The following is a 144179-nucleotide window of genomic DNA, read 5'->3' on the forward strand; positions in this document are numbered from 1 at the left end:
AAGCTTATACATGCCTTTATGACATCAAGACTAGATTACTGTAATGCACTATTAGGTGGTTGCCCTGCAGGCCTATTACAAAAACTCCAACTGGTCCAAAATGCGGCAGCTCGAGTTCTTACACGTACAAAAAAGTATGAGCATATTAGCCCGGTTCTGTCAACCTTGCACTGGTTACCTATAAAGCATCGCATAAATTTTAAAATCTTGCTTATTACCTATAAAGCCTTGCATGGTTTAGCTCCTCACTACTTGAGAGAACTTCTTACGTATTATAGTCCATCACGCGCACTACGCTCTCAGGCGTCAGGTCAGTTGGTAATACCTAGAATTTCAAAATCAAGTGCTGGCGGCAGATCCTTTTCTTATCTAGCGCCTAAACTTTGGAACAGTCTTCCCTGCAATGTCCGGGAGGCGGACACACTCTGTCAGTTTAAATCTAGACTAAAGACGCATCTTTTTAATCTTGCATACACTAGATTATCATAATACATGTATTTCAAAGATCTAGGCTGCACTAGTTAGATCAACCGGAACCAGGGACACTTCCAATAACAACTGATGCATTTGTTGCATCAAAGAGTGCAGAACAGTACTCTACTCTCAGCCAGTCTTGTCTCATTGTTCCAAGGTTCCAAGAGCGGAGCGGGCAGGGCGCAATCCATTCCTAGACCTGACAAATGCTGGACGAAGGAAGTGACGTCCCTACAAAACTTCAGCCACTATTAGATTATTAATGATAATTTTAAATCTAATTTTTTTTTATTTTCGCCTTGTTGTGCAAGCACTGTTGAGCTTGTGCAGAGGCTGCAGTTTTTGCCAGAGGGGAACTGGAATCCCCTGGTTAGGCCTGTTTTCCCTCCGAGGTTTTTTTTCTCCTCCAATGGAGTTTTGGGTTCCTCGCCACCGTTTGCATACTGTTTTGCACTGTTTTGCCTGGCCGGGGGGGCTGCTAGAATTTGGTTGTCTTATTTAATTAACACTGCATATAGGAATTTATTGTGTGTCTGATATTTTACCTGTGTTTTAATTCCATAACCTTTTATGTTTTACTTATAGTCATTTTTTTCTTGTACAGCTGCTTTGTAACAATGAAAATTGTAAAAAGCGCTATATAAATAAAGCTGACTTGACTTGACTAGCACCCAACATGATTCCTGGATTATTATTTCCATTTCCATTGTGAAAACCAGTGGTGAAATTGTGCAACCTGCCATTATGCCAACCTCCAGCTGTTGCCACGAGGTGGTACTGTCCTGTGTGGTGATACCAAAATGAAAATATGCCTTAATCAGCTTTGTTATATGCCCTGGAACGTGGAAGAAGTCAAAGGCTGTCCACAGCAGTTTATGTGGCACTGATTCAAAAGCATTGGCAAGAAACCACATGCAGGACTTTCTTCTTCCTTTTTGACATTTGCAACTGCTGCCAGATGATCTAAGCATGTTCCAAACATCCAGAGAAAGCCCCTATGCCTGCCTTCTGCACTGACGTGTCGATGTAGTTTTTACTCTTCAGAAATTCTGAGTCTATTAGCCACAAGACTGACGAAAATCTTTTTACCTTTGCTGCCCCCTACCTCATTCACAGCCTGCGCTACACAGCTTTCCTGTAGCTCAGCAGTAAGAGCATGGCGTTACGTCTTCCAAATGCATACATGTAAATGTAAGACAAAAAAACACTAAATGAATGATCTGAAAAAGAAATGACAAGACAGATGAAAGTTTGTGTATAAATGTAAAATTTTCCTTTCTGGAATGTGCACACATGGACATGTAGCTTTTTGTACACAAAAATGCAACCCATGTTCTGAACACCCAATGTTGTTTCTTGAGACAAATCATCCCGGCCAAAATATTCCAGATGTTGCTTTTTATATCTTGGACATTTTGATGGAGTTCACTGTAATTAAGTATCAACTCTGCCTCAGATGTTTATCATTAAATTGCTCGGTCGAAATAAAAAGGAACAAATGAGACTATAATTGTTCAAATCCATGGTAAATCTACATTTGATGAGAAATGTTTGAGTTCATATTGAGATCTTCAATGATATTGATTGTGGATTGCAGACTTGACAAATCTGAGGTCAGACATTGCGAAGGTCTCTTCAAGAGACATTTGTGAGATGTTCGAGTCTTTTCCCATCAGGATTTAGAGAACGCATAGAAGGCTTTGCGTACTACATTTAATCTCATTCATGTCTAAGAGAAATCTGAGGGAATTAAAATGATCTCTGATGATTTTCTTATGGGCTTTTCAGCTGAAATCACAACACAATTAGGTATCAGGGATAATGTTTTTAATTGGTTTAACATTGACATCATACAAGTAAACTGGGTAAACCAGGTAAGAACACCAGTCCCAAATATCAGTGTGTTGTCTGCATCCCTTATTGAAACAAACTAGAATAGTGTGCTTTAGTGATTTTCTTCAACTATAAAAAACATGAATTTTGTTCATTATTATTGTAAATAACAATTATTGTATAAACTAGCATAAATAAAATGTATAAAATACAAATGCACATAAAAAGGCACTGTACTTTAGCAAATTATGATTTACTGTATAAAAACTGAAAACTATTATATAATCAATATTCAATCAAAATAGTTTGTCCGCATTTGTCTAAAACTATTGCTTCATTACGGTACTGGTGACAATACAGTATATCTGGATAAAAATCATAAAATAAATATAAGACGTGCTTTCTCTGAATATTTCAAGTTAATACCACAGTGTAAGAAGCACCGTATTCACCAAGTCAAGCAGTTATTGGCTCAATGAACTGAAAGCAGACTGTGTCCAGACGCTACATGAGAACTGTATAATGACACAGTAGATAATAATAAACTCAAAGCACTACAAACACGTCTTCTCAGTAACAGCGACAGGTCTGAATGTAAGGCGTTTGTGGGCATCAGTGCATTTGAGGTAGTGTTGAGTTTTCACACAGGCTACATGCTTGTGTTTTCAGAGGTCGCTCCGTTGACAGGGGAATAGTGCTGTTGCGTGACACTGGTGTCCAAATCTGCACTGCCAAGATACTTGTGCCGCGCTTAAAGAAGAAAATACACAGATGTATGTGAGGAGGTTGGTAGACATACAGTATCATAGTGAGATGTGATTATTGGCCTGTTCCTTAAAAAGCAGAACAAATATTTATAAAATGATAGTTGCAGCCAAGCAATAAAAGACTCATATTTTTCCTCTTGTACTTACAGGTAGGGTTAAACAGTGTGGTGCTGGTCATGAAATGACTTTGGCTGCGCAGGGATGATGTCAAACCAGTAAGATGAAGACTGTGACACGCAGCATCCAACTTGTCATCCTAAAAACAATAAAACTAGTTCAAATTCCACAGTCTGAGTTCAGATTTGTATTACATTTTAAAGAGCTTTAAAAAGGCATCCTTACAGTAAACATATACAGACACCGAAAAAATTAAGAGACCAATTCAAAACAAGTTTTTGTGTTTGGTATGTGTTCAGGTGCACATTTCAAATAATTAGGTTTTTCAAAAAGAAATATTGTTTCTATTTGCATTTATTTGCAGAACATGGAAACAGGTTAAGATAACAGAAAGGATGCTCTGCAGTTTTACAGACCTTGAATACTGCAAAGAAAACAACTTCATATTCACTCATAAGCAACACGACGGTAACATTTCTACATGTATTTAGGAAAACTTAAAACAAATGTATGTGATAACCTTTTATCACGCAGTTGGTCTTTCACATTGCTGTTGAATGACACCTGAGGTTTGATTTTGTTGAAATTCAACAGACACTGGTCTGGAATGGCCAGAAAATGCTGGAATGGTCTCTTAATTTCCACAGATGTATAATATTAATACAGATAGCAGTGCCAAAAGTACAAAGCATGACATTGTTAAATACATGGATACTGTACATAATGTACAGTTGTATTCAAAAACGAAATAAAAAATGACTAAGTTTGTAATTGATCCAGTCTATTTTTAGTAAACTTAAGAAAGTGTAATGAATTTTCATTAACTGTATATGAATAATACTAACTGGAAAACATAACTGTCTGTAAGACAAGAACCTAAGGATAACCCAAAATATTATATACAGTACATTAAAATGAGCAATAAAATGTAGATAAAATGTGCATTACTTACTGAGAAAAAGATTCTTAAAGATCGTAGTCAGATCACAATAATAAAAGCAATATTACATTATCAGTATACTGTATTTCAGTATTCGGGCTGTTTGATGTTATAAATAAGATTCAGCTTATTATGAAAAGTGACAAACACAGCGTTCAATTTCAATCTACCTGAAACTACTTTTTGTATTTCCATTCTTTTCATTGGTTCAGCATCGTACAAATTGCGAGCAAAGGCGAAGTGGAAGCGTAAAAATAAGTTTATAGGCCTTTCAGTACTGACAACCAGACCTAATGAAGGAATGATATGCTTTTGTACATGTTTTGAGCGCTCGGGCTGGACAAAAAGAAGCGTTTGGAACAATTTAAAAAGTATAATTTGGAAATATTTAGGATTTGTGAGATTGCCTTGTAGATGATGTAACTCCCAATTAGCCTTGCGATGCTAAAAAAACTAGTTAACAAAACATAGACGCATGTGAATTTGAGCTAGACAGCTTTCTTTATTATAAATGGAAGCATCAAACAGTTTTGCACTCACAGAAAGACAGTATCATGACTTATAAATGTTTTTGTATGTGTACATAAAAAAATCTGTTGTCCTACACCAAATTATTTTGAAGCAGGCCTACGAATCTATTCATTGAACTTAACCATGATGACAATATTAAAGGAAGTGTGTCTTTAATATGCAGTGTGGCTTTAAACCTACAAACCCTCATTCTAGACTGCACGTGTATTTATATTTTAGTAATGGTAATGCTTTCAGATACTAATATGATTGTTATGGAGAGGCTCGGAGATGCCTTATATTTGTAGGCTTATCCAGAAGTTCCCTCAACCGAAAGCCTATGCATTTTTCCCAGAGACTTTTGGATGATCGCAAATTAAAGCTCCGTGATAAATGATGTCAAGATAATCTTTACAAATGAACACAACATTTGTTACTTTTTAAGGCGAAATACAATCGGCAGAAGTAAAAGCTAACACGATGCTATAAACAGACTACACTTAAGGTCGCCTCTGACAACTCTTTCAAACTTTATAAAAAATGTGTTCCCTGGAAATTACTCCGTGAATGAATCCACATCTACGTTTTAAGAGATTTGTGCCCATGTTGTATTATTTGTGAGCTTTATACGCACGATGACGTCTTACGTCCCCGCCAATGGAAGTAGTCGCTTTTACCAACTTTTTAGCAACCGCCGTTTTTAAGAAAATAAGGCTTTAAAAATCACAAGCAGGTAAAAATTTGTGTTTTTGATGTCATAGAATAAAACGTGAATATATTTAGAGGTTTTGTTAACCAGAGATCCTAAAATGCTAACTCGCTTCCGGGGTTTGCACACAAAAATACGTCATCTCTGAGCCTCTCTATTCTCAGCTCTGTTTAGCACATTTACATCCACTTTATACAATCCCACCCCTCGATCAGTGCAGAAGATGCATGCAAAGTCTGTGTGGCTAGAGGTGTAATGTAATAGATTCCTGTTAAACACAAAGTCACGTCTCCAACCAGTGGGATAATCTTATTATTTTTTAATTAGTGTTGGAGCTGCAGGGTTATTAGCTGCTAACTGCATTCATGCCTGACAAATGAAGGCTGCTAATGCTAACCATTACCCAACAACAAAGTATACTGGAACAGTGCCAGCAGTTTTCAAACCATAGCTAACTGAAATTTAAAAAAGACTTGTTTAAAATCTCTTGAGTCGGGTCAAAATCCACTCAAGGAAGTCATGCCACACGGCGGCCATGTTTGCAAAGCCTCCGGGCAGCTACACCTTATTCGAGGTTTTTCTTTCAGCTATTGGGCTTACGAGAGACCCACCTCAGAGAATCATCAGTATTTAACGATTGACGATTGGCTTTTTTTACTGGAAGACGGAACTTATTTTGCTAGAGCGGCCATATTGAGTGCCGCGTTGTAGCAATAGCCAGCAAAACATATTATGGATCAGAATTATAGATTTTTCTATTATATAAAAAATCATTAGGTTTATAAGTAAAGATCATGTCCATGAAGATATTTTGTAAATTTCCTCACGTAAATCTATAAAAACTTTATTTTTGCGGATGTGGATGCAGCAAAATTGTGAACAAAAATGGCTGGAAACATGCCTACAAACTCACTCGCTGCTCGCCCTTAGGGAATTACCCACTCAAGTGTGGTATCTATGTAAAGTTTAGAATTTCACCTTTCAGGTTCATCTACTCTCCACAACGTCATTACAGCGGTAAGCCCTAGAGAGCTTTAAAACAAACATGTTTCTTCTTAGCAACGGCCTGCTTCAACACCTCTGATGGACGTCTTTAAAGGCCATTTTCTCAATATTTAGATTGTTTTGCATCCTCAGGTTCCAGATTTTAAATAGTTGTATCTCAATCAAATATTGTCCTATCATAACAAACCACACACCAATGGAAAGCTTATTTATTCAGCTCATGACATATGGTCATATAGACATTTCATTGCTGCAAAAATATTTTACTTTATATATTATTTTAATTTTATTATGCATTATTTACACTGATCAAAATTATAAATGCAACACTTTGTTTTTGCCCCCATGTTTCATGAGCTGAACTCAAAGATCTAAGACTTTTTCCGTGTACACAAAAGGCCTATTTCTCTCAGATATTGTTCACAAATCTGTGTTAGTGAGCACTTCTCCTTTGCCGAGAGAATCCATCCACCTCACAGGTTTGGCATATCAAGATGCTGATTAGACAACATGATTATTGCACAGGTGTGCCTTAGGCTGGCCACAATAAAAGGCCACTCTAAAATGTGCAGTTTCATCACACAGCACAATGCCACAGATGTCGCAAGTATCGAGGGAGCGTGCAATTGGCCTGCTGACTGCAGGAATGTCCACCAGAGCTGTCCACCCGTTCGCCAATGGCGTTTCAGAGAATTTGGCAGTACATCCAACCGGCATCACAACCGCAGACCACGTGTAACCACACCAGCCCAGGACCTCCACATCCAACATTTTTACCTCCAAGATCGTCTGAGACTAGCCACCCGGACAGCTGCTACAACAATCGGTTTGAATAACCAAAAAATTTTTGCACAAACTGTCAGAAACCATCTCAAAGAAGCTCATCTGCATGCTCGTCGTTCTTATCGGTGGCTCGTCCTGACGCAGTTTGTCGTCGCAACCAACTTGAGTGGGCAAATGCTTTGATAGCGTCTGGCACTTTGGAGAGGTGTTCTCTTCACGGATGGATTTTCAAAGTACAGGGCAGATGGAAGACAGCGTGTATGGCGTCGTGTGGGTGAACAGTTTGCTGATGTCAATGTTGTGGATCGAGTGGCCCATGGTAGTGGTGGGGTTATGGTATGGGAAGGCGTATGTTATGGACAACGTTGAACATTATTTGAAAGAAATAGGCCTTTTGTGTACATGGAAATTCTTAGATCTTTGAGTTCAGCTCATGAAAAATGGGAAAAATGAACTTTGTTCAGTGTATGTTAACTTGTAAAATATTCTACTATCTTTATGTGTGAAAAGTTGTGTGCATATAATGCCTTTCTTATGATAACATTGTAGACTGCATTTCCTACATATTTAAGAATTATTGTCTATATTTTCAATACTAAAAATATCTAAACAAAAACCGAGATACATTTACTTGACAAGTGAAAACGCTTGAGAAATGTATTCTTGTTTCATGAAAGAAAATATATAAAAATAAAGTAAGTTTTGGTTTAAAACAAGGTAAGGTGGGTAAGAAAAATAAACTTGAATTCAAGTAGTTCACCTTCGAAATGAAAACGCTGTCCAAATTTACTCACCCTCTTGCCATTTCAAGCCTGTATGACTTTCTTCCGGAGAACACAAAAGAAGATATTGTTTACACTTGCATTGGTTACAATAGAAGTCATGAGGGGGCTGTGTTGTTTTGTTGTACCAACATTTTTCTTAATATCTTCTTTTGTGTTTTGAAGAAGAAAGAATGTCATACAGGGTTGAAAAGACAAGAGGGTGTGTAAATGATGACAGAATTTTCATTTTGAACTATTCGTTTTGACTTTTATCTTTTTCTTAAGTACCTTAAACTTAATTTGTATACTTTCTTTGATAAGACAACACTAAGTATCTTACTTTTGGGTGTAAATATGAGTTGATGTGATCTGTGAGTGTATGTGTGACTTTGCTTGAATGTTTTCTATACCCTGTACTCCTGAATCCTCCTCTTAGATTCCTCAAGCTGATGCTGGAGGTTCCCGACTATTTCTTTATATTTGGCGTAACGTTGCTCCACCATTTCTCTCTGCCTCTGTGATTCCTGAAACCAGATAAACAACTATGACTTTCATTTTAATCCCAATTAGTCATGTTTATCCCAACATCACCTATCATCTAACCTCAAGATCCTTGAAGTTCTCCAGCAGACTGAGTTTCTCAGGAACCGACTCCAGATGATCCAAGGCCAGCCTGGTGCTCTACAAAATAAAGTTTTTAACCACAGAAATATTCTAGCCTATGAGCCGCTTGAATGAGTGCATCTCCTATAAGAGACGGGGGTTCATTCCTGACACCCGAGTGTTGTTGTTGGACCAAACAAAATGATGTAAATAGTCGGAGCTCAGAAGGTTTTCAGGAGCTAATTAAATGTTCGTCAGCCAGCCGTAACACATAATGGTGATTGATGGGCTGGCTGTCAAATAGCTTATTTTTCAACCTGCATAAATACTGCCGGGTCAATACAGGCGTCAATACCTTTAACAAACGGCGGCATACTTCCTAGCCGAATAATGATTAGTAATTCAGACATTTAACAGAAATCGTTACGCTTTGAAGAATAGTGTACTGAGGTGTGGAACATTTCGGCTTTTTAACTTAAGATCGAATATTCTCAACCAAAGCACAAAAAAGGTCTGGGTAAATAAGGTTCATAATGCAAACTAGTTTGCATTATATTGCTTGAAGAGCACAAAGTTTTGGTTACATTTAAGGTTATTTGAGGTTGTGGTTGTGTGTAAATAAAATGGCGATTCAAAGTCGCTTCGCTGTATGTAAGGAAATGTATTAAGTTAACAAGGACAATTATTTTGGATGTAAAAACACTTGTAAAAGGTCAGGCAAAAACTAGTACCCGCAAATCGATTAATCACGATTATTCGATTCCAAAATAACCGTGTTTATACAAAACATGAGCGTGAACCCACACACATACAAGCATATATAATCAGATACAGTATTTACACACCACACACACATACAATGAATGGTATGTGATATGAACATAAACGTTTATTTCGGAATTGATTAATCGAGATTAATCGATTTGACAGCCATAGCAAAAACCATACTGACTGGATCTTCGGTGTATATAATGCTCTCCTCGCCTCTAAAAATGATACAGTGGCTTAATAAATATCACAAAAAAATAAAACAATATAAACGTCATAAATATCTTTTCTAAGTTACTTTTTTTTAAAGTGAGACACATAAAAATGATAAAAAATCCAACAAATCTACATATATTATTTAAGTTTATTTAATGAAAATAAATGTAACCAACAAATTACCCTTAATATTTTGAGCGAATTCCACATTCAAATATTTTAGTCACTCATTTTTAATAATTTAATAAGTTTTTCCTTTCACTCTATTTAAATGAAAACATTATATTGATTTGACAGCTTCAAAATGTACTCAACTTTTTGAGCGTTAATTTAATTTGTTTCTAAAAAAAACCCCGGATTAAATAACTTTTAAGGGTGTAAAAGTTGACAAAAGAATACAATACAACTAAAGAATTTAAATAACATTGGTGTTTCAGGATAAAAATGTTGGAGAATAGTAGGATACAAATTTATCAGAATCTGAAATACATTTACAGTGAAAAGCTAAATATCCTACCGTTTCAAGATCAGCAATTCGATCCTAGAAAAAACCCAACAGAAACAGAGGTGACTGAGTAGACACCGAAAGTGTTGTTCGAGAGAACATATTTTTACACTGTCAGTCAAAAGCAACACCTGGGAGAAATCCAGGGCCAGGTGTAATTACTGAAGCTGCTTCTATTGTCTGGCTGCATGCTGCTGGTTTCTTCTATCGCGGGACAGATTCATAATAAAGGATGGCAGGTGTTCCAGAACATATATGTTTTCAAGCATACAAGACAAGCAGGGTGAGATGGAAACGTAACCCGCCAAAAACATGCTTGGGTACGCGGTAAGGTTATGGAATCGCACCATCGGTATACACTTTGGAGAGCACGTGTAGAATGATTCTTCATTACAGTTTTACGAGAAGGGAATTTTACGTTTATTTCGCTAAATTGACTTTCATCTTCTTTTTACTGACCTGAAGATTTCTCTCTCCCTCTTCTCTCCTGCGGCTTTTCTCAAGAAGATCTAAAAGATAATATTAATGGTTAACCCAGATTTACACATTTATACAAAGGCTGTTAAACTATTTCATTTTTTTATTTGATCATCTACATAATGTGGCAATTAATTATCGCAAATTGCTAAGAAATGACCCCACAAAAATGTAGTATGTAAACCAAAGAGACATAGCTTCCAAAACATTTAGGATTTAACAAAGAATTTATTACACATAAACATGAGACCATCCACTTTTTAAGGTAAGAATACCGTTTACCGTTCCAAGTCTCCACTTATTTCAAGTGAGGGTTCTATTTAAACAGACTTTTATAAACTCAGTGTACACAGTGTACATATTTTAAAAAATTGTAAAAATAAATGTTTCTGTATTGTCCTATGGCATCTGATAGAGACCTGGAAATGCTATATGACCTTCCATATATGACGTCAGGCTTAACAAACGCACTGGACCATTGGGTTGAGTAAATGATGACCGAATTTCTTTTCTACACCTAAGGTTTTTCATTTAGATGGAAATATACAATTATTTTATTGAAATTATATTCTAAATGATACACTAAAATCGCAACTAGGAGGCAGTACATGTTGTAATGATTAAGTATTTGAGTCATTCATTTATTTAATTTGTTCAAACGGCCGATTCATTCAGATTTTAAGTAAATGCTTTGCCAGATTCAGAAAAGCTTTTGCACATGATCTTTAGTATTATGTTTATCAGATTAATGGCCGGCTGACGATAAAGCAGCTTTATGATATGTGCACGTGGCCCGTGTTAAGGTCTTTGCATACAGAATAGTCCGAAATCTTCGTATGCGATTTTCGTATTTGGTGCTTTTGTAGTGTTCGAAATAATTTGTCAAAACGCCTCTCAAAATGCTTGCTAAGGATGCGAAAAACGCAGTAAATCAAACCCATTCCGAGTTTTTTATGACGGACGAAAATATCGGTGTAAATTGACACAAAGTGAGGTCATATATATTTTTTTACGTGCAGATATTTCGGACTCAATGTCCAATAGCCTTAACACTTGCAGTCGGCTTTTAAATACAAAATTATTATATACCACATCTTTAAATAGCACACAATCAACATTATGAAAAGATTTAAAAACCATTCATAACTTGGTTCATTGGTTTACTGTCACAACAACTTAATCAATCAAATTGCTAAATATCCGCCGTCGAGAATTAAAATCAACATCCCTGTGTACATCTACATAAAGTAGTGGACAGAATGCTGCTGTAGTTCATAAATGCTGTCTGTGTTTACACATTCTGCTATAAACGAATGACGTGAAATACTGCGTTTGTTTACATTGAACCGAAAGTTTCTCCATCTTTCGTGTTAAGCGTCACAGGGTGTAAACTTGTGGATATATCATAACATACATTATAAATGTGAGTTCAGATATTTTTGCTCCCATATCTTAATCTTAGTGGACATTCCTACTGAATATATGTTGACATTATCTTTACTTTGGGAAAACTTTATATAAAGAAATAATGTTGACAGATATAACATTTCCGGGGAGAGTCAATCCATTAATAACGTCAGATCAGATTTGAATGATTCAGTCTTTGCTACTACACCAGTCACAAGCTCAAAAGAATATTTAAAGCAGTTTTTTTCTATATTTTCAGACACAAATCAAGTAGAGGAAAAATCCGTCTGAAAAGTGCGGTCAAAGAAAAAATGCACCCCGAGCAGCAGAGTGAAAGTAAATATTAGCATAACATCACTGACGGCAATCTCTTCCGGCCCTGTTTCTATCACGAGTGTAGAGCCTATAAGCAATATCTCTTCAGCTGTGATTGCCTACATCTTTTCTCTTTTCGTCCTGGATTGAACAGACCTAACCGCAGAAGAGCAAAGACACTTGATGTCGCAACTGAAGCAATTCAGAGCTCTCATCAGCTCCGGAGGAAAGGCACCAGATTTAGTGGACGTGAACCGAGAGAGTACATTTGAGGTGAGGGATGTCTGGACATTTGTTATGATGTCTTCAATGTCAGGAGAATAAAAACAATTGACAGAGTTGTTAAGGTCATCATTCAAAAGTGGTTCAGGTCTAACTGTGACTGTTAAGGTTTCAATCTGTTTTTGATTTGATCTTGTATAAGGGTCTTACTGTACGGTTTCTACAGCTATGGCCAAATTTGGCCTGAAGGATGTAAGGAAATGATGAATTTCATGAGACCTACTTGGTCCTTTATTTGGTCTACCTAGATGAAAATGTTGACATTTTAAGAAAACAAATGGGAAAACTGTTAAAATACAATTTCACATTGATATATCGACTTTTGATTAGTCTTAGCAAATCTGAACTGAGCTTAGATCTCTGTAATTGAGACATTTGTGTGATGTCCTGGTCTTTCCAAAGATCTAATGATGTCTGGAACAGTGTGGTTCTCAAACGTTTTTGCTGTTTTGTGTAGGGTGCATCGCTTTGTGGCCCCCCAAATAAAGACTTAAACTGAGGATTTGAATTAAACCAAAAACAATCGGTAACACAATACTGGAACATCAATTATTTTGGTTGGTGATATTTCTTATGTATGATTGCATAAAATACATAACAATTTCAATATTTCCCAAAATGCCACAAAATCTGTGGCCCCGTCATCTTGGGGTCCCCAGTTTGAGAACCACTGGTATGTGATTTATGACACAAATCTCATCATATCGTTTGAAATGTTTGTACTTTCAGTCCTTGTTGGATAGTCTGGTTTTATTAAATCATCGGTAAGCATTTTTTATCACCTTTTTGAAAAAAATGACATGAATTACAGAATTTTGTAGTTTTATTTAATTAACACTGCATATAGGAATTTATACTCTCTCTGATATTTGACCTGTGTTTTGACTTTTGACTAACCTTATATGTTTTGCTTATAGTCAATGTTTTCTTGTACAGCTGCTTTGTAACAATGAAAAGTGTTGAAAAATCTGTCAGGAGCTTGCTCTAGTAGTGACGTGATTATGACATAGCGAGTGGAGGTAGAAATCTGAAACAACAATGAAGGACTGCGCCTCTGAAGGATCTGATGGACCCAGACATGGTCTACGTCTATCTTCAGCCTTCCGTAGCACATAATGCGCAGCTACCTGCTCAACAAAATCCATGTCCGCCATTTCGCAACAAGACTGGAGCCGCCTGCCAGAAGCCCCTCCCATGACGAAAATTTCACTCGCGAATGAAGCGAATCCATGCCCGAATGAAGCGAGTAAACTCAAAATGTTTGAAGCGTCCAACTACACACGAATAGCGCGATTTAGGTGTGAACACTCTATGACATTGTGTCTGCTACGGCAGGTGTCTCTGTGTGCACTGGAACGTTCTGTCAATTACGTCACGTGAGGTATCGGGTACATGAGTACATGAGCTTGGTATCGGGACCGATACCGATACTGGTATCGGTGCATCCCTAGTAAAAAGCGCTATATAAATAAAGCTGACTTGACATGACACAAATCTGCAGTCAGTACCTCTCTTCTCTGATTGGATGTCTTGAAGGAGGCGGTCCTGTTGGGCAATACGGTCCAGGAGGCTCTGCTGTTCGGAGTCTCTGCTTTGTTTCAAAGTTTTAGTTTGCTCCCTCTGCTGCTGTAGCGTCCTCTTTAGCCTACTCCCGCTTGCCTCTCGCTCACGCACCTCCTCACAAAGCCAGTGGAGCTTCGTCTGAAAACACATACAGACACACTGAACTCACGTCTGCATGTGGGACTGTAACAAAGCCGCTGAAAAAATGATGAATATCACCAAATACCAAACAATACCTTTCATTACTTGAATACAAATTCTGAGATCATTTATTCGCCCTTATGTCGTTCAAAACCTGTATGCGATTCTTCTGTGGAATGCGAGAGTAGATATTTTGAGAAACATCTCAGTGGTTTTGTGTCCATACAATGTAATGTGGTTCAATGTTGTGCGGTTATCATTGTCTTCCAAATATCTTTATTTTGGTTGTGGAGAAAAATAATCTTAAGGGTTTTGAATGACATGAGGATGAGTAAAAAATGACAGAATTTATAAATCTATAACTTTAATGGGACAATCGTTTTTTTATTTGCCCGAGATTACACCGAACTACTTGAGTTCAGTGTGCACATGACAGAATCTATTCTGATTCTGAAAGCTGTTGCAAAAAGTTGCAAAATTCTTTAAAGCACTAACTCGATATGCAAATGTTGTCACACCACACCTGCGCTAAAAACAAACACATTTGAGAAGGTGAGAAAGAGCAACATTAGAAAAGAGTCTAACAGACTGCGAAAAAAAGAAACATTATCTATAATATAGCATTCTAGACTTTTTACAAGCCCTCATGAAGTTATAAAATCCCTGATATGAGTAAGCGTTTGTATCAGTAAGAATAATTGGAGGACAAGATGGGGCTCTTCTTAAAAAAAAGAAAGAAAAAGGTTGAGGTGCATTGACAAACACTGCAAGCTTTATACAAGCTAAAGAGAAAAGAATGGTTCTAAGTGGTTGGATCTTTAAGATGTAGTGTCAAATGTGTAACGAATATTTAGTAATTAAAATAAAAACGTCACACTTTTTCTTTTCCACCGGCTACCACCTGTGGAAATCACTCATTCATATGACATGACTTGTAAAGATGTTTCTGGCAACCATACAAAGGACATTATCAGCAGCACCTCACCAAAAGGCACCTTTAACCCAGGATGATGGATGTGATGAAAGTGGGATCACAACTCATGTGATGTCTCTCTGATAATAGCAAGCAAAAGCAAGTATGTATTTCTATAATCATTTATCCCCCGAACACAGAGGATGTCTACCCGACGAACGCAGCGAACCCTCAGACCTCCTTTTCCTGAATTCAAATTCTTGACTGCTCCCTCTGTCATGCATAAGGTGTGGGAAATGTCCTATTGGGCAATTCAACTGTGCTGAATAGTGGGATTACAACACCGAGTCCTATTAAGCGAATCTGTTGTTCTTGCTGAAATGAGCTATTCCTACAATTATTTGGTATTACTAATACGTGTTGAATACGAATGTGTCAAACAATCAATATTTATAATGAATATGTTAAAAGGTGAGGCTATACGTATTTGATAGATATCACAGTACCTCAAGTCTGAATATATCATTTACATTTAGTCATTTAGCAGATGCTTTTATCCAAAGCGACTTACAAAGAATTCAGGGAGCAATAAGCGATATGTCATACAGGAGCAATAATACAATAGGTGCTAATACAAAGTTTTAACAAAAGCTAGACCACTACCTGTTGAGAGAAAGAGAGAGAGTTAGTGTACATCGTTTTTTTCTTTTTTCATTCGTCTGTCAAGTATTCACAGAAGAGATGGGTTTTAAGTCGTTTTTTGAAGTTTGTGAGAGATGTTGTTGACCGGACCGGATATCATACGTGTACATTAATATCAAATATTTGCATGTTTGCTCAGTGACTTTTTAGAAGGTTAAATAATTTTACTTATTTTACACCACGTAGCTTCTTAGGTATAAACTATAAAGTTTTAAAGGTACGATTGGGAATAGCAGAATACATGAACAGTAAAGGCTAACATTAAAAATTATTTAGTTCACTAAAATAATAAGTTTAGCAAATTCCACAAATCAACAGTTTGGTGATTTCTTTATGAGGAGGTTTTCAGATTTTCCACAAAGAAAAAACTAAACACATGCCTTCATTTGTTTAAAATAGGCGGATTCCAATATCTATGACACATATACATTTGTACAAATATTTGTATGATAATATTAATATAAATCAACTTTAGTTTTATATTGTGCCTTTAAAAGGTACATGTCGATGCGCTTTACTAAGAATTTTTTACCAGAATAAACCCAAAGGGACACTTCACCCAAAATAATTTCATGATTTTATTTTCCACATTCCACATATTTTCCACATTCATTATTTCTGTTTGGTAACCAAACAGCCCCGTTCACTACCATTGTATGGACACAACGTCAATGAAACATTTCTCAAAATATCTTCTTTTGTGATCCCAAAAGAAATAAACAGTTTTGGATGATATACGGGTGAATAAATAACAGAATATTTATTTTTGGGTGAACTATCCCTTCAAGTGGGAAAATTATGATTCTAAGATTATTGTGTATTTTGTAAATAATACCATCAAATTAGAAAACAACCAAACAAGTTTAAGGGTGAAAAGTTAAATATAGAAAACTAATAATTTGAAACAAAATAAATAATTGTGAAAGTCAACACATGTGCATTTATAAATAATAATAATACTTGCAACTTTTGGTTTAACCATCATTTGAACACCAAAAACTATCCACAAACGTACTTTAAAGACACAGTGAATAAAACCATCAACAAACAAAAAAATTCTCTGCATCTTTACATTTTGGTTCAATCAAATGATTTATAAAAATAGCAATATACCCTTCGCCATTATCATCTGACTCTTATTAGAAATCCCATACCAAACTTTGACCAACATTGGACAAACTTTCTGTTTCAATACACCACCAGAGCAAATGAAACTGCACTTGCCAAGCCATATCAGGGGGTCTTTAAATGCATCGATTCAATTTATTCAATCAAGATGTCTCAATACGTTCCTCTGCACATCTCCCTTATCTAGCAAACCTGATTTCTGACTGCAACCTAAAATGTGTTCTGAGAGCGTGCTGTAGGAAAGGATCGAGAAACCTTGTTCGAATAACGACAAACACACAGCAACAAACTAGCAACATGCACATCTAAAGGTGTCACAAACATTTTAGAAAATGAAACCTGATCAAACATGAGATTAAGTCCCTGAGAGCTGGAAGATGTTTCCATCAGTCTATCTGAGACAGTAAAGAACAGGAGCTGTGTTAAGATGAACCGTGTCTGCTAGAAAATGACCACTGTGACCTGTGTTCAAGAACGTACCTTAGCCTCAGCGAGCCAGCGATGAGGATCCTTCTGCACTCCTGGAGTTAGTGTAATGGCCTACAATACAGAAACACAGTAAAGCGTTCAATGTAAATGGGAAATAAATTGCCAACAAAAGGTCTATTCACGCCAAGGTCTATTAGGGGACTTTCAATGTGACAGAGGTTATGTCTGTAGTAGAAAGGGATTAATCGTTGCAATTATTTCACATGGCAAAGACAAAAGCAGCTTCTGAAGCCAGCGTATGCCCTGTCAGAAAGATTTGCTATAGCACAACGAATGTGGCTCAGGAAACATGTTGAGCAAAAATAAAGGGAAAAATATCAAAGTGTTCCTCAAATGTTTTACAAATGTTTGTGTTGATTTTAAATTGGTCCAGGATCGTTGATCTATTGCAGATCTTGTTCACAATGTATGTCGAGATGCACCGATATATCGGCCAATAATCGGTAATTCTTAATCAGAAAATCAAAAGTTCGCTAAAACGGACATTATTGTGTGTACTTTTGTCGTTTTCACATATCCTGCATTACTGTTGCTCCTCTATGCCCCGCCTTTCTGAAACGCCTCGATTTTAACAAAGCTCATGCTGTGAAAAGCACTGTGTGCTCTGATTCGCCAGTTACCCAGTGCGCTGTGATTGGCCGAATACCTCAAGCATGTGGCGGAAATGTAACGGCCATTATCATATACGGAACATCAGCCGACAAAGCATATTGACAGCTGACAATGTCACCGCTAAGCGTGTGAGTTCAAGCCTGAATATGATCCAGAAAATGCATTTGACCAAGCAGATTAATCAACTCTGCCAGCACGACTAAGCCAGCAGAGCGTAACAGATCGGTAAGGTTATATTTTCGTGAACAATAAGTTAACTATAGCGAACTTCTTGAGCTGCCTTTGACGCTGTGTCTCGACACAACGTGACAATGTCAATAAAACATATTATAAACAAGGCATTTGTTGCATCCAGCAGGGACATACTTTTTTCGAAAACATCGAAACATCTCCTTAGGTTTGAAACTTCCATTTTTGCAATTTTCCGTGTCTAATATATGTATGTTGCAATATATGCAACAACTTGTTGTAACACACCAAAGATACAGGAAAACACGAAATCGCATCATCTGACCTTATCTTTAAGCATATCTTTAAAAGTTGTGAATCGGTATCGGCAGAAATTCCCCTGAATAATTGGCATCGGAGGAAAAATGTTGTATCAACACATCTAAAAGTACTTCATGCTGACATTATTACAAGGCTTTAACACATCTGTGCAAATTATGCGTGAATGTAGAAAACGTAGAAGTTTAAACTGTGAAATATTCCAAATTGCTCACCACCAGCCTCCTCGGCTGCGCCGCCAGAGGCCGAAAACCTCCCTGATCTTTGGCTCTGTGGGAAACCCCCCAACGCACGCTCAAATCATTTTGCCAAACAAAACGAGCAGATTTACAAATTTGTCATTTACGTTTTACGCCTTCACAGCGAGCGTGCACGGGAGGAGTTCTGTCACCTTTTGAAAAAAAAATGAGTGTGTGGGTGGATTGTGTTCCCCCGACAGCTCTTGCCTGTTATGTTGGATGTCGTTTGAACACAGCCGTATATCTTTAGACTGCTGACACAAACACATGACGGGGGAGGGAAGCCATTTTGGCACTTTTTCCCCCCGAACGATCAAAGGTGGCTGCCGGCAGCAGATAAAAAGGTGCGAAGGCCTTAAAGTGGAATGAAAGGTGTATGGTGACAACTGGAGTTGTGAGTACAGACAGTCTGCAAAAAGCAGGGAGAGAGTTCACGGTTTGGAAAACATTCTTGTGTTCCTCTGGCGGGAACACTAAGCACTATCAGAGCTTTAATATAACATATATTTGTCTTTTTTGTGGAATTGACATCAAAATTCACGGTTACTGTCAATACTGGTGTACAGACAACTTCAACGATCACAACAGAAGCTATTTGTGAGGACTATTCACATTCACGCCGTTACAAATGGGCAATCTGTGGTAATCTAGAAAATTCACGAACAAGGCTTCTATTTCTGATTCATTTGACAGTTAATGATTTAACTCATTTTCATAAGAACTGACACACACCATCACCACAGACACAATTGGAAATCACAAAAACATTTCCTGTAGTATGACATGGTTGCGCATATTGGAAATTCCATAAATAGATGAGCCTATTTGTGGAGCAGGATTAGACAAGCTTGGAGGCTTACATCCATATGTATGAAGTGATTGAATGTGGTATGTGCGAGTGTATGTGGGTACTTGAAGCTTGGCGTCTGAGTCTTTTGACAGGAACTGGCAGGCTGAGTCAATCTGAGCCCCTATGGCGTGAAGGATAGACTCCTGCTCCGTCTGGAGGCCCGTGACCCTCTCACGCAGCTCTGCCGTAGAGTCCTCTGCAGTTTGTCTTTTCTCCTCAGCCCTCTCTGACAGCTTCACCTACAGGAAATATTAACAAGACATCGGATATGTGATGAATACAGCATTACATGTGCAGTGGCTGTTTACATCACATGAAGTGTGTTGATGTTACATGGTGACACTGTGAGGACATCAGTAATACCTTCACGTCCAGTTCTTTTCTGAGGGTGTGGAATTTGCGGAGGAGCTGGGCGTGACGGTCCTCGCTGGTGCTCAGCTGCTCTGTCAGTTTGTCACATTCTGTCTTCATCTTGTCCAGCTTCAGCTGTAAAGCTCTCTGCAGTTCATTATCCGCCACGGCCTCTGACTGTACACAGACAGAGAAACAATATCAGCACCATATCAGCAAAAACTGATTCTGGTACCCTAGCAACAACCCCAGGTACCCTAGCAACCGCTTAGTAACTGAATTGCAACATTCCCGCAAGACCAACTAGCATCCACCCCTAGTACCTTAGTACACGCATAGCAAAACCCTAGCAATCGAATCATGCTTAAACATGTTAGCATCATGCTAACGTCAAGCTAAAATGTGCAAATGCAACGCTATAAAGTGTTAACAACATGCTTGAATGTGCTAACATGTTAAATTGTGGCAGCATTATGCTGAATATCCCAGATAGCACAGGAACGTCTGTAAGATGGCTGCTAAAGGTCTGGAGATCTGAAAAACATCTGCTGTGTAAAAACATCTGTTAAACATCTTAGAAAAGGCAGTTTTGAATATATTCCCTGTTGAGAAAACCAGCATGTGCTGGGTAGGTGTGTTTTAATGCTGGTTTAAGCTGGTCATGTGCTTCTTTAAATGGAAAGGAACCACCACATGACCAGCTTATACCAGCAAACCAACATCAAAAAATACCTAACCCAGTATATGCTGTTTTTTTCAACAGGGTTGTGAATCATTTAAGCATTTGGCATTGCATTACATTGGATTATACTATACATTTTACATAGGTCCCTGCAATACCCAATCCACTGGGATCGAACCCACAACCTTGCGTTGCTCTTACCACTGAGCTACAGGACATCTTATATATCTGGAAGCATGAGAGGACAACAGGGAAGGGCGAGAGAGGACCAGGCCAGGACATTATGTTCTGTTTTATTAGGAATGTAGCAAAGTTCAATAAAGGAAGGGAGGAGGCCGGAACTGGCGAACGTAACACAACTTTTGATAAAATAAATAAATAAACAAAACAAAAGTAAAATGCAGTCAGCTCCCACACGGTAGACTGCCGGCCACACAAACCTAATAAAACAGAACATAAAGTCCAGGCCTGGTCCTCTTTTGCCCTTCCCTGTTGGCCCTCCTCTCTTATGCTTCCGGAGATCCTCTGTGAGAGATGCGAGACCGGTGCACGCGCATTATCACTTGTGTCACTTGCACCGGTCCCTCCGGCTCACGTCCCGCCCTGCTCACCACAAAATCTCAAAGATGTCAGACTAGAACATCTCAGAGATCAGATAAATTTAACAGTGCTATCAGTGTTTTACGATCATGTTAGAAATGTCACAAGTTTTTATGCCAAGGTTTGTCATGCTAACATTAAGTTTGTCGTCAAACTTTATTTTTTTTAAATAATTATGATTAAGACACAGAAAATAGGTTACTTATATGCACAGCAAAACTGAAGGCTAAAAAAGGTTTGCAATCAACAGTATACCAAGCCTCAGAACCAAGGTGGGAAATAAATATTTGCATTATATACCCGTTTAAATTCTGGTCCGGACAGAGTGCTGATATTTAATAAAAACACTGGAACACTGATTGCCTGCCTTTCTTTGCGCTGTTGCTGAAAAATCAATATGTATGTGTTGCAAATCATTTGGGAATGTAAATTGTAATTTCCTCAATCAGAATCAAATCATGAGGGGCCTACAGATTCCCACCCCTGTTGTTTTCTTCCCACATGCTACATTTCACTAGCTTGGAGGAAAGAAGCGTGACGTACTCCTATGAGAAAGAAAACCATGTCAAACATGTTATCAGATCCCTTTGGGCGTTATCTTGCTCTCAGCTGAAAACTTTCTCATATTATTCTTTAGAAGACCTGAACGATACAACAGGTATAAAAATTCAAGCCTACTACAGGGAGATTGATTTTCTTTTCATAAAGCAAAACTACTTTAGGGGTGCTTCACATTTCGTGTATTTTGAGAGCGCAAGTTTGTTATTTTAAAAGAAGACACGTATTAGGCTCACTGAGTTTTCCGTACGGTTTAAGACGCGAAATGTGAATCGCCCCTTAGTCTCACAAATGAGGGTGAAATCTGCTCTTATAAGGCTGGTGTTAAGGAATACTTCACCTAAATACATCTGTAAATTTCTTTGTTCAAGTAAACACAACAAATAGTTCTGGGGCACCATTGATGACGACCATACTAGTTTTTTCTACTATGGTAGTCAACAGTGACCCAGAAATGTTTAGTTACAACAACAATCCCTTTCACTAAAAATGTATTGTAAGTGCTCTTGTGCGGTAAATAATCTTTCATAAGGCTTCGAACCTTAAGGTCTCTGACGAGAGCATCCAGCTCTTCTCGCTCTCGCTGGTATAATCTCAGCATGTCGTGTAGATCCTTGTCTTGTTTGGCTTTGTCCTCTCTATGGACCGTTCTGACGTGTGTCAGTTCCTTTTGATGCACCTCCTTCACCCGTTCCAACTGTCTCCCCAGAGATGAGATTTCATCCCGAGTCGCCGCGTACTGTTTCTCCAGCTCCTTCCTGGAGCTCTCCGCTTCGGCCAATTTGGCAGTGAGGTCTGCTCTTGCCACACTTAGGTTCTTGACCGAGCCCTGAAGATCCAGCAGAGATTTCTGCTCTTCATCCCTCCTCTGTTCCAGAATCTCCACACGTTCCTGTAGCCTGACGTTTTCCTCTCTCAGACGGCCCTGCAGGGAGATCTGTGTCTGCACCTCCTCTTCTAGGCCTCGAGAGGTTTCCCGAGCTTCTCGCAGATCTTGTTCTAAAGCTGTGAGACGCGAACGAGCTTCAGCGAGATCCACGTCACAGCGGCGTACGTCCTCCTCACGCTGAGCGAGGCGTCCGAGAGCATCCGCGAGCTGTCGCCGTGCCGCTTCCGTCTGCTGGTTGAGAACGCTTTCTCTCTCTTTAATCTGAACGGATGAATGACACATGAATAACAAAATAACAATTGAAATTTAAAAATATCTTCGTATGCCTTCACCACATCACCTAAGGCACTAAGCAACCTACAAAACCAGTAACCAATCACATAACAACAACTTGTGACATCTCACCCGTCTAGCTTTATCAGAGTCGCATCTGCTTTCATCCTTTAGTTCCTGAAGCTCTCGCTCCTGTCTCCTGCACTTGGCCTTCCACTGTCGGATAGCCTCCTGAGCTTTGGAGCGCAGCTCCTCTCTCCTCCTCTCGCTCTCTGTGATTTGCGCCTCCAGACGGGCGCGATCCGCTCCGCTTTCCTCCGAACGAGACTGGATCTCCTTCAGCTGGGCCAACATCTTCAACTGCTGCTGCTCACGCCGCTCCAGATCTGCAGAGAGAGCCTGGAGAAAAAGAAAGTGTGGTCTAATTACGTCTCGCTCGATACAAAAAAGAATAAAGAATAAAAAACAGACAAAATGGACGAATAAGAAAACGAATTAAGGAAGTGGACAGATTTAACAGAACAAACGAAATGCAAAGCAAGAATGAAAATACAGATAGTTCACCCAAAAATAAAAATTGCATCATGATTTACTCACACTCAAGTTATTTCAAACCTGCATTGTTCTGTTGAACTCAAAAAACGATATTTGGAAGAATGTTGGACAGAATTTTTGGGTGAAATATCACTTAAATAACCAACAAAAAACTGAAAGACAACAACAAGGTGAAAAAATAAGAACGGAAAAGAGACAGAATATAACTAACGAGAGACAGACAGAATGAACCAAAAAATATATTAAAGATGAACAAGAAAAAATTAAATAAAGGAACAAATAAACAAAAAAGGACAGAAGAAAGAAATTAGCGATGGACTGAAATGAAAACCGATACGGAAACAGAAAATTACTTGGAAATTATTTTGGAAACAGTTTTTATTTACCTGTGTTAGTTACACAAGGAGAACATATTTTAAAACAATACAAAATATAATTTCATTTCTTAATCAACTTTTCTTTTACTAAAGCAGTGGTTCTCAACAGGGGGGCCGGAGCCCACAAGGGTGCCTAGCTGACTTCCAGGATGGGACTCAGGATGGCTAATAACTGTGGACTCATGGTTAGAGACTCGGACTTGTAACCCAAAGGTTTCTGGTTCGAGCCTCAGCCCCAGCAGTGATTGTAGGTGTAGTTCTGAGTATGGAACACCATACCTGGCCACATGTCACTTCGCTTTTTGTTACTATTTCACTTTCTAATTGTTATATGCATAACAGTAGTCAGGTTATAGTCTAACTCAGAAGCTCATGCTAATACGAGAAGTTTATACTTTATATGGTGCAGTGAGTCTGGTCAGGTAAACAGGCTTAAAATAAGCTTCAGTGATATCAGCACCTGCCGGATGACAATCCACATGAGCTAAATCATCAGTTACTGACAGATCGTTCCGCTGACCATTCACATGTGAAGAGTCGGTTGCATTTAAAGATGAGGTAACACACGCAGTTTCTGCCGATCTCATATACAGTAGTGTAGGGCGATATTCCCCAAAAAGCATATCACAATCTTCTTAACATATTTAGTTGGTTTTGAACCTTACTACAGTAAATATTAAAGTACACTACAGTTTATCAATTTACAACAAGAATACCACAATTTGCTAAATCAAATACTATAGAAAACTGCAGATATTTTTAATTCGAGCATTAACGGTTTACCGGTGATTTATTTTGGTGGGTCGTCGTGAAGACGCTCCTACAATAGACACTTGGGTTTGACTGTGTGTTGTTCAGTAACGTTAGTTTTTCGGCGGAACTACAGCACGAGCACACAAGACATCATGGCGTTATCCCTGCATTACTGTTGATTCACTATACGTTTGTGTTGCGTGTCGTTTTCTGTCCGCTGGTTTTGAGCTTTTCTAGTTATATTTATTAGTTTTAGCCTTTGTTATGGCACGCTTACATGGTCGTCCTTTGAAAACAGCTAGAGTGAGTATGAGCATTGAAGGGAGAGGCGGGGTACCAGATATTTCGGCTCTTATTTCGGCCATTTTTTTGTTTCGGCCGAAATCGATAATTTTCGCATTTTCGGTAGCTGAAATTTCGAAAGATAGACAGAAAGGTATATCAAAACACTGCCTGCTGCCTCGACAGAGACATGCAATTCTAAACACCCATGATCAAATACCACAACCGTCTCCAAACGGTTTCCTTTTATTCAATAAGAAAACTATTCTTCATCCTTAGCGGGTTTTTTTATTATTTCGCAAGTAGGCAGAGTGTTTAGTGGGGGCCTGCGGCTGTATCTCTGCTCTCTCTGTAGTGTCTGAATAGAGTGATATGTGCTCTGGGACATAAACAGAGTTCCTCTACGCTTCCTTCCTCACTAGACTTGAATGAAACCATTTTGAAAAATGAAAGTTTACCAGAGAAATCGAACCTGTTGAGCCCTGCCGCAAAACAATATCAAAACGCGCACCTCGACCCTGAAAGCGAGCTGATTTTTCTCTCTCTCTTTTCGCTCTGCAGTTTGTCTCAGTTCTTCCACCTCACTGGAGGCACCGATTCTGCCGAGCTGCACCCTCAGGTCTTCAATCTCTCTCTCCAGCTCTGTCCGTTCTGAAAGGAACACACACACACAGAGTGGTAAAACAGTGCACGACCTACAAAACAGCTTGACCTCACCCCCGTCAAGATATAATACCACGGCCGTGTCCGGTGACCTCTCTCTCCTGATGTCCTCCTGTGTTCTTCTGCTGCTGAGACTGGAGTAAAGACAACTGCCTCTGCAGGTCTACACCCTCTCTCTCCGTTCTCAGGAGCTGTGAACGCATGTCGTCCATCTGCAGAACAACAGACTCATGTCTCAAATAAAATGACAGAATTGACAGTTGACATGAAACCGGGAATAGTTCACCTGCTGGAGAAGAGTGTCTCGTCCACCCTCTGACTGGTCAAGCTGCCTTCTAAGTCTGTTTAACTCCTGCTCTATCTGTAAAGAAAGAGTGAATGTAGTGACGCTAGTCTTATTCTGGCCAAGAAACGCATACCTAAAGTTCCCTCAAAAAAAGGAAATGGTCTCATAATTAACTCTTAATATTCTGTGGACCACTTTGCAAGATGTAAACACTGGTCCAGAAGAACTTCAAGTTCAACTAACGCATATAATCAAATCTTGAAGATATTCCTTAAACATTTGCATTCTGTTATAATGTTCTGTTAGATTTATTTTGTTTAAATGTTCGTAAAGTGTTAAAAAACTGAAACAGAGGGTTCTTTTGGCACTCGTTGATTGTATTTTCCGAAGTGGTCTATACAAAATATTTGGGACTTTTGATATTTAAGTCCCAAAATGTTGAAGCTCCAAAAATCAAATACTCCCACAGTGATGAAAAAATCCATGTAAAATATAGGGTAATTCAATGTATTTATTTATTTTTCCTTTAATCAAGTATAAAGAAGATTTGTGCGTCGCATTACAACTTACACAACAAAGCCAGAACAGAGACTTTTCTTTAACTTCATACTTTGCAACATCAATGTTTCTCCAGTGTAAAGGATTAGTTCACCAATGAAAATTCAGTTGTTCATATTAGCATAATGCTTGTAAAATACTTTATACGACCAAATAATGATCTGAATTTCTGCATTGATTTCCTAAAGAATCAAACACAATCTGACTACACTAATACTAACACAAAATTTTAAAGAAAACACAAAGTAATTCATTCACAGTGAAGAGTGGCAAAAGGTGAATGTCTGCGTTTCTAACTCCAACTCCAAAGTTGTCTGGAATCAGGTGTCTAAATAATGAGTTGGGATTGGACGTGTGGGTTGCACAGGAGTTCTTCTTTGTAAAGACAGGCACACAAAGCCTAGTTAATGACAAATCTGTTCTTCTTAAGGAAGATTGGTTAGTGTGCACCATGCTTGTATAACCTAGCTTTTTTTTATAAAGGGAAGAACCCAAGGGTAACAGCGAAAAAACCTCCACAAAACGAAACAAACTAAAGTCTATTTATTTGTCCACCACCAGAAAGTCCCTGAACAAGAATGGTGTTCATGCCAGGACAAAAAGAAAATGTGTGAAAGTAAACGGGCAGCGCACACCAACACTAAAACCTCAACCCAACTTTGAAGCATTTTATTTAGGGGCTGCTTTGCTGCCTCTGGATGCTTTACAATCACTGAACAATGAATTCAAAAGTGTAGCTAGACATTTTACAGGAGAATGTAAGCGCAGAGGTTGACCTGAAGCTTAAAGGAGTAGTTCACCTTCAAAATAAAAATGCTGCCAATATTTACACGCCCTCTTGTCATTTGAAACCTGTAAGGCTTTCCTACTTCTGCAAAACACAAAATATGTGAAAAATGTTGGTGGGAGAAAACCGTCGGTTCTGATTGACTTACATTTACATTACATTTTTGCATTTGGCAGACGCTTTTATCCAAAGTGACTTACATTGCATTGCAATATACATTGTTTTTGACTATGTACAATCCCCTGGGATGGCATTGGTTTTGTGTAAATTTAATAGAAGTCAATGTGGACCAATGGTTTTTCTAAATATTTTCTTTTGTGTTTTGCAGAAGAAACAAAATCACACAGGTCTAAAATGACAAGAGGGTGAGTAAATGATGACAGGCTTTTCATTTAGAAAGAAAACTTCCCTTTAAGAGAAAGAGAAGAAATAAAAAAAATCCCCTAAAAAAGGGGGTCGGTGCATCCCTAGTTTTAAGGCAGAGTATGAGTACCGAAATCTTTTTCTGGTACACGCCGATACCGATGCTTGTACCTTTTCACAACACAGAATCAAAAGAGCTTTATTTCCAAGTGTGCTTGCACACACACAAAATTTTCTTTGGTGTTGGAAGCTTCCAGTACAGACATTCAACACAACGACAATACAACTATAATAAGACTTTTACATACATAAAATAAAAGACTATTGTACAGAAAATGGGGGATAATAACATATAAGAGACATTGTACAGGGTAATATATAGTAGAATATACATATTAACAGGTTTTATGTACACTTGTGCAAATGGATAATGTTGTGAGTAGTGTTATATAGATGTAGAAATAAAATGTACATATAATAAGGCACTGTAGTGCACACTATAGGAGTAGTGAAAGAGGAATTTCTGTTATCTGTTTAAGAGGACGATTGCCTGGGGAAAATGTTGCTTCTGTGTCTGGACACAGTGAGACTAATAAAAATAGAATAGAATTATATAGAATAGAATAAAATTACAAACAACTCCACCTTAAACACATTATGAAAACGATTTTATGAGCTTTTCACAAATTCTCAAAGCAAATTTCACAACAAATTTCTGTCAATTATGTCACAAGAAGTATCGGCCATTGGCCTCGGTGCATTTTTACAAGTACGTGAGCTTAGTATCGGGCCCGATACAGATACTGGTATCGGTGCATCCCTAGTCAAAAGTATTGTTTGTGTTAAGTTTACTAGTTAGCCTGTGTTTGTGTGTAATTGTGACACCATGTAGATTTCTATGGGTAATAAATGGAATCAAGCAATTCCAAAGAAACTTTGCAGAAAATAAACCTTGCAATCGTACGTGTACTAACACAGAAAAAACCTCGAAAATGTACAAAATTGTTTAGTTTTGAACTTACAGACCACTTCCAGCTGTAATCACTGCTTGCATAAGCCATGGGCTGAATACCATATGAGGCGCCGAGGTTAATAATACATTTATTCCATTTGCACACATGCCGAGTCAATATCAAAGACACACACCTTGCTTTTCTCCGTCTCTGATCTCTGCAGTCTATTTCTGAAGGTCTCATCAGCCTCCGGGGACTGGGCGTCATGTCTTCTCAAAGCCTTTGAGGACATAGAGTCAAGTCGACAAGAAAAAAAGATTAGCGGCCTTTCTGCTAACCTCCTATACTCCACTAACTAGCACTGCAACAGATGGCTTTATTTGATCCCTGAGCGGAAATTCAGCACTTGTGCTGTGCTTTTCTGTTCAGCTGTAATACATCTGATTTTGTCTTTGTACATCTATCAAGCATTTGCAATGACCTCGGCTGGATGTTTGCACGCGCACTGGCATTTTTATCACCACTAGAGTTTTAGCTTTAGTACTTACAGTAAAAACACACTGTCAGGTAAATTGCTTTGGTGTCTGCACACACATACAGGTGTAATGTGTATTAAAGTTGCTTATTGTACTGATAAATGTCGCAAGCATAAAACGCAAAAATTTAGTTTTAAAAAGACACCTCTTGATCATGGGCCGGTTGCATAAACTGCATAGACAAATTAAATCAAAACTGGTCATAACTTCTTTAAAAGGATCCTTGGGTATAGAGCGATGTATGGCTTAATATATGAACAATGGCGTTGACTTCATAATTGTGAAATTATAAAGTATTCATAAACTTTAAAAATAAATATTTTACTATGGAGGCCATTTTTTTAGCATCAAAATCTGTGATGTCAAATGGTTGCAACCTAAACCTGTTATCTATCGCAAAAGCGAAGCACACACGTTTTCCATTTATAACAGTAAAATATGACACGTTAAACATAAGATCAGATATATAATCACACAGGGACAGTAGGTGGCGGTATGACCTCTTCACACAAGCCAGCCTGCCTTCCATAAAAGAAGAACGCGTTCAGTATCAGCAAGCGTATGTTCAAGGTAAGCGTGCATTAAATCATAGCTTTAAACTACTGCCTTTAAGAAATTTTAGACCATTTAAGACATCAGCGTCCACCATAATCGTATACTTTATACATTATGAGAATATACTGATAAACTAGATGATACGATACTTGCGGTTTGGTTATTTATTCTGTATTAGAGCACACGTGAATATTAGCCCCGTCAGCTAATGACTGAGGGAGAGAAGACAATAAGGTCAGGCTACTGATGTTGATAAATCAACATCAAAAAGTCAGATTCTGAATAAAATATAATGGCTATATAATTGTATAACGGCTAAAACATCTTGTATATAATAAATTCGAAATTATGTTGTTATTAATATGCATGTTTGTTTGTTTCTGACAAACAATATTAAAATTTATAAAAATAAACCAAATAGTTTTTTTTATTTTCTTTATATATATATATATATATAAAATCCTACAGAACCTTATATTTACTGAAGAACTGATTAATGTGTCTGTGTTTAGTTTGGCTGCCTAGCTGTGCGAGCAACCAGTTTACATCATCGAAAAAGAACATGGCTGCCTCCTTAGGTTAAAAGGAGTATAAAATTTTGTTTCGTTTTAAGAATTGAAAATATTTGATGTGTTTCTAATGCTAGTAAGGCTAGTGTAAGGCTATTACAACGCATTAAGCCATACATCACTCTATACACTGAGTTCCCTGTAAGTCAGTCACATAAAAAGATAGATTGGTCCAATTCAAATCTAAAAAGTAAGACTTATTAGTCCTTACTAATTGCTAGTCAGTGACTATACACTCATCTGAAGGATTATTAGGAACACCATACTAATACTGTGTTTGGCCCCCTTTCGACGTCAGAACGGCCTTAATTCTACGTGGCATTGATTCAACAAGGTGCTGAAAGCATTTTTTAGAAATGTTGGCCCATATTGATAGCATAGCATCTTGCAGTTGATGGAGATTTGTGGGATGCACATTCAGGGCACGAAGCTCCCGTTTCACCACATCCCAAAGATGCTCTATTGGGTTGAGATCTGGTGACTGTGGGGGCCATTTTAGTACAGTGAACTCATTGTCATGTTCAAGAAACCAATTTGATATGATTCGAGCTTTGTGACATGGTGCATTATCCTGCTGGAAGTAGCCATCAGAGGATGGGTAAATGGTGGTCATAAAGGGATGGACATGGTCAGAAACAATGCTCAGGTAGGCCGTGGCATTTAAACGATGCCCAATTGGCACTAAGGGGCCTAAAGTGTGCCAAGAAAACATCCCCCACACCATTACACCACCATCAGCCTGCACAGTGGTAACAAGGCATGATGGATCCATGTTCTCATTCTGTTTACACCAAATTCGGACTCCCAGTAACTGAGCAGATTGTGAAATACTCAGACCGGCCCGTCTGGCACCAGCAACCATGCCACACTCAAAATTGCTTAAATCACCTTTCTTTCCCATTCTGACATTCAGTTTGGAGTTCAGGGGATTGTCTTGACCAGGACCACACCCCTAAATGCATTGAAGCAACTGCCATGTGATTGGTTGATTAGATAATTGCATTAATGAGAAATTGAACAGGTGTTCCTAATAATCCTTTAGGTGAGTGTATGTTCAATAGACTATTTTTATGGCCCCGTGCTATCATGACAATTATTGTTAAAACAACAGAAATAAAATCGTTTGAATCAGCGAGACTAACCCTAACACATGTCTGTCACATGCAAGGTTATAACAAGAACGCACTTTTTACTCATTCATTTATTTTGTAAAAGTACTTGTAATTTGTAGAAGAAAAATATATCAAAGTTTGAGGCAGAGCGAAAAACAAAATGAATTAAAACACTCCCTGAGTGCCATTTTTTTATAGACCACAGAGTTAATGCACATAATGAAGCTGTAATGTACGAAAATGTTTGGAATGAATTTAACAAACAGTGGGAGAAATGTTATTCTGGATCACATATAATTCAACTTAATTCCGAAAACAAAAACTCTTTTGCAACGGTAATGCTAACTGAAGGGTAACGTGCCACATGCCTTCATTTAATGCGATAAGCCAGCATGTGTGGAGCACAAAATGATGTTTTTCGTAAGAAACAGCTGGATTGAGTGTTATTTATCCTCAGAGTGACAGACTACACGATAACATGCACAAGTATAGAATCGTGTCATGTAAGAAACATGTAATGTTCGCATCATCCTAAAAGACACAGGACCTCAAAATAATGTTTAAAATGTATATTTAATAAATGATTTAGATTAATATTTAATATTGTACTTAAGGTGCCACTTATTCAACCAGAATGTAACAAGTGCCATGAAAATACAGTATTATGCATGTGGTTTAATGATTTCTTTTCATGTTTGGAATACATTTAAGTATGAACGTTTTTGGTGAATCATGCTTTGTTCGTGAAGATGTTCATAAGCAGATTTCACACACAAATTTGTCTGAATCAAATTTCAGAAATGTCACATAATTTCAGAAATAAACAGAAAAAAATTACTTACATTTAAAATGACTTCATGGAATATTATAATGACCTTGTTCACAGCTTTAATGGCAGTTCAGATCATATGGGTGTAAAAGAACGACAGCTCTTTGATGACTTTATTTCCTGTACTGATTTGCAAGTGTTGCTTGTAATTTTATAACAAATGTGTTATTTTCTAGGCCTGAGGCTGATGCTGTCTTTAAATTAACAAGCTGCTATGGAGAGAAGATATATGAATGCTTTCTTCATCAGTTTGCCTTCGAATAAATGGGGCAGCATTGTTACTGGAAGCCAAACATAGGCAGATACTGCTCTCTGCTGGTAGGAGCAAGCAAAACCCTTTTTTTCACTTGGTTCAACACTAGTTTGAAGTGAACACCTAATAAGCATCACTACTGTGCAAATGTGGAACATGTGGTTGTACACATAAGCAGCTTAGTTGAAATAAATGCTCTTTTTAGACCAGCCCTTACAAAAATGAACCATGATTTTATTAAGTGCAGTAACAACATTTACTTGACATCAAAATGTTCCAAACAAGTATAAATTACTTTGTTATGCTGAACACAAAGCAAGATATTTTGAAGAATGTTTGCAATTTCCAGTTCTTCCTCTACCATACTAGCAACATTTTAAATTGTAGTCAAAGGTGCCCCAGAACTGTTTGCGTTCCTAAATTCTTACAAATATCTTATTCTGTGTTCAACAGAACAAAGAAATGTATACATGCTTGGAACAACTGACAGAATTTTCATATTTGGGTTAACTGTCCCTTTAAATAACAACATGCCGTTTACATTAGATTTATAATTTACCTCCTGCAGCTCTCCAGACATTTGTTTTGTTTTCTCTCTGTGACGTGTTTCAGATAGCAGCTGTCGCCCGGAGCGCATCTCATCCTCGATCTCTTGTAGACGTCTCTCCACCCGTAACGAGACCTGCGAAACATCATACACATTAAAACTGATTCGACATGTGCTGTTTCGTCAGGCTATCACTGTCCGACTATTAACTGAGAACATGCAACCTAGGTTTTTTAGGTTACAAATTAAATTCAGTACAGTACATAAAAAGGAATGGTGCAGAACTCATGCCCTTTCCTCGTGTATAACTTGAGCTGTCGGGTATGATTTTTTTGTGGGACATGTATCTGATTTTAGCCCTCGTAAAGATAAATATATAAAATAACCTCCAATTTCATGTTTAAAATAGAAATGGTGATTTAGAGGCAAAAGTTACGGATTGCAGCGTTAGATATTTGGTGGCTGAGAAATTGAGGTACATTTTTGATTGTTTTTACTATGCAATTTTGCCATTCATGTTGGTCCAATGTAAAAACTGGGTTGTAAAACACAACCAGTTGAGAACCACTCCTGTGTAGAAAAGTAGTAACTCAAGTAAAAGCACAAGAAAGAGAAAACGTGTAGCATAAATGCGGCGTAATTATTGGCAACACTTACAGGTTCTTCTCTCGGTGAAGCTTGGATATGACCTGCAAGATTCTCAAATGTTTTCCTGGTTTCAATGTCCTTCCTTCGAGGGACACAAAAGACAAATCACAATACGGATTTTAAAAAATACAACTAAACAAAGATGGCAAGACCAGGTGTTTAAAAATCGACAGGCTACATTTATTTTTCAAAATTATATTTTTTTGCCATTATTAAGACAGGAAAGTAAAGCTGACAGGAAAGCGTTGGACAAGGATTGGGGAGCGGAATTGGCAAAGGACTCTTGAAATGGGAATCAAACTCAGGTCGTGCTAACCCCAGGGCTATCGATGCCGACACAAGACAAAAAATGTGTTGCAACCTGTTTCTTCTGCTGATCTCCCTGTCAATGTCATCCTCCATTCGAAGTTGATCACTCCGCAGGTCTCTGAGCGACTGATGCAATGAGTGAATCTTGGAAACAAAACATTTATTTTGACATGGTTTTGGAAAACGTTTGGATGCACAGTGTTCCCGTAGCTCAGATCGGAGTGCAGTTTGGAGTGCTTGCCATGAAACACAACTGATGCAAGCCTTAAATCTAAAGTGTTGTGGGTGGTTGTGATAGTAATTGTTATGCAGTTTCTAAGGCGCTTTAAGTGGTTGTTAGTATGTTGCTATGCAATAGCTAGGGTGTTTCGGTTGGCTTGAACATAATTCCAGTCTCTAGATAAGAATTAGTCTCCTAATTCATTCTAAATATATGCTTTTTATCACCAACCAGTCACAGATGTCTGATATCTCTGTCTTTTACTTTATAAAGGAAAGCTGGACAATTTGTTATTAGGTCAATAGCACAAATGTGCGAGATGAGGTCTAGGAATAATTCACAGTTCACGAAAATCTCTTTGAACGAGTCTTTGTTGTTGCACTTTCTTTCCATTTATTTAATAACAATGTTATCATTACTTGGAGTCCATAAAATAATTAAATAATGTACCTTTCTATTGCAAAGTAATAATTTCACTTGGTGGACTAAAAACATTAGGAATTTCTGTGTGGTAATATAATGCTTTTTTATGTAATTTCCAGTCAAATGATAATTACGGTGTATATATCATTACCGTGATATAAACTACCATTATACACTCACCTAAAGGATTATTAGGAACACCATACTAATACTGTGTTTGACCCCTTTCGACATCAGAGCGGCCTTAATTCTACGTGGCGTTGATTCAACAAGGTGCTGAAAGCATTCTTTAGAAATGTTGGCCCATATTGATAGCATAGCATCTTGCAGTTGATGGAGATTTGTGGGATGCACGAAGGGCCACGAAGCTCCCGTTCCACCACATCCCAAAGATGCTCTATTGGGTTGAGATCTGGTGACTGTGGGGGCCATTTTAGTACAGTGAACTCATTGTCATGTTCAAGAAACCAATTTGAAATGATTCGAGCTTTGTGACATGGTGCATTATCCTGCTGGAAGTAGCCATCAGAGGATGGGTACCTGGTGGTCATTAAGGGATGGACATGGTCAGAAACAATGCTCAGGTAGGCTGTGGCATTTAAACGATGCCCAATTGGCACTAAGGGGCCTTAAGTGTGCCAAGAAAACATCCCCCACACCATTACACCACCACCACCAGCCTGCACAGTGGTAACAAGGCATGATGGATCTCATTCTGTTTACGCCAAATTCGGACTCTACCATCTGAATGTCTCAACAGAAATCGAGACTCATCAGACCAGGCAACATTTTTTCAGTCTTCAACGGTCCAATTTTGGTTAGCTCGTGCAAATTGTAGCCTCTTTTTCCTATTTGTAGTGGAGATGAGTGGTACCCGGGGGGGTCTTCTGCTGTTGTAGCCCATCCGCCTCAAGGTTGTGTGTGTTGTGGCTTCAAAAATGCTTTGCTGCATACCTCGGTTGTAACGATGCATATTTGCCCATAGGACTGCCGCATACTGGATGTTTTTCCCTTTTCACACCATTCTTTGTAAACACTAGAAATGGTTGTGCGTAAAAATTCCTAGTAATTGAGCAGATTGTGAAATAGTCAGACCGGCCCGTCTGGCACCAACAACCATGCCACGCTCAAAATTGCTTAAATCACCTTTCTTTACCATTCTGACATTCAGTTTGGAGTTCAGGAGATTGTCTTGACCAGGATCACAACCCTAAATGCATTGAAGCAACTGCCATGTGATTGGTTGATTAGATAATTGCATTAATGAGAAATTGAACAGGTGTTCCTAATAATCCTTTAGGTGAGTGTATATTCGAATTCTGCCCACCGCACACTATCTCAACCATGTAATTGAAACAGGTCTAGGGTCTCAGGTGCACAGTCATACCTGCTCTTCAGATCGAGCCGAGTCTTGGAAACGCACCGCAACAGATCTAGATCGTCTTCTGTTACCTGTGTCCACACTCCCATAATCCTTCAGAGGGGACGTGGGCAAGTACCGCCTCCTTTCTACATGAACAAAAGAAAGATGAAGAGGTAACACTCATCTTACGGCACATTGCACACTACATAACATTGACAGTGTCGTGTTTTTTTTTGGAAACATTCATTATAAAGTTTAGCTTCAAGGCGAAGAAATAATATTTCCACCATCTATTGTCATGACCACACTATTACTTTCGTTCCATTAATACAGGAGGTTACAGTCTTGCCATACCCGAAGAGTTACCATCCTCCAGATCACTGGTGTGCAGCGTGGAGAGGGAGGCGCTCCGTCCTCCCCTGGACCTTCTCAGTCGCTGGCCCTGCAGCTGTTGGATGGATTCCTCTAAGCTCTCCCTCAGCTAGAACACAAGCCATGCTCTCAAAACAAAACTTTATCTGAAATCAGAGACACATATGAACAGCAATACTCACTGTCGCCATGGATTCAGTTTGGTCATCTGTGTGTTCTCTGTATTGGCCCAACATCCGATCTACTTTGTTTAGGTTTCGACTTGTGTCCTGCACCAAAGCAGAAGCTGTTAAGTCAAAAGACCCCAGCAATACCACACGTACACAACATATCTGATGTCCTCGTTCAGTGAATGGGTGCAGTTTACCTGTAGAGTGTTTGCCAGAGTTTCGATTTTATCTGATATTTCAGAAACATTTGTATCCCTGGGATACCTGCTGTCAGGTCTCATTCGGCTCTCTCTGACCCGGGAGCGATGCCTTCTGGGTCTGTCATAGGTGTCAGTTTCACTGGAGGAGTCCATGCTGCCATGAGCCGGAGGCTGGAAATAAACCAGAGTACCTGAACTGTGAAATCAGATTTGCCTGTTACGATACTCGCGTATTGGTATTATTTATCCCCCGTTTCCAGTGTTGATAGCTCATATTAAATAATGATCTTTTCATAACAAACTACCCTTCGGGTGTCTTGGTACAGTGAGTTTACTTTAAACTATCAGGCTATGATTCTAGCTAACTCTCTTCTTCCCGAGTTGTAGAGTAATTTCTGCTTGTGTATTACTTTACATAACATTACAAGATAAACGTCAAAATACAGTAAATGAAGCGGCACATACCCGTGTGGCCAGGAAAATGACAGTTAACGTGTATGATGAGTGTAAGGCACCGCCATTTTTGCTATGGCAACTTGAACTGGCCGCCTAACAGGAATACAACAAACGCAAGGGATCATGGGAGACGTAGTTTTCCCACCGGCGGCACACCCGCGCTGTAATTTTCACAAAACAGATTTTTAAAACAGATTTTTATTGGAATGTACAAGTATGATGACTGCATTATGATACTAAGGTCATGATAAATATAAAAATGTTAACATTAATAACAATTAACAATAATAAAAACAATTGTGATTATGAATGTATTACTTATTATTAATTTATTAACTTATCTAGTTACCTCACATTAAGAAATGGAGCATTTAGCAATTCTTATTTAGGATATACGAATATGTACGTCTTGATCTATAAGATCTGAACCGCGCATGCGCGGTACAGTAGAGGGCGCTGTATAAAGTCGTCTATGCCAGTATCAATAAAAGTGATTTTTTTAGGCAAATTGGGACACTTGACATTCATCATCATAATTACAGTAAATATGTATTAAGACCCACAAGTGTATAGATTTCGTTAATTGTTTATATCCTCGAGACTTAACTTTACTTTATAGTTCCCATAGCAACCGCAAGAGCGCCTCAGCAGCCCGCCTCACACATGGGCTCTCTCACTCTGTTTAGTGCTCTTCCACTCAAGGTTTGAGCTCTAAGTGTTAGTCAAGTTTGTGGCATTATTTTTGTGTACAGGCACAGCGGGGCGCTTTCAAGGTTCTGTTATAGTTTTTTAGTCGGACAAAGAGAGTTGTATTGGTAAAATCATGAAGACAAGCGCGCTGTTATATTTAGTGTTGATGATGTCACCTATGTTTGTAACCGGACATTTCAACTCATGTCCTCGCGGATGCGAGTGTTCCCAATGGAGAGTTTTCTCTGTCTCATGCATGGACATTGACGTTATTCCCACGTTTCCCTCAAATACAGAAACATTGTAAGTATGCATATTTATTACACAACATGGGCTGCATAAACTGCAGTCTTACATGTTAGTCACCTACTTTTTTTCTTCAAGATTTGTCATAACTTCTTTAAGGCAGTTACATAAAAAGGCAGATCGATATTTGAAAAGTAAGACGCTAAACGCGGTGTTTATATTTCTCCATGAAATATATTTCTAAATCCTGTCTTTATTTTTATATTACAGATTATGTTTCACGTGCACTTGTTTAATTTGTTAAATGAAATGCCATAACACTTGACACAGTATATTAAATTAAAATATTCATCCATAGCGGGTTTTGGTTTAAAGGTCCGTTTCTGTGTGTATACTATAGGCACAAAGTCTTAGCTACAAATAAAAGTAACGTTACACTTACTTCAAAACAATTGTATTTAATAAATGCAGTTTGGCATCTGTCCTTCTGCCTCAGCAAAAAATGTGATAGCAATGATATTATCAAACACATTTAGAAAAAACACATATAAACCTTTTTGACTAAAATCCACCTTTATAAAGTACTAAACCCTTGCTTGAATGTATGCCAGTGTGATTTCATTTTGCCCACTAATGTATCATACACGCTATTACAAAAAGATCGTTTTACTGTAAGGAGGTTTTGAAGTAGGACGTTTAAAACCAACACTACACCACTGCCATTTGACTATGGAGTGTGTGAATGGTTGCCTTAACCTTAAACCCACACAAAGGTGACAACTAGCCCCCGTCTGTTTATTTAAGTTGTTAAACAAATATAGCAAAGAATTCTGCCGCTGCATTTATTAATCTTAGTTAAATTAAAAATTCCAGAGTGTAGTGCACAGGATTCTAACATAAACAAACAATGTGTTGGTTTTTAACTAACGTTAACAAGTTAAAGGTACAGTGTGTCATTATTTTGCTGGATCTATTGACGGGTAATTCAAACATCAAACGTTGAGTTACATAATTTATTAACACAGCTCATACCTTAGAAACGGTATCACAGAAAGTTTTAGTGGTTTTGAAACCTTTACTCTTTTAAACCTCGGTATAACTTGAAACCAGTATTCGGCCCATGCATGCCTACTTGACTAGACCTCCACCAAGTGTCTATTGTGAATTAAGCACTGCACACATGTTGGACTGTCTATGTGTGATTGCAATGCAAAGGACAAAAATAACTGGTTGTTTGAATATGTACATCATTTCTTTAAAGGGGTGGTGCAACGGTATGCCATGCATTCTGACTTCTTTACAATGTTAAACGTGCTGTCTTCTCATGCTTAATATGGTCAACTTGTCAAAAAATTTGTTGGACGTATTACGTAGTATTCCTGTGCTCGATACACTCCCCCGGTGTTTTGAACATGGAAAAATCATTATGCAACAACTTCTCTTAGTCCCTTATTGGACAATTCTCCCGGGAAAGCACACGGCACACCAAGCTTCAACCACGGAGAGCGGGAGAAGGAGCATGCGCACTAGAGATGGGCGATATATTATCGTTTGCGATATACCGTAGAAAAATTATCATTGCGGGAAAAATTTGTCTCATCGCGATAATAACGATAAGTCTAGTTGATGATGTAGTTTCGTGCGCGACTGACTCACTGTTCACGTGCGGAGTGAAAACAGGCATAGCGGAAGGTGGACTTGAGGTTGAGAAGGAGCTTGTTGTTAAGCGAAGAGCTACCGCTACAATTTGGAACTGGTTTGGTTATAGAAAATCAGATGCGGAGCAAACTACCATAATATGTGAGGTTTGCAGAAAAACTGTGGTTACAAAGAGTGGAAACCCGTCCAATTTGTTCCACCATCTAAAACACAAACCAGAGTACGAAGAAAGTTTGAAGCTACGTAATGCAACAACTACACATGAACCTAGGGGTAATATAATTCCCACCCAGATGAAAATTGCCAGCGCATTTGCTATTTGCGTCTCTTGTGATAAGCAAAGTAAACGATGGAACGAATTGACGTTTGTAATACAATCCATAAAAGGAAGGAAGGAGACGGGACCTGCCGAACATAAAATGACTTTTAATTAATAAAAGCAACGTAAATAGAAGGGCGACTCCCGGGACACACACACAAACCATAACAAAAATCTCCTCCGTGATACGAGACCGGTGCGTGTACAGGCCTCGCATCCCGGTTCTCGTCCTGCCTACCTCACTACATCGTCAAATTTTTTTTATTGATTTGATTTTTTATTTAATCTGAAGACTTCGTTACTTTTTGACAATTTGTTTTACAATTAGTTTTTTACAGAAGAAAATAATGAATAATAATAATAATAATATATAAATGTATATATATTATCGTCATTGTTATCGTTATCGCAATAAATACCTGAAATTATCGGGATCATTTTTTTTAGGCCATATCACCCATCCCTAATGCGCACAAGTAACTTTCACTTGTGTGCAGGAGAGAGAGAGAGCACTACGTTCGCGGAGTTCAGCTGCGTTGTTTGTTCGCTGCTTTTGGGTGATAAATGTTATATTAACGGTGGATATAACTCTGGTTTTGGAGATTGTTAGAAACTGATAGATGGAGTGGTGGTCCCAGCAATTTAAGATGCGGGACATGAACCGCACGCGATGAGTGAAAGTGATGTCTGTGTTTTCTTGGCAATGTGTGCGCACGTATTTTAGTTTTATTCTGGATGCCATTAATTACGATTAAACGTTGAACAGCCCTCCACTGTGTGTTCCACTCCACTTCTTCAAATGAAATCCAGAGAATGTTCATATTTTGGGTTTATATAACTCATTATGGGTTAATGGGTGGTTGGTTTGTCCCTGTTTGACTGGTGCCTCGTGCCACACTCTAATCCACACAATCTGTAAATTAGTTTAGCTCTTCAGAAACATTCCTCTATGGCTAGTCTGTTTAGATTATTTTTCCTTCTCGCCTCATCAGGCACCATCACATAAAATTACACCCAAATCAGTGCGCCAATTCAGGCCACCGCTTGGCTTTGCCCGCCACATTCTTTACTCTTCATAGTGCTCGCTTGACAGGAGAGGGACAAATAAAAGAGACTTTGGAAACATTGGCCAAAATAGACGGGTATTTCCTATTCAAGGTCCAGCGCCAGTATGCATGTCAGTCTGCCTCAAATAACATCTATTTACTCAATCAATTAACAACAAGTAGTTTGTTTTAATCTGTGTGCATATACGTCTACATATGTAGGCTTCACTCCCCCTCAACAAGAATTATATCAATGTAAAAGTTTGGCACGTAATACATGTACATACTCAGTCATACATACAGTCATCAAATTTTACAGGGGACTTTGGTTACAAAATGCAGTTGCAAATAACTAAACTGGTTGTGACCGCAACCGTATTAAAGGTACAGTAAGTGAGTTCTGAGAAGAAACTTTGTTCAAAATTTAAATCAACAACTAGACAAATCGTTCTCATTATTTGCTGTTGGTCGGTTCTGTGTGTGTGGTGACACACTCAGAAGACCTTGCTACGTAATTAGAGTCAATAACAATCTTAGAGTCAATCAGCATTAGGGGCAGGTCCTCTCGTGATGGTGGAGAAAAGAGGGCGAGCATAGACCATAGAAAAGGCGCATTCAAATTTACTTCCACTGTAAAAAAAGTAAGCCAAAATGTCTGAGATATGGTATCAAGTATCAAGGTCCCGCCCATATTCCCTGATTACTCAGTCGTAAACAAAGAAATCATGTAACCACTCTCCTTTAAATAAATGTTTTTAACTAACTTAAAGCCTCCCTAATCTGGAAAATGCACTTTAACATGTTATTATCAAAACAATATGCACTTTGTAAAGACATGACGCATTTGTGCATTCACTCATAGAGAGCATGCTGTCACGGAATGGATGGACAGAACCCAGATGCAGGCAGACGTAGGGTTAATAAAAAACTTTTATTAAATGAAGAACCCACAAAGGGGAAAACCTGAACAAAAAACAAGCAGACAAACACTTCCCACGAGGGGGACACAATGAAACAAGGCTTCTTAGAAAAATGAAATAAGTCCACAACCTGCTCGATCTGGGGTCAAAAAGGTGAATGAATGGACACGCTATCTTCCCTTTTATACTCGTATGTACGGGGCAGGCGTCACGTCCCATTTGCCAAGTTCATTGACCTTTTTAAAAGAACAATTGGAGATGATAGGTTATCAAGTCAAACCCCATTCTGTCAGTCTAACCACAACGTCGAACAAATAAAGAGTTTGTTATACTTATTAATATGTTAAGTTGTTAAGTGTTTGTGATGATCTTCATTTCCAGAAGCCTCTATGAGACAAGCCTGACCACAATTCGTCAAGATGCCTTTGCAAGTTTGGTCAATATCTCAAGAATGTGAGTAAAGTTTTTTATTATTATTAAGATGATGGGCCCGCTTGACGTTAAAGGAGTAGTTCACCTTCAAAATGAACAATTCTGTCGTCGTTTACTTACCATTTTTTCATTTCAAACCTGCATGACTTTCTTCCGCAGAACACGAATGAAGATATTTTGAAGAATGTTATAGTAGCAGTGAATGGGGGGCTGTGCTCTTATCAAAATTGTTCAATATCTCTTCTTTTGTGTTCTGTAGAAGAAACAAGACAAATAGGTTTGAAATGACAAGAGGGTGAGTAAATAATGACAGAACCACTCAACCTGTTAACTGTCAACCTGTCATTGCCCTTTGTAAGCATACACATGAAAATACACAATCAAAACTAAAATGTATAAATATAAAAATATAAATCATGAATGATTTGGAGTACGGACCTAAGGTTGGTCTTGTTTGAAAAAATACATTTAGCAGATTATTGCTGAAGAGGAATCAGTTAAATAAAAAAAATGAAAAATGTTTTTAAGTTAAATTGTATAGTTAAAATATATATTTATGTAAATACATATTTGTTTCAGCACAAAAAAATGAAATTCAAGCCAAATGTAACCAAATTGTGTTCTGAATTTGAGATCCATGTTACATTTTTAGCTCCTGTACCGCAAATGTCCACTTGGGGGACATGAATACTTCAATGGTACTTTCTAAAAACTACAACACATACTGAGAAGCTTTTATTACGTTCTCATACACAAACCCAATGAATAAAACACAAATGTATCATAAAAGGATTTTTTAAATAGAGAAAAGAAATCATTTTAGAGAACTGAAACATAAATTTGAAAAATAAAACTACAAACTGTCAAACACTGGTCAGATTTGTACTCAAGAGGCTCAGACCTTAGAAACTTTGTAATGATTAGGATGGAAGTTTATTGCAAAATATTGAAATAAACCTCTGTGCTCCACTGGTGGAGAAGAGGTTAGGATGGAATTCAATTGTGAAATTTTAAAGTAAACTTAAGCATTCTACCGGTAGAACGGTGACAGTTAACAGGTTGGCACACTCTGTAGGATTATAAAATACGGTTCATAAACACAACATTCAAGTTTGTAAATTTGTATGTGTGTCCACAAAATTACAGGTAAAAGTCAATAAAAAAAAAACACTGGAAATGTTTTAACACATTTATTATTTCCGCAGCTATCTTTCCGTGGATGTCTCTCTGAGTAGGTTAGAGAAGCATTCTTTCTACAGCCTGAAGAGGATTACTCATATGTAAGCCAGAGTAAAAAGAAAACTTTATTTCAGCATTTTGAAATAGTCTAATAAATTCCGTCATTCATTTGCGCTGTTAAGTCTCTTGACTTGTTATCTGAAGGAAAACAAAAATTTGAATCATGCCGATTTGTCCCATTGAAGTTTAGCGCAATACAATTACATTTAGCGCAATACATTTACCGTATGCTTTATTTAATGTCAGGCTACCAAAATCTAAAGAGTGCCTGCCCAAAGGACTACTAGGGATTTTGCGAGCCCTGATTAGGGAGTGTAAAATAAATATTTATAAAGTTAGACACCTGCATTCAGTTCCACTTATTTACTACATTTAGTTTTACTAAAAATGCCAGTGTGAATAGAAGCTTTATCACGCTGCTGTCTTTAATAGTTTCTATTTTTTCCTTGTCTTGCGAAAATATTTATGTTTAATACAATTTTTTTTGTTTCGGATGCATATGAAACAAACATATGAAGATAACAATAAGTTTTGCTTGTTTTAAAGCAAACAATTCGTTACCTTGATCAACATCAAATGTATCAACATCATGTTCATATTATATTGATAGAAGAAAATATTCTGGGGGCCATGACATCTTTGTGAAAATAATTTAAAAAGTGCTTGCGTTGGCTGGCAACTATATAAAAAAAGTTGATGGGGACAGCGTTAAAAGTCCTCTTTCATGTTCATCTTTCACAAAGTGCAGAGATGCATGGATCATGAAGTACAAAAGGTGTTTAAGGCCACGTGTACACGATGAAAACAAAAAAGTTTTTCCTTTGCGTTTAAAAAAGAATTACCGTACAAATGATAGAGTTATCAAAACAGTCTGCATTTAAATGGATCCATAAAAATGGATATAAACGCTGTAGTATGCATGCCAGGCCAGTGGATGGCGATGATGTTGCCTTAGCACATATACAAATGCACAGTTATGAGCCAAAAGTGCTTTTTAATACCGTTAGTCGATGTATATGTGTGTTTAAAGTCTGGCGAATGTAAATAGTGTGTCTCCGCTGGTCTTATTGGTGCAGCAAATCCACATTTTCCAAGGGAACCAATCATAAATAGTCAAGCAGCAAGAGCTCACATTACAGGAGACCGCCATATTGGTTTGGCTATACTCACGCCACTGAGCGCGTAATACGCATGTGCGTGACGTCATCGTTTTCAAAAAGTTCTGTCTTGCAGTTTACATGGAAACGAAAACGGCACAGCATTTTCAAAAAGTTGCACTTTGAGACCTGTTTTCATACGTTTGCATTATCAGTCCCCTAAAACGCCATTTCCATGTAAACGAACAGCCTAAACGCGTAGATTTTTTTGCATTTTGCAGTCTCGTGTAAACGGCCTCCAAATGTTTACCAAAATCTTTTAGTTTGAATATTTACAAAATTGTCTCTCTGTTTTTTCAAGAGAAATCAGGAACACGAGAAATCTGACATTCATCCATCCAGAGGCGTTTAAGAATCTCCCTGATCTACAGTATTTGTGAGCAAAACACTGTTCCACACACCTGGGTTGTGCACCTTTCAGAATTAAACTGAGAATGCCATTTTAATTCAACCCCTGAAATTGAATTGGGGTTGCAAACAGGAGTTTAAACATTTAAAATGTAAGGTAGTATTGGAATGAAATTCATTAACATCAGCTTTTTTATAGACATGTATTTGTCCGTAATGTGAATTATCCATAAAACAGATGTTGATTGTGACCAATGTGTAAATGATGAATTCATGTTCACAATCTGAATCGAAAGGGAGACAGTTTTTAAATTCTGAACTTTGCCCAACCCCGCCACATTCTGCTCCTTCCTTTGTGTCATTTATACAATGTGTTAGGATTAAATAAAATACATTTTCAACTATTCTCAACGCACTTTATGAAAAAAACTTTGATCTGAGAGGTGTTGTGTTTACAGGGGCTTATTCAACACGGGTCTCAGCATTTTCCCTGATCTTACCAACATCCACGCTGAGGATTCATACTTCCTGCTGTGAGGAGCATTCCAGCGCTGGTTTACACGTGTGTGTTTGTGAAATGATTCTTATTTGTTTTTGCTCTTTTGCAGAGAGATAAGTGATAATCCCTACATTGCCGAAATTCCAGCTAATGCGTTCCTTGGTATTACCAATGACATTCTGACAGTGTAAGTCCAGTGTCACATTTCTGTCATCCTTATGCATGAGGGAGAGTAAATGATGACAGAAGTTTCCTTTTTGGGTGAACTTGCTCTTCAAGAAATATTGACACTGTGATGAATTAGATCAAAGAATCTGCATGACACATAATTCATTTGATCGAAGAATATTGACATCCAGAATATACAAAGATTAAAAATGTGTAACTTTCATTTTTGCATTTTAAATAAAAGGTAAAAGACTCACAACAGTCTTACAGCTTTTTTATTCAAATTTTCAAGTGTTTTGTTTACATGTATGCATTTGACAGAATCTTTTATCCAAAGCAATTTAATTCCTTTTTTCCTTTTTACAGTAGGCTGTACAGTAATGGCTTTAGGAGCATCCAAAATCATGCTTTTAACGGGACAAGGCTGGACTCAGTGTAAGGTTCTTTATTATAAAGACTTTTCACACAAATAATATATTTTTCACAATAATCGAAATACATGATTTTGGTTGTTCGTTAAAGTAACAGTTCACCCAGTTTTTCTAATAGTGACAATGGGATGCAAAAGGAAGAAAAACATCAAATAAGCTCAATAGAAGTATTGTAAAATGGTTAGGAGACTTACAGTTCTTAAAAAATAGATTTGTGTGATGAAAAGACCTAAATTAAAATTTGTATCCTTAGAAAAACCTTACATTATCACATTATTTTATTGCTGGGGTGTGCTCGAATGCATTTGTGTGATTTAAAAACTCAATACCCTTCTCATAATGTAAATTTTTGCAGTGCCTACTTTTATTTTATTTTATTTTGTTCCACGCTCTTATTTACTCATGGGAAAAGTTAGTTCTTTTTGAGTGAGTGACACGAACTGACAAATATTTTCAACTTGCGTGGAAGAAGAGATTTATGGGCGGTCGCATCTTTTTGCGTCTTTGCATTGACTTTGTTTGTAACTTACTCGCCCATTACACTCTGATAGAACAGCCAGTTAAAGCTCCTGTCTCTTTAAATCCCCCTCCTTAAATGCCCACTCTACTCTAAGGTGAATTTCCTTTACAACCATATAACTCGCTGGTTAACCAATATAGTACGATGCATCGTTTGAAAAACTAACTTGCTACTCACGACTGTTTCCAAAAAACAAAGTAACTTTGTTGCACATCAGTCATTTGAACAAATTTTGTTTTTTTGCACATCTGTCGTTTGAACCGCGTTGTTCAACAACATAATTGATGATGTCACATAGGTGGTGGAGTAATAGGCGGAACAGAGGGTCAGGCCCATGTAGGGGTACGGGACCTGGGTCGTGGAGCAGAGGCGGATGGGCTGGAGGAGAAAGCCAGGGGCGGAGCGGGTAGACCTGACTGAGTTGAAGGCGACGGCCATTGTGGAAGAGGCAGAACAGAGGGTGGCGACCAGAGTAAAGGCAGAGTGGGTGGAGTAGACTTTCCAGCAGGTGGTGGCGGTTTGGGTGGAGCCCCTAGTGGCTTTGGCGGAATAGACTCTTGGACTTGATCAGACCCGGGAACAAACTCTTTGACTGGACTTGGCTCAGGAACGGGCTCTTGGGCACTGGGGCGTAACTTCCACTTAGGTCACGCTAGGGTTGGCAGAATGACCAAAAATCTAGTTCACGGAATGAGTAATTATATTTCACGGTAACAATATATTTCTCGGTAACAATCTCCTGTTATAATTATACATCTTATACCTATTTCTTCTTAGATTTACATTATTTATTTATTTATTTATTACAGTTCATTTGAATAATCACCATAGTTATAATGTAGGCAAGTTATGAAAATGTACTAAAGATATCAAATTAAATTCTGATGATGAGATTTATTACTTATTTATCTTCTGGCTATATCATATATACAGTAGGAAGATGCCAAGATGCAAGATGTATAACATTGAAGTATGAATGCACAAACAATGAGTACACTATACGATTGGTGTTATAAACTTGTGTTCATGGGGTCTGTACTGTAGGTCATCGCCCTGTACTCTCTATTAGATGCACATATTTAGTAGGGCTGAACGATAAATTATGTGGATGCACAGTGTGATGCGACCCTGCTCGGAGCTGACCAGTACCATCTCAAAAGCATAAAAAAAACGATTTTTCTAAATCGTTCAGCCATAATATTTAGTTTGTTGTGACACTCTGTCTTTAGGTTTGTTTATTCTCGCACTTGTCTTAGCACTGCGAGTCTCTGGTTACTCCACACGACACGTGTCTCCCAAAAAGGGGCGTTTGCTGCAGGCACTCCGAGGCAGTGCAAGCCATATATTTATGTAAAAAAAAATTGGGGGGGGGGGAATTAGACGTGAATCTGAAGGTAAGTAAATGATGACAGTATATTTTTTTTGGGTGAACTGTTCCTTTAGTGCGACAATCTGTAGCGTTTGCCTCTCTGTTTGAATAAAACTGTACTTGCGTATCTTTATGTGTGTTAAAAAAAACTTTTTTCCACAGCGAAATCAGACCAGACAGCTCAAAATATATATCATTATTATAAGTTTACCGTTCTGAATAGTGGTACATTGATGGTTTAGGTACTTGCTCGATTACTGACTGATAAAGGTACAGATTGCAGCTTTAACAAAACCTTCATTATTCCCGAATGTCTCTACACTTAGAGGCCATTATTATTGTTGCAGTTTCGCAAGTCTGGATACTTGTTTCCCTCTCATTAAACTCCGCTCCCAAGAGTATTTTGCTCAGGATATTAAATTATTCATGTTAGCCCCCCTCGCCCCTCTCGATTGTGACTTCTCGCTAATGTTTTTGCATGTGTTTACATTGGAATGCTAAACCAGAGAAAAGCAGCTGCTAAAAATCCCATAGCAGAATTTAATTTTAGGATTGTAAAATGTCTTGGGGATGTATTGTCCCTTAGCATGGTTCACTGGGCTGTTGAGTTGCATTTGAGATTTCATCCAGCACGATTAAATTTGTGTCATTTTGAATCGGACTAACGGTGTGGCTGTTTTTAATAGTACAGCATACAGTTTATTTAGAATATTTCTTAAAGTCTCAAAGAAAATGGGCATGCCGATTGCCTGTGTGGGTGTTTTTGGTCCAGCAAAAAAGATCATACTTCTATAAAGTCAAAATCAGCAAGATGAGGGAGTTAATAGACATGAGATTTTAACAAGAGTAATTTCATCAACATATATTATCACTTATCATCATTAATCTAAACATCTTACTTGTTTACTTCAAAAGGTACCTGCACAGAAACAAACAGCTGAAGTGGTTGGACGAGAGAATGTTTGCGGGGACCAGCAGTGGCCCAATGCTCCTGTAAGTGTCTTTTGTTTTTTCTAAAAGCACTTGAGAGTCAGTGTCTGTGGTAAGTGCTTTTATGCTTCCATGCTTAAGACTCGCTGCACTGTTTCATGAATGAGGTGGTTGTATTTTGGAGATATCCAGTGAAAAAGACCACCAGGTATTTTCCAAACAAGAGCAGTTGATGACCACAAACTGAGAAGCTCCATATGAATGGTGCATATGAATGTGGTACATTCTAATATGAGACACAGTCTTTGTGTGAGAAAAGTAAAGAACTTTGAATTTTAAGTCATAATCTTCACCCCAACGAAACCCCCAAACTTATACAGCACTTCCAGCACAGGTGCGATGTAATGATAATCGTTAATCGTTAAATTATAAAGTGTGTCTGATTTTAGATCTGCACTGGAGGTGCATATAAATAATGTAAATAATGTGGATGTAAAAAGCACTTAATCGCAGTAACAGACTGGACAGCACAGATTTGGCTACATAAGGAGTTTAAAATTTCATCAGAATACAGTCTCCATTTTGATATTTTAAGACATACCTGCTTCATTTGCATAACAAAAACACTGACGACAGCTGTATTTAAACACAATAAAACAAGCGGACTGAACAGAAACAATCATAAAAAATGCCCTCATTTCACATCATAACAGTTAAGATTAAAAAAACGTCTTGGTTACGGATGTTATCTCAGTTCCCTGATGGAGATTGCTCTCCAACCCCATTCTGGAGAATGACACTGACCGCACAACTCTGCGAGAATTCCCAGCGGGAAGCGCACCAGGACGAGAAGAGGCACCACTTGTAGGCATGTACGTGCTGAGGGGCACCACTGCTGACTGCGGAGGAGGAGGCGTCGTGCGATCTGCGACATCTGCCGTGACCAAAAAGGCCACCCTGGCGTCGTGGCCTACACCTTTAACAGACCATAAGATAATATAGAAAAACGAAACCTGAAAAGTCTACAAAAATATGTTTAACAGCATCATTACTGAAAATAACATTGATTGTAATATAATTTTTTTTCAGAGATACTGAAAGAATTACATATATATATAATGTTGACCATACAATAATACATAATGTAAATGTGCATCAGTCTCCTGGTGCACTGTTCACAGCTTCAAACTGCAACCCTGATGGCCTAACTCACCTCTTTCCATCGACGGCTCCAATCAATCACTAATAACTTTGTTTCGGGACTTCATGAGATAATTTTTTTCATTGGCGGACAGAAAATATAAAGCGCCTTGACAAACTTAAATGTTCAGAGCAGTGTTATGTGTGTGCGTGCTTTCCTTAACATGAGCGTATGCTTAATTTTCTAAACAAGAACAAGTGAAATAAATAATATAAATATGATAACCACACTGTTTGTAGGGTCGAGTGTTTATTTTCTTTATTTATGTTGATTAGGACATCCTACTTTATTAGAGGTTTTATTTCCCTATTTGCGTGAAGTAAATTATTCTCTCTCTCTCTCTCACCAATTGATTTAATATTAACTGTTACTCGGTAGTACCGACATAACTCGGTCAGTGCCCTTAAAAGTACAGCGTCCGGTACCCAACCCTAGTGGAAACCCATGTTTGCCTGTATAAACTAACCATATGGCTTATCTGCCTGCTAATATGGATCAGCTGAAATCATAGTTTTTTATTAAGTTAATAAATGTGGCCTTTAAGCTACCCTCTCAGGAGTCAGGCCGGTGTGAAATCATTGCTATGAGGTCACCGGCTAAGCATCTCAAAATGACAAAATCAGACACAAGCAGCCTGCTATTGTTGCACAATATAGGCTTTTTGGAAGATTGCTTTATAAAAACAACTACAAGTTCACATTGTAATAGATATGTTTGCCTCTAAGTTTGTTATGATCTTTTTGTAAAGAGGGAAAATTACGCTGCTGGCAAGGGTTCTGAATTGTGTCTCTTAATCCATTTTATTTTCTGTATGCTGATGCTCTAAGACACACTTTTCATCTTCAAGGCACATAGATCAAGGCATCACTTGTTGGCATCTGCACCTATCTCCTGCTAATGGATGCTACAATTACATTACATTTCCATTTTGCTGCGATAAATTGAAGTTTTACCTTCTGACACCAATGGCTTGAAAGACAAAGAACATTCCTCAGGTTTAGGATTCAGCATGTGAAACTCCAGCTATCTGGAGATGTTTGCCTGAATATAATACCAACTGGCATTATAGTATAACCTTTCTCCGAAATGTCCTTTTTTCTCTTTAGGGATGTTTCAGAATCGACTATCACTTCCCTTCCAACCAGAGGCTTAGAGTCGCTTCGAGAACTCTGCGCTCGGAACGTCTGGACCCTAAAAAAACTGCCACCGATTAAAACCTTCAGACACCTGGTTACAGCAGACTTGACCTACCCCAGCCATTGCTGTGCATTCAAGAACTTGAAGAAGAAAAGGGGGTTTGTAACATTTTCAATCCAATTGTACAGAACCAAAACTACAGTTGGTCTTTTTAGCACGTAGCTGTTTATTTTATGGAACGGTGTTCTTTAAACCGCAGGTTCTTGGAAGACATCATTTGTAACTTGACAGCCAGGTATAATCAACTCCAAAAAAGATCCGTGGGCACTTTCATGACTCCTGGCCTACGCAGCAGCATGGAACCTGGGGTTGACCTGGGCGATAACCTCTTCATAGACACCTATGACCACCAGGACTTCTACAGCAGCCTGCATTACCACACCTTTTTCGGGGGGCACCCGGATGATGATGTGGGTTTCGGCGAGACGCTAAAAAACCCCCAGGAAGACACCAGCCATGAGTTTGACAGTCGTTACGACTACATCGTGTGCGAGGAGGGTGAGGAGGTTGCCTGTTACCCTGCTCCTGACGAGTTCAACCCTTGCGAGGACATAATGGGTTTTGGCTTTTTGAGAGTGTCCGTATGGTTTGTCAGTTTGCTGGCTGTGTTGGGAAACCTAGTCGTGCTGTTGGTGCTGCTCACCAGTCATTACAAACTGTCCGTTTCCCGGTTTCTAATGTGCCACCTGGCCTTCGCCGACCTCTGCATGGGCATTTACCTGTTGCTCATCGCTTCTGTCGACCTCCACACACGTTCTGAATACTACAATCATGCGATCGACTGGCAGACTGGTCCGGGTTGCAACCTGGCTGGGTTCTTTTGTGTCTTCGCTAGCGAGCTGTCTGTCTACACGTTGACCACTATTACCCTGGAGCGCTGGTACGCCATCACCTTTGCCATGAGGTTGGACCGCAAGTTGCGTCTGTCCCACGCCTCCATCATCATGGTGCTGGGTTGGGTCTTCTGCCTCCTGTTGGCCCTCATGCCTCTCATGGGTGTCAGCAGCTACCAGAAAGTCAGCATATGTCTGCCCATGGACACACAGAAGCTTTTGGACCAGGTCTACATCCTTTTCGTGCTTGTTCTTAACATCCTTGCTTTCGTGGTCATCTGTGGATGTTACATCAAGATCTACTGCGCCGTGCACAACCCCAGCCATCGTTCTGCCAACAAGGACACCAGCATCGCCAAGCGGATGGCTGTTCTCATCTTCACCGACTTTCTCTGCATGGCACCCATATCGCTGTATGCCATGACGGCTGCGTTGGACCACCCGCTCATCACAGTTTCAAACTCCAAGATCCTGTTAGTGCTCTTTTACCCACTGAACTCCTGCGCCAACCCTTTCCTCTACGCCATCTTCACCAAGGCCTTTCAAGGAGACGTCTTTATTCTGCTTAGCAAAGTAGGGCTCTGTCAACAACAGGCCCAAATGTTTCGAGGTCAGACCGTATCCTTTAAAGCGAGCAGTAGACGTGAGAGGGAGCAGACCGGAGGTAAGGATACCCCCATCTCTCTTCTGGCTTACCCTGGTAACCAGTCAGCCTTGCAAAAGCAGGATGACAGTGATGGGTAGGACGTGACACAACACAAGGACTAAAGTGTGGACATCCAGCTGGATCGGAGTCGTTAGATTGCGGTGCAGCAAAGACGACACAAAGCACATTTATCAATTGAAGGATCTCCTTTTAAATAATGGACTTAACATCTATAGAAATTCTATGTTATGCTGTGAGTTTGCAGGTTTTAAAGCATTCTTTAAACCATTTACATGCTGCCTTTAATTTGAGAAGATAATTGACGTACTGTAAGCTTTTGTTTTATGCATCAGATTATGGGCCCTTTCGTACACCTAGCGTATGACTGTTTTTGCTAGTTTCAGCCCGATGCAGTTCTCATTTTCCTGTTTCATTAGCAAAAACATTTGTGGCCATTTGTTGGTCTAAAAAAGAGCTGTTTTCAGGCACATTATTGGGGTGCTGCTATTTTGAGGAACTGGCCATAGACCAAACTCAAACCTGGTCTAACTTCTAAAGACAATGGCCCAATCATTTTTTATTATTTAAAGACCTCGTTAGTAGAAAATGTGTGCTTTTAATACACACAGAGAAGCGCAGCTGCACACAAACATTTTAAAATATGAATCAATAAAAGATTAAAATGTAAAAGGTTAGTATTGTGTACATAAATATAAAAATACCTACATGTCCCCTCGGGAAGCTTTGGTGGATTCCCGCTTGTCTGGATTCAGATGATCTGCTGGTGCGCTTTAACTTTGCGCACGTGCAAATCAGTTTTTTTCGCTTGAGAAGTTCAGCTTTGCCACCATTAATCTATGCCATGGAAATACCGTTGCGCCATAGCGAGATCGCAACTGCCTCTTAAATGGAACGGGAGATGACCCTCTAATTGGTTTATTGCAAATGACGCCCAAAAAATACCCATTACTCATTAAGAGAATCAAGACAACCCGTTTAGACCATGCGCCCGGAGTCGCCGATTCGGGCACGCTCTGAGTCCACCTGCGCCGTGCGCTTTAGACCATGCACTTAGTTTGTTAAAATGGGGGACCTGGAGTATGTTATGTCTATGTTCCAGAGCATGTTCTTACATAATAGATCATTTAAATGTGGGTGTGGTTTTTGATGTTGAATATTTTTACATACTGTATAATTCATTGTGTGTTTTAAGGCAACATAAAAACAGAGACTAAAAATAAAACCATAATGAAAAAAATATGATGAATTCTTTACAGGACTGCTCACAGATTTTATGTGCCACCACTGATAGCCCCGCCCCAAACTCACTTCATTGGTTGAATTATGTTGTGCATGATTAAATATTGCCAGAGAGCAACAACTCTTTACACTGTCAAAGTTACAACTGTCAATAAATGAAAGTAACAGCGAGTTGTTGGGTCAATCGTTGTATAAAGGTCCAGTGTGTAATTTATTTGGAAAAAAATGCAATATGATAAACATAACTTTGTGTAATGAAGCTTTATGTATACCTAAGAATAAGGCATTTACATATACAGCAAGTCCCCTTGCTTGGAATTCACCATGTGAACGGACCCTAAACGCGCAATCTGCTCCACAGAGCGCATTTCATAAATATATTATCGGCAAAAATGTGAAGACTTAATCTTAATCTTGTGTCAGCCACCGTAGTGCTTCAAAACGAAGGGGTGAGCATTGAAGTGAGCAGTATGTTGCAATTCGCAACCTCACCACTAGATGCGACTACAGTTCATACACTGGACCTTTAAATAGCTTTCTTTCAACTCACGAAATAAAGAAATAAGCTCTTTAAAAAATGTTTTGTTATTTTGGCAGAGATCATTAGTTGAACAGCAGACTCCAGGCATTCATTACAGTTGTTACTGACTTTTTTTTTTGTTTAACAGAATTCCAAAAACAGAAGAAGAATTAAAAACTTCTTTCACTAAAAGAACACAAAATAGGCATTTTACAAAAGAGTTATATTATGTTTTTAAAGTGGCCATAACTCAGACAGTTTCTGCATATTTGATGTACTTAGAGAATAGTATCGCACCCTTCAAATATCAATAGAGTCTTAAGTTTGATCACATTTTTAAAAGACAGATCCAGCTGTACGATTATTTCCCGAAAACATAAGACGTGTGGGGCGTTTTCTGACAAGTTGACCATGTCAAGCATGAGAAGACAGCACGTGTTAAACACTGTAAAGAAGTTAGAATGCATGAAACAGTGTTGCACATCCCCTTTAAGTGATCCACCTTAAAGTATCAAGCTCTATTTTCTCACCAGCTATACTGTAGGTGTCTTTAGAACATTGCTTGTAAGAAATCTTATGTCTGATATGAACAGAAGGCAAGGAAATGATAATAGCTTGCACTCTCTCGTAGAATATGTTAAACATCTGGTTAATATTTTAACCAGATCAGTTCCAAGAAATGCAGATGGAAAACTCTTTAATATCCAACACCCATGTGTGTCTTATTGGTGACTATGTTTTGAATGCTGTCACACCTGTAGACTGTTTTTAACACAAAATACATTTTTGCTTTCGAACACAAAATGAAGATTAGATAACACAGTAGGGTTGTCACGGTACCACAAACATAATACTATACCAGCTGAAATATCACAAAACCGAGTAGTATTGCTGGGTCATAATTCATAATTCAAATCTACAAAATAGACCAGAATTCCTTAATACACGGATCTAAATGAAACAAGTTGTATTTAGTGGACTGTATAAATGTAGAAGAGAAGCACCGCAACAACAACAAAAAACGATTTAAGTGTTCAAATGCGGGGTGTCCGATTTCAGAATAACCCTTCTTAAGACAACGTCGTGCCGCGTATCAAAACAATCTTGTAGCCGATCAGCAATAAGGTTCACCGGACGGACATTGGTCGAGCCGAGCGCTGACGAAAGCGTGAGATGGGGGTAGGGGTGTGTTTGTTTTGGTAATTTGAACATCAACAACGGCTAATAAAAATCGGACACCCCGCCCGAGTTAGTTGTGGCACTTCGATGCTACCCTTTAAAAACAGAGCGGCATTGCGGTAATTTTTTAAGCTTAAGCCTTGCGATGCTATCGTTACCCCGGTACACCTACATCCCGGTTAAACACGGAGAAAGATATTTGGAAGAATGCTTGTTCTACCATAGTAATGACAATGGTATTCAAAAGTGTCCCAGAAGTGTCTGCTTTTCTACATTCTTCAAAATATATAATTTTGTGTTTTCAATTCATAAAGCCATTTTTCCTACTATGGTAGTCAATGGTGGCCAAAAACCGTTCGGTTACAAGCATTCTTCCAAATATCTTTCTCTGTGTTCATCGGAACAAAACAATTTTGTTACTTGAGGGTGAGTAAATGTAGGAGACATAAAATGTACACTTACAATATTATTCTGGTAATATAATTTTCTATAAAACGTTTTAATTAAAGTGGAAAAACAGACTGAGTTTAAGCATTTTCTCTAGTGGTGTCAGATTTTGGACGCCTGCTTTTATCTTCTGTAAACGTCCTGGATGTCAGGGCGGGTTAAACCAATGAGATCTTTTACAAAGTAACCTCTGTTACATTCTTGCCTGCGTTTCCAATCCGTGATTTGTCCTCTGTTGATATTCCAAATAAATCTTCCTAACTAACACCCGGCCATAGAGTTTCTGAGGCAATATACAGTCCAACAGCGAATCAGTGAAATTGTTCACATCAACACTGCTTTTTGAGTACAACTAGGCTTCTTTATTTCTCCATAAACTGTTCTTGACCCTTTCACATGCTGAACTGAATTACTTGAAACAGGGCCAGTTCGGCCCTTGAACTTCCTGAATACATGAGTGTTTTCAGCTTGAACACAAATTAGCAGCAGCAGAAATGGGATTCCAAACAACTCCTATTTTAATGCCTTTGTTCTTTTCTCTGTGGCAATACCAAAAGTGCACAACAAAGGTCCAGAAGTGCAGAGATGAGACGAAACTCACCTGGACCCTTTGTGTGCTCTCCAGAAAGAAAGTTCACCTCTCTGTAGCCATATCAGTAGTCTGGGGTTTGATGTTTAGGGTTAGATTATAGTCCTCTTCTTAGTTGACGGATTACACAAGTATGTATTGCCGTGAGAGAGAGCTTACCGTCCAATTACAATCAGTCTCAAAGCGTCTCAGTTTCATACCTCCCGGTGGTCTTATCCACAGTCTGAGAGAAAACACGGCAGGGAGGAAGGCACCATCGTGAGCTCTTGAGCTGTTATCGAGTGGCCTCATTCCCCCTGCCTTGAGTTTGAGAAAGTATTACAGAAATTCAAGAAATGTAACAAAAATTGCTGCCGCGATTTGTTCTAACAGTATTATACTGTATTTCCATAAAGCAGTAGGCTGTATCGTTTACTGTATGACTGTAAATATATAGCGTTTTTCTGTTTGCATCCCATTTGCTTTGTAATAGAGTATTATACTGTAGAAGCATTGCATCATGGGAGTTATTTCGCACTCAGTTTGCTGGGATGATGTTAAAATGCTCGAAACAAAATCAACGGGTTGTCAGCGGGATTTTATCAAACAAAACCGACAAATAATTATTCGTTTTATTAGATGCATCGTGATGCAGAAAGAGACGGACAACACTGCGTGGGACGACGGGGAAAATATTTGTCATCCGAATAACCTAAGTTGATGATTAAAAATGTACTCTGTCAAGCTATTTATCCGATTTCTCATGCTTCAGAGTATTGAAACGGTAAGCCAATCTTTATTTTGCTTGCAAGTCTATAGCCTTCGATATATCCATCCATCTATCCATTTTCTTCCGCTTATCCGGGTCGCGGGGCCAGCATTCTAAGCAGAGATGCCCAGCATGCTAGACACTTCCTCTAGCTCTTCCGGGGGACACCGAGGCGTTCCCGGGGTCTCCTCCCGGTCGGACGGGCCCGGAATACCTTCAGGGGAAGGCGTCCAGTAGGCATCCGGAACAGATGCCCAAGCCACCTCAGCTGACCCCTCTCGATGCGGAGGAGCAGCGGCTCTACTCCGAGCTCCTCCCGGGTGACCGAGCTTCTCACCCTATCTCTAAGGGATCGCCCAGCCACCCTGCGGAGGAAGCTCATTTCGGCCGCCTGTATCCGGGATCTTGTCCTTTCGGTCATGACCCAAAGCTCATGACCATAGGTGAGAGTAGGAACGTAGATTGACCGGTAAATTGAGAGCTTCGCCTTGCGGCTCAGCTCTTTCTTCACCACGACGGACCGGTACATCGACCGCATTACTGCAGAAGCTGCACCTTCGATCCGTCTGTCAATCTCCTGTTCCGTGCCCTCGATATAGTTTTCATAAATGTCTCAAGCAAACAATTTGTCTCTTCACTAAATAACTTAAGTACTTCGCATTTGACAACAAATTGTAGCATATCTTTCAAACGATCTACTTTTAATGATTTATTTTTGTCATTTTAGGATGAATAATGCGATGAATTTCCTGTGCTAACCTAAGTTGTTCATGTCAGTTCTGTGATAGTACTTTTGAGTGTAATTCCGGCATATGAAAATTAATGCATGCTCATGTTTCTAATGCTGATCAATGGCGATGTCCCTGCATAGATTTCAGAGTTCTTTTCACAATTACGTAGAAAAATTGTTTTTAATTTAAACATTTAAATAGAACCACAGCAGAACAACAATAATCTATCTGTATTTATTCTCTATGTATTGCTTTTTGTTATCATTTTCAGGGTCAATCTCTAAGCAACCAGCGGTGTTAAAGGATGTGGTAATGGCACTGAAGTAACCCATTTTGTGAAACTATAAAAATGCATACAGGCATATCTATAACAAAAGTAATCCATACAACTCTATGGGGTTAATAAATGTCTTCTGAAGCAAAACAACAAGATTGTGACTAATAACAATTCATATTTTGAACATGTTAAGATGCACACGCAATCTCGTACAGATCGACCCCCTTCAGTATTATGAATAACATTTATGATGGATACGTGTGCATTTCTCAGCTTCAAAAAAATAGGACACTATTCAATGACATCAAGCTGAGAAGAGGCCGGGGTCGATCGGGGAACTGAGCTTGTGACAAGGAGCACCATTATGTGCAATATAAAACTTCATTTGCACTATTCATGAATTAATATAACTATCTGGTTATTATCTAAAATAAATATGAAAAATGTATATAACATTTACTTCTCTTTTTAGATGATTTATTGATATCAGTCCCGGGGTGAATCAAAAGGCAAGAAAGGGAAAGCGACTTCCAAGAAGACTGGCCATGTTGTACAAAAAGAACTGAACCCACAGGTTTCCTCTCCTCTGTGAAAATGTGATGTTTTCCGGGCTTTCAGTGTTTCAGTGTGTCAATGTTAAAGAGATAGTTTACCAAGAAATGAAAATAACTTCATAATTGATTCACCCTCATGCCATCTAGTGTGTATATGACTTACTTTCTTCAGCCAAACACAGAGATACAACAAATAATATTGCGATTTATTTGCGAAATAATCTTCGATTTTTGATATGCCACCTATCGGGCCTATTTGTTGTGAAGCTCCAAAAAGCACATCTATCCGTCATAAAAGTAATCCACGAGACTCCAAGGGGTTAATACATGTCTTCCAAGTGAGTAAATAATTAATATTTTGAGTTTATTTAGTCCTTATTATGTTGCATACACATGTATGATGACATTAATAGACATCCTGTTCATGGCATTACAAAACTAAGAACAATTATATTATTTAATTTATATTCTTGAAGAAAGGAAGCCATATACACCTAGGGTGTCAAGAGGATGAGTAAATTATGGAGTCATTTTCATTTAAGGGGTGAACTTTTACCCTCATTTAAAACTGTTTACTGCACCTTAAATGTTTTGTTATAAAAAAATGTCTGCTGGCATTTTAGCTAACACGCTCATGAATGGCATTTTTCTGACATTTGCTTTTTAAAAAAAGTTTCAGTACTGAGTATGTGGTGTTTATTTGTAGTATTTTGGACAAATGTTATGAAAAATAAAAGTATAATGTATAAAATGATTATTCAATCTTAAATTACAGTATTAAAAGTAATAATTACACTAAGCCAGGCAAAAATACAATATATTGCTAATTTTGTAGTATAATACTGTAAAATTAAATGGGTTACTGTTGGACAACAGTATGATACTGTATTTGGTTAATACAGTCCAGTACTGTAATTTTTTTTAATGAAGTTCTGAAAAAAATACAGAATGTGGCTGGCAACCCAGCTGCCAGTATTTTACTGTAAACTTACAGCGAAAAGTTTGACAGTGTAATCCTTCATTTAGCGGACGGATCAATAATGATGTGTGGGTTTCTCATTTAAGGCTCATTTAGTAGAGATGCATTGTTTGAAAGTTAAGATGTCCATTAATTGTCTCTCTCATGAGGTCTGGGAGAAAGCAGATGGAACACAATTTTGAAATATGTGCAACGATGTGGAGACCCATAAAATTGTCACCACGAATTTCCCAGGAAATTGGTCTGGCTCCTTAAAACAAACATAATTTCTAAAGCATGTGTCTCTATGAAATGCAGCTGTGTCATAGGCTACGTAATGTCCAATTTTGCGTTCGCACATGTACATGCTCTAAACACTTAAACGATTGTAATCTAATATTAACGGTAGTAACTATGACAACAGAAGAGTTTGAGTAGTTAAAGAGCTTTCAAAGAGGTTAATCTTACGCCTGAATGGAAGATGCTTTTCTATAAGGCTCTTCAACCAGATTTTAATTATAACCACAGATGAAATCGCTGCACTGTCAGATAAATAAAGCACTCAGACCATTGTTTAGGGGCCTCCTAATAGGACCATGGTACACTCTTTAAATGTTCTCCACCGACATCCAATGTTCAGTAAAACGAAAATATTTTTACAAGCTATATTGTCTTTCTTTTCCTCCGGTTGAATGGCTTAAGAAAAGCAGGGAAACAGCGCACTCTGGTAGCCAACTAACAATTGCGTCAGTATGTTTCAGAAATAGCCTTCTCCATTTACGTTTTCATATTTACAATAAATATATTTGAAATATACATATTTGAAATAAAATATACACCATCGGTTAGATTTAATTCAGATATGGAGTTTGAGGCAGACGACCAGGCATGTTTTTAGATTTTCAATAAAAAATCTTTTTTCTGTGTGGGTTGACAAAATATTTGTTCACCCCAAAAGTAATTAAAGAGTCGGCTTTTATTTTACGTGGATTTAAGATTAATGTCAAGGTATTTCAAGGTATTTTACGATGACAATCGCGTCTCCTATGCTGACAAAGCATGCAAGTATAGTAAGTGAGGGCAGGAAACAAGTGAAATTGCTTCTCTCTTGCTTTATATAAAGCAAAGTCTCTTCTGCCAGTATGTCCTTAACTTAAGATCATAAATCATTTTATTAACTCCAGGTTGGTTGTCCAAACCATTGCAGTCTATCTGTCCTTCCGGTATTCTTCCCGGTGTCTCTGACTCGCTTTCAACATGGTGGTGAAATCAGTCTATAATAATTTACCTCATTTACGTTGTGTTGTTGTGTCGAGACTGACTGACTGGAGTTTGACAAGAGAACCTATCTTCCGATTATACTGCCCATTCATTCACCTTCTTGTTCTTCGGAACCTGCAAGGCTTATGCTGAGCCATCTTCAATTCTTTATACTGGATCTACGACGTATTGTCCCAATTTTTGTTCACTGGGTGGAACCTGCAACCATTGCATTGTTAGCGATATGTTGTACCAATTGAGCTACAGGAACTCAAAAAATCCGTAATAACTAATATTCCCATATAGTATTGGCAAAATAAGTTTACATTTACATTTTTATATACTGTTTATAGCGAAATATTGGTCAATGACACAATGGCACATCACAGTGATTCAAACATTTTATTCAAACGTGTTTGTCATGTCCATACATGAAATATTGCAGTGTTTGAAGTTTGTCATTAAAACAGCAGGGGTGCTGCTGACACCCTTTACTAGTTTTCTTCAACCTTTTATTTGATCAGTCAACAGTCAGATCACTTTGTGCTTTGTGCTCCTTTCAGTTTTCTTTTAAAGGTGATGTAACTAATGACGTATAGAATATTTCGATTTTTTTTATATTTCCATGTCCAAAGTGTATGGATTTAAAATCAACACTTAAGGTTTCCCGTTGGTTGCTATGGTGCCAGAAACTTCTGTATACCTCAACAAACCAAAAGGCTTTCATTTTTTCCCCCATTGATTCTATAATCTTGCTCAGTGGTAATAGCTTTGCAATTCAGTTTGTGTATGTGTATGTGCGTGTGTGTGTGTACATTAACACAGAGATGTGGTATATATTTACCAACTAGAGACTATGGAAAGACTAAAATCATGCATTTCCTTTTTTTTAACAGAAACAAATAGAATACAAATAGCACCTAAACATCATTACTCTGCTGGGTTGGGTAAATATTGGACAGAATACACTGCTGCATTGGATAATTTTTAACTGACCCAGTATAAAAGCTGTTTTAGAACATAAAATTGACAGTATGGGCATTGCATGTTTGAATAAAATGAGAGTGTGAATGAATAAAAAGGTAAAATAATAAACAAATGTGCTTCTTCGTGAATTGGATGCGAACATTCTTGTGTGTCAAAAGCTTCTGGGCTGCGATTCACAAAACCTTCTTATCGCTACGTCGTTCTTAAGTTATACCTTAAACTGTGTCTTATCGTTTATATGTGTTTCCCGAAACCTTCTTAGTTAAGTATATCTTCTGTACGTCATACTTTCTAAAGGTTGGACTGGACCGCTCTTAGCTATACCGTATCACTATTGATGGTTCATTCTACATCGCAGTTTAATTTCACACATACAATTGAATATAACATTTGATTTATTATAAATTTATTATTATACACTTAATTTAACTTGGTTTAAATTTTTACAAATAAAATACTCAAGTTGTAATACAACCAGTGAATTGAAGTATTTTCATTCATAAAATAGCCATACACTGATGGTTGTTGGCTTTTTTTATTATAGCCTATCATCCCAAGGCACATCAGCTAGCAAATGATTTTACAGTAAAGGCATCGGAGTCTATAAGGGAATGAATGTTATGGGGAGTTTGGTTAAACTATGGTAGCGAGACTGGAATAGTTGTCCTAAATCAGAGACGCCGCCGTCCGCGAAGCCAGTTACTGTATGTGCATTATTTCTTAAGATAACATTTTAGTCCCCTGGCTAGTCTACAAAGATGTCACCTGCCACGGGAGCAAAATTCACCAGCTTTTAGATTGGCTTGTTGGTCTAACTCGAGACAAACTCAAGGGAGCAGCCCCTAAATTCAGCTGTTTTTCATTTCCAATTCAGTTTTAACATATACTGTATTATGATAATATAAACCAGGTGCTTCCAAACACAGCTATAATGAAAGGTATCTCATGGCACACTTTTAAATGAGAAAATACTGAAAAAACACACAATCGCTCCCTTTTAGTATTTTTATTTTTCTTGACATGAATAAAACATTTAATTGCAATATCAAAAATACCACATTTTAGGGCTGAGCAATTATGGCATACTTGTTGATATCATTCCTCTTGATATTGTAAGTGTGATTCATAATGTTGATTATATTTTAATAAAGCTACATGCTGTAAACACACCAATTGAGCATCCAGTGAGCAAGCGCAATAAACGTGTGAACTATACAAGTGTAATTGTTAGTTGCTTGAATAAACAGCAAGTGGCTTTGCGTGACCCTCCTTATAAACCAAAGTTGGAGAAGCTTTGACATAAATAACCACAGTGCCAGTTAGTGTAGCGTTTTGAGACATTTGGGCATGAGATTGTGGGATCGCACGTTGATTTCACAATTAAATAAAATCCATGGTTGGATTTAGTTTGTAATTTGGTTTATTTTTATCCCATGGGTCCTATTAAATGCAACTTCAACTATTTCTAAAGAGCTTACTTTATAAAGAACGACGCGTCTGTATAGAGTGAATCATTGATTCTCGAGCGATCGACATCCGTCAATTCAGCACCACCGCCGTGGACAGCACCTGGTGACGTGGCACGTAGGAGAGTAACCTCCTCAGGTATAGTTCGGGAGACACACGTAGAAATAAATACCTGTAGTTAAGACATACAGGTATAAGATACGAGACAAAGTTATCGGGAAACGCAGCCCAGGACTGTAAATGATGAAGATGGAGTTTTGTCAATTAATCCACTAGATGGCGCAATTGACTGTTATTTACATCACACTTCAGCTAATCATACAGTAGCCTACTTCATACTGTCGACATTTCACTTTAAATCATCAGGAAATAATTCTAGAATATTAAACATCTGTAAATAATCATAATAATATAATTGTGAAAATAAACAATAAATAATGTCATTGAACTTCGTTGTTGGTGAAGCGTTAGAACTAAAACGATCTCAGATGTTTAGTTACAGCCAATAAGCAAAATGTACAGTTAAACCGTTAAATTCAATGGATTTATGTGTTATCATTTATAGGAAATTTAGAGTCATTTCACCCAAAAACTGTATTTTTCTTCAAATGTAAACAGAAGTCAGCCCCTCTCATTTCTTTATCTATTGATGAATTGTATATTTTGGTCTATGTTGGATAATCTATGTTTTTATTATTTCATTAATTCATTTAAAGAAAGTTTTTCATGAGAAAGACGTAACACTTCTCAGATCGACAGACATACTGAACATCGGCTGTATATAAACAGAGGAAATACATTTTCTGGAACATTGAATGAATTAAATTAAAACTAGTCTGAAAAGATACATTTTCAGCTGTTTAAAATCTTTGAATAAAATTTAAAGATCACAATTTATCAAATTGGAAAAAGTGAATTAAACGTCATGCCAATGTTAGGCTACATATAAAACACAGGACAGTGTGCCCAAACCTGATATTATATCCTTCAGAACAACCTACACATGTGTTTATTCTGTCAACTTGTTTACCCATCAGATTATTTAATATGGCCTGTACCGAAATTTAAGTTTAGGATTCAGACAGTCCCATTTGTGAACATTTTAAACTGTTTGAATACACAGTGCAAAATAATTTTTGGCCAACAAAAGCTTGTTTTACTGTTGTTTTTAAGATTTGGCCCTTGTATGAAATTGAAATTGAAACTGAAGCGGGTCTTGATCATGTCCAATTCTTAACCCCTTAAAAAGCTATTTAGCCGGTAGGTGGCGATATGAGCTTAATCCCGGTTTGTGAAGTCGGCCTACGGATCCGAGCGCGTCACTAAAACCTCAAATAAAACTAAAAAGTGCTTCGTAAATGATCGATTTTTAATGCTGGACAAAAGGCGACCTACGTGCTGGAAATGCGTGTAGACGTTTAACATATTTCCATCGTGTTCAACTTTTTATAAAGGAATTCAAATGCAGTGTACCACAAGTACACTTCTCGCCAAAATATCATAGATTATATATGTATTACTGATTTAAAATATCTTTAAACAAACATGGGATCTCCGTAAACTTTTTTTCTTTTGATAACAGGGATGACATATGCAATAGGCAACGTATGGGAAGCAAAACGTATAAGGGTTGAGCAAGAATAGATCGCAAAACCGTTTTAAGAAGAAAACAATCGGCCACAGCTCGTCACCAAAACAATGTCCCACGCCGACCCCATCGTTGCGCACGGAGACCCCTCTGTACCCAAAATGCCACCACTAGTCGCCCCCAGCGCTCCGGTGCTGCACATCGTGGACCTCACGTCACGTCCGTACTTGAACTTGAATGCCATTCTATTCTTTAGAGGCAACCCCTGCCACACACACGCACACACACAGAGAGACTTACAGGGTCCTCCCTGAGAGGGGCTTGTCGGACGTGAAGGCGAGACGTAATAGCACGGGTCCTGATTGATCTGGAAAGGAGGTGTTGTCTTCACAGGGACCGCAGGAGAGTTGAGCCATTCCGCGCTCTGATGCCAAAGCGCACGTGGAGGACTGTGCCAAAGACTCTTCTCACCTGGCGAGCCCGCCGTTCACGGACTTTGGATTCCCATAACGGCAGGACGGCAGCTTTTAATTGTTTCGTTTGAGGGCTTTTTTAATCTTTTCAAAAGTAGTTTCATTTATAGAGTACTTTGGAACCCAGCGAGACTGAACCGGAGATTTTTACGCCTCGCTGTCTCAGGTCATCTCACAGTTAAGGACAAACCGAGTCCGTACAGAGAGGACACGTGTTGGTGTTTACCGCGAGCGCGAGTAAATAAGGAAAGTTTGGAGAGCGGCGGGATTTGCGCGCACATCAGTCCGAGTGGCCGTGGGATGATGCTGTAAATGCTGGGGCAATGTCCCGACGCAAGCAAGGCAACCCACAGCATCTGTCCCTCACCCTGAGGGAGGGCACACCGAGTAAGTACAAGACCCTTAATCTTGAACTTCAAAAATCTTTCTTTCTTTCTTTCTTTCTTTCTTTCTTTCTTTCTTTCTTTCTTTCTTTCTTTCTTTCTTTCTTTCTTTCTTTCTTTCTTTCTTTCTGTCTTTCTTTCTTTCTTTCTTTCTTTCTTTCTTTCTTTCACTATCAATGCAGAGGGTGTAACAAACCGACGTGTTATTGATATTCAGTAATATTATTTTGTAATACATCATGCGTAATACGTCATGCGTTCTTAAGATTTCGGAGTCCTCTGGAGTTTTCATCTAGGCTACATGAACAAATATCATTTGACAGAATCAACAGTAAATCTATGGATGTTAAGGGTGTTATCGATTAAAAGTTTGATTTAGGCCTTTTAAACAATATGCCTTCTTATTGTGGATAAATAGTTTAATAACCCGGAGAAGGTAAACTTAAAAGTGTGCATGACATACGGTTTACATAGCTATGGCATGGCTCTGCCCCCTCAACACACACACACACACACACATACTTCACATTCGCACTTGCTCAGAAACAAATGTATGGTATAAAGCAATGGACAAAAGCTGCCAAATGCATGTAAATGTAATGTAAATTTACATGTCGTTTATAAAATCTATAATAATTTGTGATTTACATTTTTTTGTTTTATACCGATGTAATAATAACAATATCAGAGCTCACATGCATGCCTGTTCATTTGAATGTGTCCATACATCTAGAATGTTTTGGATAATTTATTCCCGAGCATTACCATGTCATCAAAAATAGCAAACTGATGTAAGATGCCATTTTAGTTTTCTTTTGCTCAAAAGGCCCTTTATTTTAATAAAAGCATTTTAATTTGGCTAAATAAAATGAAATGCAAATGAGTTCAAATGTAAACGAGTGGGATTCAACCCAAGGGCACGTTCGAGGACGTATTCGATTCATAGATTCCTATCTGTATGATTTCAAACTCGATATAATCAAGCGTTTTTTAACATCATGGCTACAAACTATAAAAGAGCAGAAACTTTTGTCTCAATAATTTTAATTTGTATTAATAATAATGTTAATAATAATTATAATATGAACATGACGCTAGATTAGCATATCACTGTTATGATCTGTCCAGCATCATTTATGGATTTAACTCTCAAGCTTAAATCAATATTCCTTTTCAAATATCGGACACGTCTTTGATAAGCTTAAGCTCATCAAATATTTGAACTGTTATACTTTTGTTAAGTTTGATATGTTTTTAGACCTCTGTGACCTTTGCTTTTCTGGTCTGTTATTCATTTTGCTATCTCTGGTTTCGCTGTCACTGTGGTTACAATGTGAGTGTCTTCGCGAGCATATCTGAATCAATACTAGCTGGTCTTTACACGTCAAATTTCACAATGTTAATGATGCTGATGTTGCCGGTGATGAAGATGGGGTGTGAAAGCAGTGGGTGGGCTTACGGAGAGCCAGGGGACTTTAAATTCACACCACTGTCAATCTTAAAAGTTTGTGTCCCATGAAGTGGGTTATTCAGCAGGTAGTTTTGCTTCCATTCAGAGTTTCTTCCATTTTGTTTTTTTTACAGTTTTAGGTGATTCCTATGAATATAAAAATAAAATTTTTAGTCTGTGCTTAATTTAACATGTATGTTTGTTCAGCAAAACCTGTCTAACGTATATTTGTGCACACACTTGTGTTTGAGCGGAATAATTATACTGTGACTCAAATACGTGTTTAGTTCAAACATAATTTGTGTGTGTGTGTGTGTGTGTGTGTGTGTGTGTGCGCGCGCGTGTGTTGGCAAACGTATAGTTTACATTGAGAAGTGTGTATGCTCTCTATATGCTCTTTTGAATGTGTAAACTGACACTTTGTAAAATGGACCCGCACACCGGCCCACTTCCTAGCCTCTTATTAGGGGGGTGTATCTACAGGGGAAAACCGAAGTGCCCTCATTTGGCTATGTCAATGCTCCTGGCACAAAACATGTCAGTTAGCTAAAGGTTGCGCAACAGAAAGATTCTGCCCAGAGCGACAGGATCTATACATCACACTCAAAACCAAGGAACTGGAATATCGACATACTTCACGTCTTGAAATAAACGCGGGGCGCACTCTACGCCCGTATGTTTTTTTACTTCACAGTAGCCTCATTAGCAAAGAAGCAGATTTGTTTTTCTCCATGACTTTTGTAGCATGTAACTTGCGTCAACATGTATGATTCATTACGTGAATGGTAATTTGTGATGGGTTGGTGCAAACTGTGGGTGGGGGCCGTCCATTAGGGCCTGTGGCTCTTAAAAAACGTCTTGTAGTGGGTTTTAATGGCTTAGTGTCACATGAGATTTTCCATGATCTTTGGGTGTCTGGTGGTCACTTTGGCCTGCGGCACGACATGCTAATAAAACGCAGGGCATGAGGGTCCGACTACTGCTCCTTTTTACCGAAAGAGCGAAAAGGTTCTCAGCCTTTTATCCCAGTCTTTTGATTTATGTTGACGTCCACCTTCTTTAGAAATGTTGGTCACGGAGGTATGTTAGGGAGGTAGTGTTTCCTTAAAAATGCGGAAACTGAACACTGTATTACAGTACAAACATACTGACAGATCGATAAATACAAAACTGCTCAGCTATTAAACAACACCAGCCATAAGGCTGTATTTGTTACATTAGTAAAAACATGAACTATCACTGAGCAAAACTGTACAATATGCTTTCATCATTTATTAATCTTAGTTAATGCAAACTTGTTCATTGGTCCTGTTAGTTTATTCGAATGTTGACGCATGCAACTTTTGAATTTAAAGGGACGGTTCACCCAAAAATGAAAATTCCGTCATGATTTACTCACTCTCAAGTTGTTGCAAACCTGTAGAAATGACTTTGTTCTGCTGAATTCAAAGAAAGATATTTGGAAAAATGTTAGCAACTGACATTTCTGGGGCATCTTTGACTACCACGGTAGGAAAAATAATTGTGTATTCTCAGGGATTTCCATTTATATTTTTCATACTCAATGATGTCCCAGAAATGTCAGTTTGTCAACATCTTTCTAATATTCTACTTAGACAGGTTTGGAACAACTAGAGAGTTAGTCATTCATGACAGAATTGTTGTGTGAACAATCCCATTAGAATTCCATTAGTAAAAGTGGAAATCAACATTAGCTAAGATGAATAAATGCTGTAGAGGTGTTTTTCTTTGCTAGTTCCTGAAAACAGTTTTATTGTATAGAAAGGTTGTTGAAAAGTAAACGGGATTAAAACCATGTCAGACTTGTACACTTGGTTTCAATAAGCATTGAGATATAAATGATAATATATACAGTAATATTACACTACTGGTTGCGTGGTGATAGTGTTTGACGAATGGTGCTCTACATGCATTCAATCAGGAAACGGTGTAGACGGTTGAAAAATTGAACAACTGTTTTGGACGTAATAATGCAAATGCAGGGAACTTAGCCTCCTCATTTCAGTTGATTCGATGTTTGATTGATGTGTGGTTTTCCTGCTGATCAGACTCGTCTGACCTGACTTGGCAAATATCGCAAGCGAGTCTCCGTTCCACTGCACAGTATTTCAGTTGATTTTACGGGTGTCGTATGCGCAAGTTCGCACAGCTTCAAAGCACCACGAGTGCATGCGGTTGAAGCTGATAGGGGGTGCTGTAAGTCCTCACGAGAGAGAAAGTGATCAAGAGCGTGTATGTTTGCGTGTGTGTGTTTTCAGAATCTGATTACTGCCTTCAGGAAACGTGATGACTGTATTTATAATGGTTAATACCCCGAATTGCCATCTCGCCTCCCAAGTGTATCATTCCCACACCCGGCTGGTATAAATCTCTAATCTTACGCTAAAGGTAATTAATTCAATTTATTGGGGTGTAGATTTCACCCCGGGGAGCAGTAATCTAGACGCTGTGCCCACTAGATGCTCATTGCTCCTGAACATTTCATGTCCTCGGTTCCAACAAACTTTCTCAAACAATGTCCTTCTGCTTTTGATACCCGGCTGGATGTGAGTTCCAAACGTTGGCGCACATATGCATTAAAACATTTCGCGTGTGTGTTTGGCACACGCTCGGAAGCAGTTGAAAGCGATAGCTTTTAGTTGATCAAGCACGGCTTGCACATATGCAGACGATTATTTTCTATAAATGCACCTGGTGAGCTCAGAAATCACATTTGAGATCACAAGACCTTTTCGCACATGCTGCAGATGTTAACAGGGCTGCGGATATATATCGCTCGCAATCTTTGCGCTGAAGATGCAGTCTGTGGTCTTCTGTGTGTTTCTGTAATTATTGCTTTTATTCACAGCCGTTGATGATTATTTCCGGAATAGCATTGATCTTTCATTTCTACATGTATTCGTTTCTTTGTCAAATTATTAATATTTCTCCTTTAATACATCTTTTCTTTTTTGTAAAGGAAGTGAGACGCAATGGTATATATATATATATATATATATATATATATATACATACAGTAAAGGAGATTGTCGGAATAAGAAAAAAGTGATTGAAAATCAAGATAAAATCTACTTTCTCTTGCTTCTAGAATTGCAAGAATGTATTATAATTTGATGCAATTCTTATCTCTTCATCTCTAGCAACAGACAAAGTACAGAATCTTAACTTGTATGAATGTATGAATACTTTACGTAATAACATTCCTAATTAACGTAAACACGCAAATATCTGAAAACATTAAAAATCACTGCAGAAGCAGTTGATCTGATGATGGTGGCCGCTTCACCGCCTCACATACTTTATTTTGTTGAATCACACGGAATTTACCCGTCCCACCCCACTGGGCTTTCAAACGTTATGATGCCAAGGACCCCCAAATAAGATAAACCTTCTGTTAGGGACCCCCTTTATAAAATACACAGTCAGTTTAAAGTATAAAGATCCATTAAACTTTGTCAGATAAATAGTAGATATGATATCATAAAGACAACGTATTATTTCTCAATAATGTTATCTCAAATGTATTTGTACTGAAGCAACTTTCCCATTGGGTGTAATGAACTGTGCTGAGAAAAACATACAAATCTAAACAATTCCTGGGAATTACGCATGTAGTGAAAAAGCGATAAATACTTGAAATGAAACAATAATAATGTTAAAAATCTTGGGATCCCTTCTGAAGGGGTCCGCGGACCCCAGCATGAAAACCCCTGATCTAATATAGGTATATGACTGTCATCACCACTTTTACTGTGTCGTCTGTTTGAGAGGGTCCGGCTACGTCCCAGCATCCCCTCAACGCACATTCCTGTGGCACTGGGTCCAAGCCAAATCCATGATGCTTGTGTTCTGCTTGGCATTTCCCCACCGTTCAGATGGCTCTACTGTCAGCCAGCATGTAGCAACGGCCCTGTGCCGCCCTCTTAGGCTTCCTCCAGACCTGTCTGACATGTCTGTGTTTAAATATCAGGCTCCTGTTTTATTCAAATCAAGATCATTGTTTTTCCAAAATAAAAATTTCACATTGCTTAAAATGCCTGAGAGGATCACGGGAAAAAAACTGTCAAATACTCTAAGTTACAGAAGTTTTGCAAGGCATTTCTATTTCACATAGTGTCTACTCAAGAGCGTGTTCGTCCCCCGGACAGAGACTGAAATTGATTTACTATCGGATCTTATACGTACTGCTGTCTTTACCCCGTATTAATGCTCTCAGCAAATCTGTTTTGTATCTCAGTGTGGTTTTGTGCGTTGGGTCGTATTCATTTCACGTCGAAGAGTGCGTGTTGACGGCTTCGTTGTAGCTGAGGCAATAATGATGCAAGGAAACAAGGAATTTAGTGAGTCTAGATGCGTCTTAGATTCACACATAAGAATCGGCTGCTGAAAGGCTCCTTAACCGCTCTTCCCAACGTACACCTGTGATGCTTCTACGCACGGCGCCTGAGAATCTATTTTGAGGCTGTTTTGTGGCTTTAGCAAGCGCTGCGATGTACCTGTACGGTGCATGTGCACCTCTCCAACATCCGTCCAGCATGCAGAGAAGTAGACCGGATACACAGATACCACTGCAAGATTAAGACTGATGCTAACACACATGCACAACAATAACAGTCGCAGGTGTTTGTCTATTCAATGTGGGGGGGAAATTTAGGTTGTGAGGAAAGAAAAATAAAGCATGCAGTTACGCAGGCATGTATGTGGCATCACAGTGTGTGTTTTTGCGGTCGAGATATGTCGCTCCAGATACGCAGGCTTAAGACTCATTTTGAAATCCCAGGACTTTACGTGGCAAGTGTTTGAGATTCACCAGTGACTTGAGCTGGTAGCTTGAGATATTTTTGTCACACACTGAGAGTCGAGCCAGTTTAGCTGCAAAAGTGTGTGGACATTTTCAGGCCGTGAAGTAATTGAAAAGAACTTATTTGTTGTCTGCCGTGTGTATGCAATATCCCAGCGAGCGAGTAAATCATGTCTGGACCAGTTTGATAGTCACACAGAAAAACAGATTTGCAGCTCACAATAACTGCAGAACAAAAATCACAGACACACCAACAACAATTTGTCATTTAGAACCTGGCAGGTGCGCTAATGACCTAATACAACCACAATGGGTTCAAACCCGGCATGGCAAGTTTATTTATGCAGCACATTTTATATAACACATATAATTGATATCATATATGTGTGTTTGCGTGCGTGTGTGTGTGCGTGTGTATGATAAGTCTTTAAGATTCCAGTTTCTACGTGTCATAAAAAATTGGGCCACAGCCCCAACACAAACACATTTTTTGAAAAAACTAAAAAATGTTTTTAATGGTTTATAATTTGAGTTCCGAAATGTCAGTTTGACATCATTGAACGCATATTTACATCTACATAGCAACCCACAGAAAGAAATGGATTCAAGCAAGTAACTTGTTAACCAGAGGTGGCGATAGAGGGGCAAATATTGCGAATTGCTGGTTTAAAATAAGAAGGAATAAGGAAACGTAAACAACTATCAAATTGATTGCAGGTTTACCTGACATATGCCAGAACCAATGACGGTTGATGTCATTGACGTTTAGTTTGCGGGAACACTTTGTAGCAATATTTATATGTTAAACAGCTTTATTGTAGACTGAGCTTCTGACATCTGGGAACTAAAAAGGTCTGTTCACCTGCAATAAATGTTAACCATAGTCCTGTAGTCAGTAATGCAGCTAAATATATGTTTTGTAAATCACAGGTTCATAGTGTTCAATGGGTCCTTTGGTGAAAAATCTAAAATTTGTACATATTAATTTTTGTTTTATAAGAATTACAGATTTTCTTATTTATAGTAGCATAAATTTTTATGGCTAACAACCATGGATTGATTGAAATTGCAACTTAAAATAAATTATTACTATTATTAGTATTAATATTAATGTGTGGTTACGTCATTAAAAAATATTTTTCTCTTTATGTTTTTCCTCCTCCTAGCTACAGCCAATCAGGATGCAGGGACGGAACAGTGTCCATCGGACGTCTCCTCATCCAGCCCTGTGGGTGGAGCCGGAGAAAGCGACCTGCTGACTTGCGGTCAGTGTCAGACTAACTTTCCTCTGGGAGATATCCTAGTGTTTATTGAACACAAGAGAAGACTGTGCCCCGGACCCAGCGCCTGTTTTGACAAGCCCGCCGACTGCGGGGGTTCCCCGTCCCCCAGACCCTCACGGACGGATGTCTGCCGTAGGCCTGGACCAGTGGAGGTTGGGATTCAGGTCACACCAGGAGAGGAGGAAGAGAAACGACTGACTCCTGCCAGAGGAATCTGCCCTAAGCAGGAGGGCGTCCCTATAGGTACGTGCTTTACACAGAAGACTTGAAGGGGGGAAAGTTTAATGGTCTGAAACTTGGCAGAGAGAAGACGTTCGTGAAGTCACAAATAGACAAACAGGTTTTGCTGAATCTTACAGTAGTTACAATCTTAAAAGGAACTGTTGTGAATATAGTCTTGACTAGAAAGTGTCATTTGGTAGAACACAAGTTGGACTATAATTACAATAAAAACGATTTTTTCATCATAACATCCTAAGGGCTAGTTTACTCAAAACTAAAAAGATTTCATTGTTTACCCAACCTCATGTGATTCCAAATCTGCATGACCTTCTTCTGTACAACAACAAGATATTTTGAAGATTTTCATTGTACAGACATAAAACCACTCAGACATTCCTTAAAATATCTTCTTTTGTATTCCACAGAAGACATAAAAGTGAAAAAAGGAATAGTTAATCATTTACACCACCTCATATTGTTTTAACCATTTGTTTCTTCTATAAAACGCAGCAGCAGGCAGATTCTTGGACAGAATGCCCGAACCTTTATTTCCACACAAAGAAGATTTGTGTTTTACAAAGCACAAAAAAATACAAATAGTACCATAGGGGAACAATATGGCACTCAGGTGCTAAGCTTTCTAAAGACATAGCAATACAAATATCAGCGAATAATGTCTAAAAAATAGTTGTTTGACTTCAAAAGGCTTGGAATATAGTGCACAAATTCAAGGAAATATTTTTTGTTTCTTTTTTTGGAACTATAACCGTTCAATACTTATAAGATGAAATATATTCTCTCCGAACATACAGGTTAAAGATTGAAAGTGGATCATTCACCCAAAAATGAAAGTTCTGTCATTATGTATTCAACTTCTTGTCATTTCAAACGTTTTTTGAAGAATGTTGGTAAGCGAACAATGGCGGTACCATTGACGTGTATTGGTTTTGTGTCTATACAATAGAAGTAAATGTGTAGCGTTGTTGTAAACATTGACAGAATTTGGGTGAACTATACCTTCAATGATGATAGAAATGTGTTTTTAAGTGAACTGTTTCTTTAAGAGAGTAAACCCAGTTGAAGGTAGGTAGGGTTTGATGCATGGTAGCTGGTTTGTGCTGGTTTAAGCTGGTCCTAAACCGCCCCTGAGCTGGTTTAGGACCAATTTAAACCAGCTCATGACCATTATGCTTCAAAACCTACCTAACCAGCATATTCTGGTTTTTTCAACAGGGACGTGGACCCAAACCACACAGCCTAATAGTACACAAACACGCACACAAGCAGTTCACCAGTTTTGACTGGATGGCTTCTCTCAAACAGGCTTCTACTTTTGACTCGGGCCTTAGAGTGGGATTAAAGCTCCTCGCATGATTTTATTAGAGCAAGACACAGCATCTCTCTTTCTCTCTCATCTTTAAGTGAAACACAACAGCCCTGAGTGCTCCACCAGCTGAAACCAATTCCGTAAGAGAAAAAACCTCCCGAAACCCTCACCCGACGTGTTCCGGCGAAATATCATCGTATTAAGAAAAAAAGGGTTTAGAAAGTCCATTAAAATTCAAGTGCAAAGAGACATAGTGTGAGGATTAATAAAGAAGATTCCTCATTCAGAGGGTTAAAGACTCAGTTTAGCGCGAGGGCCTTGAGGGGCCGCCTGTTATCTTCCACGGCAGCGCAGCCCACCCTCCTCTCCACACAGGGAGTCTGCTCTGGACAAGGAAATGCCTCATTTGCTAGTCTGAATATGACGAATAGGAAGGAATCAAACACACACACACGCGTGTGAACACACATGCTTTTGCTGCCATACTGTTGTCAGCAAGACCCAGACTTCATCCTTTGCCAAACTAAATTAAAAGCAGTTATTAGCTCTGTGTATTTGTTCGAATGCTTCTTTTCAAGGCTTTTAACATTTTTGTATTATTCTTATTATTATCTGAAGCTACCACTGACCAACTTTTGCTTTGTAGACATAAGCGGAGAAGTCGTCAAGGTTATGCACAGAAATACAGGACAGTATGGTGCTTCAGGCTGGAATGAAATATTTCCAGAGCATGAAAGCGCAACACTCAACACTTTGATTGCCACTTAAATGTCTTATGTTTCGGCCAAATTAGATTATATTTAATGGGGATAATTAAATACAATATGGAACTATGGTTGCCTGAAGACAGGAGACACACGCCGTGGGCCAAAACACCAAACCTGTTGAGTGTGAGTTAACCTGTCAAAACTACTTGGATCACTTTTTTATTACTCAAACAGAAGCTATGTATTTATTAAGATTAAAACGAAATTGCACAAAATAACGTTTTGTAGGTTAGGCACGGTTTATATTAGGATTTATAATCATATCATTTGAATAGGATGAAGGTTTGTTTTCACTGCAAGGAATGACCGCGAGTTTATTTGTTAATTTAGGTAATTTGGCGTTTACAAGACTTGTTTTGTGTTTCATAATTGTTAAACTGTTTAATCTTAGCTGAAAGTACTTAAAATTGGATGGTATAAAGCGATTTCTATATGTGACAACCTACCCCAGTGTGACAACGTGTCTTCAGTTGGCCATCTTCAATGAACTGTATTTCTTTGCATTTAATATACTTTTTTAGGATTTGAGGCATGTGTCTGTACAAAAACAAACTTTCAGAGATAAATTCTTAGAAATATTGATTTAATAAATATATAGAGAAAGATGTTTTTTAGCGCTGTCAAATCGATTAATCGTGATTATTCCAAAGTAAATGTTTGTATTTATATCACTTATGTGTGTGGCCTGTATATATAAATGTACACACATCATGTGTATAGATAACAAATATTTACAGACATATCCTGTAAAGATTATACATTATATTCAAATATGATTTAAGTTATGTTTAACTATAAATATGCTGTATATTACTCATATTTCAGATACGTGTATGTTTGTGTGTTTGTTTACATATAAATATAACGTACGCACACAGATTATATAAACACAAACATTTATTTTGGAATCGATTAATCGCGATTAAGTTTTTACTTCTCATATGTTTCGAATCAATCCTACCTAGCTCATGATATTCCATAAACTCAGGAGAAAGTGAATGATATCACGTGCTTGTCCTTTCCGACGTTCTTGTAATCACCTAACATGCGCTCATTTAAATATTAGAGTAGGCTTTAATCACGGAAAGTAATCAGTGTCATGAATATTCATAGCGTGTCGGTCTAACGGTCTCATTGTCTCATTCCTGTGCCAGATCGTGTCTTCCTGCCTCTCAGCTGTCTGCTCAGATAGCCCCAGTCTGGTATCAATGGGAAGAAGTTTAAAATAAATACACTATTCAAACATGATCCTAAGAGAACAGTGAACGTGTGTTGCGAGAGAGTTTCAAAAGATGGGGAGACCGATTCCTGTTCCAGATGATGAATATTTGCGTGGAGGCTCAAGAAGACTGCATTTGCATAATGACTTTGTAGTTTTGCATTAATTAAATTTGCATATGAAACTGCGTTAATTACCTCTGATCATCTGTTTTCAACGTTGCGGCATTTGATGTGTCCAGCCTTCAGGGTTGTGATAAGAGGTTAAGAAGTGTTTTTGTGTGTTGGGCAGAATAGTGAAATTGATGAGTCAGTTTTACACTTTTCTTAGGTCCATTTTTCGTATGCGGATTGCTGCTTTTTTAAGGCACGTGAAAGCATTCATTTTGTTTCGTCGTAGTAGTGTTTAAACAGTTCTGGCATCTTTGTCATGATTTTTTCAGCAAATGAAGCACATATCTAGCAGATCCATTTTCAAACTTTCGGTTCTTCAAAAAGACCCTGATTTAACATTGGAAATCAAGCGTTAACACTACCAACATTTAAAAATTCATTTAAATTAATTATATGCATTAATGATTGATACAATTAGTGAAGCACCCATATATCGGCAAATAATCGGTATCGCTATTTTCACACTATCGAATATCCGTAGAGAGTTTAAAAACAGACGATGATCATGACCGATGTATCCTGTCGATCAAAAGAGGACAGTAAAAATGCGATGAATTTGTGCTCTTTATCATTATATAAATAAATAATAATCAGAAAGTTAAGAAATATGAATTTAAGCTTCAGAATCGTTATCGGCAGATATCACTATGAATAACACAATGAAACAAATAAGTTTCACTTACATTTTTGCTCTTTCTTTATGAAGTTCAATACGCTGAATACGAAAATCAGATTCATTTTTCTTACCATTAACGATACTCACAAAAAAATATATATATATATATTCATACATTTATACATTTGGTTGTAAATTTCTCGTACAAGGAAATAGCAAGGTACTGGTATAACACTTAGCTAAAAACAGTTTAACATAAAAGTTACTAAAAATGAATCGTCCAAAACTTAAGGAGTGAACATTTAATAGTTTTTGTCTTTTATATTGTCCTCACAAACTAAGTTCCGGACATAGTCACACATCATCGCTTTATCCCACCTTCTTTCTGCTACAGACATAGAATTTTCTGACAGTGACGATTGGAAAATCGTTTTTTAAATGTGAAAATTTGTACAGTTTTTGTTTATTTGCAGTGTACCGATATATCGTGAATATGACTAAATATACACTAAAACTAATAAATAAATATTATCACAATAATCAGCACCACAGAATTTTACAAGAAATATAAAAAGGTCGGGGATACAATATTTTGATACACTGTGTAACCGAATAATCCATATGAAATATTTTCTGAGTTGTATTTTCTCTTATCTTGTGTAGTTTAAGATTTATGATGATGAGAACATATCACAAAAACTGTTCATTTGAACCAAAATGTCATAGAGTTGGATACATATAGGAAGCATGCCTTCTCCATACAGTCACTTTGTTGTGCATGTTTAGTAAAACATTTCAACATCACATTCTCTACAATGTGTACCAAATTTCAATCTGACCTCTGGCTATAAAACGTAAAACCAAACACAAGGCATCTAATCAGAAACCATACCCATGATCCCTTGCAACACCCAAAGCATGCCAGCATCTCTGTTGGAGGGTGAATGCGGTTAGAGCCTCTGGGCTTATTTTTGGGATCCTTCCAAACGAGACCACCCCATCGCAGACTGATTGGTGGTGTCTGCCGACAGGGGTCAACCTGGTCCACGTTGGGCGCGTTGTAGAGCAGGTCAGCAGCGCTGCACGTGCGCTCCACGCCGAGCCCTGGAAAGAGTTAAAGTCTCCCACATAAAGGCATCAAACACTCCACATACCACTTTATTGTAGTCATATGGCAGCAGATTTGATATTTTTCCTTCCACAGCAGGGAATAAAACTCGCCACTAATTTGGACTGAGAGCGTCGCCACTAAATTTCAACATGTGCTGATGGTGTTGACCAGATGTGTAACTTTTTGTTGGGTTTTTGTACTATCACTCTTTTGTTATCTTGCCTCGATGTGAGTGAAATATAAAGTTGATGAGATGATATAACAGTGACTCTTGAGGCGTCATTTGTACAACACTGCCTTCCAAAAGCCAGCTTGTCTGCTACATTCCAGTTAAAGAAAACATCATTCTAAAATTGCACAGTAATGTGGAGTGGCGGTGTTTAGACAACCTGTTTCGTTATTTTAACAAATCCAATCGGTGACATCTGTGTCACTTTACAGTGCTGTCTAGGTTTTGAAATCTTTTTATCCACTTGACATCAGAATGGCCATGTTCCATCAGTAAGACATTACAATAGTCTTGGCACTGCAGAGTGAGAAAGTGTTTGCATGGAGAGTTATTTGCCAAATTCTGATTATAGTGTCACAATCAGGGAGCCAAACCGCGGTGCATCTCACACAGCTGTGAAGGATCATGGGAAACTCCATCAGATATGTGCAGTTTATCTGTACCGCTTGCATTTATGCAAACGTATTCACAGACATATTTATCCCCAGTGCGTTTAAGGTATACTGGTGACGCAAGATGTATTTTGTACGTATTTTGTTATTTTGTTTAAGGCCCGTCTAAAACGATGTCAAAAAAACATTGTCGTAATCGAGATGAGATCTTGTCGACTGTACTCAATTATTCTGTGGTAAGCAGCTGTTTTATTTTCCGCCGCAGTTTTGTCATTGTGTGTGGAGTCCTGCAGGGTGGCCCTGTAAAATTCAAAGGGTCTTTTAAAGTTATTGGGATGAGGGATTTGATTAAAAACGAATCAAGGCCGCGCGCTCGCAGCATAGTTTTTTTCTCACACTGTCTGCTTTGTTTTAGCACCCGATTTGTTAAAATAATTGATCTGTATAAGGTATCTCTACAGACACACCCACAGATTTGCTGATTGTTTCCAACCTTACAGGCCGGTTTCAGTATATAAGGTGTTGCAGAATAGCACAAATAGTGCCGTGTTACACACTGATATATAACAAAAGTGAAATTTTGCTATTCCTTTCTTACCCGGTTGAAGTGATAGTTCACCCAAAAATGATAATTCTGTCATCATTTACTTACTCTTTTCATCTCAAACCTGTATGACTTTCTTTCTTCTGCAAAACACAAAAGAGATTCGAAAGACAAACAACCGATGGCGGTACCCATTACCCATTTACTTGCATGGGTGTTGTGTCTTTACAGTTAAAGGGAATGGATACCGCCGTTGTTCGGTTACCAAAATTCTTTAACATATATTTTTGTGTTCTGCAGTAACAAAAGTCATACAGGTTTGAAATGTCAGGAGTCGGTAAAAAAAATTTCATTTCGGGGTGAACTTTCCCTTTAAACTATATTTTGGGTGGTTAGTGAATTTGAAGTATTTCATGATGAAGTGGATCAAAGTTTTCAATGATACACAAAGTGTCTCTTATTTGTCCATTTTTCGATTGCCTTTCACTGAAATAAAAAGCATTTGTTGCAAACATTGCTAATTATAACCAGGCCCAGATATATACTGTGTGTATATCTATATATATTAACACTGGGTTTTTGTGGTAAATCTGTGTAATGGAGCAAAAAGTTTTGAATGCTAAATCAAGTCGACAGCATTACATCTTTGTTGGTCGCAGAAAATAAAATAGGCAATTTCAGCGTATGGATGTGACATTTTCAGTCAAAACTTGACATATAAATTCTCATAGAATGTGTTTACTACCAATATACTAAACCATCTGTTTATATTTTACTAAACCCCTGATGATAGAGTCCAGACATCATAAAAATATCAGGCTATGCCATTGTTTTTTATTTTAAAGGAGCAAAAAATGGATGGGTTATGGATGTGACAAAAGGACGCACGTTTTTGAGAGACAACATACTTTGTAGGATTTCTGTGAATTAAAATGCGCAAACCAGAAGCAATACTCCTTACAAATAAACAAGGGATGGCCCATTATAGAACATAATATACTTATTATATTTATACTTTCATATATATTTAGGATAAATTTGATTAGATGATATAACAGGAATATAACCATTTATCAGGAATATGGATTTGTAACATAATGCACGTGACAGTTCACTTACCTGACCATACAAAAACGACGCTTTAAAAATCTCTAAGGACTTTTAACCAGACTTCACATGGGTATCTAAACCACCAATTATTGACAGCTGATCAGTCAGTATGTAAAAACCTTTGGTAAAACTACTTTTCTTATCTTAAGGTTGACATTTGCATGGAATTGCCTAACAGCTAAATCCAAGCGCACGTAGAATTTTGAGAATGTTGGGCGTTGCAGTTCTTTGGAAATCTGAAGTAATTCTTCCTGCATTGAATCCATGTGGGCCTGTAAATTGCCTGTTCCCTGCTTACGTGAGATCACACTTAAATTTTAGGCTATTTTAGGGGTCTGTTCCCTTCTCTATATTGAACTCCTTCGGAATACATGTTCAGTGGACGGGGCTTCTCCATCATGATGTCTGTGGTCATCGGTGACATGACTGTCTAAAGACTAAGAACCGCTATAATAATTCAGCATTATATCCTCTCCGGCCGCCCAGTGAATGAAGAAACCCTCGATCTTATCAGTTTTTATTCGTGTCAGTAAGGGCCTGTTCTCACACGCAGTGCGCGGCAGATGTGGTCCTGCCGGTATGTTTGCTAAAGGCATTGGCTAGATGAAAGACTCTTCTAAACCATAAGCCATGCAGGGAGTCGTGCCAAAAGCTGAAAACGCATCGTTGTGAAAACAGCCCTGGGAGAAGTTGATCTCCCCCTGTTTGTTCCCGCAGAGGATGAAGAGGGCTTCTGCGGAGGGCGAGACGACACACGATGGATCAGGCTACAGACTGTAAAAAAAACTGTCATTGTTTCTTTTTCCGGAGATACTGACTGGTGTGGAGAAGCTAACTGAATATTGTCAAGACACAAAACACTTTCCTCTACGATCTACGAAGTTGCTACATTTGTCTCTGTTACGGAATAATGACAAATAAAAACATAACGTTATCGTCTGCTAGCATGGATGCTAATGTGGTTTTCTTTACGGTTATCACTCTTGGTGTGAACTGGTCTTTACTGTATTTACAAATAACAACAAAACATGTGAGCTGAGGTCACCATTGAACCATTGAAAATCTGTGCATTCAATGTAAGATACAAAGTCAGTGTTCTGTTGAGAGTTCGTCTGGGTGGTCATGCGTGTCTGTGCCAAGGATTATGAATCCAGTCTGATCCTGCATCAGTCACACCGTCGAGAGTACCAGCAGTGGAACCCATTCACATGACTGGCATGTGTCGCAGAGCCTGCACTCATAAGGGCTTTGAGGTATCTAAAGAGCCGTTTTACGGGGCCCTGATTGTTTTGGAAGGCGTCCTGAGGGCCTGGGGATTTTTACAGTGAGCATTAAACGGGTATAGATGCCTGTGCCCAGCTGGGGACCATTATGGTACACGTTATCAAAAAATGCCAGGGCAATTATTTCGCATACGGGAGAGCTTTCCATTCTTTTTTTTACTCGTGCTCACACACATGCATGAAGGAAGTTATTTCATATGTTGTGAAACCAAGTGGTCAAGTGCCGTGTTTGGCTAGCGTGGTCCAGGTAGCCTAGCATCTTTCTCCGTTCACGCCATTCAAATGGTGGACTTTCGGGGGCTCAGTTGCCAGTCAAACAATTAGGCTTTGTTTTTGTTTTTTGGTACAGCTTATCTAACACTATTGTGGATCCAACGTAGAACTGTGAGGATATGGAGACATGGAGAAATGTGTTAGCTTTGAGCCGCGCCTTCTCTCTCTTCCCCATCTTGACTTTTCTCTCTCCGCACTGTGCGTATGTCGCCACGTCCCTTCAGCCGCAAACGCCGGTGTCATCCATCAAATTCATGCAGCTCTTCGTGAACGCTTTTTTTCACGCCCGACGGATCTCAGCACGGTGACGCACGCTCCAAGCCGTGATTCAGACTTATGGCAATGCCACAAAACGAACTTTCTCTGTGTTCTCACTGGGCCAAGAGTCATAGCTCTTACCAACAGAAAAGTCTTTCCAGTTGTTTTCGGTGTCTTTTCCCGTCTGCGCCATAGGACGCCGCTCTCTCTGGCTGCATCAGATGATGACAGAGCACTCTAGGATGACATGTGTTTTCGTTTAGATGCTTGCGCTACTCCGGGCTGTCCTGGTTCTTCGTGAGAGCGGTGGTTAGCGTGCAGAAGGAAGTAGAGAGTCGATGTGGGTATAGAGGCTCGGGGCAGATCAGGTAAAGGCCCCACCTGTCCACAATTGGCCTTCTGCCAGACTGCTAAGTAGATTTGTGTGTTAGTGGGTCAGGATGAGTTTATAATGGGGTCAAGGTGTCTGTGTAGTGTAGGTGTGACTGTGGGTACCTAGAGGTGCCTTTTATGCGGTCAGTGGGCTTGCGTGTGCTCTGAAACAGCGGCTGCTCCTCTCCGTTCCTGTAGATGGAGACAGATTGGAATGGTTACTGCAACAGGCCTGCTTTCACTTAGACAGGAGACAGCCGTGCGTGCGTGTGCCTGCCATAACCACTATTACTGCCACTATCCACTGCGGCTTCTCTCCACACACAAAGTTTTTCCACTGTAGAATGCAAGCTACGGTCTTTTCAAACGCAGTTGTCCGCTGTCATTACGACCATGATTCTCTGATAACTGATACTAGAGCACTACCATATGGATGATGAGTAAAAAACCACACATTTATAAAAGTCTATAATAGCTTAATTCACTGGACTCCTTTGTACACAAAGCACACGACTTTTGGTTATTTAGACAGTTTTTTGGGTGGACAATAATTGAACTACCCTAAAAGCGTACTGCTGTCAGTTTGTGAAAGTGAAATACTGTACGTTGTCAGTGAAATGTCAGTCCTTCTGAATCCTTGTAATCCCAGGTTTCAGATGGACAGCAAAGATTTGTTTCTTATTAATTATGACATTTCACCCAACTTGATTCATCTAACAAAGGTAATTGAACACAGATACAATATACTATTTTGTGTATAGTGAATGAAATTAGTCCACAATGTGTTGCTAACAAAGATTATTTTGTGGACTGGATTTAGATATTTAAGTCCAAAACGTGTTAAATAGTTTAATCAACTTGGAATATTGAAAAGAAAAGTTCCCAGCACGCACTGTGGCATATTTAGTTCATGTTTGAATTCAATCTTTAAAAGGAATTCCTGTATTTTTTATGTCTTTATTTATGCAGTTGTTGTTTAAAATCCAAGGTGCCTGTTTTATTTAGAGTTGTTTTTAATGAATGATGTTTCATTATTGTTACCATGATTAAATGATCATTAGATGAAAGTGCATGATCCAGTGCTCCTATACCCTGAAGTGGATTTAACACAAACGTATTGAGCGGTTACTGGACCAATGCTTTGATCTAATGTCATTAGAGTTATGTTATAATGTCATAAAAATAATATAAGAAATTGAATAATTGGCGTTGGGTGGACTCAAATCCATAGTTGATTTGTATTTAATAACAACTAATAAACAAAAACAAATAATGAATTGTTTTTTACATTATAATAAAAGACAGTGTTATGAATTGCTTTGCATTATAATGAAATACAAATAGTTTTGATTTAAATCATTAGGAAATTTTACCGTAGTCCCTGCGCTTGATCGACTGGGCAGGGGGCAATGGTATATCCTAGTTGGGCAGATATACACTATAATCATAGTTCATTCCATTTACAATGTTTACATTTTTCTCTAAATAAATAGACAGATCATTATTTAATTGATACTATAAAAAAGTATTTAAATTTGAATTACTTTAATTGTCAGCTGGACATAGTCTACACTTTTTCACCTGCCTGTTTTTCAGTCACATCTTGTAATCGTGACTTTTAATGTCTTTTAATATAGCAAGTCAAGTGTTTTAAAGAAAGTCTTTCCACGTCAAAGAGAATAATGCTTTGGAATTTAGCATAAAAGTACAAACTTACATCAAACACCAAGTCACCTTCCTGCCAAAAACATTGTCATAATAATTGCCAATTAGATTGTCTTTAAGGCTCACAGCTCATTCAATTTAGGTAGACATCTACCATGATGAAGGCTAAGAGAAATCCAACACAGAACAACCTATTGTACTGTAAGCATTTACCTTGGAAATGTTTTAAAAAGACAATGCAACATATTCCACACGTATAGTCACGAGTAGACATTGTTTAGCTCTCTCTCTATCTCTCTCTTCCACACAAACTTTTGCATCCACATCACCAATCCCCCCGTGTGTGTCGGTAGCACAGACAGCGACGTCTCGCTACGCAGAATGCTGTGTTTCTCATTAGCATAGTGGCCTGGCCCCCTGATTAGCCACGATCATCACAAACAAGACATCAGTGATGCGAGGTGAGGCCCTACGAGCCCCTGGGAGCCCCAGATCACAGGCATGCTAATGAGGGCCCACGACATGGCGGTGTGAGGTGTCAGCCGGGCTTGTGACAGGTGCACAGAGAGGACGTCGGGGGGGGGGGGTCCTGAGGAGAGCGAAGGCGTGTCGCGGTCCCCATGGCATCATCTTTTTCTTTGTTCTCTATGCAAATCACCACCGTGGCTTTCGACAGCTAGGAACGTCGCGGGTTTGAGGGGCAGAGCTGCGAGAGTGCAGGGCTTGAATTTTGCAAATGCGCAAATACGTCGCATCGCTATTTTAGCATCGTGACATCCTAAAAACGTGCTGCAAGCGTTTGCGAATACACACGTGTATGTGATATCAAACACACATATAGTACATGTCTTTGCTTTGATGTGATATTATCAAATGACTTTGCATTATTGCGACGCCATCAAGCGATTCGCTTTTTTGCAGTGCCACCAAACCGTGGTTCATGCTCAGGTAGACTACAAGCAGCCAACGCTAATATTATTTCACCCATGCCACAGCAGGGTTCGCAAGTCTGACGGATTTATTCGCAGATAATTAAAGAAAGCACCTCCCCCCGACTTCTCTGTCACCACATTCATGCTCTTAAAAGGAAATTAATTTGCCACAAAATGTTGAAATCAACATATCTAAACTCAGGTTGGGGGTCCCTGCGGTTGGACTAATTGGTCTTGAGTTTTTGTATTACTAAACCCAAGAGGATCTATAACTTTAGTGTAAGACCCCCTCTAAGCACAGACACACGCGTGTCATTAATCACATATCCCACGCACACACATCTCGGCACAGTTTAACACAGCAAGGGTGATACTGTAGGTTTGTTAGCGGCGTGGATGCCAACAGCCCGCTCTGTGATATAACAGCCGCAACTCAATTTAGCTGTTTAACCTGTAATCCCGGCAATATTTATTGAAGTGCGAGAGGCAAGAAAATTAGGCTATTAAGCTCCCGCAATTGAATACACAGAGAAGAGAAAAGACACTCTGCTAACTGGCAGTTGACCTCTGCGGCCCGCAGCGAACAGTTTCATGGACACAGACCACGCGGTAATTACTGCAAATTGAATCACGGGGCGAACAGCGCTGATTCTGTAATGAGCGCCTTTATTGGCTAGAGCCTTTCGCCGAGACACAGCTCTCCCAGGCCTCTGCAGTGTGACACACACACATGGTACGACTCAATGGACCATGATCTTGTGGAGATTCGTGTTTCTGAGGTGCCTGATGGGTAATTTCACACCATCATGCCACACAAGCTGCTGTCACAAGACATGGATCTCTGATGGGTCATTAGCATATCCTAACTTATTCACTGTGGGCTTCTCTATTTCGTTCTGGCTTGTTTGGAAAGTTGATGAAATTTGTCTTTGGTCGTCATTAAGCCTGCCTGTCTGTTAGCTGACACGGTCCCTTAGTAACATATGGTGTATTTTGTATAATGTGATAGGATGCAAATTGTGATAGCTAAGACACGCGGTTACGCCAGAGTAAGATCGCACTTGTGCGCACATATGCAGATATTTATGCGTGCGTGAATCACACTTCCATTTTGTCCATTCCAGGTTATGTTGAATCGCGTTCTGCCACCAAAAGAACAGAACGTGCATTATGATTATTTCTAACGAATCAGGCACCTGTTTGAGACCTGAAAAATAAAATGAGCAGAATGTGCGTTTTAGTATCTGATCTGTGCCACATCCCAGTGTCTTTCAGCGTCCAAAATCCCTCTTGCCAGGTGTCCGTTTAAAGGCTAGCCAAACTAAACACAAGCTGGGGACCTGTCATGCAAAAACTATTTAAATATCCATCGCTCTTTTACTGCATTGACCACAATGCATCTGCAAAGAAATATAAACTCAGCCTGTTTCAGATTTTACCCTTAACATTATTCAAAAGTTTTTCTTGTAGGCTATTTGTAGGTTAACAGTCTACAACTTATGCCATTGCATTAAAATGAAGAGTTTCAGACTGAAACTTGCACATAATGAAGCCTGCCAGCTTAAGTTCAAGTAAAACAGTGACCACATGTGATTCACCCAAGACTGAGGGTGTCTTATAACAATTCCTTCTCTCATATATGGCACTTTATACTGGAAATGCAGACATCATTTACATTGAACATTGAAAAGAAACACGTCATATCACAGAAATATATGGGTGACTGTGTCAACTAGCGCTAACCTGACTGTGTCAGAATATGGACGTGTCATCATTTTCTTTCGTTCATAATCCTCTCTTTTTCGCTCTAATGCCACAGAATTTTCGCCATATGGAAGTAATGAAGGGTGGGGGTGTTGATCAGGGAGTTATATATTATCGTCTGGCTGACATTAGCACAATGCGTTGTGGACTGTTTGCGTACCTGGCATCTGCAATTAGGGAACCTGGCATCTGCAAACAGCCCTCGGGGAGCTTCTCTGCTCTAGCTAACCCCCTCATGTTACTTAGTTCCTGGGTGAATCACGTACGGGCAGATCCTCTCTGACACATCTTCAGAGCAGCATGGTAGATAATCTGCTAGGCTATCAGCGAGGTCTTGTCTTCTCTCTTAAGATGATGTAATTTTCATTGAGTCTCATAAAATGGCTGTCGCCGCAGCGCGATGAGATGTCTCTCACGTGTTGCCTGTTTAATTTTTAAACAGAAATGATCCATGAACCTCACTGTAGAGGACTCTTGGCTTTGATTACATTCAGTGCCATCACAGAGAACAAACAGATGCACGAATGACACAGAAAGCTATTAAGGCGTGCTATCTCGAACGTCCCCTTTCAGCAAATCTGAGTTAATAGCTAATATGTATATATTAATTCCATCCACGTTCTTTTGTCTTTCAGGAAAAGATGAGCCCTCCAGTTACATATGCACCACGTGTAAGCAGCCTTTCACCAGTGCATGGTTCCTGCTGCAACATGCACAAAACACTCATAGGATACGGATCTACTTGGACACCCACCCTTCTAGCTATTCTCTTACCCCACGCATGGCACTTCCTCCACCGCTGGGAGCTGATGGCCTGCCCCGTTCGCCCCTTGCTAGCTTTCTGGGTGACAGCAGCAACCCTTTCCAACTGTTACGTATGGCTGCGCCGCTGTTACGGGAGCCCCCTCCACCCGGATACATGGAAGCCCGCCTGCCATCTACCCCGCCCTTTTTGAGTCCTCCACCGCCCCGCTATCCTCTAGAACGCCTCGGCCCAGACGAGATGGGCATCCTGTCCCAGCATCCCAGTGCTTTTGAGCGGGTGATGCGTATGACCCCTATGGGCATGGAGCCATCGATGGGATTCTCTCAACGCCTTCGTGAATTGGCAGGCAACAACAGCAACGGTGGTCCAACCCCCCCTCTTTCACCTAACCGGGTACCCCCCATGCATCGGCTTCTTAGCCCCACCCTTTTCCAGCCTGGCTCCAAACCTCCACATTTCCTCACCACACCCCCACAGCCGCCATTGGTTCCGTCCAGAGGCAATTCCTCACCGCCATTAAATCAGGTTGGCAAAGCCAAGTCCTGCGAGTTCTGTGGCAAGACTTTCAAGTTCCAAAGCAACTTGATTGTGCACAGACGTAGCCACACTGGCGAAAGGCCCTACAAGTGTCATCTCTGCGACCATGCGTGTTCACAAGCAAGCAAGCTAAAGCGCCACATGAAAACCCACAGGCACAAATCTGGCTCCATGGGGAGTTCACCTGAGCAGGGAGCACAGGACTCCGCCGGAGAAGGGCGAAAAAACAGTGAGGACAATGGGGCAAGGGAGGGATTAGATAATGAGGAGGAGGAGGAAGAGGAGGAGGAGGAAGAAGAGGAGGAGGAAGAAGAGGAGGAACAACAAAATGGGAGCAGGCCTGAATCCAACCTGAGCGTGGATTCACAGATTAGCAGGAACAGAGAGAATGGCCTAAGACCCTCCCCTGTGGAGAAACCTCTGGCCACCGACAAAGTGACAGAAAGCCAATACAACAACCTCGACAATCACTTGAGACTTCCACCAGCTAACAGGGCACGTGAGGAGAGAGACAGAGAATCGTCAGGCATGCGGATCGACAGAGATGGACGGCCGATGGTGAATGGCAGAGGCTGCGGCCCAGAGGATTCCTTCTCAGCATTGTTCCATCGAAAGCCCATGCCTATTTCCAGCCCCAGCCTTTCTGGATCCTCCGCCAAGCGAATCAAGGTGGAGAAGGACATGGAGCTGCCTCAGGTGCCCATCATCTCCCCTGAAAACGTGTACTCTCAGTTGCTGGCCGGCTATGCAGCTTCCCGCCACTTTATAAGGGAACCCATCCTAGGATTTAACGACTCTAGGCAGTCACCGTTTGGAACTTCTTCCGAGCATTCCTCATCTGAGACGGGCAGCCTGCGCTTTTCCACCCCACCGGGGGAAATTCTGGAGGGTGGCGGGATTTCTGGAAGAAGTGGCAGCAGTACACCCCATTTCCAGCTGCGGGGTCCGGGGCCAGGGAGACCACCAAGCTCCAAAGAGAGCCGCAGGAGTGACACCTGTGAGTACTGCGGTAAGGTGTTCAAGAACTGCAGCAATCTGACAGTGCACCGGCGCAGCCACACGGGCGAGAGGCCTTACAAGTGTGACTTGTGCAGCTACGCTTGTGCCCAGAGCAGCAAGCTCACCCGACACATGAAGACTCATGGGCAGTTTGGCAAAGAGGTGTATCGCTGCGATATTTGCCACATGCCCTTCAGCGTGTACAGCACCCTGGAAAAACACATGAAGAAGTGGCATGGAGAGCACTTGCTGACCAGTGAGGTCAAACTTGAGCAGGCTGACAGAGCTTGAGACCACTACCAACGCACTGCATTATGGGGTTAGCTGAATAGTCTTTTTCTTGACTTGATTTTTTGTTTCGGAGTATTGTGATGTTTTGTTTTCGAGTAAAAACAAACTGCCACCTGAGAAGCAAGAAGATAGGGAAGCGTTCATCTGTGGTTCTACAAATGCTTCTTGCAATTTCTAGCAACTAACCGAGGAGTAGTCCATTAATAATTCATGGAGCCTTTATACTGTGCAATAATTTCTGTATTTATTGGATTATTTGTAATGATACATGGCATGAGCAGGTACATTATCGATGGGTTTCTAATAAGTCAGCTCCTGAAATAAAATTTCTAGGCCCCATCGTACGATGTGATGACGAGGACTTCAGCCAGTGTGTTTGTGTTTCTAACTGTTTCCTCAAAGGATAAAATGGGTAATATCTTAACAAGAGGTCGACCTCTAAAAATCTGAGAACGTTTTCATGTTGTCGTTGCTGTCAAAAGGTGATATACGATAGACAGGTGTAAAGCACTGAATGTCACTTTGACAATAAAATATTACAGAAATTTAAGGGGCAAAATCCCAGGGATGTTTAAAGGCAGCTGACAGGCAGTTTGACTGCGTTAGACTTATTTTTCTGCTGAGAATCAAACTAAACATGACAACAACAAATGTTCCTTTGTATAAACAGTGTTGTGGCACCAGTGTATTTTTATTTACATCTTTATTTTACCCCCAGATTTTACTTTTAAATGTTTACATCTCCTCCCTCATCCGTCTTCTTTTTCATCCCAAGTGCTTTCCAAACCTAGGAGGAAGCTAAATTCCTTCATATGCTAATGGTATTACAATATGTTTTTGTGCATTCTCGACATTACCATTGGATTATTACTGTTTTCTACATTTTAAGATGAATTCACAGGCATTCACACCAATTTTAAGCACAGGTGCTCACCTGTAGAACTTGTCATTTTAGTAAACACATCCCATTAATTTGTGACTTTCTCTGCACCATCCTGTGCGTTGTTGAAACCGCAATCACCGAATTGTGTCGGGCTCTCTGGGGGCCCTGCCTCTTCTCTAAAGGATCCTGGGATTAAATGATTTCCTCATTACGGCCTCTGTTCCTACACACAGAGTCGCCTCCACCTGCCTCCTTTCATACACCATCAGCTCAAATTTACATGGCAGCCCTCGCCCGCTCCTCACACGCACACCGCAGTTCACTCTTTGCATACATGCTGTTTATACCAGCCTACGATTCATATTTATTTATTTTTTCTGAAAGCAAATCTCGTTGAATGAAGCATTCAATTGGAGCTAAGGCTGCACGTGTTGCCCACTTAGAAACAATTAGCAGAGCGAAAGATAGATGTACAGCACAAGAATATTTTTAAAATATAAAATATGGATATGTCGTATTTTATCACCTACTTCTCAGATACGTTGCAAAGTGAAAACCTAGCGCAAATGAGAGGAAGTGGCCATTACTGAGAGAAAAAGGAAATGGATTGTAGTCAAGAAAGTGTGTCGGATTTAAGTGCCACCAATGGCTTTCTGAGACACATCGAACAAGACAACACGGACGTGCCTCAAACTAATGTTCAGCCTTTATCCTCTGACATAGAATCTTGATATGGATGAAAACAACCTGAAAGCAACTGTTTCCAACAGTACCATTTATTTTCATTAAGAGGAATCAAATCGAGCCGTAACGGATGATCATCCACTTATTTGGGAAATGCAAAGTGTTTGTATAAGGAAAAGTCTTAACACAGACATTCTTTTGAAAAAAGACTAAGCCATTACTTTACTGACCTGTTCAGTCTACTAGACAGTTATTGACACTGCGGGTGAAACAATAGAATTGGGAGTAAAGAAAAAAAAACTATGACACTGTCTTTAAATGATGTTTACAGTGTTGAAGCGTAACGATACTGAGCTCTTCTGTATATGTGTTTTAAATGAGAAATGTTTTGTCCTCTGTTTTTCTACAATTTTGAATATCATAGCAGGGTTTTCTTCTTGGTTTATTTTTTCGGTGCCGGAATTTCCGTAAATTTCTATGGATATATGCGCGTGTATGTTTTGGTCATTGTTAAATACTCAATGTATTTGTAATTTTAGTGGCATTTTATGAAATGATGCAAAAAATATCCTTATATTTTGCAGTCCATTATGAAATTGTGAGTCTATTCAAATGTTTTGTCACTATATCTGTTCATAATTTTGCTAATTCCATCCACAGGAGGATGTTAAAAATGAAATAAAAATGATTAAAACAAAGAAATCAATTCAATTCAGTGTTTCAGTCGCAGTTTTTAAAGACAATTTTCAGTTGTTGTGATTGTTGGTTTTTAATATAAATTTAAGGTTTTCAATGCTAAATCTAAATATTATGATAAAAGGGATAGTTAACCCCAAAATTAAAACTCATTTACTCGAACTCAAGTCGTTGCAAACCTGTATACATTTCTTTGTTTTGTTGAACACAAGGAAGATATTTTAAAGAATGTGGGAAACGATTCTGGGACACCATTTACTACCATTATTTTCGTACTACAGTAGTAAAAAGTGAGCCCGACTGTTCGATTACAAAAAAATTCTAAAAGTGTTTGTGTTCAGCAGAACAGCAGAATTTATTCAGGTTTATAACAATAATATTAATAACATAATTTTCATTTTGGGCAAGCTGTCCCTTTTTTTGTTCCCTGGTATAATTTCTTCACACAAAAGATTTTTTTTAGTTGTGATTTAACATTTTTTAATTACATAATTCCTTATTAAGGTTTTATTGTTTTTATTTTAATATTTGTATTAATATATATTTGTTTTGCATTTGCAGTGTTCTTGTATTTGTTATTCATAACTATTATAACAAAAAACACATTTTTATTATTAGTAGTAATTTATAAATTCGCTAAAATGTGTTTGTGTTCCATATAAATATGTTCAATTATATTCTATTTAAACCTGCAAGCCGAGCTCAGACAGGGCTGATCTGTGCGTGACCTTTGACCTGAAGACTTCACTAATTTGTAAGAACCCTGGTCTGCTCCGCACCTGCCCTTCCTCCTCTTTAGTGTAAGTGCAGAGCGCACAAAATCTTGTCTGACCTCTTTTGACCTCTCCCATCTTGCCTCTTTCCCTCTCGTCTTTTGTGAGCCAGGTGGGTCTTTTGTAGCTCCAACAATGTTTCATGTTGGGAGGGGAAGCACTTCAAAAAAACTCATCAAGCGTTTACACATGGCCAGTCATATAGCTTGGGCTTTTTCCTTTGAACGAGCCAATCGTTTGGAGACCCGCAGCCTATCACCAGCCTGCATGCTGACCTAGAGATTTGGTAAACAAACGATTATTCCATACTTTATTCGTTCTGTGTTGTTTAGGCTGTTCTGCGTGTTTCAGCAACAAGTAGTGAACGTCCCTTTAAAGGCGGGCGTACACGGTGCGATTTTTGCTGTCGTACGAGTTCGCATGCGATTTTTTCAATCGTGTGGAAATCGTGTATGCTCGTATGGTCGGGGCTCGTATCAAGTGCGAGGAATTACGATCCGAGCAGAGTGCCTTACGAGCACTTCCCGACCTCCCGAACATTTTTAAACATGTCTAAAAAGTTCGTGAGCTATCGGTTTGAATTCGTGACATGTGTGCGGTTGAACAAGTCGATTTGTTGATCTATCTGAAGTTGACCAATCACGAACTAGGAAAACCACAGAAGAAGATAGACAAAGATGGCAGCGCCACAGCGAATGTGGACTATTGAAAAAGAGGACAGGGTCATCCGTGATGATATTTTACAGCGGATTTAACCATATAACAAAAGGCCTGAAGGCAGTTTTCTTCATCATGCTGACTCTGCATCACTTTTCTCCCACAATACAATATGTATTCCATATCAAACATTTGGCCTGTAAAAACAGTATGTATACAATTATAATACCTAGACTATCCAGCAATAACGTTTGTTCAAAAAATATATAAAAACGACATTACTATATGCACAAACTTGCGTGACACGCTATGGTTATATACTTTGCCATATCGTCCACGACCACATCAAAGCATTCAGCCAAACTCTTTGCCATGACCTTCTTTTTCTTTTTTATTCTTTCGCAAGCCATTGCTGCCACAAAAAAAGCAAATCTTCCTCTGACTTCATGTTTTTGGCGCGGAACTTTGTGCGATTGCTTCGGAAATCGGCAGGTCGTAAAATCGTGTCGTATATCACCTCGTCCGTATGATTTTCAGATAAACTCACTCGTGACGTGTGCGTGGACATAAGTTCTTCCGACCATCAGAATTCGTACCGTGTACGCCCGCCTTAAAGGGAGACACTTGAGTACGGTCACATTGGAGTCGGACATCTTGGAGACATCTTCCTTGTCCCGGCACATCCCTAAACTGGTTTACAAGTCAGATTCCCAGAGACACATTCATGACACTGGTTTCCCTTAGAGATCCTACATTTTTCACACTCCAATTACACACCAATGCACTGCGACCACGTCCCCCACATGAGGCCATGTCATAGTTCAGATATGGCATCCCATTTAGCAATTCATAATGGCAGGTCCCACTGGGCCTGCCATGGAAAGAGTCAGATCTCTGGTGGTCAGATAGCCCGGTATTTGTCAGGATCCAAGTGGGTCACACACAGAGACATGGCAGGAAAATAAGGGGTCTGAGTGAAATGCGGTCGCAACACACGGGTGTCTGCAGGGGTTGCAGTTTGTGCTTTGACCGTGCCGAGCGACCGCACTGTCCTGGGTCTTCAAAGGATGATAGGAAATCTTCCCAGCAGTCCCTTGCTTTATTTATAATCTCCGCTTCCCTGACCACTGCCCAATCACACTGCGTCCTGAGCAGGACGGGCCTGCGAGGCACAGAAAATGCAGACCAGGAAAAATCTGCTCCAGCTGGGTTGCTGTGGGAATGAAAGGGTATGGAGAGGATTTTTGCTATGGAGTGTGGTCGCACTGTGGCCATTCAGCAGCTGTGGGTTTTGAAGATCTGTCCACAGAAGAGATATAACTTTGGGGGAAAAATACTTTAATGGCATGCATACATTGTATGTATTTTTGAAATACAGAAAAAACATAAAATTACAGAAAAAGACTTCAGAAACGTGAAACACATGCCCTTTTACATGAAGGAAATTAACTTTTTCATAGTGTATAATCTTTCTTTTATACTTCTCTTATTTAAACAGGAAATATATATATTTTTTTCAGGTTTTGTGTCACAGTGTTCATACTTAATAATTAATTCTGTGTATTCAGGAATTACAAACTCTTTAAATCGTTATTTGAAGTCATTTACACTGTAATATTCACCTAGTTAAAATAAAAAACTTTAGTTTTAAGTTACATTTTAAATTTGTATTTATCATTTTAATTTAATTTATCCATAAGTTACTTGATTTAATTTAAAATGTATTAGTTATTATTAATCCAGTTATTTCAATCCAGGTGATTTTTTACAGTATACAGTAATGGTTGAGTGGTGTTCCCACTTCAAGATTGCACATTAGTACAGATAGTAGTGTAATCATTTTTATAATTATGCATTATATTTTTATCCTTTATTATACATTATAATATATGTTTTATCCTCAAATAAAAGAACAAATCTTAAAAGAAAAGTTCACCTTCAAAATGTAAATTCTCTCATTATTTACACGCCCTCTTGAAAACCGTCAGTCCCCATTGCCTTTCATTGGTTTTGTGTCCATAGAAGTCAACATTTTAGGGGGACCAACGTTATTTGGTTACCAACATTATTTTAAATATCCTCTTCTGTGTTCTGCAGAAGAATGAAAAATCACACAAGGTTAAAAAAGACACACAAGATTTTATTTTTGAAGGTAAACAATTCCTTTGATATCATACATTTCAATTGATATGCCTGTGAACAGTTTGATATGTCCCCAATGCTGAATACTGTGACTAATACAGTTTGTCAATTCTTTACGCCACCAATAAAAGTTTAGAACTGTGACCATCATTTAAAATGTATTTTCACGTATTCCACAGAATGCCACTGATTTCTCCCTACAATCAGTGCAGAAAATGTATAAAAACTAATTCAGTACAGTGTACCGCACAATAAATGCATTGTTTGAAAATGGTCAGCGACCATTGGCAGAGCTTGTGAGATTTTCCCCCGAAAGAGGGGGGTAAGAGTGCGAAACTATGTTGTTTCCATCGCTATTGTATTAAATTGCATGCTGACACCCATTCTGCGCAGTCCGATATTAATTTTCCCCCGCAGAACAATTCCATTTGTACAAATGAAATATGAGCACAGGTCGTGCTGATACAAGCTCTACAGATACTTGATGACACATTGGAATGGGTGAAACAGTGAAGCGTAGCCTGTATATAATGAAAAACCACACCTACATTTGGAATAATTGCCATCACGCTTTCCAAGTTGCAGTCATTTGAATTCCTGCAGCCAGACCTCCCCGGAGCACCCAAACAGAGGTGAATTACTACGCTATGTAGACCGCCCTCCTACCTTGGGGGGGGGGGTCAGTGTAATTGTTCAAACCGGAGTCCACGCTTGTCCCCCTGAAATATGAAATCTTCTCATTTGATTTGGACTGTTATTATGCCGTAAAAGAAAACTGGCTGTGAAACCGTGGTCCCGCCAGTTGAATTTGCTTTCATCAAGTGCAGACGAGCTTAATTACAGAGTGCAAGATCAGCCATCATTCAGCGCGCAAGCCTCGGCTGTTGTGTTACTTTCACGCTTGTATCATTCCTGTGTTTGAAGCTAACCGCAAGGTGATTGTGCTGTTTGCCAGATCATTTTGACACTTTGTGATCTATTGTGCAACGTTTAACGTTGGATAAGCTTGATATTAGGGGTCCGACGTAATATATTAAAGGTGTCATGAATAAGAAATCCATTTTAACCTGAGCTTTTGTTATATCAAAGGTAATCGTATTCAAACAAACATCCTGTACGTGAACTGAAGTCTTCCTTGTTACCGAAATGACAACTTTTATTGACACCAGGCCATGCGAGCGCCTTCACAGAAGAATATCAACGACTACTTCTCTAGCCCCGCCCACTGGTTTGCAAATGACTTTAACCATGTAGTACACACTCCCGCGTTTGTGAAGCGAAATATTTTTCGGCTAAAGGTTCGTTTTCAGTTGATACGTGGATTTATATTCGGGAGGCTGCATCACGCAGTGCTCTTTGCAGTGTTGCAATGTTCGTTTTTAATAGGCGCTTTTAAGCATGTTGTTGGTCTTAGATCAATGCGTCCACACGCAAACGCAGTACTCGGTCACTGAAACAGAACTTTTCTGAAAACTCCTGCCAGAGTGAAGATTTTAAGAAACCCCCGGAGATTCGGCGTATGACGTTGGAATATGTGCTGCTATCTCCTTTGTTTGACGTCAGATTCCAGGCTTCTGATTGGCCAACACAGCTTTATGGTTCGGGTTAGATCGCCACCTGGTGGCTTGGCATGCTTTTGGCAGCGCTTTATATGGTGTTTTTGCGTTTTCGGAAGGATGCAGGTTTTTTAAATGAGGAAGGAAAATAAAAATACCTGTGTACTAGAGCCTAAAAAGCAATGCTGTGCCGTCAATATTGAATCTATCCGGAATCTCATGTGAGTACAAATATATGTACGATGCGTCACTTTTGCTTTGTTACAGATCGCTTTATTTATCCTGATTATGTGTAACCTACGTGTCTAACCAAGTTTAAGAAGGCTCCAAACTAAGCACGTAGCTTGTCAAACAGACAGCAATGTACATCACAGTGCACACTCATGTTAGAGCTATTATCCGATCATAGCAGTGGGCGTTTACTTCCAAGTCTTCATTGCGGCCCACCCATAAAAACCGAGCGTTTCTTGAGCCGGCGTAGAAAATAGCCTATTACTTACGGATTTTGATGTTTTTGAATGTAAAAACCACGTGAACATCACAAGTAGACCTCAGACCACAGTATAAAATTATAAAAAAGGCCAGTTCATGACACCTTTAATATTATTTATATTACATTTACGCTGCACAAAAGCACTAGTTCTTTGTCCAATAAAAATGCAAAGAACTTTTGAACAAGATTTGAAAAGAAACACAATAGGACATTTTCCACTATATTGAATTAAGTTCATATAGAAGTATTCCTATTGTGTTACACAATTGTGCTTGTAAATCAAATTTTTATTTATAGGAAGATAAATAAATGTTTTTTCCAAAATCCTGCACATTATTTGTATTTGCAAAACCAAAGAGGATTTATTTAGTTGTATTTAGTTTTATTAATATTTATAATTGATTTGTTTGTTATTTTAATGCTATATAAGATTAATTCATAAATTTCACATTTTTATTTAGTTTAAGTTTTTCCCAAAAATAGGTCAATACTTTATTTGTTTTAATGAAAAGAAACGTTTTCAAAATTTTTAACATTGTAAACTTAAATAACCCGGGGTAGTCTAAAATGCCCTTAACACATAATTCAATGACAAACATCAAAGAACAGTGTCATTGAAAGGAATCAAGAAAAAGTCAGAGCTACTGACATGTCATTATTATAAAATTGACTGGTGGAAGCCTTTAACGCCTGAACAAATAAATATGTGCTTCTCTTTTACTAGCAGATAATTTGCTCCTCATATTTATGTGACTTTTATATATATCTGTTTTATGGCGAGACATCTTGAGAAGTGTTTGCTCAGCAGTTACATGGTTACAAGTGAAGACAGATATCTCTCTGCTTGCACTTCTGGCTGTACTGGGTTTCTGTTCACATTTAACCTTTTGGACCAGAAGCTGTCAATCATTCTGAAGCAAGAGATTGTCATACTGTCTCTCAGACTTTTCAGGAGTGTCACTGTAAAAAACTGTAAATGTATTTTCAGGTATTTTTGGAATGTTAAATGACATAAAAGAAACGGTATATTTCGGTAAAGTTGGGTGTGAAATTAATTTACATTCTTACAGTTTTTTTGGTGCGCCAGCTGCCAGAACTATCTATTAAAGTTTTTTTTTACCATGCAATAAACAGTAAATATAAAATGATGGGTACCACTCTAAATGGTTGAAAGTCAAAGGTTAGGGATCACTTTTAAAAAACGATAACACAAATGTAACTATAGGAACTATGTTAGGTTATGTTATATTTTACCATCTTCAATGTAACATTTTTTGCCCAAAATGTTTTAAATGTACTGTTGACATTTTACTACCCACTAGAGATGCTTTTGAAATGGTCAAGTCAAGTCAAGTCAATTTTCATTGTTCGAAGCAGCTCTGCAAGAAAGAAGACTATACATTTCTATATGCAGTGTTTGTTAATAAAAAAACTATAAAATGTTAACATAGACTTTTGTAATATATTTTTATAAATTGCTTTATTTGTATTTCAGGACCCTTCTGATTTCTGTTTGCACTTAATCTTAGGCTATAAAAGAAACCAATTTTACATTTGAGTGGTTTACACCATGCACAAAATGTCTGACGCTACCAACCCCCTTTTTTTAAAACAGCTTTGTATTTATTTAAAGGGATATAGCCATTGCATGCTTTAAAACACACCACAAAAGCCCTCAAACTGACCATCTTTCAAAACATCAAGACAGAAGACTTCATGTGGAGTTGAGGCCCAAACGTGAGCAGGTCACTGGGTTGGAACGGAACTATGACAGGAGATGGTGGTGAGTTAAGGCTGTCTGGAGTTTGACCTTTTCTGTCTCAAGTGCATGATGTGGGAATGAATGGAAGGGTCTGGAGGGCCCAGAGGTCATTGTGAGTGTGTCTGTCGGATGTGTTCCCATTGTAAGTGCTGAGGGGAGTTCTTTATGATGCGATCACCTGTGCTTGGGCAGGTGGCTGGAGAAGAGCTCACATCTCTCCGGATGAGGGTCTCCTTTGTCCCGCAGCTTAAAAGACTCTGCCTCATTAAAGGGCTTTTAAGAGGTTAAGGCAAAATAGACTTTTCTGTGAAACGAGACAGAGGCGCTAGAGGATGAAGATGAGGTGGGAGGAGAAGAAAGGTTTTTATTTAATTACGTGGACCGGTTTTCACATTATATATAACCTCCAGATTGCTCAGGTGATCAGTATTTGCCAATGTTACTGTGGTCGATGCCACTTTTTTATTTACTTGGAGACAATATAATTCACTCTATATACACAGGAGCCAAACAGGAAAGATCTGTTTGCTTGTCTACATTATGACTGAATTTAGCGAGTATGTTTGATTTTGATTGACTTCCACTGGCGTTGTTACTAGTCAACTTGGATTAATGTGAAGCTTGAAAAATAAAGGTCAGACAATGACCTAATGCTCTTTCCTGTAGCTCAGTGGTAAGAGCATTGCGTTAACAACGCAAGGTTGTGGGTTCCATCCGAGGAGATTGCAGATAACTATGTAAAATGTATAGAATAATGCAATATAAATCGGTTTGGATAAAAGCGTCTGCCAAATGTAAATGTAAATGTAATGCAAACTGAAAAGAAATGTGCGTGAATGGTGAAAAGTTGGAATTCTGAAATGGCCAAGCACAGGCGAAGGGAAATTTTGAAACCTAAAAGTGGCCGTCCACAAATGCTATCCATATAATCTGGTAGGGTTTGAGAAAATGTGCATAATTTAAACAAACAAATCTCATAGAAACATATCCAAGATAACTCAACTGCTTCATGTTAAAAGAGGCATGTCAATTTTAAAATCCAGCATTAGGTCAAAAATGGACAAACCCAAACATTAGGTTATTAATTAGCCTACGCTGGCTTGTTTCAACACAAATGCTGGGTTGTTTAAACCCAACAGTTGGGTTTGTCAATATTTGACCCAACAATGGGTTGAAATAACCAACATTTTTCAAAGTGCATGTTCCTGACAACACGCTCGTAAAAGACCCAAATATATGTCAAAACCAGGATTGATTTTCCCGATGGCGTGAATAATTCACAGAACATGAACGGCTGGCAGTCTCCATAAGCAATTTGAGTGTACGTTGATCTTACTAGCCAAGTTAGTCAGGGTGATTAAATCTGATTCTATGATCGTGTTAATCCGACCGCATCTAGAGATGTGCTCTTCAAGCAAGAAAGAATCACAGATAAACAAATTTCTGATCTAACGCAAACGTAGCATTACGCGCGACACAGGGTCATCTCTGCTGTGCTAATAGCGCTCCACTTTTCTGCTGTCGCGGGACTCTACTTATAAAATAATATTAATTACTCATTATTTTTATGTCTTTGCATTGGAGTAATTTCCTGACACTCGAGGTCTCTTTCCTGTCACTCATTAGCCTTTATTATGCGGCTTGATGTTTTTCTTTGCAAGCCCCTCATCCGCTGCGGCACAGTTTCTTGCGGACCACCAGCTGGAGGCACTTAAGTCTCCGCAGTTCAGATGTCTTGTGTCCATGGGAATCTGCATCATTAGCCCAATTCAGCGACATCGGTTTCCTATAGAATCACACAGAACCGCCGCAACGTTCAGGCCATGTAAATTCCCCTTCACGCCTGCTGGCGTCGGATCAGTTTAGCTCTTCGCAGCTTGGCAGCCCCTTCAACCTCCAGGTAATGTTATGCTACTGAAGTGAGATCAGTCGGGCAATTTGGACTCAACTTTCATCGAGCGCCGGAGATCGGAGGAAGAGGTAGGGGATAAACACAAGCACACCCACATGCGATGCTCACGTGATGCTGACCGAAATTTGCATGCCGCTCGGTAATACATTAGTGAACATCACTTGGCAATCTGTTCATTCCAGCTTAATTGGATTTTAATACTGCCTCTGATCTTGTTTTCTAATTAACGGCAGTGGCTGGCAACCAAGCAGAAACATGCAGTGAACAACACCTTTGATCCCGGCCATATGGAGCTCCTCCAAGCATGCCTGGGATAGAGAAATCCGTCACCTCCACGCAGAGTGTAAAGGTACGGGGGCGAAACGGAGGGCGGCATGGTGCAGGCCGCCGCTCCGGGTGGCTTTCCTATTGATTAATTTTCCTCACGATCGGTTGTGATCACAGATAAATAAAACATGAGCTGGCGAACTGATGCAAATAAGCCCTCGCATGCTTTAGGGAAATGTCAATTGCTTTTCTAATCTGTTTATTTCTCCCCTTGTGGCCGTGCTGTCTCCCCTCTGTTTTTGATGAAGACCTGCTGAAATATATTCCTTTTCTTCCTCTGGCGTGTCTCGTGATGTTGGGGCACATTTTACATCCTCAACTGCCTTTTGTTATTGAATGCTATTTGATGAAGATTCACTGCTACAAGAAATGCTTCTCAAGGTGTGATCAATAGATGCTCTTGTGTGGCCTATTTGAGTCGTTTTGCGAAATGAGTGACACAGAGTTTTAGAAATCTAAACTTTAAGAGCAAAAAAGTTCTTCCAGGTAAGATTAACAGGTAACATTGTTGACAATACTGACACTACAAAGTGCCTACAAAGACAAATGTTCAGAAAAGAATTCATTACATACGTCTGGGAAACAAACATCATGAAAACAAACTATATTGTGTGGTAACCCAGAGCAAATCGTTTTATTTCTCTAACAATTCTTTACTTAATTTGAATTTTTTTTACTGTATTCCACAAATACATTGTAAAAAACAAATTTTCAGACAGCTGGGGTTTTGTCATGTAACATCATATATTTTTCATGTTTCCATTGTGAATTGCCATTCTTTCCTGTAATTTGACATTTCTCCCTGGATTTCAAAAATACACTCTAAAAGTTGCATCAAAATGTTTTTAATACAGTATACGTGAAAAATCTCTAGATAAAATACAATAAAGTAAAATTCTGTAATTTGTAACTCAAAGTGCTTCACATGTGCAAAAACAGTCAAATATAACAAATTGCATAATATAATAATAATACAAAAAAAGAAGAAAAAAGTAAATAAAAGAAAAAGTAACAACACACAGCTCCAACCATTATTATCATAGGCAATTTTAAAGTCACATGTCTTGACCCGCTTATTAAAAATATACATTTTGATTATATATATAAATATATATTTTGGAGCATTATAACTAAATGAGGTGCGACCAGATCGCTTTATATTGACTGTGCGATATTCTGAAAGATTAGAGGATCTTAGAGTATAGTATGATTTGGAATATATTTTGACAGACAATCGAAAATGTATGTAGGTGACTTATAGACTAATAATACAATTTGATCAAATCTGTTCTTTGGTGGACTGGTAGCCATTGTTTTCATTAATACACTGGCTGCTGCATTTTGTGTTAATTGTAACTTTGCTACAGATTCCTTAGACAAACCAGTATAGATAGCATTACAAAAATCAAGTCGGGAGAAAATGTGTGCATTCATTTCTCTGCCTCATTTGTGGATAAAAAAGGATGAATTTTGGCAATGTTCGTAAGGTGATAAAACAACTTTTTGTTACTTGATAAATGTGTGACTTAAAACTCAGTTCACAATGCAGAATAACACCAAAATGTGTTATCTCTTTTTTTATTGCAGTGATAATGAAGCCAGTCCCACTTCTATTCTCTCCCTCTCATGCTTTGGACCCACAATAAGGATTTCAGTTTTATCTTCATTTAACTTAAAAAAAATCCATTCATCCACCCTCCATAGCTGGACAAACAGTCAGATAACCTCTTTATTACGACTGTGCCGACACACTCGACTGAAATGTACAATTGTATATCATCAGCATACAAATGATAATTCATGCCATACTCCTGAATTATACCACCCAAAGGGAGCATATACAATGAAAATAAAACTGGCCCGACAATTGATCCTTGAGGGACACCGTACAATATTTTATAATTATCAGACATACTGTATAATCCTATCTGTAATACATGTTTTGAACCAATTTAAAACTTTACCAGAGAGACCAACAAACTTTTCAAACGGAAGACAAAAGTTTCGATTTGCTCTCCTTTCAATCTCATTGATGTCGAGGAGAAATAGTTGAACTGTTGCTCTACATTGAGCCTGTTCAGACCATACAGATTTTTGGCATTGTGACATGTTTTTCTATAAACTTTGGTGTGGCATTGGTGGTTTAACATTTTAAGAATTTCTTAATGAATAGTTGTTAGGTGGTATCGATAGTCCATAGTTAACCTGTTTTTCCAGGGTTATCTTGTATCATGTCTCACGCAGTTCATGCTTTACCCTGGGATGTTAACTAGGCTGACTATTCAGGTTTCATTTTTTAACGTTGTACATCTGAAAACCACGGGATAACCTGCTTTTTTTTTATTTATGATTACATGAATCCAGCTGACTGCTTGCCTGTCATTGATAATGTCGGCACATCTGGTCTGGCTGTTCTAAGGCTCTTTAAATTTGCAAAAATAATTGTCTTTTCTCTTCTCCATCTAAATTTTGACATTTTCTTTTTTCTTTTAAATTTTAAACTAAAGTTTCTTCAAGCTCATGATTTTTCTATGAGGTAAGCACTCATGTCACTTTTGATTGGTTTACTGATGATAACAGCTTCTTTCTTGCACCGAATTGTTTAATTCTGTAGGGGTTTCATTACCCAGGGGCTAAAAGATGTGAAACGTTGCTTAAACTAAGTTAGAATAGACTCATAAGATCAATACAAATGCACACGAAACGTTAATTTTTCACATATTTTAAAGGGGGAAACAAACACCTCGTTGCAAGAAAAGCACTACCAGTAATAGGGCATTCCCACTTTGTACAGAAAGAAAATTTAGTTTTTTTCGCTTGAGACAAACATGGTGCTTGGCCTTCCGCTGAATGGTGAACAGAAGTACATCTGTGCTGTTTCGATCCATCTAGGACTCCACTTGAGGTATAGCTGTTGAAAATATGCCCTTCAGAAGTGAATTATCTGACAGAATGTATAGTATTTTAAAGAGAAGGGCTTTTTATGGGCTAATATCCAAGTGCATTTTGCTGTACAGTCCTGGTTTAATGGCCACATACTGTATTGTGCTGCGAATAATTACTTTAAACTCGGTAAAGAGTTATCGGTGAATGTCATGTTTATCAAGGTCTAACTATTCAAATCAGACTTCAAATGTATTTTCTGAATGCAAAAGTACCATATGGCTTGCACAAGTCAATGTTCAGTTGACCCTTCTGCTTGTGTCTCTATTTGCCGTTTTTATTTTCACTCTGACACCACACGTCTGCCTGATACAGTAATCCAAGGTAAACACGTCTGAAACATCTTTTGTTACTTTGTCTTAAACTTATTATTTTCCGGACAAGGGGCGGGTTCGGAGGAACTACCAAGCTCGGAGCTTCCCCCAGGGACAAGCACGCCAAATACGCATACTATCCGTAACTCTTTATCCGTACGAATTATCTGCGAGTCGAACTCGGGAAATTCAACGTGTCAAAATGATTGATTTTTCGTTTATGCCAAAACTCATTAGGATATGAAGTAAAGAGAATTAAAGTTCCATGAAGATAATTTCCTACCATAAATATAAAAAAACTTAGTGAATGGAAAAAAATCGTGAAAGAAAATGGCCAGAAACACGCCTACAAACATCGCCGTATCGTGGCCGAATATTGCCCTATCCTAACACACCACCCATCACTGGACAGCTTATTTATATTGAATCTTCATTTTAAATAATTGACCCTTATGACTGGTTTTGTGTTCCAGGGTCACATGCTGCATAAACAGCATTACCATGAAATAAAGAGAATTGCAGAAAAAGTAACTCATCCCATGTAAATGCCCAGTGGCGGAGACAATCAATTCAACTGTTGTTCCTGCAACGTCAATCAGTGCGACTCCCTCCGGCAAAACAGCAGTTTTGAGTCAGAGAGATTCACCTTTCTACCTGTGGATTAATTTCCAGACATGTCAATCAAGTCGGTGAAAACAACAAAGGTATGTACAGGATTACTGATCCTTAATCAGAAACACAAAGATCTGTGCATGAGTCATCTCCTACTTTTTATATCTGTTTGATGACACTTCCTTCTTGGCCTGAGTGGGTGTGTGTATGTCTGAAAAATACTGCTCTGCAAAAACACTGAAAGGAATGGCACACAAGTTTTGAATCTTAATGCCATTTTTAGTAATGCTTGCAAAGATGCTTGCGTGTGTCTTATCCAGTATAGCCTGTACACTAGGATGACATTTATAGCAAACATTTATACATTTATATATCAGAAATGTTATCCCTTCTATGATAATATTTTATTTTTAGATACAGCGGGACAATTACAATACACACTCTATGCATATCTAATGTTTTCACATCATTTTTCAGCTTGTACGAGCCACGCGTGCAATAATAAAAAAATGTCAAGTGTCCACTAAATGGTTGTGATTAGAAATTATATTATAATATGGATTTAATGAACAGTAATCAACTCAAAATCTGACTTTCCATGTTTGACTGTAATTGACTTACTTAAACTACTGTAATTTTTCCAACTTCATGTATTGTATGATAGTATGTAATAGCATGAAATGTGTGTATAGGTAGTCACGAGACTCACGCTGGTCATGGGAACATCTTTGGTGACCAAGGAGAGTTGACATGCTAATGATGTGTCAAGATGAGAAGACAAATGTGGCCACACAGGTTTGGGCTGAACTAGGCTAACAGTAACCACACCTTTTGTAAGCTGATTTTTGATTCAAAGAAAGTTATGCTTTGGCACACAAATAAGTATACAGAATTGCAAAGAATATGATATCACACCCTGGTTTAGCTTTTTTTAACATCATCACAACTGCACAGAGATTTATCAAAAGATATTTGCATAGTAACTTCAAAAGTAAACTCCACGCCCATGTTTTTTTGCATGTGAGTTGACCACAACACCCGAAACCACAAATGGATCAGTTGCGATTTATTAAAGTGTTAACAGGCCAAGAAGAGTGACACGTCAATGTATAATCTGATCTATTGGAAGCCGCTGTAGGTATACTGTGTCATTGCCACAGACATTAAAACACAGGAATGTTCACTGATCGTTTTTGATTTATGTTTGTTGCCATTCCAGCTAACTGCTTTGCATGTTGGGACTGATTGTTTTTAGAATCCCAAGATCCAAAAAGTTGCCTTGCCGCCTAATGCCCACAAAGCTAATTGAAATGGATCTTCTTAAGTGACCGATTCCCAACGCTCTTCATCTCAGCAATCCCATGTTTTCCAATAACTCACAATTGTTTACAATAGTGTTTTATGAAATATATAGTACATTTAATGTCTAGCAATAGTTGGTAGGAATTTAGTGTGTGATTTTAAATCAGTTTACCACCATTCAAGAAGACTTAAGCCTTTTCTCAATATGCGTTCTTGTCTGTACTTGTGTTCTTGTGGACTTGTGAAATGTCATCAGTAGCAGCCCAAGTACTGTTCCAAGTTAAAGTTCACATCTAGATGAGAACCGATTAAATCCCCGGATGTGTTCTTGATCCGCGCCTTTTATTGAGGATGCATTGGGAGGTGACTTGTGCGGACTAATGACGCTATATTTCCCGACATGCATTGCGCAGCAAAGGCAGTGGAGCAGTAAAACAGCTAAATGCTTATAATATTACGGTTATTTGTCACAAAATTTAGTTTTAAGAGTTGTTTAGGCGAGAATGTATGTGTTTAAATTCCAAATCTGCAGTTGGTTGGTAAAGATTGTGTCTATTTTAAGATTTCACCAGGTGCTCGGCGCTCATGTACCCGCCCAACGCAGCCTCACCTCGTCAAGGCTTTCTGAATCTGGTGCTGATGTATCTGTAGCGGTTAAAAATGAGAAATAATACATTTTTGGTATATCTAAAAGGCAATCTTTGGTCTCATAAATCTTTTTTTTATGCCTGGGCAAATCGTTTTAACTGATGGCAAAATAAAAAAAATGTACGTAATGGAGCGCTGTTATGTTTTTGGTGTACTATGTTCTCTTTTTTTTCTATGGTTTTATTACTTCTAGATTGTTGGGTGTTGTTTCCTTTCTGATTTCCAACATTCCTCCCGCCTGGTCACTGTTTTACCCAATTATCAATTTGTTCATTGCACACACCTGTTCCCCATTAACGATCTCTATTTATACCACGGTGTTGCTCTCACTGGTTGTGGCGTTGTCGTCTTTGCTCACTGACCCATGTGGAGTACGGTCAATGGTTTGTTCTTGTGTGGGATTACGGTCTGTGTTTTGTTTGCTCGTTTTTGATTACGGTCTGTGTTTTGTTTCTGTGTTTTTTTTCTAAGCAGTTTTGTCGAGGTGGGTTTGGACGTTTATCTCTCCCAATCGGGTTCCCTGCTTTACCAGACGGACCTGGCGCTAGCTCGCCATCTCTGGATTATTGTTTTTGTTATAATTTGCGGTTTTCGAGCCGGGAGTGCCCCGTCTTATTGAGTACTGGTCTCTAACCAGTTGGAGCAATAAACTCTTCTTGTGATTTCATCTCCTGCATCTGAGTCCTTATTCACACCCTTAACAAGCGCTTCCTACTAGACTAACGTTACTTTTACTAAATTATTTGCTTGTTATATATCCTGTTGTACAATCTTCTTACACTTTATAATAAAGCTTATAAAGTTTTTTGCATCTTATTTTATTCTGAACAAAATCAGAGCAGCCCTGTTGCCAGAATTTAGTATTTTTAAAATAGAAACTAAAGAAAGAACTGGTGTTTTGTGATTTCATTTCTAGATATAGATCAAAAATATTGCTGCCCTTTGTTTTCACACTGCTATCATATGTTGCTGTGAGCAACTTGTGACTTGTGTGTGAACTATCTGTTAAAGTCCTGCGGTGACTCACAATGTCAACATGTTCTTTCCTCCTTTTAGACCAGATTAACTTGTCAGACGACTGGTCGTTTGCAAGACTGGTCTTTCTGAACTGATCCTTCGTGGGTTGATGGCAAAGGTTTAACAAAGTGCATGGCCCATCAGAGGGAACGTAAGGTGGCTGTGTATTCGGATAGTTTCACCTGGACATGGCAGTGTGCTTCACATGGATTTGCTCTCCAGAGCCTGTTGCATGCTAGTTTGCAACCACCTCATAAAGTAAAATCTGAATGCAGTTCTGCAACCGTTGCCACCCTCATTTTAAAGACAGAATACATTTCCATTGGTTCCATTTAGTGTTCGCACACACTTGACGTGTAACCAAACCCACAACACCTTTAAAGGCCGGGTATAGATAACTATACGCGTCCGTCTCCGTCAAGCACGCACACATTTTTTCGTACGCGTATGTGCATTCTGATGATGAAAATTACATCATGTGGGCGGCTAGCACAGATGGACTATACTTTGAGCATTTGCGGCAATAAAATTATTCTCTTGTGTTATTAATAAGATAATCTTCCTTGTTTTGGGGTGAAATATTCCTTTAAGAGGCAATGGCCATCAAGAGTCAGACTCCAGGTTCTTTTTGTGTTTTGGGATGTAGCAACACATTCGGGATGCCAGCACGGGAATCGATGTCAACGAGCCTGGGTGGAACAGCAAATGTTTAAAGTACAACATGGAAGGGCCCTAACATCACAGCGCACACCTACACTTGCCGTACCTGCTCATGTTTTGTGCTTTGCTTTAATTGGTAATTATTTTCCATGGTTAATGCCTTTTTTCAGACTGTCTGTGTATCGTCAGGAGCAAAGGATTAGGAGCCCCGGGAAGACGGGCAGAGATATGAGACACTGGCAATGGGAGGACAGCTCATTTTTACACAGGCAGAGAGGGAGGACAGCTCATCTTTGATCCGGCAGGGGCTTCGCAGGCCAGAGGGGTGACAGCTGCATTTTCTTTAGCGCACATTTGAATTTGAATTCTATCTTATGATGCAGCTATGTGCTGGCTTGGCAGGGCAGTGGGGTAATCTGCTCGGCACAAACGCCGGGGCTTTCTTCCTGTGTGCCCTCGCAGAGATTTAAGTAATTAAACTTAAATTGAATGCATAAAAAACCTCACTTGTACCGGTGGCTGTCTTGCTTGTGCCAAGAGTGAATAGTCAGGGCTGCCCTCTCTCTCTCTAATCCCTCTTACTATTTCTGCCCTTCTGACTTTGGCTGGCCTCGTGCTGGAAGCTCGGTACTCCTCTCTGCTCTGCATCTTTGGATGCTGAAGAATGTAACTTCTAAACTCCCACAGTGCATTGGAATAAACATCTGTTTGCGAAAGACATCGGTTCCAGCTATTTCACACAGCCAAATCGGGATTACGTCATAATTGATGCTAATTTCAACATGTTATCCAAATCAGCCCGAGTTACTTTCTTAATAAATATACTTCAGACACTTCAGAGAAACACTCACACCTAACACACCGTCATTCTGTGCCGCATCAATGGAATTTTCAAAACTACCCCAGCTGAAATGTTTCATTTGGTAAAATTTTTGCTAAAGAAGGACTCATTTAAATACTTGTCCAATTTACTGAATTTAAAGTTAATTCTACGCATTTTTTTCATGTTCAACTTAATCCATTCAAGCAGAGGATTTCCAGTTCCCAGCATGCATTTGGCGAGCAATGTTCTTTATTAAGTGTTATTTTATATGTTCTTACAGCGGTTGCTGTTAATTTATCTGTGAGATTTAGAGGAGTTTGGTATATTTTTGAGTTTTGTGGTTATCTTTGTTCAGAAGAGTAGTGCTTTTGCGTAGTGAGCAAAATTCAAGGATGAATTTCCTTTAGACTTATTAAAGATCAATGAATATATTATGTAGAATATTTGAGTTGAGGACTTTAAATCAAACGTTTCAATTCTCGACACAACGTCTCGTTGCCTCCATCAGGGAACCGAGGTTATGTACGTTATGTTTGAACATAAATTTTATATGTGAAACGATGTACATATTTTTTAATCCATCATCAATTTTTGTTGAACAAGCGGGTCAAAATAACAGTTTTTCCTTGCGATTTACAGCCATATTACAAATGACTTAAACGGATGATTCTTTTTTTTATTTTTACACAGAGATCTAAATGTAACATTTGTGGATTTGATCAATCTTTGTTGCAATACACGCCAATGGTGAAACGTTTTTTATAGTTGAACTTATTGAAGATCTCAATATGGCTTCATGTTGATTGATATGCCCATTTTCAGTGAGTTGAAAATCAAATGTGGGTCACTTTGAATACAACCTCCTATAAAACAAAAATTGCTTTACTTCACTAATCCCTCACATTAGTCTGAACATGTGTGTATTGAATATGCCGTCCAGTCATATCAATACTGTGCATAAAGGAGTAGGGTAGTACCAAAGAAGTTTCAGAAGACCACACCGTGAGAGCGAAAACCAGATCCAAAGGTAAAAAGTAGATTTACCAAGAATTTACTATGAAAAGAACATTGTTTGCTGGAATGTATAGCATGTGCAGGCAATTTAAAGAAAGAGACTGGAGGCCCCACACTATTATAGCCTGTTGGGGAAGGGTGGAATGTTAACACTTCTAACATAAAAAACTCCTGTGAAAGTCTAAAGCCTTGGGCATAACACTTTTGATATATGCAAGATCTTTTATTGTATCCAAACTGCTTACATAGAGGCTCCTGTGATTGTAATTATCTAGATGGATGACAGGATAAGGAGATAAGGTCCGATTTGGCACAGTCTCCCATCGAAAGGCGCCTCGGTGGCCGACGCACGGATCCCACATCAAAGTGAGAGTGGAAAAAGTCTTGCAGGGATGACCTGTTACAACAAATAACCAATAAAGACAGAAGACAGACAAACTGAGAGAATTGATCGTGCCCCCCATATGCGCGACTGACCCACCAGCGTTGCTGTGAGGTAATTACATCTTATACGTCTCGATGGGCATTACGTGTATGTTTTCATTTACAACAGAGGGACCTCCAAGGCCTGGACAAAAATCCCATTTAATAGTTACCTGTCAAGCGTAATTAACTGTGTTTTTCTCATCGCCTGCTTTTCATGTTGCCTGCAGCGAGACGTTCCTTTCGAGTTGTGTCTGTCTCAGCGCTTTTGCCACCCAAAGCTCCGAGACGGTTTTAATTGCAACACAACGACCACAAGAAACGCACAAAGTCCTCATAAAAGTAGAGAAAAGCTGGCTGCCTTCCCAATGAGGGCAACAAATCAGGGCGTAATTACAGGTAAGCGACCTCTCCATCTCAGACGGCTCAGCGGGAAGAAGGACATTTTCAATATTTTAAGTATGGTCAAAGCTTGGTGGTTTATGTGTTGTTTGATGCACCAGTCATAGTGACCAAACATCAAAGCTCTTTTTATCACATGTAATTCCATTTTGCTGTCTCTATATGTGGCTTGTGGAAATAAAAGTTTGTTTTGAAGTTACAAAAAGAAGTTTGGGGTCATTTTGGTTGGTCTCGGCCAGGGGTTTTCATACTGCGGTCCGGTGACCCCCAGGGGCCTCCAGCCTCTCCCTCGAATGTTTTTAAAACAAAAGACAGCAAAAGTTCTACCGAAGATATGTAACGTGTCATTTCTACAAACAATATATTGTTGTTATGGTGGTACGCTTAATATTTGTCGAACAGTTGAAATGCTTCTTTATGAAATAAAATGGATATGTTCATCATATTTGGGGGTCCTTGGCATGAAAAAAAAAGTTAATTGACAGAAGAAGAGAATAGATTATGAGAAATGTTTTGTGTCCATACAACGGTGGTCAATGTGGATGTTGTTTGGTTAAGTCATACAGGTTTGGAATGATGTGAGGGATGAAATGATGAATTTGAGTTAAGTATTCCTTTAAACGCAGTCAATGACGATTTATCTATACATTACAAAATAAGGATGCTCTACGATGCCACAGTAGAACCTTTTTTGTAATTTATATTATAACCTTTTTACAATTTAATTAAAAAATTTATAAAGAGATATTAAGGACCTTAAATGGTTAATCGCTGTGAGGAACCTTTTAAGCATCTTTTTCTTTAAGAATGTGCCTTTGTGTCACGTTTGTTGACCTGCTGCTTTTTGCCACCGTATTGCACATCAAAAGCGTAAGTTTGTCTCTAAACAAAGCCGGACTGCATTCTGCCGATCAGCATTTAACTTTATGTCTCTTTCTCTTGCGTACACAATACATTTTTGAAGATGTCAAATGCAAGTTCGTCTCCATCCATTCTTTCAAAGGTGACAATCTGCTGAGCTTACGAGTTTAGAGAAGTCAGTTCGTGTCGACTCCACCCTGAGCTGTTCTTCTTCAGGACATCTTCGCCTACAGGGCTACACAAGAGCCAGCGCGGTGTGTGGGAAAGCGTCCCTCCCTGCCCGCTCTCCAACATGCCTCACAGCTATTTCCACAGTTTGCATAATAACTGGCTACGTGAGGATCTTTGTAGAACGCGTATCCTGGTGAGTGAAGCACTGGACGTCCTCTGGAGACACATGGAGACTCTACCAGGAGCAGGGAAATCACAGAGTTACGCTATAAAAAGAACAAAATAGTGGAGTCTTGCTGTTTTAATGATAATTTCAGGAACTTTTCAAACGGAGGCTCGCGCAACCGTGTTACAATAACCGAGGGACTGATATGTGAATGGAGAATTATTTAATTAGCCCCTATGAGTAATGTTTTTACTTCTTTTGTGCGACCGGTTTTAATGAGAAACTCTTTTTGGTTGAAAGACTTCCCTTTTTTATTTGTATTGTCTTTCTTGAAAGCAATGTTAACTTCCTCCCCACTTTAAAACAACAGGGACCGTCACAGACTCTTTAGTTCATGAAATGTTTGGAAAGCACTTGATTTACAGATGACCTTGGACCCGAAGCTCAGTTCATTTACTTCTCTGTAATAACGTTATTTGTCTCATTTTTGTTTTCTACAGCTATACAACCGCTATAATGGTATGCAGTCTAAAGACTTGAATACACTGCCGATTTGCAATCTGGACAAGTTGCAGATTTTGGGCAGTCAGAGCTGATTCACAGAATTTCCACAGACAAACCGATCAAAGATGAAAAGGGTCATAGGGTGCAAGAGTCAGTCTATTTACACATCCATTAACATAGTGAATGTGTTTTAAGAGCCGACTGTCAGGTTCAAAGGTCAAGTGCACGATCTGATCCTGCAGCAAGCAAGGGCATAACTCATCTCAGATGAAAATCCTTAGCTGTGGGTCATGGCCATTAGAAAAACAAAATTGAACAACACATGCATGTCCTCGAGTAACTTGAGTGGCCAAGTTCCGCGAGTGCTGAAGTTTAGTAACAGCATTGAGACGTTTGGCTGTGTTTGTATGCAAGCGTTGCGGAGCGGAGCGAAAGCAGAGAGGGGAGTGGAGTTTTGCCTAAAGGCGGGGATCAGGTTTTTAAATGTGTCTGTGTTTTATCTCGCTCCAGGATTGCTTGGAGCGGGGTTTCTCTCACCAGTGAGTGTGGAGAAAATACGAATGTGAAATGGAAAACCCGGAATGGAGTGATCGCAGAACACTTTGAGAAGGGAGAACAACTAATTGCTGTTATTCTGCTTATTCTTGAACCTTTCATTTAATAATACCATAGATTTGCACTAAAGGAAAGCTTGAGACACATTAATGGGCCGGGGGGAGGGAATTTGTGGATTTGGAGAAGGCATTCGACTGTGTCCCTCGTGGCATCCTGTGGAGGGTGCTTCGGGAGTATGGGGTCTGTGGTCCTTTGCTAAGGGCTGGGCGCAAGGCGACCCGGCCCCGGATAAGCGGTAGAAGATGGATGGATGGATGGAAGGTGGGGCTTTATCCCTTGGACCGAAAATCCTTACCAACCCTCCTGATGCCCACTTTACACACTGTAAAAAGGTAATTTAATAGAACTTTACCTATTATTGCTTTTACCGATTTTCCAAGTATGATGAAAATTTTTTATTTTACAGATTTTTTGTGCTTTTTACAGATTGTTTACATTGGTTTTGAAATATGGGAAAAAAACATCAAATTTAAAGACTACACATTTTTCAAGAAAAACATTAAAAACATGCAATTTTACACATATTTTTTTTATTGGTACTTTTAAAATATATTTTTTTCATTTTCAAAATACGCTAAAAATCGTCAAATTTAAGAAAAAGATTGAAAGTTTTATGCCAAAAAAATGTCTATTTATGGTATGGCGCCAAAGCTGTCAGAAAATCCAAAATTTTTACTGTATTGTTTGTATTATGAAATATGCAATATACAAGAAAAACATGAAATAGCATAATTTTCATGAAATAATTGTTATTATACTGTATTTTACTGATTCCCCAGCTTCTAGAAAAGTATATAAGTACGGTATTTCTTGCTAAAATATGCTAATGCTAATGCTAAAATATGCTAAAAAAGGTAAAATTACAGAAAAATATTGCAAATTTACAACAAAACCATGAAAAACATGTAATTTTACTTGAAATAAATGTTGTTTTATTGTCGCCCCGGCTGCAGGATTATTTTAACATTGTACCCTAGCAGTTTCATATCACCATGCTAAGCACTTAGCACATTTAAGCAACACCATGTCAACAACCAACAGCAACATTTACTCGAAAATTAAAATTGAGGACGTTTCTGTAGCTCAACCACTGTCAAGGTCATGGGTTGATCCTCAGTGAACATACAAACCGATGAAACATTTTTGACCGCACAGTCAATTTGAAAAAAAGCATCTATCAAATGCATCAGAGTTCAAGGTAACAAGGTGTTTATGAGACGTGTCAATAGAATCTACGTCATGTTTTAAAGAAAAGGCGTGATAAGATACTTTGACACATTATTTTGACAGGACTGAGGGGAATGCCAAGTCACCCACCATACCGTCCTTAATTCATTGTGTGAGAGTTTAAGTAACCATAACTGACCATGATGAATGTAGCAGGCGTCGTGCAATTATTGTCATAGTTATCTTTGTCACCGCTGATAGCTTACATCACACTGTCGAAATCTATTTTCTGTGTGATTAATAGCCGCGGTCCTGCGAATACATTACGAGCGTTTAGCCTAATAGGAGCGCAGGGGTCTGAGAGCCCCACTGCTCACGGGGGGACAATTGGCAGCTCTGAACTGATGTCTGCTCAGACTGTAAGATTTGTTCACTTTCACAAGTGTGTGATTAATCTGTACTGTTGATCTGAGGTCATTCATACTGTTCTGTACTGTTGCATGTTCCCATCATATTGGGTAAAGTATTAAACTTCTTTAGGACATAAATCATAATTGTCTTCTTTCAGCACAATATTACAATAAAGTCAACATAGAAGGGACAGTTTATTTGAGCTTAACGTAATTTCATGTACATGTATGCATTTTGGCATGAAAATGTAAATTTATCAAGAAATATTGTTTCTCCTTTCCCTAATCGACGTTTTGCATTTAAGCATTTAGCAGTTGCTTTAAGGGACGTCACGATACCATAAACATGTCCTACAGTAATAAGTATTGCGATGCTAGGTACCGTAGTATCATGATACTGGACAATGTTGTGGTATTTCATAATTAACCATATATACAATCATTTACAATATTTAAAATGACTATATACAGTACCATATACTGTATATTACTATATATAGATCTTTTCATGTGAGAACCAATTCAATGTGCGACATCTATACAGCAATATGTTTGACATTTGAAACTAAACCGGTGGCATTTATTTACCGAATCGTTCAACCAATTCGTACTGACAGCTAATTTACTCAAGCACATGTCTTATAAATGACTAAACATTTACTTTATTTCAAATTGTTCAAGACACGGATAAATAAAGAGTGGCATCGCCAATATTTGGAGGCTTTAAAATTTGCATTAGCATTATCACAGCACCAGTACACTGTACAACCCTTGCCAAAGCAAAAATGAAGAAAACAGCAAAACAATAATACATACACACTGTGCACGGGTTATACAACTCATAATTTTACTATATTACACTTTTATTGTCTTTTTTTCTCTACAGACAAAACAACTCATCAACTATTGTCACCTTCTATGTTTCTTTGTCATCTCTGGAGATAAGGTTTCATATCTCTAAACAAGAGGCCATTGAGGAAGATATGCTACCACCACCCCTACAGAGATGACCGAGATATGGGCACTCATAGTCAGGTAAAATGGTCAACTCACACATGACATGCACTGAAACTCTATTATTCGCTTTTCACATTCGTCTTCTACAGTGGTGTGAAAAAGCTCAGAAGGGCAAGCAGTAACATGTCAGGTCATCAGGGTTTTAAAGAGAAGGCTGTTTAAAGAACGTTGACCTGTTCATTTACAAGTTCATTTGCCAAGGTCAAGTTTAGGTCAATTGCCTCAGTAAAGAGCTCAAGAGTTCAGGTGCACAAACACAATTCTGTTCATATTTCACTACTAATAGAAATGTTCCCACCGTGTGCATGATAAGCCCTAATCTACATATAAGCATTTGTCACTTTTTATACAAAGTATCTAGCAGCACATTCTTTTGCGTATACGTGCATTTACACTTCAGCATACGTTCTGCAGCATTGACACCCAGACATTTTTGTTGTTAGACCCATGCAAAACCAGTTGAGCAACCCTTGACTCAAGACCAATGCACAGCCTTAGCTGACATTCTCTCAATATTGAATTTAGAGTACATTTGTCTGAGTGTTTGTCTTTTTAGTGGACATTTGTAAGCAATTTTAATATGCAACATTTGTCTGGTGCCCCATTTTTCTTTACAGTGTAGTTTAACGTGGTTACGACAAGATATGTATACGCCTCATTTCATTTTCTTTTGACAGAAAACTGTATTCAGTAAAACAAATACACACAAAACAATTAAGGGTCACCCTTTATTTTAAGGGTCACCCTTTATTTTAAGCTCCAATTCTCGCTATTAACAAACCATTAACTACGACTTTTGCCTCAATAAACTCTTAATTTGTTTCTTATTAATAGTTAGTAAGGTAGTTGATAGGTTTAGGTATTGGTTAGGATTGGGGTTGTAGAGTATGGACATGCAGAATATGTGCTTTGTATGTACTAATAAACAGCCAATATGTCAATAATAGGCACGCTAATAACAACTAGTTCATAGTGAGAATTGGTCCCTTTAAAATGTTAAAATTTTTGTACAAAATTTTTACAAAAAGTCCTTTCTTGGTTAAAAAAAATCAGCAAGTACATTCAAATAAGTGATCAAAACGCTCTCTTTATCTATCAAAAATAAATATATAACAAATATAAAATTAAATCGTTTAATTGCAGAAAAGACCTATACCAAAAAACCTGTCATTTCTAAAATATCTCCTGTGTTTTCTGACACCCCAGCTACTGCAATATGATTGTTATTTATAAGCGTTATTTACAGAGTACAGCTTACGGTCATTTTCTTGTCTAGATGCTTACATTCCTCATAAATCTTTTGGACGAAACGTTTGTTTTAAAACAAACAAGATGTTAAAAGAAAGAACTGCTAATGAAGAGCGAGTCAAGCTCCTCAGCTGGTAATATCTGCTCACACTGACTACTGTTAACACTCACCTCTATTTGCTTGTCTTTCGGTCCGTGGTGATGAGAGCTGGCTACCAGCCAGAGCGTTTTCAACACTTAAAGAAACTGAATTCTGTGGACTTTGAAAAGGGGCGAAGTAAACGTGTAGCAGACAAAAGGGTTATGTCTTTCTTATAACAACAACTCATAGATATCGGTTGATTTAACTCAAAGGTATTTAGGTGAACGTATCTCAGAGACAAAAAGAAGAACGCACAGCAGATCTGAGACCTCTCCGGTCACACCGATTCTCTCGCCATGTCATTCTGAAGTGAAAACTGTGCTCACAGCATCCTTTAGGTGGTAGCTGATAGATGAGTCTTGACATATGCAGTGCAATTTATCGGCAGCGTAAGAAGTTAACTTTGTGATTCTGCCGGAGTGCATGATGTAATATGAGTGTTGAGGTGTCATCTGTGTGAATTAAAGAACTTTCAGAGAAGTCAGCCAAAGATAATTTTCAGTACTAGAATTGTTAACTCAGGGGCTGTTTTTTCAACAAAAAAATGTGCATTTTGGCTCTTCTACATTTTGGGGACTGAAAATGCAAACTTTAGAAAACACGTTTCAAAGTACAAGGTCACAAAACAATGCCGTTTTCTCTTCCATGTAAACTTTGATAAAGCATACAAGTCAAAGCAATAACTGCGACCTGAAGGGCTGTGCTGTATGTTTGTACTATGCAACATACTTAATTAAATGTTTCTAGCAAATAGAACTCTACATCCAGTGGATAAATATTATCTACATTCATTACATTCGTTGACAAAGGGTTTTAAAAAGCACATTTGAGTTCAATCTGAAAATGCTTATGTGCGAAGGTGCATAGTATTTCATTACAAAGTGACATCGCCAACTACTGGCCTGGCATGCATAATTCAATGGTTTTACTCGTTTTCATAAATCCTTGTAAATACAACTAATTTTGCAATGTTGTTACTGTGTGTGAATGTGAATCTTATGTTTACAATAAACTGTATCATTTTCTCCATCTTTGTAGTTTAATCGTATACCTGTACAGTTAACTCAAGTCAACTCTCTTTCTAACCCTTAAAGGTCCAGTGTGTGAAATTAAGCGGTGGGTTTGCGAATTGCAACCATCCCACCCTTTCAAAGCACAGCTGTGGCTGACACAGGATTAAGATGTCTTCACATTGTCGCCTCTTTGCTGGACGAGATAACGTGTGAACGAAACGTGCTCTGTAAAGAAGTTTGTCCTTTTAGCTATACGTTAGAAACAACATGGCGAATTCCATGCCAGGGGATCCGGATGTATGTACTGTACAGAGAAATTGCTCATTGTAAGGTAAAAACATGACGCTTCATTATGTATGACCTTTATACACCTCTGAAGACATATTAATGTAAAAATATTGCATTTCGGTCAACAGACAACATGAAAATGCCCTAAAATAACAGAACAGTTTGTCTTCCATGAAAAGATCAACATTTACCTCAAGGCCTGCTACCTTGCCCAAGAATGCTGCCAGGTTGCTTTTACATAAAGGTGGTGAATTTATGCAACTGTTTTAATACTAAGTTCACACGCTATCTTGATGCTTGAATTGAAGACCTGCTGTATATAATAGAGCGTGTACACTCAAAGTTTTTAAGTAAAACAAAAATACATAAAAAGTCAGTGTTCAAATCTGTCTCCTTACCCCAGTCCACAACAGTAAGCTTATAATAATGATTTGAAGGTTGAGCACTCGGGTGCCATTCTGCAGGAAATTACATCATTTGACTTTAAAACACACGACGAAGAGCGCGTGAAGAACCTGCAATTTTATGTTTAAAATAGAGATATAGAGGCAAAACTGATGTGTTGCAGGTTTCATTTTTTTTATTAATTATTTCGGCTAAAATGGCTTGACTAACCGCTGACCCTACAAGTACTGTTTCAAAGTAGCTTCGCCAATACTATTGAAAATATACTGACAAATATTCATGTCCATCTGTCATGACAAATGATACCATGATGTTCCCCGAGAAGTGCACTGCTCCTGGCATCGAACTCACAGCCACTCAAAGGGCCTTACAAAAAAAACCTGCCCCACCTCTGCCAACATTTTCACCGTCAGGTGCAGAATCCCCCTAGGCTCCCCCCATTCCATTTTTGCAGCAGACAGCATGTTCACATGTGTCGATGCTGGTTTACTTTCCAAAAATCTTACCGAACAATAGATGTGTAAAAAGATTGACCAACAGCTTTCTTTCCCGGACAGCCACCCATTAAGATACAAAAGGAGCAGGGCAAGAACCACACCTGTACCTTTATGCGATGCTGTGTACAGCGCCTGCAGAAAACTATAGAGGACCAACCGGTGTGTGAGCTTGATACGAGCTGTCGGGCTGCACAAAGGAGAGCAGAAAACTCGAGCGTGTGGAGAACATTTGTACAGAGTGAATGTAAAGTGTGTCACCTGGACAGAGAGCGGTGTGAGGTGAAAGGATGTTTACACAGAGACTGAAGGTTATTTTTCTAATGAACGTATTTGCTTACGCGGGCATTCAGTGGTGGCAAGCAATAACATCCCAATGACTTCTGTACATGTGTGTTCTTAAAATACACTTACAGGAGCAAATTCACATAAATCATAATGTGAACATGAATCCGTTTTGTAGCTTGTACGACTAGCTGTACGGTGCATTGCTGGTGATGACTTTCGATTTTATATCTGCGTATACAAAGTATTATAAATTCTCACAAAGTAAATAGGGTGAATATACAGTCTGTTGCTTTCTTGGGGTCTTTAAAAGGATAGTTCACCCTAAAATGAAAATCCTGTTTTCATTTCAAACCTGCATGACTTTCTTTTTTACTGCAGAACACAAAAGAAGATATTTTTAAGAATGTTGGTGACCATTCACTTGCATTGGTTGTGTGTCCATACAATAGAAGTCAAATATCTTCTTTTGTGTTTTGCAAAAGAGGCTGAGTAAATGATGACAGAATTGGCATTTTTCGGCCAACCATCCCTTTAAACTAGTTAAAAAAACAATTATAATATTTATAAAAATGTATGTAAATTGTAATTTTGCAAATTGACAGCATAACAATTGACACTATATTGGCTAATGAACCCCGATGACGTCCCATATAGATCACAGAATTGAAATAATTATTGCATTGCAACAAACAGTACTTCAACAGCATCAGATAAACATAACATTACAAAACAATGTGTTTTTGTGTCCTGACCGAGATAGTAGTCACCACCAGACCACATTGAAACCTCCACACATTTTTTCAACACCGTGCTGCAGGAGCGTGAAACCGGCTTGGTCAGCCAGTGAGAGATACAGTTAAAAACTAAAAAGTCAAACTTGATAAAGCCGCTTCTGGTTTTGATTTCGCCTGAGAGTGTCTTGCACAAGAGCGAACCTGTCCTCCGGTTGGACAGCGGCCAATGAACATGCTAAGACCGATTCTGATCCTCGGTGTGTTTCCCTCTCATCTAAACCCACCACGTCTGGCAGGTATTGATAGCATGTCACCGTATAATAACCGAGGAGCTCTGCAGCGTTCAGTCCACTTGTTTAGTTAGAAGGGAGGTCATATCTGTCAAATGTGTCAAAACATCGCAACGACTTGATAGTCACTGACTGTTGCAAAACACCCATGGAAAACGTGCACTATTATGAAAGTGTATTTCTTTCTATCCCCTACTGTACTATCAGTGAGAGTGTGTAAGAAAGCCCAGGTTCATGTCACAAGCAGCTCATAGCACTGGCCCCCCCTACTGGTCTAGAGCTCTATATGTGTAAATGAAGACATTCCGAGCTGTTTCCTAACATTTGAGCTACATCTGATGTATGTTAAAGCCGTGTTTTCATTGAAAAATAATTGTACTGTTGTGTAATGTAGTTCCCGGCAGGCATTGTGGGAGGCTAATAGTACACCAGCATTTGATTTTCGCCTTTTTCGCCTTTTTGCACAACCAATGGATGCATCTATACATTAAAAGGTAACAAACAGATAACTTAGTTCGTTATTATAATTTTTACATACATACATTTTCATGTTTTTTATTTATGTTGTGTTATCATGTTTTATTGTATAGCTTTGTATGTATGCACATGTACGTGTAAGTGAAAAGTTTGGTTCCAAAATGAGACATGTCAGTTTTAACGTTTTTCAAAAATCACATTTTTGATTATTTCATCATGTTTTTATTATGTTTTATGGTGTAAATCTTTCGGAGTTATTATGGCTTAAAATGAAAACAAACCAACTGCAGCTTTATTGATATTAATTGGAATGCACCATAAAAAAGTGATTTCAATTTGGAACCAAACTCTTCCTGTGTTGTTGTTTATTTACAACCCAGTTTGAATGCACAACAAAAAACACGATTTGTGAAAAATCAGTTTTTGCAAATTAACTTTTTATAATATTATTATTTTAGATATTTAAAGATATTTTAGCCCAAAACAAAAAAGTATTCATTCAAAATAATAAATCTCAATTATATGCTGCAAAATTAAATGTATTGTGTTTAAACCAACTTTTTAGTCTAAATTAAGGGTTTGATGTATGCAGTATGGATTCTGCTTGTATATGCTTCATTTACAAAACATCCTTTTGGTTACCATGGTGAAGTACACTGAAAAATTACAGTTGGTACATTTGCACTGGATGCCAAAAATGTAAAGAAAAACTAAGAAAAGGACGCCAGACCACCTCCAAACTCGGGACCACCTAAATATTTTCCATCTCGTGCTCACAGAAGCCATAATGCTGTAATGATTTAATTGCTGCGGGACGTCGAGGCTAATAAGGTTTCTAAATCAGTCTGCTTTATTTGTTTTCATAGTGACTTGCGGCAAGAGGAAAATGCAGCGGGTCTAATTGGAAAGCTGTCATTAAGAGATATTCTGTATTCAACTTTCTTCCTTTCATAATAGTTTTGCGGATTCTTTAAAGCCGACTTGTGTTCCTATTGTCAAGAAGGAAGTTGTTTGAACCCGATATAGTCATGTCATAAAATACAACAATTCCTTTTCACTGCACAGATCCTTTGAGATGTGGTGCAGAAACGGAGACCACTGTTGTCTTATTGAAATACGGACCCTCCATCTCCCATCACACAGTTTTTTAATGTAATACAACAAATGCTTAAAATCTGAAATTGTTTTATTTTGATGAAGCAGAATTTGGTGGCAGGGGTCTTCCAAGCAACAACCCATCGAGGGTTCGGTCAAAGTAGCCTTGTCGTTGGCGATACCAAAGATAATGAACATCTTAGCATCTGCCTGCTAAAAAAATGATTAGCCATAAACGGCACATTATTTTTGGTATCATTTGCTCATGCGCATAGAGCAAAAAAACTAAAATAAATGTAATGCTTGTCCACTAGTTTTAAGATGATGATAAATTCCATTGTCATTCAAGTTCAACAATATTGCTGAACTTTGTTTGTTGTATCTTAATTGAACTGCGACTAATTAGCATTAGAGAGAAAAGCAAAGCGTCAAGGGTGTCACCCCGATGAAAGTGTGACAGGTGAGTTTGACAGCGGAGCGAAGGTCTGGCTCATGATACCTGGTTCACAACGCAATGCCATCACTACTCAATTATCACCTGCTATATATACATGTTGCATCAAGGGAGGGCAAGACTGCAAAAAACATAGACCTCAATCAACACAATGTCTGGAACGCATGTGAGAAAGTCAAGAAGACGAATTTGTCACTTTCTCAGGTACTTTAAAATGAGCCTTAACTTTAACACTTTCCTATTTGACGCGATGCAAATCAGCAGAAATTATTTTGGATTAGTAAAGATTAATTGTGTCATCGCTTAATGTGTGGGACAAAGTGAATCTGATGGCAGTCATTGTCATACACATTAAAAGCGATAGGGGTCTAATGAATCATTTTAATGCTGACATTTCATACACGGTAATTTTTTCGGAATTTGGAGAGGTGGAGTGGACGGTAGGGATAGAGATTTGGTAGGGACACACTTAAAGGGATAGTTCAGCCACAAATGAAAATTCTGTCGTCATCGGCTCCTGATGTGTATCTCTCTCGCATCTTCTCGCCCCTTTTGTTTAATGGCTGGCTGAGTCCTCTCTGGTGATTTGTCCTTTACTCATCTGCATGGGCCGTAGAAATTCCCCCGGAGCGCCGGAGAAGCCATTGTTCTCATCACAGGTTGGGTTCCTCCGCCTGAACCTGCTCTCGCTGATGAGTCGGAGCAAGAAAACGCAGGCAACGAATAAAAGACGGCGCTGACAATGATTGATGTCTGAGCCCTCTCCCTGATTCGCTGATTAAACCCATCAATCTATATGCAGAGGAGTTGTCCGATGCAAATGGATCCAATCTGCCGAAACAGAGCAGTATTGTCTGCGTGCCGCGGTGTAGTGCCAAAGCTGGAGGGAGCACGATTGGCAGCTCTGGGCTCGTGGTTGGAAACAGCACGACGGGGCTATCAGAGGTTGTGTTAATGGAAAAACTATTACACTCGGAGAGATTCGTATTTTGAGAGGGGTGGGGTTTCGGTTAGGTTAATTATGCATAAATTCTCATGTGTACCGAAGGGGCGAGATGTTACTGTAACTCCGCTGGAATGAGTATTGGGAGGTCATTCTACTCGGAGGACTTTCTTATGATGAAATATTTATCTTATCGTTAATAGGGCTTGCTTAGGCAAACATTGCTATGATTATTGTTTACAGTTGAGTTCAGGGATTAAAACAAACCACTGACCCTTAGTATATCACATTGGAAAGATTTGGCCGGAGATAAAAGGTTTTTTGGAGAAGTCTTTCCATAAACCACATTGAATGAGGCACCTTGAGACAAAATATCATTAGTCAGATTTACACTGTCAACACCTGCATGAACGCATGCAGATTTTTTGCATGCGATCTGCGGCACTATATAACAGTTAACGCGCAAGTACATAAAAAGTATATTCTTACGTTACCCTGATCCAACTGTAGGCTTATAATAATAGATTCATGGACTTATCATTTGGACTGTCTGGTGCGATTTTGTAAGAAATATCGGTTTAATGTTCTCTAACTTTAATCCACATAAATGCTTAAAATATCCTGCAAAGTTTTAGAGAGGTCAAAGCTTTCACATTGTTTTCTAAATGGAATGTGGTGGTTTCATTGGACCCATGCTGTTCATCTGATCTACACAATCTTGAATTTCAGTTTTATTTGCAAATCAAAGATGCACATAACAGACGATGTAAAGTTATTAAACTAAAAATCATATAATCAAAATGTACATTTTAGACAGAATGTTTTCCAAAAACAAGTGAAAAAAGGGTTAGGGTTAAAAAAGTGAATTTTTTGTTTTTAATGTGAAATCCCTTTTTGTTTTATTTTATGTACTAGCGCCCCAGCTGCTGTAAAATAGCTTTTTTTACAGTACATGTACACATCTCACAGGAATTCATAACTATTATATGAGCTTGCTGCTTCATATGAATTTGTATGATGTGAATAGAATGAAACGCACGATTATAAGAAAAAAGCACTACTAAATCCCATCCCAAAATTTTGGATTACGGCAAAAAAAATTCAAAAGCGACTAAAAAGAGGCGAGGAAACAACAAGCGTTAAATCGTTGAAGTCGCGATAGAAGAAGTGTTAAAACGAGTTACCAGGTTACACAAAGCACAACAAAAAATCTGTTGGGAGAGAAAAGAGGGTAAACCCACCCCTAAACCTAACATCACTGGCGCTAAAGCAAATCACACTTTAAACTCACTGATAAGATTGTCTACGAAATAGAGTTTGAGAACATTCCATCTCTGTTTTATTTAGTTGTTCTATATCGAACTGTGAGGGAAGCAAAACACTCAATACAGAAAAAAAAGATTGACCCTGCTGTGTATGGCAGTATTTCCATAAACACACTGGACAGCGGCTGCGGAGAGCACTTCTATTTACTTCCGGGATCCACTGTGTGGCGCAGATCAATTTCACCCGTCCAGTGCTTTTCAGTAAACACTGTTTAAAGCGAAATTTAAATAGATAGAAAAGAAAAGGAGAACGTTCTTTATATTTTCCATTGGGTTTACATTCGGACATAAAGATTTGAAGGCTGGACCACAGCGCCAACAAACTTATTTAGTCCAAAGACAAGTATGAAGAAGTGTTAATGAGGTAACCATAAAACCTTACAATTCAACCAGTCTGTTTATCCAGCAAAAGAGTTGAGAGGAGATGAGCAGAGGAAGCCATATGGCAGAATCAGCCTCTGTGGCTGCGTTGTGCCACTTACACTAACTGTGCGGCAAGAGAAGCCGTCATGTCATTTCTTCTCTCCCTCGGGCTACACCTCACAATGACACCAGCAGGAAATTATGTTTTGAAGAGAAATTGTGCACCATTTCAAATGGTATTCCGACATCTTTTGCTATTGCAATATTGGAAATTTCAATTCAATGATCTAGTGTCGGGATCTAATATGTTCATTGTACGACAAATTTAAACCGCCTGGCCAATAAAACAGCATAACATCTTGATCAAATGTTTTGGCCTAATTATGTGTTTTGTACATGTACACAAATGTACATGTACATATGCATTAGCATACTTTTAAACATACAAACATAATGTTGGTAACCGAATAACGTTGGTCTCCATTGACTTCTATTGTATGGACACCAAACCAGTGTCGATGGGTAGCGCCGCTGTTCAGTTACCAACAATCCTCAGACTATCTTCTTTTGTGTTTTGCAGAAGAAATAAAGCCGTACAGGTTTGAAATGACAGGAGGAAAGAAATTTTTGGGTGAACCATCCCTTGAAATCATTACAATGTATCCCTTAAAATTACAATTCCTATTTGTTCAGGAAATATTGTAAATAGCTTGTCAGTGTTGGTCATTCTCTTTGTAAAGGGGATGTACAACAGTGTTTCATGCCATCTGACTTCTTTACAATGTTAAATGTGCTGTCATCTCCTGCTTGACATGTTCAACTTGTCAAAAAATGAGTAGGATGTATAACGTAGTATTTCTTGTGCTCGATACACTCCCCCAGCATTCGTATAGGTTTCGGAAAGTTTTTTTCGAACATGAAAATCCATTGTGTATCGACTTCTCTTTTTCCCTTATTGGACACTTCTCCCGGAAAAGCACGCATCAACCCGACAGAGCGAGAAGAAAGAGCACGAGAGTAGCTTGCGCACACGTCAATTAGCTGGACCAAGAGAGAGAGAGCAATGCGTTTGCGAAGTTCTGCTGTGTTTGTTCGTTCACTGCATTTCGGTGAGGAATATTCTATAAACGGTGGAAATAACGCTGGATTTGGAGATCGTTTGAAACTGAAACAGTGCTAAAAGATGACCGACATGAACCGCACACGGTAAGTGAAACTGAGTCATATTTCTGTGTTTTGTTGGCAATGGGTGAGCATGTACTTTAGTTCCACCCCTTCCCCGCACGCGTGGAGGACGTCGTATGTTTTTGGACGTAATCGTATGGATCTGTCTTTTGTTAATCAGATCAAACTATGGACATGAAGAGTGCAATGCTATTCTGTATGTACTCACATGAGATTTGCAGAAAATGTCTGAGTTAAGGCCACTTCATGTGCCTTCATAATCTTCAGTTCAAATCTAAAAATGCACTACCACCTCCGTTCCGATTTTCCATCTCAAATGGCGTAAATTAGTCAGCTTGGGCGGAGCATCCGTTAACTCCTCCCCTTCAACTGGCAGTCTGGCCCCAGTTCCATTTATAAAATACAACTGCAGTTTTTATACATCCAATAAAATCGTAGTAAAACAAGAAATATTTTATATTCGGAAATGCGTCACAATACTGAAGTTTACACAATCACATTTTCGTGTTCATGGGGACTTTAAGCTCTCTATAAAAACGTAGACAGTGTTGAAATATCTTCGATTGACACGTTTCCTTTGCAACGTTTTTATTTAGTTCAATTAGTAATAATAACTCAGTTCGTGCATGTACCGGGGGTCAAACTGAACCATGAAAAACCGTGATCCCACAGTGACCTTTGACCTCTAATTTACCTAAAACAAAGTGTCACGCTTTTGTTAAACTCCGTTCGCAACTAAACCATCCACGTGCCCTGAGATCCCACAGCGGCTCTTACTGACAAACAATGACAGAGCCAGTTAAAAAGAGCAATAAAACCACAAAAAATGAGTAAAGGATGAAAAAGGGAGGCAGAGGGAGCGAGAGAAAGCGGGAGCGATGCCAGGGGGACCAACGGGCTGCTCTCCCCATCTCCCATAATCACCAGGGCGATGCTCGGATGCCTCCCCTATTTGCATAATGCCATCCTGACACTTTTACTTCCGCCATCCATCACCAGCGGCGTGAGTCCTGCGCCCGGCTTCATGCCTTCTTCTCCCCCCTGATTGCGTCCTGTGTTTATCTGCCCAAGCACAAAAGATTGATTCCCTGCTGTCTCTCAGCCTTATGTTCAGCAGATAGGGATTTTCACAGAATGATGAAGCACCCAGTCAGCTAATGATAAACAGAAAACACATATTCAAAAGGACGGTCCCTCTTTCTTAGAGACGTCTGTCTTTTTTTCTTTTCTGCACTTTTTCACTCCGTTTTGTTTTGTTCTTTTTTCAGGATGTGTGTGGGAAAAACGGATGTCAGGTTAAGGAACTGAACATACTCTGCCGGGACTTCAATTTGAAACGCAATTGTTTTGCTGTCAACTTGCCCCCTGTTTTTTTTTCTCAATTCGCTCTGGGGGTGAGAAACGTAGAAATGGGTGTGTAGGAGATAGCAATTAAAATTAAAAATGGCGTTTTGATGGTCGCCCTTGTTTCTCGACGCGCTCGCGAGCACCGTATTTGACAGCTGGGTTTTTGCAAAGACGCTCCGACAGGGAGATAAGAGACGTACATGCACACACATGGAAGACCATTTAAAAGAACAGGCAACGAGACAAGATCGTCACGCAACCTTCCATTATGCATTACGATGACCCGGATACAAATAACGTCAGATGCCATTAAAGCGGTGTACAATATAAATGCATTCGGGATGTTTTTGTCACTGACAGAATTTACCAGCACGCTGGAGCGATGGCCGCAGAGATCAGAGTAACACCGCAGCTTCGAAATCGCTGGAGCTCTGTCTGCAAAGTTTCATCTAATGATGACAAAATAGCATTAGCTGCTGTCACTTCTAAGAGAAGAGAGATTAGTTTATTTATTGAAATGAGATTGAAATGATAAATCCCACCCCTCCTGATAAAGTAGTTGGCCTCATAATCCTCGGCGTGGGGATAGGGATTTGAGAAGATGAAGGGCGAGAAGGAAAAATTCATAATGCATAATAAAACAAAAGGTGTCGTGGGAAACATCACTGATATTAAAATCAGTGGCAGACAGATCTATATGAGAAATGCAGATTTGCCCGTAAATAACCACAGCCGGAGTGAATGCTTTTGATTCAAAGATAGACTGACAGCACAAAGGAAAGGAAAAGACATTTACCCAACTAGGAGCGAAAGAAAGAAAGAAAGAAAGAAAGAAGATTTTATTGATCATTTTAAACATTAGCATGATACATTGTTGAAACATCTTTAATTTCCAAAATAATGTCTAGTTAGACAATTGGTTATTTTAATAAAGTAAATTTATTAAATTAAGAGGAAAACGAATGGTTATGGGTTATACAGCAAGTTTAGTGTACATGCGTGTTGCAAATGTATACTTGCATGCATTTGCTGTTACGTCCACAGAAATTGTATTGACTGTTATGTGCCACTATCCTGAATTATTACATTTACATTCAAAGTTACTTAGCCTATACATTTTATCAGTATGAGAATCAATCCCACAATGAGCAATGCTCGAACCACTAAGCAGGAATAATATTCCACAATCATAAACTCTGCAGGAATGTTTAATGCGCATTCTTCTCACGGCTGTCTTTATATGGCACTCACTGCTCATCCAAAACATCATCTTTACCAACCTGTGTTTCACAAGACCGACTGCATTATTCTAGTATTCACCTCAGCTTCAAAAGAGGCTTCTGGAGACATCAAAACACAGCTCAGACTGTCAGAGGTGCTCTTCAACTCAGAACAATGTCTGTTTTCCAAAAGAAAGTCACATGGTCTCTTCTAAAACACATTTAGCTCAGGTATAAGACATTTTCATGGTATGATAAGGTTGCCAAATGTAGAGGATTAAAGGTGAAGTACACTGTAAAAAAATAACGTAAAAAAATGACATTTTCCGGTTGCTGAGGCCCCAGAAATATTGCATAAAATAACCGTTTTTTTCCTGTAAAATTACGCTGTTTTTTTCTAAGTTCTCTGTCTGAACACCGTATGTCAAAGTAGACTGTAAAACAAACCTCGTAAAAACAAGATTTTCAATCAGATGGGGCCCCAGAAATATTCCTTTATATAACAATTTATGCATATAAAAGTACATGGTTTTCTTGTTTGCGGTCTTTATCTGTCGTGTGCCGTTTTCTTCTCTATTTCAAAATCTGTAAAAAAGATTTTGGACGTACAGTAATATGTTATACGTCATAATTATATCTGATTAAATAAAATTGGAATCGCAATGTATGATTGAAAGCAGCTCAATTTAAATGACAATGTACATGTTGTTCATGTGTATTACATGGTAATTACATTGTAACATAAGCACATCTAAACTGGAACCCAGTTTATGGTAAGTGGCTATAACTACTATGCAATGTACTCGCATACGCAAAAACAGAATTCACTTTTTGTGTTGTGTATGCAAAATTCATTCTTTTTTTACTTTATAACATTACAATTGTGCCACCGGTAAGTTGTAGGACCCAGGTTCTAAAGTGTTCATGGCAATGATATATTATCCAACATTTTTGTTTAAAAAAAGCTGTATGTTTTCTGACTATACAGTTATAATTCTTCTCAATAATATGAAATGTATTCCTCATAGACGTTATAGCTTCCCGTGTCTTCACAGCAACTTCTAAACAGTTCAGTTTGAACTAAAGCTCCTCCCATTCACGCTCTTCATCCAATCAGCTCTTGTGAGAGAGATGTGTTTTTTTGTTGCCAGCAGACCAAAAACAGCAGGAGTGAAGAGACAAATGGCTGTTTTTCCATTTAGAAGAAAGATTCAGTTGGGATGCTGGCACCTCGGATGTTTTTCAGCTTGCTAATTGTATCTGTAAAACACTGGCTGTGTAGATTCGAAATTGATCTTTCTACTATACCTGTAACAGTATTCTCCCGGTGTTCTGTATCATTGTTACAGTTCAAATGAAATCATGACCCTGGATACTTTCTTAATACACGTTCTTGGTCTTATTGTGCACATCTTCATCAGTTTATTGTCATCTTATAATTCTTATAAGAGAATGACTTTTCATGTGATACGATTAAGGCTGTACAGGTTATCGGTTGATGTTAAATAATAGGCAAAAAAAAAATTGCATTGTTGCAAGTAATCTTTGTAAATAATGCAAATGCTTAATACAATATTTTAATGCCTGTTAAAATTTGTGAAGAAAATTCTCTCCATCCAAAATGTTTATGACTTCCTTAAGACTCGTCCTAGACTAAAATAAATGATAAAGCTGTCTAAACTGAAAACAGTTTGCAAAAAAAACATCAGTGCCCAAAATGCACACCAGTAAAGCTTTTTTGTAAGGCATGATTGTGAAAAAAAGTCACAATGTCCTTATTTAACTACGGTATGGTCCTGGCTTAAGCTAATAAGCAGACCCAAAAATATTTGCCGACCTTTAAGTTTGGAGATGTTGATCGTCTTGTCCAAATGAATTCATCAAGTGTTAAAAAACTAAACTAAAGTTCTTTTTTTAAAATCACATAAATTGCACCGCAATCACTACACAAGCACTACAGTTTTACACTTAATACACAAAAATAAACTGCAATTGTGCGTGTGGTGCAAAATACCTGTTCTGTACTGTACTGTCTTCCTCTATTACTGCTATACTGTAAATATTAACAAGATCACCTCATATAACAACCTGTAGAAAAAACTGTTGATTTTACAGTATGTTAACGTGGAATATATTTATTCAAACATAAAAACTGTACTTGGATCAAAGAAATACTATTATTTAGAAATGTAATCATCTTTTGAATTGGTTTCAGTGTCAATGTTTGGTGTATATTAAATAAAAAGGAAAGGTCTGAACGTAAGATTATTGAAATACATTTTTTTCGTCCAAAGTATAATTTTGTTCAGTGAAGGTGTTATTTTAATGTCTCCGCCTCTTATGCACGTGCATGTTGGATAAAAATACATGCAACACTTTTACACATAGAAACGTTCCTGTAAAAGTTTTTTTTTTCATTAGCAGGTAAAGTGTGAACCGTCTCTTTGTTGAAATCACGGTAAATCACATCATACAATTGTACTCCTTCAGATAAATTCTTCTCTGAGAAGCCTGTGACGCGAGAATGGAAAATAACGATTACCTTCATTATGTTAATAAATTCGAATAAATTGGAACTATGCTGAAACAAAAGAGCTTCCCACCATTATTCTATGGATACTGAATTTAAATGATAGATCACTGAATCCGTTTGGTTTCTCTATACTTTGGGAATGAAATGTCATTTCCAGCATATTACATCACAGAAAGTTTACATCATGTGAGTAATGAATCATGTTTTTTGGTGAATGGCAGCATGCAGAAAAGACGGAAAGATTATGTCCGTAGCCTATACTGTATATGTACCATTTTACAGCATTTAAACAGGTTTGATGTGTGAAAGACTTAATCATCATTATCATAATTTAGCTTGTTCTGTTATTATAGTCTTATTATTGAAACAATACAAAAACTTGATATAAGGATTCTAACCCCTACCTCCCCCTAGACTCCTTTACATTACTACGGTATAATAAAAGATGATGTCATTAATTGCAAATAACAAAGAAACACGTTTTCATTGAGCTAAGGTAGTCTTGGAAGTAAGCGATTTTGAACCTTTTCATTTGACCTCGTTCTGCTATGACACGATCCAAAGATTGATAAAATCCTATGTCCCGTCCTATAAGTTAAATGGATTGTGAATGCTCTTTCATGTTGACAGTAAAGGAGAACTGGACAGATGCATTCCTGCGTCTATGACCTGAAGTGTGATGGAGTGGACATGAAGGTACATTAGCCCTGTGTGTCAGTATTTGAAACAGACAGGAAAAGCTGAAAGAATGTCTTTGTGTTTGTGAGTGTCAGTCTTCTGGCTGCAGGCAGTCTAGGTTTCATGTTCGTGGGTCATGTCCAAACAAAGTCTCCTGATCATCTCTTTACAGTTTCTGCTCTTACATATCAGGCCCCAACTTGCTAATTGTGTTCGCATGTTGAGGTACAGAGGAAACTTATCCTGACCAGTGTCCTCTCTCTCTCTCTCTCTCTCTCTCTCTCTCTCTCTGTCTCTCCCTCCCTCTCTCTCCCTCGCTTAGTCACACCATTCTGAAGTGTAGAGGAATATAAAAGACATCTGTCTGTGAGTCTTTGCCATTGGTCTCTTATAAAAATCATACATATTGGAAATGATAAGAACGTACATTCTGATATATTTAGCTGATGTTGTGTGGCATGCATCTCGACATGATTTATTGATGAGAACAGGTTTGCTGCCATAATAGTTTTGTAATGAATAAAGAATAAAATAACTAATAATGTATTATTATTGCATTCATTTAGTATAATAGTTATTTTTCATTTGTATGATATTAGATGATATTATATTATAATGTATATTATACATTAACAGGTCTGTATCTTCACAGAAAAAACGATTAAATAACAGCCTCGTGCAAAGCATTCTGAGAACCAAAATCGGAAACAGAAAACGAAGACTCCCATTCTTGTTCCCAGAATGCTTTGCATGAGGCTGTTATTTTATAGTTGTTTTCTGTAAAGATAAAGACTAATAATTGTCAATTTATCAATAAATGACATAAATTTAAATCTGCAGTAAGTAACTGGCAACCTGCTGCCAGTAAGACTGTAATTTCTACAGAAATGTTTAACAGTGTAAACATGCTTTATAAAGTCGCCTTGCCACGAAGGCAGGACACTTTCTGTACGCTGTTTTGTCACATACCAAACTTATTTGGGCCTCTGCGTAAATAATGGACAATGTGCAAAAACTACTAAAAGTTGGTGTTTAAATGTGTGAGAAAAGTAGCAGGTCCCTTTGTATATGACACCCAGCCCCCAAAATGATGATATTTTGAAATCAAATCCCATTCCCTGTGAGGATGGGGGGAAGCTTTCATTAAAATTTTTCATGCATGCAAATCTTTCTCACAAAGAGACAGATATTTCGTTCTTTTTTTGCCAACATTTGTGTGAGAAAATCCTGAGAAAATCCATCAAATCCTTTGAAAATCCAATAATATTTGCATAGAGCTTAAAACATGCAAAGTCACTGAATGTGAATTAAACCGAAAGCCCCCTACTTGTGCGTTAAAATGTAGCGCTCAACTCCTACAGGTAAACCCAAATTGTGGTCTTTGGTTAAATGGTGCTTGTTGGATGGACAAAAATGGGACCAATGCATTCACATTTGGTCATTAAGCCGACGCTTTTATACAAAGCGACTTACAGAGAGTTCAGGGAGCAATAAAGCAACGTGTCATACAGGATCAATAATACAAAAGGTGCTAATACCAAGTTACTAGTTTCAATACACATGCAAGCCGCTTCATTCATTGCCATTTCTACAATGGCCGAGGTTGTTTACTATGTACCGTGTACCGAAAGGGGTGTCAGGTGTTGAAAACAATGGCGGCTTCGTATGTAAGCACAAACAGCTGTGAAACATCTTTGTTTTTCGCTCCGGTGACAGTAAACCAAGGCCAAGTGACTGAAGGCTGACCAGTTTGCTCTTTGCCAACCCTGTAATGACAAACACACATTGGCAACACAATAAGAATTCAACAGGCAATCTATTCAGCAATTAATGAGCTAGGAAGTCAGTCCTTCTGAAGATGGCACTCAGTCAAGAAAACAAGCATCACTTGCAACAGCCTTGCATTCTGCTTGCCCTTGAGGTCTTTTATTGCGTGTCTTTGCCTTGTCCAAACCCATGTGCTGAAAGAGAGGCCACAAGGACAGTTTTAAAGTGAAAGTATAGAGACGTATGGCATCTGCATCCAGAAGAACCTTCACTGTAAAATGAACTAATCTGCATCACTAGTACGGTCACATCAGCCTTTTTTATTTGACTTGGTTGAGGTCACGTGTGGCAACAGTCTTTTCAACAGTTTGAGAGGTGTCTTGTGAGCACAAGAACCGATGAGATTTAAAAAATGAGAGCCTGTGTGTGGAGGACTGCATTTTTACAGTGTTCCATACACGCACACTCATTTCCAGATTACATTGAAACTCGTTGCTGTCCTTCTGAAACCTCATGTGTGCAAATTCGGTATTTTTCAGGAAATAAAGGTTTTACATACTGTGTTGTCAAAAATTTGACTTTATAATACTTTTAGTTTGTTAGATATTTCCAATACCCAGTGACAAACATGGGGTGACTAATAATAATGATTTATGGCAAAACAATAAAATTCACAAAATATGGAGATACAAGGTTTCAGTAGGACAGCAGCGAACGGTAATTTGCCCCAAAACAACCTGCTAAGATAAAGCAGATAACCACACCAAAGTTAAGAAATCAACGTCTTTTAAAATATAATATATAACTTAGAATAGATGTTGAAATGTTTAACAATCTTTCGATGAGTTATGTAAAAACATGTTACCATGACATATTTTACGGTGACAGCAATAAACTAAATTGATATTAAATATACACATGAAGGGGTTTCCCAGACAGGAAATACACTAGTCTAAAATAAAAGTAAGAGCAGTTCAAACTGAAAACAACTTGTAATGACACACAGTATCTTAAAATACATCAGTGCCCTTATGTTGTCTCAAAAAGTAATGTTTTTTGTAAGAAATGTTTGTTAAAACTACTTAGATTTTCTAATTAAACTAAGTCCTGGTTCAAACCGCCCCGTAGTGTCTCAAAGCTCGAAATGAATCTGTGAAGCTGTTTTGAATCGGTTCATTGAAACAAACCATCAAAATTATCTCTATTCAGACAAAAATACATTTTAGAAGAGCTTACAGATAACTATGAATTATAAACATATTGTTAACACATTTTGTGTTCATTTTGTTTCAAATAAGGAAAGTACATTATGCAGCATAATGTTAACCCAGTCTTGTTAACCCAGTTTGTGATATACTCACCAAACTTAATCTATTGGTCCGTGTTGGTGGACACGAATATCCCTCTTTTTTCGTGTCGCTCACAACAACTTTCATTACACAGACTGCGTGTGTTAATACTTACATATTTATAACCTGATATCAAAAGAAGTCGTACTTATTTTAGGATGTGGCTAACCTCTTACTACACCCCAAACCCTAAATCACAGGCGCAAAGGCTAATTTTGCCAAAAGCACGAGGTGGCAAAACAACGATAAATGGCTCCCCTAACCCCGCCCCTAAACCTAACGTCACAAGGGAAATAGGAATTTACACGAATGAGCCACCTTGTACAGTAGGTATGAATTCCCATCAGATTGCGTTAATATATACTTATACATACCATGTATTAAAATAAATTAGACTGAAAGTCGTGCTGACTGGGGAAAAAAGGGGGAAATTCGTGTCAACGAACGAATAGATACAATTTCGTGACTACATCACGAATTCCTGTGAGACTGTGTTGATAATGCAGACTACTGTACCACTTGAACATTTTTGCAAAATGATTGTGAAATCTACGCTTAAGCCACGCTGCAAGCAAAATGACCTACAGACTGGCCCTTTCTTTTCATGTGCTGTCTCTCAACATGCATTCCTGTCGTATTTCATGTGAGGTTACTCTGTCATGGCTCAATAGAACATTACAAACAGCACAAAGCAGATAGCACCAGTGAAGGATTACCTGTAGTGTTGACAGCTCTCAACTATCTTTAGCTTTTCCATTTGACTTAGACCCTACAGCAGTCATAAGAGAGCTTTAGCTCTTAAGACTGCGGTCCACCAAAGCAAAGATGAGCGTCAACTCACAGCCTGAAGCCTCGTACAACTCCGAACAGTACTCACGTGCGTGCAGAGAATTCATGCGGACCACGGCTGATCCGTGTGATGAAAGTTTGCGCCGCTAACTTGAGAAAACTTTTAATTAATGGAATGTGTATCGTTTCTAACATATGATCAAAATTAATCAGCCCTCGATTTGAGGTATTAAAATCAAATTAATCATGTGAAAAAGCAAATGATGCTTGACGCATCTCCAGCTGTGCAGAGTCGTTGTTTTTTCTCGCTCTTGCTCCTCTCTTCAGGAGGACATTAGTGCACACCACTTGAGTCAACTGTTACTGTCACTCCAAATAGTTCACATATGGCAGCTTTAATATATTGTGTTTGGTGGGTTTGTTCACTGTAGCGTTAGTATTAATAGATGTAAATCTGCACTGCTTGAGTGACACTTGAAAGTTCATCCATGGAAAAGTAGCAGAAAAGGAGGGTGTAAAATATTCATAAGTTTCAGTTAAAGGTGATGTTTCAACTTTAAATTACTGTTTCCTCAGTGCATTTGCAAAACCCCCTTATTGTTTTCTTAAACAAGTTTTGGGGAAACTACCGTCTGACGCTGCAAACTTAAAGGAAAAGCTTCTTCTTCTGTTCCTTTGTAAATAATAGTTTTTCCTGTAAAATTACAGGATATAAGAATTAATTGTTCCCCCAATATTCTTCTCGATTTGCTGTCTTTTTCTGTAATTTAAATTTTTTTACAGTATTTCCAAAATGAACCGTAAAAATATTTAAAGAAATATTCTAGCAGTTTGGGCGCCAGAAATATACTGTAAAACAACAAATTTTCCTTGTAAAATTATATGTTGTTCCTGTTTTCTTGTAAAAAAAATTCTGTAGTTTTACGCTTTTGACTTTGTCAAAAATACAAAAAAGATTTTTTACAGTGAATGCTGGCTTTAAGTTGCGAAAAATTCACTCTTTTAAATATTTCATGTGAATCTGTCAAACTTGTAACATTGAAATAGTTCATGATTCTTTTCAAAAATTAACTCACACACTGCTGCGTGAACAGTAATGAGAAAAAATAAAATACGTTTTGGGAGGTGTTTTTTACCATCGTTAAAAGGATACAATAACATCCTGTAATATTTAAGTTAGGAAGCATGTCTTTATTATTATTTTAGCTTATTATTATCTTATTTATTGTTCCAGTACAGTTTCAGAAGAGATCTCAACAATATCACTTAGAATAGATTTTCCAACTCTGTAAGTCTCGCTTTTATTGAAGTTATAAACTCAAATGTTTCATGCACTATTTGCCCAAACCTTCAAAATCAATATTAAAGAGAGTTCACCCAAAAATGAAAATTCTATCATCATGTACTCAGATTGGTAAACTCAGATTGTTTCAAACCTGCATACATCTTTTTGTTCCGCTAAACACAAAGGACGATATTTGTAAGAATCTCATCCCCCATGTACTGCCATAGTAGGGAAACTAAATACTATGGGAGTCAATGGGGGTGAGATCTGACATTTTTACAAATATTTTCATTTGTGGTAAGCAGAACAAAGCTTTAAAAGATCTGAGGGTGAGTAAACGGTTACAGAATTTTTATTTTTAGGTGAACTATCCCATTTATGTTATAAGAAAAAGAGTGCCAAGCTGAGAGCTAGTAGCCTTTCCTGGATCACAACTCAGAGGGATGAGAAAAGTATCTGCAGATCAGTGGATCATAAGTGATGAATGGCCGAGCTGATAATCTTAAAACAGGTCTACAGGGACGATCAGATAAACGTCGCTCTCACAGTGAAAACGCCACAGACTACCTGTCATACTGCTCTGAGACGCATGCAGCGAAAGGCTTAGGACATAAAAAGTATAGAGTTTGGAAAATGTTGTTAGACACCGAGCAGCATGTTTTGGTGATATGAAGAAGAAACCCCTTTAATGGCTGTCTCAAGCTCTTTGACCGCCATACTTGTCGATTTGAGTGGGGAAATGCAGTGTGCGCAGTCATCAGATGGCGAAACCCTCCTTCTGCCCAACCTCCCGTCCAGCTTGTAGATTTAGTCTCTCTGTTAACTGATGGGAAACTTAATGATAAAGGCGAGACCCTGAAGTGATGCGGCATGATTGAAAGCCTCCTGGTTTGAAATGTAAATTCACTTAGGAAGGTACGGAAACGCTCAGATAAAGGGCTAAAGCTCTCCCGGGATGACTCTCGCAATTGGCGCCTCAGCTAAGGCGTGTCAGGTGGCTTGATGAATCCATGGGGAGGCTGCACCTCAACACCAAGCTCTCCTCAGATCATCATCCCCTTGTCCTTATTCTGTCAACGCCATTGATGAGGCTGTCAGGGACCCTGCTCATTTGAGGGGAGCGCCTGCCTCTCTTTGCATATTCACAACAAGGAGAAAGGAAGAGAGAGAAACGGCAGGTGCACGAGGAGGATACCACGGGGAATAGCATCAGAGGCCGAGGACGTGAAGAAGATTCCCACCGGAGTTGGCTTGGCAGGGGATGCCGCATGGAGCAGAGCGATACCCCCTCCCAGCGGCAGGAGCCTCGAGCTTTGCTCGGGCGGTGAGTGGGGGCAGGATGTTGTGCTGTAATCATAAAGTTCAGGCAGCGGAGCCGTTCAACAAAAATAGTCTTAAAGTGTTTTGATGAGGTCCTATAACTTTGAGATCAAGTTGCGTCACCAAGAAAGAGAAGTGCAGGGTTTTCTCATCCGCAAGGAATAGAGGGCGCTAGAGTTGGCCATGAATCGGAATCTCTAATTAGCGGCACAGCGGGATGGTTCCACGGAGTTGATATAGCGCGTGTGGACCGGTTTCTGCATTAATGATCTGGAACACAGAGACGCGCTAAACGCGCAGTGCTGCGGGGGATGATGCCGAGGTGGGTGGGTGTCCTGTCCCCTCTCACATCCCAGCAGGCCAGTGAACATGTTACAGTAACAAGAGCCTCCTAATTAGACCCCGACAACTTGTGAGGGTCTGATATTAATATTAATCGACCTTTGTGCACTGCAGTTACATTTGTGGTGCGTATGCAGATGGAGAGGGAAGGCACCTAATGCAAAAGTGTACTTTTTAAAACTGTACTTCAGATACATGTCAGGGGTCTAAAGTAGGGATTTTATACCTTCCTTATAGGGGCTTTGATGACTTTATGCATGGCCTCACATCTGCAAATATGTCAAATATGTTGAAGTTGTAAGGTTCAGGTGCTACAGAGGGCAAAAGACAAAGTCGATGTAGGAGCGAATCACATCCACTCATCTTTTAGCCTTTCTTATTGTTGAGGAAGGGGTGAAAAGGTGTTAAGAGCTGGTGTGAAGGTTCATGAAAATTCCTAACGAAGCCTCGAGATGACTTGAAAATGAATGTCAGTAAACAAAAACTGGTGTTAAAAAGGGTATTAAATTATATAGATGTAATAAAACTGCATTCATCTTAAGGAAATAGGAAACGCTATAATTCATTTTCAGTCATTTACTCACGCTCATGTGTTTCCGTACATGTTGGAACAAAAAGACATTGTAGACTAGCAGTACAAACAGCACTCACTTTTGCCATATGGACAAAAACAAATGGAAAGACAATGATACAGGTTTAGAAACTTCATAAGGACGAATAAATAATGACACAATTTTCATTGTTGTCTGAACCAACGCTTTGAAGCAAACTATCCCTGTCTGAGGATACAAAACACATGCTGCATGCGAGGGGACCGGGGTCAACATTTGTTTTGGCATTCCTGAGAACCACAAAGCCAAAAAAACAGACAGAAGATTTGGGTGGAGTTGGCAGATCTTGGGTCCCAGGGAGAGTGCTTAAAGACAGTATGGTGTCATCATACGTTGTATGGTATTGTCAGGAGAATGCATACCTGAAGGTGAGAGGGAGTGGGATTTGAGCTGTATAGGAAAGCAACTGTTTATATGGTGGACCAAGCTGTTTGCCCCGCTGGGAGGTCTGATGCACAGGGTACTTATTAGTCTAAGGACGAGACTTTGTGGACAGATTTAAAAGCTTCAGCCAGGATGATTCGCATTGGTGCCAAGTTAAGCCACAATGTAATTAGTGAACCTCAGAGGAATGTTCTTTGATGTGGCCTACGATAGTACAATGGCCTCTAAGATAGACGCTGGAACATGCTCCTGCGCTGTCCATGCATGCACATACAGTACCGATGCGATCTGCTTCACACACTCGATCTCTGTCTGTCACGGTAATACACGCACAGACGTGCAGAAAGGACAATTACTCCCATTAAAGAGGCCCAGATGCTTCCGTGATTACATTTGACCACACAAACACAAATGAAAGCAAACGGGCGCACATAAAGGGTTCCCGAGCATATGTTCTGTAGGTCGCGTGGAGCACGTGATGGGCTACAGGAGTATGAAATTCACAGCTGAATTCGCATAGGATAGATTAGCTGTAAAGCTGTGTCAATTGACCTCAGTGGTCTAGAAGTGTGTGAGAGGAAACAGAAAGAGAAACAGTGAGCGTGAATCAGTGAATCAAACCCATAACCTTTGCACTGCTAACACAAACACTGCGAAACTGCAACAAAGAAGCCAGGTATAATATAAATCTTGAACTGACTTGGAAATGCCTTTCTCTGTAGACATCAATAGTTTGTGGTTGACAGTATTGAACACTGCAGACAATTGCAGAATAATTAGTATGGAGTTAAGCAAGGATGTTTTGTCTGATGTGAACGCCTTAGAGGCTCGTAGGGCAGCTCCACTAGATAAGGATGTGTTGACAGCAGAGAACAGGTTAGGCAGAGGATCAGAGGACATCACTTTGATCAGAGAGGAAAGGATTGATGGGGTTGCACAATGCTCGGCGGGAAGAATATTGTTGTCTGAGCCAAAACTAAAGTATATCGTATATTCAATTTAGGTGGGGTGTAGCAGAGTTGCACCGATATATCGGCCAATAATCGGTATCGGTCGATAGTTTAAAAACAGCCAATGATCAGAGATGACGTATCCTGTCAATCATAAGAGGACAAGAAATAATTAGGAATTAGTAATGAATAACATTATAATAACATTATTATAACACAACAAAAATATTTATTTCATCTTCAGAATCGTTATCGGCAGATATCGCTCTGAATAATTGTTTATGAGGACAAGCCCTTTCTGGGTTGTTTTAACCCATTACTGGGTAAAATATAACTTGTTTATATTTGACTCAACGATGGGTTCAAATAACCCAACGTTTTTTATACCAATCTAATACTTGTTATAGAGTTGTTATAGAGTAGCATAACAATGAGAATAGTTGTCAAATGATTGTCAAATTGTTTTGTCTGTAAAACCAGGCCATTTTATCAATTTACTCAAATGTATGTGTGCAGAGCACTCTTTCAAATTCAGTTATACCTAATTCCTTGAAAACACAAAATATCCACCAGAGCTGAAGAGGTAATGATTGCTGAACCCCTATTGCCGTTATAGCTAGGGTTCTGAAACTGGTGGCCCAAAGATGGATGCAAGGGACCCAACAATTTTGTGGAATTTTATGAAATTTATCCTATATTTTATGCAATCACACATCAGAAAATTAAAACAACCAACCCAAGGAATTGATGTTCCAATGTTGTATAACAGACTATATTTTTGGTTTATTTAAAATTCTAAGTTTAAGATTATAAGTCTTTATTTAGGGGGCCGCAAAGCAACGCACTCTACACGAAGAGAACCTAACAACGAAAACGTTTGAGTACCACTGTTAGACTTAGACTAAAGAAGCCCATCTAGATGATTGTACTTCATGGTTGAAAATGCAAACAGGCAAAACCTTTTACACCCTGGGCCATATCAATGTACTTATTACCATAAAGTGAAATATATTTTCTAGAGTAATGACGTAACTCATCTCCGGTCTCTCCAGCCCTCCTGAAGCGTCGCATCTAAAGTTGTCTCCTTCAAATTACACAATTTACCCATGCCTCATTGCT

At 38.7% G+C, this 144179-nt stretch overlaps 3 protein-coding genes across 5 annotated transcripts; 2 read left to right on the top strand and 1 right to left on the bottom strand.

Moving 5' to 3' along the window:
- Nucleotides 1-2282: 2282 nt before the first annotated feature.
- On the bottom strand, nt 2283-37215 carry cep128 (centrosomal protein 128). Of its 2 annotated transcripts, XM_079474249.1 has the most exons (24): nt 37121-37215; nt 36653-36826; nt 36468-36554; nt 36268-36394; nt 35938-36059; nt 33960-34051; nt 33608-33680; nt 32963-33085; nt 28743-28829; nt 25889-25963; nt 25676-25814; nt 25451-25590; nt 23105-23371; nt 22352-22960; nt 19983-20147; nt 19682-19858; nt 17403-17462; nt 13984-14176; nt 10454-10503; nt 10007-10030; nt 8506-8583; nt 8313-8426; nt 3222-3330; nt 2284-3057 (listed from the first exon to the last, which is right to left on the bottom strand). In XM_079474249.1, the coding sequence occupies exons 2-24, from the start codon at nt 36806-36808 to the stop codon at nt 2957-2959; spliced, it is 3168 nt and encodes a 1055-aa protein (XP_079330375.1). In that variant the 5' UTR covers nt 36809-36826; nt 37121-37215; the 3' UTR covers nt 2284-2956. The 2 variants fall into 2 exon arrangements, with proteins under 2 accessions (XP_079330376.1, XP_079330375.1); XM_079474250.1 differs by lacking the exon at nt 28743-28829 and having other exon boundaries at nt 2283-3057; nt 37121-37196.
- Nucleotides 37216-37755: 540 nt separating this feature from the next.
- Nucleotides 37756-54793, top strand: tshr (thyroid stimulating hormone receptor). 2 transcript variants are annotated; one of them, XM_079473966.1, is made up of 10 exons: nt 37756-38104; nt 42373-42444; nt 43629-43703; nt 45121-45195; nt 45626-45700; nt 45776-45853; nt 46201-46269; nt 49070-49147; nt 51392-51580; nt 51682-54793. In XM_079473966.1, the coding sequence occupies exons 1-10, from the start codon at nt 37935-37937 to the stop codon at nt 53057-53059; spliced, it is 2259 nt and encodes a 752-aa protein (XP_079330092.1). In that variant the 5' UTR covers nt 37756-37934; the 3' UTR covers nt 53060-54793. The 2 variants fall into 2 exon arrangements, with proteins under 2 accessions (XP_079330092.1, XP_079330093.1); XM_079473967.1 differs by lacking the exon at nt 43629-43703 and having other exon boundaries at nt 51682-54415.
- Nucleotides 54794-65780: 10987 nt separating this feature from the next.
- On the top strand, nt 65781-93056 carry bcl11bb (BCL11 transcription factor B b). Its single transcript, XM_079474896.1, has 3 exons — nt 65781-66386; nt 73821-74180; nt 88830-93056. The coding sequence occupies exons 1-3, from the start codon at nt 66323-66325 to the stop codon at nt 90785-90787; spliced, it is 2382 nt and encodes a 793-aa protein (XP_079331022.1). The 5' UTR covers nt 65781-66322; the 3' UTR covers nt 90788-93056.
- Nucleotides 93057-144179: the final 51123 nt, after the last annotated feature.

Source organism: Barbatula barbatula, assembly GCF_947034865.1.
Source record: "Barbatula barbatula genome assembly, chromosome: 15".
NCBI classification, from domain to species: Eukaryota; Metazoa; Chordata; class Actinopteri; order Cypriniformes; family Nemacheilidae; genus Barbatula; species Barbatula barbatula.

What these genes read in the sequence shown, in the direction of transcription:
- cep128 (XM_079474249.1), bottom strand. Translation starts at nt 36,808, where the DNA reads ATGGACTCCTCCAGTGAAACTGACACCTATGACAGACCCAGAAGGCAT. An exon ending in GAGATCAGCAGAAGAAACAG is followed by an intron (nt 33,681 to 33,959) that starts GTTGCAACACAT and finishes TGTCCCTCGAAG; the next exon opens with GAAGGACATTGAAACCAGGA. An exon ending in CTCTCGTCAGAGACCTTAAG is followed by an intron (nt 20,148 to 22,351) that starts GTTCGAAGCCTT and finishes GTCTGTGTACAG; the next exon opens with TCAGAGGCCGTGGCGGATAA.
- tshr (XM_079473966.1), top strand. Translation starts at nt 37,935, where the DNA reads ATGAAGACAAGCGCGCTGTTATATTTAGTGTTGATGATGTCACCTATG. An exon ending in CTCCCTGATCTACAGTATTT is followed by an intron (nt 45,196 to 45,625) that starts GTGAGCAAAACA and finishes TTGTGTTTACAG; the next exon opens with GGGCTTATTCAACACGGGTC. An exon ending in AACTTGAAGAAGAAAAGGGG is followed by an intron (nt 51,581 to 51,681) that starts GTTTGTAACATT and finishes TTTAAACCGCAG; the next exon opens with GTTCTTGGAAGACATCATTT.
- bcl11bb (XM_079474896.1), top strand. Translation starts at nt 66,323, where the DNA reads ATGTCCCGACGCAAGCAAGGCAACCCACAGCATCTGTCCCTCACCCTG. An exon ending in CCTGAGGGAGGGCACACCGA is followed by an intron (nt 66,387 to 73,820) that starts GTAAGTACAAGA and finishes TCCTCCTCCTAG; the next exon opens with CTACAGCCAATCAGGATGCA. An exon ending in GCAGGAGGGCGTCCCTATAG is followed by an intron (nt 74,181 to 88,829) that starts GTACGTGCTTTA and finishes TTTGTCTTTCAG; the next exon opens with GAAAAGATGAGCCCTCCAGT.